General features: G+C 58.5%; 5 protein-coding genes and 1 non-coding gene across 12 annotated transcripts; 2 read left to right on the top strand and 4 right to left on the bottom strand.

Annotated features, from left to right (window-relative positions):
* Positions 1 to 69,714: 69,714 nt before the first annotated feature.
* On the top strand, positions 69,715 to 72,211 carry CCDC188 (coiled-coil domain containing 188). Of its 2 annotated transcripts, none has more exons than XM_012776531.3 (9): positions 69,715 to 70,371; positions 70,456 to 70,563; positions 70,660 to 70,764; positions 70,861 to 70,917; positions 71,007 to 71,066; positions 71,170 to 71,234; positions 71,376 to 71,433; positions 71,706 to 71,755; positions 71,835 to 72,211. In XM_012776531.3, the coding sequence occupies exons 1-9, from the start codon at positions 69,823 to 69,825 to the stop codon at positions 72,019 to 72,021; spliced, it is 1,239 nt and encodes a 412-aa protein (XP_012631985.2). In that variant the 5' UTR covers positions 69,715 to 69,822; the 3' UTR covers positions 72,022 to 72,211. The 2 variants fall into 2 exon arrangements, with proteins under 2 accessions (XP_012631985.2, XP_075852948.1); XM_075996833.1 differs by lacking the exon at positions 71,706 to 71,755 and having other exon boundaries at positions 69,717 to 69,956; positions 70,287 to 70,371.
* A 353-nt stretch (positions 72,212 to 72,564) lies between these two features.
* On the bottom strand, positions 72,565 to 87,327 carry ZDHHC8 (zDHHC palmitoyltransferase 8). 2 transcript variants are annotated; one of them, XM_012776520.2, is made up of 11 exons: positions 87,075 to 87,327; positions 80,510 to 80,631; positions 80,193 to 80,350; positions 79,938 to 80,110; positions 79,607 to 79,709; positions 79,179 to 79,270; positions 78,874 to 79,015; positions 78,563 to 78,683; positions 78,364 to 78,473; positions 76,437 to 77,437; positions 72,565 to 73,579 (listed from the first exon to the last, which is right to left on the bottom strand). In XM_012776520.2, exons 1-11 carry the CDS (start codon positions 87,176 to 87,178, stop codon positions 73,369 to 73,371), a joined length of 2,337 nt encoding a protein of 778 aa, XP_012631974.1. In that variant the 5' UTR covers positions 87,179 to 87,327; the 3' UTR covers positions 72,565 to 73,368. The 2 variants fall into 2 exon arrangements, with proteins under 2 accessions (XP_012631974.1, XP_012631975.1); XM_012776521.3 differs by lacking the exon at positions 72,565 to 73,579 and adding an exon at positions 74,562 to 75,237 and having other exon boundaries at positions 87,075 to 87,276.
* A 3,375-nt stretch (positions 87,328 to 90,702) lies between these two features.
* RANBP1 (RAN binding protein 1) lies at positions 90,703 to 97,377 on the bottom strand. 2 transcript variants are annotated; one of them, XM_012776550.2, is made up of 6 exons: positions 97,139 to 97,377; positions 95,709 to 95,845; positions 94,732 to 94,889; positions 92,384 to 92,512; positions 91,608 to 91,673; positions 90,703 to 91,088 (listed from the first exon to the last, which is right to left on the bottom strand). In XM_012776550.2, the coding sequence occupies exons 1-6, from the start codon at positions 97,151 to 97,153 to the stop codon at positions 90,988 to 90,990; spliced, it is 606 nt and encodes a 201-aa protein (XP_012632004.1). In that variant the 5' UTR covers positions 97,154 to 97,377; the 3' UTR covers positions 90,703 to 90,987. The 2 variants fall into 2 exon arrangements, with proteins under 2 accessions (XP_012632004.1, XP_012632005.1); XM_012776551.2 differs by having other exon boundaries at positions 90,703 to 91,085; positions 97,139 to 97,375.
* On the bottom strand, positions 91,442 to 91,564 carry LOC142863806 (small nucleolar RNA SNORA77). The gene has a single exon (XR_012914444.1). It is a non-coding gene; the product is annotated as a small nucleolar RNA SNORA77 (small nucleolar RNA).
* Positions 97,378 to 97,572: 195 nt separating the features above from the next.
* On the top strand, positions 97,573 to 102,367 carry TRMT2A (tRNA methyltransferase 2A). Of its 3 annotated transcripts, XM_012776544.2 has the most exons (13): positions 97,573 to 97,647; positions 97,799 to 97,888; positions 98,098 to 98,663; positions 98,880 to 98,988; positions 99,227 to 99,408; positions 99,608 to 99,722; positions 99,809 to 99,924; positions 100,001 to 100,112; positions 100,857 to 100,979; positions 101,111 to 101,186; positions 101,445 to 101,561; positions 101,672 to 101,768; positions 101,874 to 102,367. In XM_012776544.2, the coding sequence occupies exons 2-13, from the start codon at positions 97,865 to 97,867 to the stop codon at positions 102,103 to 102,105; spliced, it is 1,869 nt and encodes a 622-aa protein (XP_012631998.1). In that variant the 5' UTR covers positions 97,573 to 97,647; positions 97,799 to 97,864; the 3' UTR covers positions 102,106 to 102,367. The 3 variants fall into 3 exon arrangements, with proteins under 3 accessions (XP_012631998.1, XP_012632002.1, XP_075852947.1); XM_012776548.2 differs by lacking the exon at positions 101,445 to 101,561; XM_075996832.1 differs by lacking the exon at positions 101,445 to 101,561 and having other exon boundaries at positions 101,700 to 101,768; positions 101,874 to 102,034.
* A 608-nt stretch (positions 102,368 to 102,975) lies between these two features.
* DGCR8 (DGCR8 microprocessor complex subunit) lies at positions 102,976 to 136,650 on the bottom strand. 2 transcript variants are annotated; one of them, XM_012776543.3, is made up of 14 exons: positions 136,520 to 136,650; positions 130,950 to 131,946; positions 130,331 to 130,490; positions 127,823 to 127,965; positions 127,376 to 127,658; positions 126,091 to 126,288; positions 125,743 to 125,844; positions 124,887 to 124,985; positions 120,310 to 120,392; positions 108,291 to 108,391; positions 107,871 to 107,977; positions 107,235 to 107,362; positions 105,807 to 105,920; positions 102,976 to 104,829 (listed from the first exon to the last, which is right to left on the bottom strand). In XM_012776543.3, exons 2-14 carry the CDS (start codon positions 131,667 to 131,669, stop codon positions 104,746 to 104,748), a joined length of 2,322 nt encoding a protein of 773 aa, XP_012631997.1. In that variant the 5' UTR covers positions 131,670 to 131,946; positions 136,520 to 136,650; the 3' UTR covers positions 102,976 to 104,745. The 2 variants fall into 2 exon arrangements, with proteins under 2 accessions (XP_012631997.1, XP_075852946.1); XM_075996831.1 differs by lacking the exon at positions 136,520 to 136,650 and adding an exon at positions 132,363 to 136,211.
* Between the last annotated feature and the right edge of the window lie 598 nt (positions 136,651 to 137,248).

Raw genomic sequence — 137,248 nt, 5'->3', positions numbered from 1 at the left:
GGTTGGCCATGTCCTCGTATGGGAGCGCCTGCCCAGTTTATATGGCTACCCTGGGCTTTGCATAGTAATTGGGAAAATTATTTTTTAATCCTTAAATTAGTCCTAAAATAATAGAAGCAGCAGAATGTTCAGCAGCTGATGGTAGACTAATGTCCAATGAGACTGAGAACATGCTGGAAACAAGTTTAGAGGGAAGTAAATGTTTATTTGTTGCATGAGCTGGGGCCCAGGGACTGGCCACAGTGGCAGCAAGGTGGGGGATGCCACCTGCCTCGGTCCCCAGCCCTCGCCCCAGCTGGCAGCCTCTGTGGCATGTGGTGAGCCTTGCTAAGAAGACACTGTCCCCAGGGTGCAGACAGGGAAGCTGAAGCCCAGAGACATGAAGTGACGTGTCAGGCAGGACTGGACCTGAGGCCAGGCTCGGTCAGATACCTGCAGTGCCTGGGCCTCTCCCCTGTGCCAGTCAGCTTGGTGATGTCCCTGAGTGGGGTCACCCGCTGAGCTGTGGTGGGCACATGAGCACTGCAATTTTGTGTCTGGTCAGGCAGCCTTCGGGCCACCTCTGGCCACAGTGAGGAGCTCCGCCTTTTTTTTATTTTTTGAGACAGGGTCTCACTGTGTTGTCTGGACTAGAGTGCGGTGGCGTCAGCCTAGCTCACAGCAACCTCAAACTCCTGGGCTCAGGGGATCCTCCTGCCTCAGCCTCCCGAGTAGCTGGGACTACAGGCATGTGCCACCATGCCCGGCTAATTTTTTCTATATATTTTTAGTTGGCCAATTACTTTCTTTGTATTTTTAGTAGAGACAGTGTCTCACTCTTGCTCAGGCTGGTTTCGAACTCCTGACCTTGAGTGATCCTCCTGCCTCAGCCTCCCAGAGTGCTAGGATTACAGGCGTGAGCCATTGCACTTGGCCAAGGCCTGGCCTTTGACTCAACATCCCTCAAGAGGCTGGGCTGAGCCTGGAGTCCTGAGGGTCAGGGCAGAGCCAGTGGGCAGAGGAGCAGGCACCCATCCAGCCCTGTCTCCCCTGCACCTGCCCCCAGCTCCAGCCATAGAACTCTGGGATCCTTTTCTCAGCACCTCCACTTTGCTCCGTGCTCAGCTCTGACACCACCCTCTACTCCAGGAAGCCCTCTCGCCTCCCCCAGGCTGATCCCCACCCAGCCATGTGGTCACAGAGCAGATCCGCAGCGCTCAGATCTGCACGGCCAGGGCTTGGGAGGCTCAGAGCTGCGGCCAGGTCACTACACCTCAATAGCCCTTGGTTTCCTGCCTGATGTGAGGATCAAGTAAACCCCTACGGACGGGGTCCCTGCTTGGGCCCCCACCAGAGGGGCTCAGACAGGGCATTTCTGCCACATGGGCACCAGGCCTCCAGCCCACAACCTGTCTTCTTGGCCCAGTAGCAAGCTCGTACCTGGATCCCCAGGGGCAGCAGGCCGAGGGCTTCCCTCAAGGCCACATGCGTAGCAAGTGGTGGAACCCGGCTGAGCTGGGCTGGTGGCCTGAGCATGCTCCACTCCCATGGGACCCCAGAGCTGGCCCAGGGAGCCCTGACTCTGACACCAGCCCGTCGCTCAGCCCCACGCTCTTGAGTGTTGCACAGGCAGCATTTCCCACACTCCGGCAGCAGGTGGCACATGGGGCCGGCGGGGCCTGCTGGCCATGAGCAGGGGGGACCCACGGCCACCAGGGCGTGGGGGGGAGTGCCCAGTCCCTCAGTGATGCTGCCCCTAGGCCAGTGCCGTGGCTGGGCTGGGCAGAGGGTCCCTTGTGTTCCTACCCAGTTCACCACGCATTTATTATGCATCTGCTCTGTGCTGAGTAGAACGTATGGGCCTCCTCCCTGGCCTCACCCCTGAGGCTGCAATGTTACTCCTGGGACACCTAGGTGAGAGAGGGACCCCTCTTGGGCCTGGGCCACTGCCGGCCATGTGGATGTGGGAGGCCACGTTCATTCCATGGGCTGGCATGTGGCCTCCACACAGATGGGTGCACCAGGGAGAAGCGGCACGTTGTCCCTGCACATGGCCCAGCCTCTCCCCGTTCCCCGGACCAAGCGAGGGGCAGAGGACGACCCCTTCTGCAGATCGGCCCGGCCTACACAGAGCTTCTCCTGCCGAGGCGGCCTCCAAGGGGAGGGCCAATTAAACCCACCGTGGATCGGCCGACAGACACGGGGGAACAGGAGGCCTCTGATTTGTCTTCACAAAGGGCTGTGCAGAGATTTATGGGCAATAAAGGAACATCCATCTCAGGGTGGGCAGAGGAGCGGCGGTCGAGCCGGCGGGCGGGGGGAGCCCCCCGGATCGTGGGCATGGAAGCTGCATTAATGATGCCCGCCAAGGAGAGTCGAGGCTGTGGCTTGCAGGGCTGCTCACCCAGAAGGAGAAAAATAAATGTGAACAATTAGGAGATGATGAAGACCTTGCAGGGAAAGCACCTCGATACACATGGTGCGTGGCAGGCAAGGCCAGTCTGGGAGGGTCGGGGGCAGGCTGTGGGAGAGGGGCACGGAGACAGCCTGATGCTGCTGCACAATTATTTCTGAAAAATGGAGCAAAGAGAGAGTGGCGGCAGGCAGGGGCCTGCAACTTCCAGGCTCCAGGGGTTCTGGGAGGCAGTTGCTGCATCGGTGGGGGCAGCAGGAGGTTTAGCCTCCGAAGCCCTCCCTGAGGCCAGACCTGATCTCAAGGCCGCCGCCCTTCCTGGCGCCCAGCTGCCCACCCACCCCCTCCTCCCAGGCAGTGCTTCAGCATGTGAGCAAGGGCCCCATCCGGCCCCGTCCATCCATCCCTGTCTGTCTGTCCATGTGTCTGACCACCACTCACGGAATTCAACAAACTCTCTCCTACTCTTCTCATCAAGACCCACTCTGGCGGGGTGAGGGACCATGGCCTTCCCATCCCCGGGTCAATGTCATGCAGGACATCGCCCTCTCCTGCTCCAGCCAAGGACCCTGCCAGACCTGCAGAAGAACAAACTGGCCATGAGGCCACATCCACACCTGACATGGGCGGGGACCCCAGCCTGGGGTAGCCACGTTGTTGCCTGAGGTCCTGCCACTCCCGTGGAAGCCTGTGCCACCGATTACCTGGTTCCCTCCTGACCCTACTACCACACCTAGTCTGTCCAGGGGCCCAGGCAGGGAATTCAGGTGGTGTCAGCCCAGCCTGCATGCTGTGGTCCCTGGGCCGGGGGCAGCTGTGCCTGAGGTGGCGGCGAGATTGCCGGCCAAGCCCACTCCCCACATCTAGGTTGATCTGAGCTCCAAGGCTTTGCAGAACTTCCCAGCCTGCCAGGCTTGTCCTGTAAAATCGGGTCCCAATTAACACCACAGAGAAGCACCCAGCAGCACACTCTCGGCAGAGGACACATCTGTAGGTGGGGAGGGCGAGTGCGGGTACCACCCCCGCAGCAGCCATGGACCTCCGGAGCGCTGAGGAGCCAGTGCAGGCCCTGCCTAGAGCCTTCCTCCACCCTGAGGGATGGGTCAGCAGACCATTCACCCACTGACTCCCCGCACAACCAGCTGAGGGCACTTCCAGGCTGGCCAGAGGGACAGAGCAGCTCTGCAGGACACAGGCGGCTGGGGGCCAGCACACTTGGCCCACCTGCCTGTGAGAGGTGACCCCACCCAAGTCAGAAGGAGCACCAGCACCTCCTGCCCCCACAACCTCACCCCAGGGAGCTCCCAGCACCTGGTGACAGCAGCACCCCTGGGCCTGGAGTGGGGTCACCATGTCATCCCTACAGAGAAGGAGGGGGTGGCTAAAGAGCAGCTCACCCATATGGGCACCTCTGTACTCAGAGCTGCCTCCCACCCAGGAGGCCCCAGACAGGGCCTGGCCATGGCACTGGGTCACAGGTTCCCACATAGGGCTGGCCAGGAGGGGCTCAAGGAGACTGAGGGTGGGGATGCAGCCCACTGAGGGCCCCCCAGGGCCTGTAAGGAGCAGTGGATGCCAGGCCAGGCCCCAAGACCTGGCCCCTTATCCCCAAGACCCAGGCAGGACACTGACCCCCACCCCTCCCTAGGCCCACTCAGGCATCCCTGCAGACACCAGGTGGGCCAGCAGCCTGATCCTCTATGGCAGAGGCCTGAAGGCCAGAGCAGGTGTGATCCTCCTTGCCAAAGCCAGCCCCTGACCCGAAGGCCCCTCTGTGAAGCAAGTGCCATCTGGGATGCCCAGGGTTGAGCAATGGTTGGGTGTCCAGGAGACCCTCATAGCTGACAGCAGGTCCTCAAGGATGCCAAAGGCCTGTGGGCACAGGTGGGCATTGACCTTCAACAGCTGAAGGAAAGAAACTGCCTTTGGGGATGCGCTGGAAGCCGTCCCTAGGGGAAAAACAGCCAAGCAATAACCAAGCTCTGACCCTTGTTGCCACAGCCAAGCCATGATGCCAGTGGCCAGGGCACAGCCGGCCTGGGAAGCTGCAGGGAAGACCACATGAAGCCACCAACCAGGGCAGGTCAGTGAAGGACCCCGTCCCCTCAGTCCCCGTGCCTCATTGACATGTGCTAACACCCAGGGCTGGTGAGGAGTGAGGGCCACCCGCACAGCCTCCAGTGTCAGGCTGACATTAGCAGCCCAGCTCGGGGGCTGGCATGTCAGCTGCAGCCTTGGTGTCATTGCCACTGCTGTGGACGTTCCGGGAGGAAAGGCACAGGGTCCCACACCTAGCCTCCCCCACCCCAGAGAGTCCCACAAATGCTCTGAGACCCAGTGTGATACCTGGAGCAGATGACCTGGGACCCCAGGACCTGCAGGAGCCAGAGCAGAGCCCCCAGGGACAGCCAGCTGAGCTGAGAAGGCAGTGCCTCCTCCAGTGACCCTGGTGCAGGTCTGGGCCGCACTCTCACCCTGGGTGCACCAACAGGGGAAAGCTGGGAGGGCGGCGGGGGACCTGGGAGGGCAGCGGGCCTCAGGCCAGGAGCCCAGAACACTCACCAGGGCCCAGACGCCTACAGCCCCTCACCTTCCCTGAGATGCCCAGGAAAGCCCAGGCAGAGCTGAGCAACAGCCCTCAGGGCAGGGGCTCCCAGGACTGACAGCTAGCCTCTGGCGGCCAAGGTACTCCTCTGCTATGGGTGTCACAGCTGCACACCCTGACAGCCACTCAGTCCCTGAGGGGCTGTGGGAGGAGGGACTCTCCCCCCACCCCACCTGGCTGGGCAGGAATAGCCTGTGTGCAGAAAAAGGAATAGCCTATGTGGGGCGCTGAGGCAAGAGAGCCAAGGTCGGAGGGGTCTGCCTGCTCACCCTGAGCCTGGCCCTTTGGTGGGGATAGGGCAGGGCAGGGCCAGGATTGACCTTGGAAGCACAAGGCTGCAGGGTTCACCCCACTGGTCTCTGGGGCCCCCAGACTCCCTCCCTGGGCATGGCTGCCGCACCATCAGGGTGTCACCCCGGCTCTCAGCGGGTCTCCAAAGCTGGAGATAGAGCTCACTAACACAGGATTTGACTTGCAAACTCAGCAAGAAGCAGTGCTCACAGAGGGGTGGGGGTGGGGCTGAAATGCAGGCAGGGCAGCAGTGCAACCCGGGGGAGGGGGACATGGGGATCAGGGGACCCTGGCCCCTGCCCAGCTCAGGACTGGAGGACATGGTGCCTTGTGAGGCCGCCAGCTAGAACTTGGGGACACTGCCTCCACCTGCTAGTCCCAGAGCCTCAAGTAGACCTGTGCTGCGTGGCACCCCCACCCATCTAGGAGTGCTTGTGGGGTGGGGGATGGGTGGGGGTTTGCCTGGCCCCTCCCACACATAATCTTGCCTCCCACAAACCTCCAGCCCCAGCCAGGACCCTGCTGCAGCGGCTTGAGTGCAGGTGGCACTGCTCAGCTCCTCACCTCCCTGCGCTGCCCAGCCTCCAGCCTGCAGAGCCCACGGGCCCTGGGGGCCGGCAGGGTGACCCAGCAGGGGGCAGGGAGCTGAGCTGGGTTCTGGGATTGGACTAGGTGATCTGCAGGGAATGGTGCTGCATGGGGTGGAGATGGTGCCTTCAGGGGACTCACTCCCCCTAGGGTCTTCCATCTTCTTGCCCAGGCCAGGCCTGGGGAAGCCGGGCCCAAGGGGGCTGTTGATCCCCCAGGAAGGAGCCCAGGGAGAGCCACAAGCTCCCACAGCCCAGGACGTTCCTATCAGGCCCTGCAGTCTGCTGCCTGGAACCACCCTCAAGACCTGAACGTAGACCTAGGCTGCCAGCCCAGGCAGAGCAGCAGTGGGTAGGTCCCTCTCCCACCTCACCTCCCAGACTCAAGACTTCCATAGAGTTCTAACAACTCTGAGCTGGCAGAAGGGAGGGGTTGGGTCATCCTGGGAGAGCTACCCTGATGTGCCCCTCCAAACAGAGCTGAGCTGGAGGCTGCAAACGCTTGCCCAGCCACTTGGACTGAAAAGGAAACAGCCTGCATATGTAGGGTCTGTGGCTCAGGGGACTCCCAGCCTGGCCTAGGACATCATGTGTAGTACCCTGGCCCAAGTCCTTGCCATGTGGACAGGTACCCTGAGCTGTGGGAGCACCCTGCCCTTTCTCTCAGTGGCAGCTTGCACCCTGCCAGCCTGTGTCCCGACAGCATTACAATGTGGTCTCCACTTTGGTCCCACCTCTGTGCTGCTCCCTGAGACCCCTGGGCAGGTCCTCACCCCCGGCGGGCACCTCTGGTGGGCTCTGATGCCCCTGGCTGGCTCTGTGGGTGCATTAGGTTCTGTACCCAGATGTGCTAGCTGAGGAGTCTGGCAGGCTTGGTACCAAGTGGGCACCTGGGCAGAAAGGTGCCCTCCCCGGCCACCCAGCACCATCATCGAGGGGCTGAGCAGTCCAAGCCCTGGGGCTGGTGGTGAAGGCTGTGTGTGGCCTCCCCATGGCCGGGCCTGCCCTGCCCCCACATACCCCTCTTAATTGGGCCTTGTCCCTGGCAGAGCGCCACAGCCACCTCGTTACTGTTCTGTCGACGTTGGCACAATCTTTGCTCACTGAAGCCTGGCGGGAGTGGGGAGGCCGGGCAGTGAGCATGCGCATCCGAGGTGGGTGAGGTGTGGCCCCTGCTCAGGCCACGGCTCGATTCAGGGCCCAGAGAGCTCCCAAGAGACTACTCAGGGAGGCCTGTGCCCAGCTCAGGGCCTGTGGGCACCAGGCCAAGCCAATGTGTGCTGGTAGCATGGGGTGGGGCACCAGCGTGGCAGTGCGACTCGAGGAGACCCAGGATCCCCTGCCGTCCCTCCAGCCACACAGCCACTGTGAGAGCTGGGGAGGCTGGGGCACCCGCTGGGGCTCCAGCTCACTTTTCCCTCCCAGAGCACCTCCCCCGGCCTGCCTGACCCACAAGAATCTCAGTGTTTGTTAAGAATGTGAGTCCCCTTGAAGGGGAGGGGAGGCAAGGGCAATGTATGTAACCTTAACATTTGTACCCCCATATCATGCTGAAAAATAAAAAATAAAATAAATAAATAAAGGACCAAACAGGCTGGGTGTGATGGCTCATGCCTATAATCCCAGCACTTGGGAAAGCTGAGGTGGGAGGATCACTTGAGGCCAGGAGTTCAAGACCTGCCTGGACTCATAGTGAGACTCCATCTCAATAAATAAATAAATAGAATGTGAGTCCATGCCCGCTCTCTAGATGGTGGGTTGGCAAGTCGGGGGGCCCTGAGTCAGTGCCCTGGGTGACTCCAAGTGGACACATTTGGGACGTGGACCCAGAAATGCTGCCCCTCAAATGGAGAGGACTCAGCAAGAACAACCAGGAGCACGGCGGCGCGTTGTGATTATCACAGCTGGGAACGGCAGCAAGGCTGGGATGAGAGCACAGGGCTGCGGGCCGGCCACATGCTCAGGTGGCCCCGGGGGTCACCTCCCCATGCCAGGCTACAGCTTCTGTACCAGGGGGAACGGGGGTGGGGAACTATGAGGACAGCAGCCTGGTGAGGGCGGGGTCCTAGGGCTGAGGAGCGGTCACCACCCAGCAGCGCTGGACCCCCAGCTCCTGGGACTGGAGCTCCTATCACGGCACCAGGATTTCCCCGCGCCAGCCGCAGGAAGCAAGCTCAAGCCCACACCACCGTGTGCTGTTACCTCCAGGGCCTCCCATCATGGCTGAGCCCAAGGTGAGAAAGGCATCCTCAGGCTTGGGCAGGGTCTGCAGCCCTGATCTCTCCGTCCTGGGCACTGTCCAACCTGCCCTGGGCCCCTGCGCTCACTTTAGGGAGGGAGGGTGGCCTGGAGGGGCTGTTCCCAGAATGTTCCGGAAGCCAGAGCTCTCATAGCCCAGCCCACTCTGAGTGCTCGCATGGGCCCTTCATTGCTGCGTGGTGTGTTCACCACCCGCTTGGTATTAAAATTAGAAGCTGCTGCTAAAACTCTGGCAAATCCCAGCTCCCAAGGGCAGCCACTTCCTCGAGCTGTGGAAGGTGGCAGGAGGGGCTGGCTTGGCCTTGGGGGCATCCACACAGGGCAGAGTCAGAAGATGAGGGGGTGGGCCCCACAGCACAGGGAGGAACCAGCCAGAGACAATGGTCCTGACCCACACGCTACACCCTGCAGGTCCCAAGGGCCACAGCTAGGCTGCTCCCTCCCCAGCCTCATCACCGGATACCCTGCCAGGACTTGGCAGGTCCTGGCTGTTGGTGGGTGCTGCCATCCCATGGCCCCAAGACCCAAGAATAGGTCAGGCCAGTGCTGTGAGGTGCCTTGGTGGCTTGGGAGGGAGCTTCTGGCTTCTTGGCCAAAGTGCCACACTGGGAGCTGGACCTGGGGGTCCCCACAGTGAGCCTCTGGCAGATGTCTCTGCTCTACCCAGGTCACTGTGGCCTGGAAGTGCCCCTTAGGAAGCCTTTGTGTGATGCCCAGTCCTGGCCAGAACCATCTTGCTGTTCCTGCCTGATGGGCACTACCGAGGCCCATCCCTGCCGCAGGAGCCCTCTCCTGGCCTCGGAACCTCCCCTGGGATACTGGGCCTCTGGTTTCAGGGAGACAAGGAGCTGCCCATCTGGCCATCTGTGGCCCCACGGGGTCCCACACCAAGCAGGGGGAACCAGCATTTGGCTTTTTTTTTTTTTTTTTTTTTTTTTTGCGACAGAGTCTCACTTTGTTGCCCTGGCTAGAGTGAGTGCCGTGGCGTCAGCCTAGCTCACAGCAACCTCAAACTCCTGGGCTCAAGCGATCCTCCTGCCTCAGCGTTCCAAGTAGCTGGGACTACAGGCATGCGCCACCATGCTCGGCTAATTTTTTCTATATATGTTAGTTGGCCAATTAATGTCTTTCTATCTATAGTAGAGACGGGATCTCACTCTTGCTCAGGCTAGTTTCAAACTCCTGACCTCGAGCTATCCTCCCACCTTGGCCTCCCAGAGTGCAGCATTTGGCTTTGAACCTCGGAGTGTCCCCAGGTGGTGGGTGCCATGCCCCTGCCCTGGCCTTCAGACCTTTGCCTGTGTGTTCCTTGCCTGGGAGCCCTTGTTCTGCACCTGGAGACCAGCTCAGGGCTGCAGAGGAGCAGCAGGAGCCCCGAGTGTGCACAGCCCAGGCCTCAGAGTCCTCTGGTCCACACTGTCATTTTTAAACTCGTATTTGTTGAGCACTCACTGTATACACATCTGGTGGAGGGAGTTGCTGTTTGGCCCCCACGGTCACAGGTCTAGAGAGCTAGACCAGATTAGGGGTGTCAGGGTTCCGTCCCCCAGAGCGCCCCCCCAGGGCTTGCACTTGCTGGCTTCTCCCACCCACCTTGTGGCCCCTCTCCAGGCACACCTTCCTCCCTCCCAGCCAGCCTTCTCCACAAGCCCCCCGACCTCCCCACTGCACCCCACCTCCCATAGGTCCTCAGCCTGACCCCCTCCCATCACCAGCTCACCTCGTATCTGCCTCTTGGGGTGCAGCCCTTTCTCGCACTCTCCCAGTGGTGGGAGGGCCCAGTGACCACCCATGACAATGGCCGAGTGGACTTGGAGGTGGCCAGGAAGATCCTGGCCCATCTCCCATCCTGCCCTGGCCCTGGGATGGATGGCCCCTCCTCATCGGGACCCCAGGGCCTGCTGGGTCAGCAGAATCCATCACCCCAGGGTGACTCCCACATCCTGACTGTAAACAGCTGCTGGCTTCTTAGAGAGCAAAATAAATTGTTTTAACAGCCGAGCAGCTCTTCTTCTCTGCAGGCCGGGAGCTCGCATAGGCCTGGACCCTGCCCCAGACAGCTCAGGCCCAGGCCACCTCGGGACCCTGGGCCAGCTGCACCCCGGAGAACACAAGGCTCCTGCCCTGCAGCCCCACTTCCACCTCCATCTGCAGCCACCACCACCACTATGCTGGGGCACCCGGGGATGTTGGGGGCTGGCGGTGGCCTGAGCATGCCCAGCCGGGTGCAGCCTCAGGGACCGTGTCACAGAGCCTGGCGTCCCAGGGCTGCTGCTCATGGTGCTCCCAGAGCCCCCTGCCCAGAGCCAGGGGCTGGTGGCTGCTCTTTGGCTTTGGAGGTGAGCGAGGCCTGTCTACCAGGGACTAATTATTTCTGCAGCAGCCGCTTTGCTGGCTGGGCACCCCTGCTGCCCTCACCGTGGGCCTCACAGCGTGTTCTGAGTGTGCCTGTATCTGAGTGTGAAGCCCCTGTACATGCTTGTGCACGTGTGTGTGTCTGTACATCTGTCTGCTTGCCATGCAGTGGAATCTGCCCTCCTGGGCTTGTGCACATACCACCTTCATCTGCATGTCAGCCTCTGGTCCCTGGCTCTCCCCTCTGCCCAGTGCCCTCCCCTCCCCCACCCAGGGATCCCTCCTACTACCTCCCTCCTCCAGGTCAAACCCCACCCTACCCCGGCTCCTGCTGACTAGCATCCTCTGCCCACTACTCCAGGCCAGGCTGTCTCCTTTGTCCCGGAGCAGCCTGGGTCTGGCACACAGTGGCTGCCCACTAAATTGTCATGACCGAGTACTTTGGCCACCCCCATTTCAATCAGGGGCACTGGGGCTCAGGGCCACCTGCCGGCCCCAGGGGTCTGCCACCTGGCTCCCACCCTCAGGCTGGGTTTTCCCGGGAACCCTGAGACCCCACATGGAGGGAGGGGGCCAGGCGCCTGCAAAGGCATGTTTTCATTAGCAAGAGATGAATAATTAATGCTGAGGCCCCTTTGAAAACTGTTCTGGTTTTTATTTTAAACATTTTTTTTTCTATGTATAGAAATAGCACTTCCGTTAGGCACCAAATTTATTTTTATTTTTTTTATTTTTATTTTTTTTGAGACAGAGTCTCATTTTGTTGCCCAGGCTAGAGTGAGTGCCGTGGCATCAGCCTCGCTCACAGGAACCTCAAACTCCTGGGCTCAAGCAATCCTCCTGCCTCAGCCTCCCAAGTAGCTGGGACTACAGGCATGTGCCACCATGCCCAGCTAATTTTTTCTATATATATTAGTTGGCCAATTAATTTCTTTCTATTTTTTAGAGAGGGGGTCTTGCTCTTGTTCAGGCTAGTTTCGAACTTCTGACCTTGAGCAATCCACCTGCCTCGGCCTCCCAGAGAGCTAGGATTACAGGCGTGAGCCACCACGCCCGGCCAATTTATTTTTTAATAGACACAGCAGTTATTTATTCAATCCCTGGTGTTCCCCAGGGTGGGCTGGCGATGGGGACCTCTCAGGGCACCGCCATCGGGCTCCACCGCATACTTGCCTAGTCTCCCGCATGCACAGCAGGGCCAGAGGGCAGAGGGCAGAGCTGGGCATGGTGCACATGGCCGAGCACCCAGCCTGGGTCCTCTCAGCCTCCTCCTCACAGGCCTAGAGGGCGTGATGGTGGGTGCAGCCCCAGCAGAAGGCAGGGTGGGCCTGGCAGGGCCACTCATCCCAGAAGAGCAGGCTGGGCCAGCTGTGGGCTCCCCACCACCCACAGGCAGCCCCTCCCTCCATGGGCAGAGCCTGGGCCCTGAGCTGGGGGCCCAGATAATTCGCGGGCTCATAATTCTCTGGGCTGAGTCGGGAGCGTTGATCTCTTGGCTCTTTGAGTCCATTCACAAATCCCATTACTTAGTGCTTTCTCAGAAATTAAGTCTGAAACACCTATTTTTAAATTATAAGCCAAGGAGAGTTTGGGCAGCAGAAGAAAAACATGTTGACACTCCTCAAATGCACCCTCCCTGGGTGACTGCCACGTCCTGGAGACCCTCCAGCCCACCCACAGCCAGAGGTCAAGGGAGTGGACATCCCTTCACTGCCCAGCTGTGTCTGCTTGGCTTGGACATGATGCTAAACAAAAGAATTAGAATGTAGACATTTTTTCTTGCAAAGAGTCATCATTAATTTTTTAAAGTGTACAATATTGTCCTCAACAAAACACATGAAAAATGAGTTGTCTGTTCCTAATAAATATTTTCTAGATTAAGTATTTGTAAGGCTATCAATTATTTATCCCCATATATGGAGAATGCATAATTTGTAATAAAATGCAGAAAGGGTTTTAATTTTTCCACACAATATATGAAATTGAGTTTTTGACCAATATATGAATAAATTGACTCTAATCCCTTCCTGTCATGGTGTACAGTATTGTTTTAGGTATAAATCTCTTATTTTATAGATGTTTTCAAAAAATTAATCTACATTGTTTAAGGATCGGTGTAAATCTCCGTAATGGGGCATTCCAGCAGGTTCCCATTTATTGTCGCCTGCACATGTCCCCTCTGAATCATCAGCCACCAAGGAGAAATCATGCCAGAGCTCCATAAACACCTACAAATGTTCATAATTTACCAAATCGATGCCACGTTGGCTGCAATGAGGAGGCGTGGGGCCCACAGGTGGCCAGGAGGAACGGCGTATGGCCCTGTCCAGCAGGCTGCAGGCTCCATGCAGCAGGGGGCCCTGGGTTTGGCCGCTGACCAACAAAGGCGCATCAAGGCCCCTCCAAGGCAAGCAGGTCGTGGTCGCAGCTGAAGGAGCAGGTCCAGCCCCAATTGCACAGCCCCGAGTCTTAGGGAGGAAGGCAGCACAGGCGCACTGTGCTGAGAGATGACGGGACCCAGGAGAGCCGGCATGTGGCTGGGCCAGGGCCAAGGAGAGGATGGTAAGCAGGTAGGTGAGAGAGCCGGGCTGGGAGCCACAGTTGCTGACTCCATAAACCTCCTGAGCACAGGGCTGCCTGAATCCAAGCACTCATCCTGACCCTGTCCTAGACACTGGGGATAGGTATGTGGGGGGGAGCCCTGTCTCACATGGATGTGACATCAGGCAGTCCAGGCCTGGGTAGGCCAAGCCAGGAAGACTTCCTGGTGGAGGTGGCATAGTGTGTCATGCGGCCAGCTCATGCTATGTGATCCCGGGGAGTCTGCCCTGCTCTGGGCCTCAGTTTCTCCACCTAGACTCGAATAACCCAGGTTTGAGTCCCCATGAAGTTATGTATCACCACAGTGCCAAGCAGGCCACTCTCATCTCAGAGCCAGCTCCTCTGCAAAGTAGAACTGATGGCTCTGCAGAGGGCAGCACTATTGGGGTGGCTGAGCCCCTTCCCTCTCTCTTGGAGACAGACCCAGCCTGGGCCAATCACAGAACCTCATCCTCCTGGCAACGGTGATTGGACAGAAGGAGGGTCATGTGACCCAAGCCAGGCCCATCCAAGTGCTTCCCTGGAATTTTTCAAACCAAAGCAGGAAGTGGAACCCCTTGCCTCCTGAGGAGGGAGCTCTGGGGGTGGAAGCCTGACTACAATTTCTGTGGTCCCAAGGCCATCCTGGGCTCCCATGAGACCCCCACCCACACTGTCCTGAGACACTTCCCTGGGCTGTGGGGTATTTGCACCAGAGCCTGGGTGGTCTCAGGCCCAGCAGAGTGTGTGGTTGTGGAATTAGTGCGAATATTCTAATCACTCAGCATTACCTTGTCAAGTGATGGGTGGAAGTGATGGGTGGAAGAGAGGCAGGGCCCAGGGGCTCAACACTGGCTAAGATGTCTCCTTCAGGGTTTGCAATGTTATGAGTGGCAAATATTGCTTCACAGCAAATGCTTGATAATTGGAGAAACAGAGATTAAAGTGAGTGTTTGAAAACTGAGAAGCAAGCCCTCAGAACTAAAAGCAGGACATCCACTACCGCTGGCAGAACACAGAAAGCCAAAAATCCATGCAGCAGAAAGGCATAAAACAGGGGTGAGATAGGCCATCACCAAGAACGAGCACTGCGTGGCCACTTATGTGCAGAGTGGTCAAATCCAGAGACGTACCAGAATGGTGGTTGCCAGGGGCCCAGAAAGGAAGGGGAGTTGTTTAATGGCTACAGAGTTTCAGTCTGGGAAGATGAAAAAATTCTGGAGGTGGAAGATGCACAGCAGCATGAAGGTGCTAATGCCACTGACCTGCACACTTAAAAATGGTTGAAGTGGTAAATTTTATGTTACGGATATTTTACCACCGTTAAACAACAACACAAAAGATCATCCCCTTTCTCCTCCCCGCCACAAAAACAAACAAACAAAACTAGAAGTCTAAAGGCTATTAAATTTTTAAAAATATATCAAAGTAGGTATCTTTGATTCACCCTAGGTTTACTATGCAGGATCACCTACTGAGTGAATGTCCTGAATATACAATCTTTAACTCAATAAATGGATCATTTTAGTTAAAAGAGAAAAACTAAACAAAAGGGGAAGAAAATGAGTATAAAATGGAGAACATAAAACTGGACAACCAAAGCAAGACCGGCATCCATCGTGCTGTGATGAAAAAGTTTTAAATCACCATTCTAGAAGCGGATGCCCTGGGTCAGGTCAAAGCAATGAAATGCTGTCTGCAGCCTCAACCCCGCCAGGAGGGAGATCTAGCTAAGGCGCTGGGGAGGGCGGCGAGGACAAGCACGCACTTACATGCTGAGTGGCTTCTCCACGGCAGGGACACAGCGGCTAATGGGACACATGGGACGTTCTTGGGAGGACAGACAGGAGGCAGGAGGCAAGAGCCACAAAGGAGCCTACTGATGTCCAAGAGGTCCCTGGCAGATGGTCCCACCCAGAGGGGACAGCTCCTCGTCTCCCGGGCAATCAGCCCCCAGGCCCAGCTGAGAGCCAGGGGCTGTGACTGCAGTCTGGGCTCAGCCGTGGCAGCTGGGAACCCAAGGAGGCTGGGAGGGACAGGCTGCTTCAGCGTGGCCTGTCTGTCGGTGGCAGAAGAAGGTTACATTTTGGGGGTGCACTTTCTGGTACTTAAAAAATTTCTGGCCGGGCGCTGTGGCTCACGCCTGTAATCCTAGCTCTTGGGAGGCCGAGGCGGGTGGATTGCTCAAGGTCAGGAGTTCAAAACCAGCCTGAGCAAGAGCGAGACCCCGTCTCTACTATAAATAGAAAGAAATTAATTGGCCAACTGATATATATATAAAAAATTAGCCGGGCATAGTGGCGCATGCCTGTAGTCCCAGCTACTCTGGAGGCTGAGGCAGAAGGATCACTGCAGCCCAGGAGTTTGAGGTTGCTGTGAGCTAGGCTGACGCCACGGCACTCACTCTAGCTGGACAACAAAGCGAGACTCTGTCTCAAAAAAAAAAAAAAAAGAAAAAAAAAAATTTCTGCAAACAAAACTTATAATGGAAAGATGCAAGAACCAGAAACCATGTGCACACAGGCCAGAGGGCAGCCAGGAGGGGCCTCCCAGGCAGGCTGCTGGGCCTCAAGGACCTCAGCTGGTGATAGGTAGCAAGTGGGGCCGTGGGGTCCTCCTACGTACATGAGGCTGGGCTGTCATACCTGTTGGGTCCCCTGCCACCCTACCCCACCCCAGGCCTTCCCAGCAGGAGCAGTATTAATCATGCCGTTGATTTTCTGTATTTCTGATGCTTTGATGTCTGGGGGCCTCACCTACCCTGGAGGGGCTGCCATCTCAGGGTTGGCCAGGCCCTAGAGACAGTAAAGGACTCACCTGTGAGTGCACCTTTCAGATGAAAACCAACCATCCACAGCCCACATTCCGACCACCTGCTTTATGGGATCCTCACACCCAGAACCCTCTCCTCCTGCCCTTGCCACCCCAGGGCCGGGAACCAGACAAGTAGGGGCAGTCCCTGTGCCCCAGAGCCCACTGACATGATTCAAACTGCCTGATGCTAAACGTGCCCACTCTGCCTCCCTCAATCTCTGTTCCCTCCAGCAGAAGCCACCACGAGGGCTCCTGCCCATGATGCCCCTGCCCCCTCTGCCTCCTGACTGGCCCCGTGTGTGGTGCACCCCTGCTTCTTGGAACTGTGAGTAGCAAACTGTCTTTTCGGTGGCAGCCGGCTCCTGGTCTGCTGGCCTCACCATTCCTGAACAATAATAAAACCTCTGTTTTAAAACAGGCAGCTCCACTGACAACCTCACTCAGTGGCAGGATGACCCACCGGGTGGGGAAAGGGGCAATGAGTCCATCAGGGTGAGGCTGTCAGCCACACTCAGGGGGTAGGGGCACGGGCAGGCCACCACCTTCTGGCCCCATCCCCAGTCCCCCACCTCCCCACCAGCTCCTCCCTCACCCTTGCCTTGGCCCAGCTGCTGAGGGTCACAGGTGGCCTTCCACCTCGGGCTGGCCTCGAGGGACCATGCGGGCCACAGTGGGGCCCTGAGCCTGGGGCCGCAGTAATCACTCTGGACTAGATGGCTGGAGGGAGGGCCCAGCTGCACTGTGGGGTTCAGTGCCTCCTGCCCCATCCCTGGGCACATCTGTCAGGGGCAGGTGGCATCTCCATGGCCAAGGACGTAGGCTGGCTAAGGGGAGCGACCACTGGCTGAGCTGCACAGCCCGTCCTGGGCTCCACAGGAGGGAGAGTCTATCTCTGTGATGGTGACAGGGAGGATGGAGGCTGCTGGGTGCCGCACCTGGCTGGCGGCCCCGGACCCCAGTGGGCTGAGACCGAAGAGGAAGCTGACCATCGGGGCTGGGCTCAGGGAGAGGGTGGGGCCTGGGCCAGGGCTGGTGGCAGGGAGACATAGTATGAGTGCACGTTTGGGGTATGATCAGACAGGACAAGACAGGACAGGCCAAGGAAAAGCCAGACGGGCAGCAAGGGACAGGCTGCTGCTCCCTACCTGTGGCACCCACCCAGGCTCCAGGAACCTCCAGCGCTTGGTCTTTGGTGGTCAGTCCCCATGGGGCTGGGGGTCAGTCTCGGTGGAAGGGGCACCTGCACTAGCAGCCCCACTGTAGGGGGCAACCAGAGGGCGGGGCCTGGGCTCAGGCTGTCAAGACGGTCCTCAGGGTCCAGACTGCTCAGGCCTGGGGTCAGGGAGCAGTGTCCCAGGGCCCGTGGGGGCAACTCCTGGAGCAGCCCTGGAATCTGAGGCCCAGAGCCAACGCCAGGCTCTTGTCACCCTAGGCATGGCCAGCACGGGCACACCCACCAAAAGCCAGGCCCACCCACGGACACTGTGGCCTCAGGGCCCCTGGCCTCTGCCCCTCCTGGGCTCACGGGTCCCCAGCCAGCCCCTCATGCCATGGTGCAGCCACAACACTGGATATGACTGGGCAAGGTCCCGCAGAGACACTACTGCAGCCCAGGTAGCAGGCTTTCCACCCCACCCCAAGCCCCGCACCAGGTAGAAGACACATTTAGCACACCCAGGGTACGAGGTCGGATCGGAATCCTGACCCAGGTTCCAGATCCCATTTCCTGTGGGCTCCCTGCCCCCTTGAGAGACTCCCCCTCAGGTTCACACCACTAGGCCTGACACCCCTGGGCCCCGCTGGCCAAAGTTTCCCATTAGGCCTCCTGCCACCAGCCCGTGTGTGTGTGCATGTGAGCACATGTGCACACACGTGTGGGCATGTGTATGTACATATGTGTGTGTTCCTGCATATGTGGAGATGTCCAACCATGGTGACCACCCTGAGAATGAGCACCCAAACAGGCTCTGTCCCTGTGTCTTCTTGTTTTACATAGTTGTGTCACTTAACCTCGGGGACACATTCTGAGAAATGCACAGTCAGGTGATTTCATCATTGTGCAAGCATCACAGCACCCTTACACAAACCTGGACAGCACCGTTAGCACGCCTAGCCTGTCCGGGACAGCCCCTGCTCCCAGAATGCAGACCCGAGCAGCGGGTGCCTGTACTGGATGCTGTGAGCAATTGGAACACAATGGTACGTATTTGTAGCTAAATGTAGAAAAGGTTCAGTAAGAATATGAGATTATAACCCCATAGAACCACCATGGTACATGCAGTCACCTGTTAACCGAAACATCATTATGTGGCGTGTGACTGTGTTTGGAACATCGTGGGAGACAGCCCCCCCAAACTGGGTAGGGCACCCCTGCCCAGGCCAGGCTGCAGGAGGAAAGAGGCCAGGCAAGTGCCCCCACTGCCATCCAGCACCCCAAGTCCAAGCTGAGGCATCAGGTGTTGGCAGAGGAAGCAGCCTCTGGAGTTACGGGTTTTGTCGCTTGGGGAAGGACGTGGCCGCCTCCAGGGCCGAGAGCCTCCTATGTGTGAAGGAGGAAGGTCCCAGGACAGGGCCCTGGCCTTGGAGGACAACAGCCCTACCCACTGTGAAGCCGGGTCCCAGACCACCAGATGAGTCGTTCGCCTTCCCGGCGTGGTGGCACAGGATGGGCAGAGGTTAGAGGCCTAGAGATGATGGGAAAGCATCATCTCCTGCCCCAGATGGAGATTATGTCCCACTTAATGAGGGAAACTGAGGCATAGGGTGTTGTAGGCCTTGACTAGGGAGCCATGAGCTGCTGGCTTTGGCCTCAGAGGGGCCTGTGTGACCTGGAAGAGGAACCCCAGCTCTCAGAGCCCCTACTTGGGGCCAGAGACCGGGGGAGAATTAATGGCCCAGGGTGAGCACTTTGGAAACGCTGCTCCCCTGGCTGCGAGGTCAAGGCTGCAGGCACATTGGCCACAGGAACTCCACACGCGGGCCCACGGCTAGGTCCTGGCAGGAGCCCGGACTGGGCAGCTCAGCTCCCCTCCTGCCCCTGAGGTGACACCCCAAGACAGCCACCCGGGAGCAGTGCATCACGCTTGGCTCCGCCCCTGCCCGCCTGTGAATGAAGAGTGGGGCCCACCCATGTCGCCTGGGCCCACCACATGGCGGGACAGCTGCCAGCCCCCAGCCCTGCCAGTATCCTGCTCACGCGGCACTGAGGGGGCCTGGTGAGGCTGGGAAGGAGGGCAGGAGCCCACGCAGGAGGCTGGGGCATCGCAGACAGCAGCCACAGCATCAGAAAAGGCCTGGGGGTTACGCCCAGGGAGGAGCTGTCACCTGGGAGAAACTGAGGCAGGGAGGGTGATACGGCCTCAGGTCACCCAGCTGCTCCATGAGCGAGGGGGTACACCCAGCTCCCCAGGATCCACAGCAGTCAGTGGACTCTTGGGGGACCTTGGCCCACCGCCACCCCACTCCCCCTGCAGGCACCCCCCTTGCATGTGTGAGAGCTCACAGATTCTGCCGTGGCCATCTCCACACTCCTCTTATCCTAGAAACCAAAGACCAAGGCTGTCCTAATTCCAGGTGGTGGGATGCCTCCCTGTTAGGCCTCCAGCCATGAGCCCCGGGCCTGGTCCCTACCTGCCTCTGTTTCCCCTCTCTTCCTTGCCTGGAGCCTGTGGACACATCCAGTGACCAGCCCACAGGGCAGGGCAGAGGCAGAATCCAGCATCTGCCCAGGCTCCCAGGGGGCCAGGACCCTCTACAGGCCTTGCCCTGGCTTCCAACCCCCTTTTCCTACAGATTTCGGTGCTGGCAGCAACCAACCCTCTGGGGACTGTGGGGTGGGCAACACACCCGGCACAGTGCTGCCCTCCCAAGGTGACGAGCCCAATGGCACCTTGTTCCTTCAAGGCCCACGACACTGATGGCAGGTAAAATTGAAACTTTTTCCTGTTTCCTAAGAATTTTCTTATTTTCTTTTTAAATTTCCTTGTGTGTTATTTGAGACCTTTGGATGTCAAGATCATGGATCTGTTCTGTGCCCTGGGTAGCAAATATTTCTTCCCAAGAAAACCTTTCTAATAGTCCTCGAGGCGCAGCAACTGCCCACTGGAAGACCAGCTGTGGAGGTGACAGAGGACACCGTGCCCCCAGCCCAGGGGGTGCCGCCCAAGTCCACTGGTAACTCTTGGCAGCAGGGCAGAGTCAGGACAGTGATGATAGCAGAGCCCCGTGCCAGGCGTGGGCTATGGACAGTCACCTTGGCTGGACCTCGCAGCAGCCCTGGGACAGGCTACTGTTAGGGGGCATCTAAGGCAGGTCCACGTGGGTGGAAGGCGCAGCCTGGGACTAATTTGTGCTCAGCTTGGGCTCTGGGGCACCCAGCCCCACAGAGCACCCTGCAGGCAAAGCCCTGGCCCGGTCAGGGCCGCTCCCGGTCTCAGGGTAGGGAAGGTGCCGGCAGACCCAGACCGAGGCCCCGACTCCCCCAGGGGTTCGTGCCTGCCAGGGAGACCCTTCCTCTTGGCTCCTGCCTGCCCCAGGCTACAGCTGATTCCCAGAGTGACAGCAATTAGGGCCGTGGCTGGCAGAGCAGCCTGCACCCCCAAAGCACCTGACATGGCAGCAGCTCCCTGGGGGCCGTCACGCTCTGCCTGTGGCTCAGGCACTTGGAATCGGTTTCTTTCTGCTGTAAAAATGGAAACATCCCCTATGTGAGATACAAGCTGGCAAGGAGAATGCCGCTGTGAAATCACACCCACCCTGGAGCGGGCGGCGGCCGGGGGCCCAGGCCTGCCAGGCAAGAAAGGCTGCGTGTGCACGAGGAGCCAGGAACCTGGGGGTGCAGGGGCGAGGTGCGGACCCCCCAGCCAGACAACCCTGCTAGAACATGGGCTGGGCCCTCCCTGCCTCGGGTCCCTCTTTTCCAAAAACAGCACCAGTGTCGTCTGCATCCGGCTTCCCGCACCATCCGGAGAGGCTGGGATGCTGTTCCGGAGGCGGGCGAGTGGGCACGGTGCGGGGCTATCTAAACCGGAGAAAGCAGCTCCTCCCTGGGGCCAGCGGGGCGGGGTGGGGTCTGTGATGGGGCATGGGTGGCACAAGAGGTCCCCAAGCACACTGCACTGTCCTAAGACACCCTGGGGTGCTTCGGGACCAAACATGTGAGCCAAGTGCACATGGGACTTTGGCCGTGGGTCCCCAGACACAGGGCCAAAGCTGTGGCCCAGGGCGGGGCTCATCCTATGTGGGCACACGTCACCCCACTTTCCTGGCTGGGACCCTCCTCCTCGGCCCCCCAGCAGGCACTGCTCAGCCGCAGGCGCAGCACCTCAGGCCTAAAATCCTCACGTAGCTGTAAAGCAGCCCTGCACACGCCCACAGGCGTGAGGAACACGTGTCGCATGTGTGAAGCGCCCCCACCGGCTGCGCTGTTCTCATGTTCGGGCTTTCAAGGACGCGGCACAGAGCCCACGCGCTGTGGACGGCGGTGGACATGGACCTGCAGGAGCAGGGGCCCGGCAGCCACCTGCAGCCCTGCACTGTTGGCTCGTTCCTTGTGGGGTGCACGTTGTCACCAGGCTGAGAGGACAGCCAAGCTCATGGGCACTGGGGGATGTGCCCTGGTCCCAGGCTGGCAATGGCCACCTGCCCATCTATGCCGCATGGGAGGACTCCGTGCAGGGCCTGGGCCTCCTGGGACACCACCCCATTCGAGGAGTCGGGGGCTCCTGGCCTTCACACTGCCCCGGGCTTGGCTCGCCCTTCTGGCCCACCCTGCTATCAAGTCCACTCTTAGGGAGCCAAAGCCATCTGGGCGCAAAACCTGGTCCCCAGCACATGCACATATTTGCACACTCACACATGCGCACGCTCACATTCATTAACACATGCTGGCACAAGCACACTCACACTAACACCCATGTGCACACACTCACATGCACACTCACAACACACCTGTACACTCTTGCACACTCACTCACACACTTACCTGCGCGCTTCACACTCACAATTCACACACCCACACAAGCTTATTTTGTCTTTTGCTTTTCATGCAGGCCCTTTGCACAGACCTCTCACTGACATTCAGAGTTGGTGTCCCACCTTGGCTGCTGCCAAATACCCCTCCCACATGCCACCAGCTGCTCTGGACCCTCCCTGCTCCCCAGCAACAAAAAGCATGCCCCATCCCTGGAGAAGCCCTGGGCCATCCCGCCTCTAGGAGCAACTTCAGCAGGGCTGGTGCCGGCTGGCAGCCAGCCAGCATCTCTGCTCAGCTGCCCGCCTGCTGGGCAGCTGTGGAGACTGCGCACCGTGAGACTGGGCCCTCCCTAGGACCCCAGGAGCACACGGGTGAGCACGGGACAGGGAGGCATGTGGAGACTGTGCACCGTGAGACTGGGCCCTCCCTAGGACCCCAGGAGCACACGGGTGAGCACGGGACAGGGAGGCATGTGGAGACTGTGCACCGTGAGACTGGGCCCTCCCTAGGACCCCAGGAGGACATGGGTGAGCACGGGACAGGGAGGCATGTGGTAGTGGGAGCCAGAGCCTGGGGTCTGGCTGGGCCAGGGTCCACTATTGGTAGAGGACAGGACGTGGGCTGGAGGGGGGTCCTGGGGCAGGGCTTGGGCTAGGGATGCTGGGGGGACAGAAATAAGACAACAGGGAGAGGTGAAGTCCCCTCCCCATGTGGAGTCATCCCTGAGATTTCCAAAGGCCTGGAAAACACATGACACAGAAGCAACCTCATAGGAGAGGATTCATGGAGCCAGGTGGGTTACATCCAGACAGGTGGGGGCTGAGCAGGGCGGGGAGCAGGGAAGCCCCTCTGTGGAGCCTCCTCCTACCCCTCTGGCCCCTGGCTGGCAAGGTTGCACATCAAGGCTAATCCTTGGGGCCTGGACGCTGGGAACAAGACAGGGGCACGTCGTCAGGTGGGTCTCCCTGGGGACCACCACGGAGCGTGGGTGGGAATAGCACTAGGAGCCCTACCTAGGACAGCACTACAGACCTCGGAGGAACCAGGACAGCCAGCACCTGGCAGTCCAGGCAGGCAGCAGAGACAGCAGCACATACCACCCTGCCGGGAGGCCTGAAGAACACTAGTTAAGGGAAGGGGGCATGCCTTGTCTGCAGATCGTTCCCTGCTATAGCAACACAGGAGCTGTAGCGTGGTCCATGCCACCCTCGGGGCCTTTGCCTTCCAGCCTGCCCTGACTCTGAGGGTGATGGCAGTCGTGGGGTCCCTGGGCCCAGGCTGGCTGGCTTCTAGGAGGGTCTCCTCCTCAGCCCAGGCAGCAGAGCCCCTCCACATACCAGGCAGGACGCTGCTGGGCAGGGGTGGCAGGGGCAGGCACTCTGCTTCTCACACCCCTCCCCACCCCAGGACCAGCCTTCAAAGAAGTGGCAGCTGTATTTCCAGCTGGCACCATGGGGACAGGTGGCCCAGGAAAGGGGCATCTAGAAGAGCCACCTGCAATGCCCAGGGCCCAGCTCCTGCTTGGGCCCTAACCCCTGCCTGATCCCTGCCCCACTGGCCCTGGCCAGGCCAACAGGCTGAGCACGATCGGTGCAGAGCACTCAAGGCTTATTTACCGAGGACTTGCCGTGTTTCCTCAGTGTCAGGGCCTCCCGCCAAAGTCGCCTGTGACTTCAGGTCCTTCGGGGTGCCCTGAGCCCTGCCAGGCACAGCCCTGGCTACCCCAGCACATGGAGCCCAGTCTGAACACAGCTGTCCATGGCACCCCAGGCTGAAGCCTGGGCTCACACACAGCCCAACTTTCTAGAGGGATGATTTGGGGTCCCAGGACGGTACCTAGGACTGCCCAAGCTCACAGAGCAACAAGGGCGCAGAGCCTGCCTGGCTCCTGAGGGCTGGGGTAGGGTGGGGATGGGGCAGGCGGTGTTCAGCAGACATGGCCACCTTGGGCCCTGTAGGCCACCCTCATCACCTGGGGATCCCAGGGCCCCGACAGTAGGCCAAAGGAGCCAGGGGGACATGGCCATGATGGTGCTTTTCGGGGTGGGCACAGGTGTGCCTCACTGCAGGAGTGGAGGGAAATGAGGCTACGCAATGTGGCTCAGCAGCTGGGGTCCCCATGGGGGCACAGCAGTGCAGGGTCCAGGCCTGTCCTCACCTCCCCACTGTCAGGTGATATCAGAGCCTATCTGCCTTTGGGGAGGGGCCAGCAAGGGGGGAGTCCCTGCAGGGCTCTGAGGGTAGGAGCCACACCCAGCCAAACACCACTGACACAAGGTGGCAGTCCCTGGACGGAGGGCAGTGGCGGGGGTGCGGGCAGGTGCACCCCTACGGCTGCTTCCTGTTTTGTCAGGCCTGGAGGAGTTGGGAGCAGGGGCCGCCACGCAGTCCCGGACCACATCCATTTCATGGGGGAGGAAGGGAGTTTTACAGGTCACCGTGCAGGTGGGTGGTACACACAGGGCAGGGCTGAGTCTAAACAACCCCAGCCCCCGCTGCCTGCGCCAGCTGCAGACACCTGGAGCTCAGAGTCTGGAGCAGCCAGGGTCTGGGATCTCGAGCGTGAAGATGTGTCCCTGGCCCCATCTCAAGCACTGGCCCAGGTGAGCAGTGGACTACCTCCCCAGTGCCCTGTCCACCTGCAGCTCCTGGTGGCCCCCCAGGAATCCAGCCCTTGGATGTCCCTTGCTTTCCCAGCTCAGTACTTTCCTGCGACTAATGAAGGCCCTCCCCAGAAGGGCTGGGGACTGCCTTCCCAGGGACCACGCTGCTGACAGCTGGGAGAGCTGCCAGAGACTCCCCAGGCAGGTGGTCCAGGGGGCCCTGTCTCACCCTAGGCCAGGTCTGCAGCCCAGCTATTTAGTCTGGTCGGGAGAGGGGCCCTACTGGGCAGGTTGCCAAATGCAGGGGGAAACTGAGTCTCAGGTACACACTTGACAAATACTGTGATCCCATACTCCCCTGGTCAGATCCAGAACCTCCTAGAGGGAACCAGCCTGGGCCTCGAACCTCCGGCCATCAACGAGGTTCAATGTGCCAAGGCTTTCCTGCCAGGGACGGGTGGTGTGTGCTGGGAGTGTCCAGGGAGGGAGTTAATCTGCAGAGCCCACAAGCTGCAGGGCACTGGAGTGCTCCTCTCCCAGGCTCAACGGGTGGTCCTGGCCCCTTGGGCACACACGCCCAGGCCCCCTGGGTCGGGCTGGACCTGGGCCCTGACACTGAGACCAGGCCCAGCACCAGTCCACATGCACTTCCTGGTCCAACATCTGCTGACCCCACCAGCTCCATGGCCAGGCTGAGGCCCATCCCATCTCATGCGTCCCCATAGCTGCCCTCCAACCCCCACCATGGCCACCCCTCACCCTCACCTCTGTCCCTGTAGCCGCCCTGCCCAGGAGTTGATTGCTTGATTAAGAGCAGCATTTAAGTGCCCAGGGGACAAAAATCGATTTGCCTGGTTCCACTTAAATCCATCAGTTCCATTTCTGATGAATGTCCCAGTGCTGGAGTCACCGTGGAGCAGCAGTGCCCAACAGAGGTCGGCTGCCAGGTCAGGGGTCTGGCGGGCTGGCGCTGGCCTGAGCATTGCCCCGTCCCCTGGGGGACATCCCATCGTGGCAGGTCTGGGTGCAGAGGGCAGCCCCCAGCTCTGGCCCCTCCTGCAGGGCCCGGAGCAGCTCAGTCCAAGCTGTGAACTGCGGCATTGTCAGGCAGGGATTAACCAGGATCTGTAGCTGCCGAGCTGGGCCCTGGAGGAATGAGCCCAAGCTGGAGGATGAGTGGATCAGACTCGCAGTCAGTATTTATGGAATTGAATTGAACCCATCACTTGGGAGCCGTGTGTGTTCTGGGTCGTTTTGTAGTTTCTGCCTCTGACAGGAAACCCAGCTCAAGGACCCCTCACAGGGCACAGTCAGGGTTTGGCCCATGGAGAGGTGGTGGAGTCCTGTGTCTTCTTGAGCAAGATGGCAGGGTGTCCTGGGACCAGGAGAGCCCACCGACGCTGGCCAGGGGCAGGTTGGCTAGGGCTGCAGGCTGAGGGGTGTCTGCCCTGTCCCCAGCGACAAGAAGGCTCCACCCCGGGTTCTGGGACCTCCCTATCATGGGCTGCCAGGCCACACTGTGAGCTCAGCCGGGTGTCATCCAGGGCAGTAGGGCCCTGGAGGGCAGCAGTGATGCTAGGCCACCTTGGAGAGGTTGGGTCAAGGCAGGCCCAGCGGGATGGGGGTCCTGCCACCAGCCGGTGTTCCTGCTGAGGTGGCCTCACCCTATAGCTGCTGTGTGATGGGGAGGGCAAGGCTCGCTGGACGCCTGGCCCCAACCCCACCCTGCGCTGGCCTGGCCAGCTCCCCTACGAGACCTGAGTGGAGGAGGCTCACCTGCTGCCCGGCGCTGCCCGGCGCTGCCCACGCTAATCCCCAAACCCTAACTTGGATTAGCTGTGTTTAGAAAGTGGCAAAGCGGCTTGTATTTGAGCAAGGGCTCGGCAGGTTACACTGGGCGGGAGGGTCCCTGCATGCATGAGGGAAGAGTTGAGGAGGAAAAACTGCACTAAACTGGTGTTAATTGAAAACAAACTCAGGGGATGATCCACCACTGGGCCCTCCGCCTGCCCCTGAATCCCTCCTGGGGTGAAGGTTCCCGCTGCCACTGGAGGCAGAGAAGAGGAGAGGAGGTGCGCCAGAATGGTCCACAGAGAACAGTGTGGTGCTGACAGGCGGCTCAGGTCACCCCATGTCCTGTGACTCGGTCTCTGCACCTGTGACCTCTCTGAAGTCCAACAGGAGGAAGCTCCACGGGTGCTTTATTGTCACCCACTGGGGACCCAAGTCCTGTGGCCAGAGCCCATCCAGGGCCACAGAACATGGGCTGGGCCTGGGAGAGACATTGAGGTAGGGCTCAGTCTCAAAGCCTGGGCACCTGGTGAGTGGCCATGCAGCGTTGCTGCTCTTGGCAGCCGCTCTGGGAAGGCCGGCGGGCGCACCTCTCCCCAACCCTGCCCAGGGCACCCGCCACAACATAGCCCACCTGTGTGGCCCTCCAACCCCGGTCAGAAGGAAGGATGGTGAACTTTTATTTCATAAAAGTTCAAATAAAGAAGTCTCCCTTTGTGAAGAGCCTGGCTGGGCGGGGGGAGGGTGCGGGGGGAGGGGCGGGGGGAGGGGCAGGGGGAGGGCCCAGGTTTGTGAGCATCTCTCCCTCCCGAGGCACAAGCCGTACCTGAGGTCCCTGATGGCCCCTTCACAGATAAAGAAACTGGGCCTGGTCTTCACTAGGAGATAGAGGTGTATGCCCTGGGAGGTGTCTCACCTGTCCCCAGGGCCTGGCTCCTGGGGGGTCCACCCTGTCCCTGGTCTCCCTGTGTGGGTCGTGAGTGGGCAGTGGGCTCATGGGTGGAAATAGTGCCTGGAGGGAGGCCAGACAGATCTGGCAGGCGGGGATGCTCCTGGGAGGAGGCCAAGGCTGCCAGGAGGCTGAGGAGGCACCACAACTGGCCCCCCCACCCCCACCCCTGCTGCCCATGCTCCCCCAGGCTCAGATGGCCCATTGGGACACAGCCGGTCCACAGGGATAGGTGGGGCAGTGGACAGTGCTGGCAGGACAGGTGGGTGAGTAGGGAGTGGGGGTGGGCCAGCCCTGGGGTCCTCTGGGCTCAGCTCCTGGGGATCCCAGAAGACACGCCTGTGACCATGCCCTGAGTTGGGGTCCTCCGGCCAACCGTGGCCATCGTGGGGCTGGGGCCCCACTCTGTGAGGTCAGCCTTCTCGGCTCCTCCTCCTCCGGTCCCGGCCTGTCATCTTCTTCGGATGGAAGCCAGCAAAGCCATAAATTATTCAGCTTCTGCCTCTCAGCCTTCTCCGTTAGTACCTCATAAAGCTGAGAAGATGAATCTCCTCTCTGCTTGCTTTCGCAGTGAAGATGGGGAGTAGGGTGGGCATGGGGGCGATGACAGGCCCCGGGCCCCTGAGCCGGCACAGGGTGTCTAGGCAGCCCCTTGCTGCTCCTCTACTATTAAATCCATAAATCAGGGGCAAGGCAGCCGGTGGACCTGGACACACGAGGTTCCCGGGACAGGGAGGGTCTGCCCATGCGCCAGAATGCACGAGAGGCCACAGCGAGGACTGGACACACAGGCTGACTTCTGAGGGACTGGTCAGGTTTTGGGGGCTGCCTTTAAATCGGTGCTGGGGAGCGAGTGCCAGGCACTGCTCCAGGAGGACCATGGAGCCTGACTGCTCACGGGGGAGACGACATGCATCCTGCAGGGCCGGGGCGGCTGAGGAGTGTGCCAGGCAGGCTGGGGCAGGGGTGCCTGGGGAGGACACGCACCCTCAGCCACACCCAGGAGCAGAGTGCTCCAGGGTGACCCTGGAGCAGAGCTGGCCGCCCCTGGTAGCCCCAGCCACGCCTTTCAAGGATGGCACCATTTGCCACCAAGGCAGCTCTGGAGACTGGGCAGCTGGGGGACGGCAGGACCTGCCCGGGCCTCCCTCGCGGTGCTCACAGCCCCACAACCCAGCAAGGCGCTTGTCCCGGTGAGAACTGAGGAGTTGAACGATCTGACGTTTTAGAGGGTCCAGGAGGACCCCCACTCCAACGCCTGGCCCTGCATAACCAGGGGAGGGTCCTGCACAAATGCACCCCAACCTCAGCAGGCCTTGGGGTGTCCCCAGGCAGGAAGTGGAGTGTGGGCATGGGGTGGGGGTGGGGAGCAATGCCGCAAGGCAGCCAGACTGGGGGTTAGACCCACTCTCAGAACCCCACCCTTGAAGACCCTCTGCCCAGGCTCCCTGTACACCCATGGCAAGACAGGGGACCCCAGGCCACCTCCAGTCCCATTCCCTCACCCCCACCCCACTCCATAGGCCTCTGCAGAGCAGGGACTATGACCATGGGGACAGAGGGCTGAGGGGTCACTGAGTCCCTGCAATTAGCAGTAATGAGTTGATGGGCGCCAGGCGCTGGCCATAGGTCGAGTGCTAATTGAGACTGGTAATTAACTCGACCAGCCGGGAAGTGGTACAGCCCCTCCTCCCTCTGGCCATTAATCCTCGGCATGTGGCACCTGCCCCGCCCTGGAGCTTATGGGGTCACATCTCAGCCATAATGACACAGTTGCTGCGCAGCTGGGCCAGCACTCAGGACAGCCCCATCCCAGGCCAAGGGCCTCAGGCCTTCCCCCCAACCCCTCCAATGGAGGCCCCGCCTTGCTCACTGGCTCTTGCTTGGGCCACTCTCCTGGGGCCCTCCCAACTCGCCCACCACTATTCCTAGTGCCACATGGACCACTAGGTACCTGCTTCTGCCACAGCTTCTGGCCCCTCCACACCCAGCCAGCCCTGGATAAAAGAGACCCATCCCTTCCCTCCCTCTGGGCCTCAACCTCTGCTAATGTGGCCAGCTCTGGTATCTGAGCCAGCATCCAGCCACACGGGCTTTGTGGGACTGTGAGTCTTTGTGGGATTCTGAGTCCCCTTCTTCTCTGTGACAAGCCAAGCTTGTGTCTCCACCTGAACAAATGGCTGGGTTTGTGGCCAAGGACCATGCCCTCTTGTCCCAGCCACAAGCTAGCCTCATCTTGGGGGCTGAGGGGTCTGGTCCCCATCTGTGCCTTGCTTGGTGATGGCTCTGCAATGTCCCCAGGAATATCTGTTTCCCACCCCAGGACAGAACTCACCCCAGGGGGAGCTGTCCTCTCTTAGAGCGTCCACCTTCCCAGCTGGGGGCCAGGGCTCCGGCTCCCACTGGGCCAGGTCCCACAGCTCCCAGGCTCCCTGACCCTCGGCACCACCTCAGGCCGCTCCCACTGCCAAGGGGCAGGAAAAGGGCCCCTCCCGCATGGCAGGGCCCAGCCCCCTCACCCCACCCCAGTCCCCTCAGCCCCTGCCAAGGGTGGCCCAACAGGAAACTCCGCAGTGACCTGGGCTGCAGCAGGAGAAGAGTCACAGCTCAGGGCAAGCGGCAGCACCGTGGGCTGCCACACCCTATGTGGGAGCAGGAGGCCAGGAAGGAGGCGACCAGACCCTCATTTCAGGACGCCCCCGCCCTAGAGGGGGAGCTTGCCACGGGGTTCACTGTGCGCAAAGCATGTTCCATCAGCTGAATTCTGTCAGTCCCCAAAGACTCGATCGCCTGAGAGGGACGCCACGCCCCAGGCACTTGGGAGGCCTTAGGCAGAGAGATCCACACTGACCCCTGGAGCGGCCAGGAGCCCGCTGGGCACCACAGCACTTGGGTCAGAGCCCGGGATGAAGGGCCCCAGGAAGTCCTTAAGAGGAATCACTTCCAGAACACCCTGGGAGGGCCTCCTGTGCACCAGGCCTTGTGCTGGGCACCACACCTAGCCCCTCACTGGCCGCTCACCCCATTTTGCAGGTGAAGAAACTGGCCAGCGTCTCGCAGGAGTGGCAGAGCTGCGACCCTGTCCCTGGCCGCCGCCAACTCTGCATAGGCCATGGAGAAGCTCTCGAAGGAGACCCTGGACAAAGCCCCGTGTTCAGCATGCACAGGTGCTCCCAACTCTAAGACCAGTCCCCACCCCTCGTCCCGTGGTCGGGTGCGGGGACCACTGAGGTTCGCCTTGTGGTCCCACAAGGTTGCCTTGGGCCCAGGAGGGAGGTCGGCTATCAGCCACTCCCCTGCAACCCCCACCTCCCCTCCCGCTCCTGCCTCACTCTTGCTCTTGGGGTCCCGAACAAATGCCTGAGACAGTTCCAAAACGGGTCCCCCAGAACACTGTCCACCCACCACCACCTACCCACCCCACAGCGCCATCGTTGCATTCCCAGCTCACCTCGCCACTCTGTCCTCCAGCCCCCAGTCCCCAAGTCTGCTGTCTATGCGAGTCACTGCAGCCAGGGCTGAGTCTCAGTCCCCTGCATAGCTGCAGCCTCAAGGCTATTTGGAAGAAAGGAGGGCAGGGAGGCAGGGAGGGACCCAGGTATCCTCTTAGTCAGTGCGTGGGGCCCGCAGCCCTGGGGCGGGGGCAGGTGGTGCGGGCAGAACAGAACTCCAACCAGTTAAGGGAATAGGAAGTAAACAGAAGCAAATATTTACCAAACCCCTGGTGGGAAAGGACTTTCTAAGAATAAAGGCAACGAGAGGAGCACACTTGGACTGTGTGGAATCTAAACTCCCGGGTGGCTCCAATGAAAACACCAAGCTAAAGGACAAGCAACGAGTCAGGCAAGTTTTTTTACACTAACATGACAAAAAATGAACACCATTAACACGGCACGAGCTTATCTGAAGTGAAAACACCAAGGAGGACCTGAGCACACTGCACACGACCAGCACTGATGGCCACACCCCAGGACGTGAGACTCGAGAGCGGGGTGCCCGACAGGGGAGCCCCACTGGACACTCAGTGAACGCAGCCTCTCCCCCAGCCCGGCACATGGACGCGCCTCCTCCACAGAGGTGCGGGTCAGCAGACCAGGTGTTTTAGGGTCACAGGGCAAGGTGTGTCCTAAGTCACAAGATGTTTCACCTTTAGCTGCTTCTTGGAATCTCCACTGGTGAATGCTCCAAGAGCCAGACCTAGCTCATGGGCTCAGAGTTGGCCACAGCTTACACGTGACTGCAAGAAAGGCGGAAACAGCCACAGTATCCACTGATATTGGGGAGTGTTTAAGTTGACACTAGGAGAGTCTCGCTGTGGAATAGCACCTGAACAGACGTTTATGATGAGCTGCAACAGCGCGAGATAAACGCAGAGTGAAATACAAGACAGGCCCAGATGCTATGAACTTAGAATAAAGAATGTGTGCACAGAACAAGACTGGGAGGAAATAAGTAAACTATCAGCAGCCATGAGAGTCTCCTTTATTTAAAATAGATATATGAAGCAATAGGCATGAAAGAAGGATTCCTGAGGCATGAAGCCATGAGAACTTGTGGTGTCCTGGTCGAGCAATAATGTAAGTATCGTCTGCATGGTGATAAAAGCCACGTAGGTTTTCCCAGGCTCTGATCGTCTCTGGGACTGGAAGGACAGCCTTGCCCCTGGATGAGGGGCAAGGATGGATGGCCAAGTAGGCAGGTGGATGGAGCAAGAATGGAGTGAACAGATATACAAGTAGATGGGCAGATAGGCAGGTAGATAAATGTGTGAGTGAACAGGTGGACGGGTGGATAAGTGAGTAGGTGGATGACGGATGACGGATGAGTAGATGGGGGGATGGACAGATGGATGAGTAGAGAGATAGTTGTGTGAATGAATGGGATAGGTACGCAGATAGAGAAATGGATGGGCAGGTGGATGGATGGATGGATGGATGGATGGATGGATGGATGGATGGATGGATGGATGGGCAGGTGAATGGGTGGATGAATGGATGGATGGAAGGGCAGGTGGATGGGTGGATGGATGGATGGGCAGGTAGATGGATGGATGGATGGATGGATGGATGGGCAGGTGAATGGGTGGATGAATGGATGGATGGAGATGGATGGATGGATGGATGGACAGATGGATGGACAGATGGATGGAAGGGCAGGTGGATGGGTGGATGGAAGGAAGGATGGATGGGCAGGTGGATGGATGGATGGATGGATTGGCAGGTGAATGGGTGAATGAATGGATGGATGGAAGGGCAGGTGGATGGATAGATAGATGGGCAGGTGGATGGATGGACGGATGGGCAGGTGGATAAATGAATGGATGAGTGGATGGATAGATGGGCAGGTGGATGGGTGGAGGGATGTGGTGGGTGGACAATGAATGGGGGATGGGGGAGGGGTGAGGCCTCTAATGGATAAGTCTTAGCCACTGACTCCTCCCCTAACCTGTTCCTCTGCTCCTCACCTCTAGGAGTTCAGCTGGTCCCACCTCTTCAGGGAAGCCATAATCCCTTTGCTGCCATCTCTGGCCCAGCACCCCCTGACCAGCCCCTGGCCCAATTCCCAGGTACTGAACCTCCCCTTTGATGTCCTCTGGGCTGTCCAATATGCAGAGGGACCAGCCCCACACAGCCACCATAAATCCTGCCCCTATCCTACAGCCAATCAATCTCCAATGCGCTCCAAAGCCGCTGCATGTCTCAGCATCTGGGTCCAGCTGTGGGAGCTACAGCCGCAGCCAGCTCTGGATGCCGCTGGCTACGTATATTGAACTTGAAGCATCTGATTACATGTTTGTTCAATAGCAATAAACTCTAAAGGTTTTATGGAGTCATAAAACCACTGCCTCGGCCCTCACTTAGGTGGCATGTAATGTACACAGACCGGTTTCCCCGCTAATGGGGCAGTACATGTGATTTGGGGCTATTTTTTTTTTTTTTTTTTTTTGAGACAGAGTCTCGCTTTGTTGCCCAGGCTAGAATGAGTGCCGTGGCGTCAGCCTAGCTCACAGCAACCTCAAACTCCTGGGCTCGAGTGATCCTTCTGCCTCAGCCTCCCGTGATTTGGGGCTATTAGCTGGAAACACAACATCTGCATTTCCCTAATTCTCATAAAGTACCTCCCCTCCCACCAGAGCACACCAGACCTAGCCTTGAAGTTCTGGGAGAGGAAGAAAGGGAGGGGACTTGGGGGAGCAGGGGGCATCAGAGACAGGAAGGGCAGGGCTCAGCCCAACGCCCACCATCCCAGATGGTGGTCCCTGGAGCTCATTCCCACCCAGCACTGCCTTGGGGGGACTTGGGGCAGCTTAGGGCTCCCTATGTCCCAGTCCAGCCTTGCCCCCTGGGGAGGGCAGCTCCAGGCAGGTGGGCAGTGTGGAAGAAGGAGTTTGAATGGCAGACGGTGGACAGAGAAGGAAGGACCAGAGAGCCAGGGGAGGGCAGGGAGCTGGCATCCACATTCCCAGTCCCTCAGCAGCTCTGTCCAGCAGCACTGGCACCAGGATGTAGCCTGTTCTCCTCTTTCAGCCCTTGCCAAGCTGCTCCTCGATGGTGGGTCGGGCACGTGGATGACCTTGCCCTGATCCTTGTAACTTTTCTATCGACCCAGGTCCTCAGAAGCACATTGATTTGCCCAAATCAATATTTATTGCAGCTTCAAAGACTGGGGGTGAAGAGGGGGTGCTGTGGGCTGATGAATGGCTGCCACGCTGCCTAGCAGTCTTCGGCAGCCTGGGCACCCACCCTGCCCCCACCCAACCTGGGAGCCCCACCAGGAGGGGGTCCCCCAGGGGCAGCCACCTAGGCACAGAAGCAGCAGCAGTTGGCCAGAGGTCTCCGGCGTCTGGCCTGGGCTGTGCTCATGTCCCAGCATCCTGCTTGCTTGCTGGAGGCTGTTTGCTCACTCTGTGGAGGCTCAGGGTGGGTTATCAGGAGCCAAGACTATTAATTTTCCCAGCCGAAGCCCCTCTGTTGAGGAGTCCACTTTCTCTGAGTTTGGGAGATAAGTGGGCTGAGTGGGGGCTCTCTCCAGCAAGCCCACCCTACCGTCCACACAGGGCATCCAGGGGGCCCCATCTCAGTGCTGGCAGAGCCCCCCTTGCACTGGGCAAGGATGTGGAGCGTTCACCCCAGGGGCCTCCATGCCCCAGGGCTCAAGCAAAAGACAAGAGGAGACCTCCCACCCCCAGGCCCAGAGGAGTTGGCAGGACAGGAGGACAGGTGGCTCCAGCCATGGGGGCTGGAGGGCCAGGCAGCCAGGGCTGGACAGCACCTGAAAACTGCTTGGGAGTCTCTGCTGAGGCTGAGGACTCAGCAAGGCCAAGCACGTTCACACAGGAGAATTCTCAAGGCCAAGGACAGCAGCGCAGGAGAGACCCCTGTGGGGAGCAGCTGAAGAGGTTGCAGGTGGGCAGCAGAGCCTGAGCCTGCAGGTGCCAGGGCAGAGATGGGGCAGATAGATCCAGTCATAGAACACCCTGGGCAAGCCCAGCCCTGGGAAGGGCCTTTCACATCCACCCCTGCCCATGGCTCCCTGCTCTCCCTGCCCAGCCACGCACCCAAGATTCCACTGCCTCAAGAGCCTGCCCTGGAGAGGCCCGGCTTCCCTGGGGAGATGGCTGCAGGCCCAGCGCTGTGTGCCCTGTGCAGGCACTGTGACCTCACAGAGCCTTAGTCTCCTTATCTGCAAGATGGCCGGGGTGGGGACAGCTCTTCAGCCAGGATGAGGGCAGAGGAGGCCAGGCAGGTGGGTAGGGGCTGGGCCAGGGCAAGTATGGTTGAGGCTCCTGCCGCAAACAGAAACCCATGCAAGGCCCGGGTAGGGGTCGCGGTGGTCCTGACAGCCCAGGGTCTGGGGCGTGCAGGAAGCAGGCCATGGGAGAGGAAGCCAGGGCCTGGAAGTCTGGAGATGTCTCTGGGAGGCTTCTTGGAGGAGGAGGCCGGTCCCCTGAAGCCTCCGAGAACCACTGATTCGTCTCGGTGGGCATGGCCACTACCTTCGCTTCCCTGATGCCTGATCAATTTTAAACATGGTATGAAAGCCAGGGAGACTGGAGCCCAGCAGACCTGCCACTCTGCAATTGTGTTCAACCTCCACCGAGGCCAAGCCGACGCCCTCCCTCCTCCTCGTCCCGGGAGGGCAAGTTGCTGGCTCCACTGCCTGGGCCCTGTTGTGGGTCGCATGCCATGGCTCGTGCCCCAGGCATCTCAGCATTCCACAGTGGGTGCAGCTGCATGGAGAGGGTTCCTCCAGAAACCAGTGGATTCTGAGACCCCCTTGACAGGGGCTGGGAGCAATAGGTGCCAAGATGACTGAGAGGTGGGCCCACTCCAGGGCAAGGGGAAGGACCTGGCCACCCAAGGGGCCACCGTGGGCTGAGGGCAGGGTGATGACAGGCCTCTGGAAGGGGGAGGGAAGGGCTCGAGGCAGAGGGACCTCCCCAGGTGCCAAAAGGACATGTGCCTGCAGTGGGGGCCCACAGAGGGGCCTGGGGCATGATGGGTCTGCAATCTTGGCCCCTATCCTCAGCCTCCCAGCTGAGGGGACACCTGGCAGGTTGCTGATCAAGCGTCCAACCCAGGAACCTCCCCCAGCCAGAGTCACCATGTGGAAAACTGCCCCTTCAGACCCCATCGTGGGGTGTCTGTGTCAGGATCACCAAGGGCTCCTGCCTCTGCCTGGGAGGCCAGTCAGGCCCTGGCCAGAGCTACCCACACCCCAGGCCTGCAGACTGGAGAGAAAGAGCCTTTGTGGGGGACCCTACTGGGCCCAGGGCAGAGGGGCAGCAGCTGCCCCCATGGGAGGTGTCGCAGGGGAGGGCCTGCCAGGGGCTGAGGCCTTCTGGTGAGGAACGCCAGCCCAGGGCCCACCTCCGCTCCTCCCATCTCCCTTCCTGCCCCAACCAGCCCACAGGTCCCACTGGACCAGGAAGGCCTGGGGAAGAATCAGACTCTTGGTGCACAGTGAGAGACCTTGCCTTTCCGAGCTCTGGGCTCAGCTGCCTGGCTGGATGGGTGGATGCATGCACATCGGCCTGTGGGCTCGGCGCTGCTCCTGGCAGCCTCACAAGGACACAGGGAACCCTAGGAGGGCCACATGCCCTCGTGGGGCCAGGAGATCTTGGCATGGGTTGGGGAGGGGCACAGGCAGTGTGTGGGGGCCTCTGGGAGATGGCAGGACCCCAACCTGAGCAGGAGCACAGGGACTCCTCTGTTTGACAAACAGAGAAACCGAGGCTCAGAGAGGTTGAAACCCTTGCCTGGTGAGGGCCCAGCTCACAGGCCCTTGAGCTGGGCCAGCCAGAGCCCACCCTCCAGACACCTGCTCCAGCAGAGGTGCCAGCTCCCTGTGCAGAAGCCAAGGTGGGGCCTGGGGAGGACGGGACCTCGCCCATGCTCCCCGGCCTAGAAGCTGCGGGCAGGATGTAGGCCCGGACTCCGGCAGAAGGCAGCTGTCCCACAAGTATTGGGCATCTCCTGTGTACAGGGCCTAGCAGGCCAGAGACCGGCACATGCTGCCCACAGAGCCTGGCCAGAAGGTGCAGTCACAGAGCTGGGCATTGGAAGCTCACAGGGTGCTGGCGGGAGCCCCTCCTGCCCGGGAGCCTGAGATCCTAGGTATGAAGAGGCCAGAAGGCAGCTTGGATGGAGAAACCTATGAGGGGAAGGGCAGGGCTGCCTGGCCCTCGGGGGTCGCTCTGCCCAGAGCAGGCTGTCAGCCGCGCCCCACGGCCCTACCCAGCACCATTCACTCACTCCTGCGCACACCCTCTTCCTGGCATGGAGTGGACGCTAGTCCACTCTCTCATTCATTTGTTCCCTCCACAATTATGTGAGCTGCTGAGGCACCAAAGTCAAGGGGGACATGTCTGCACTTCATGGGCTTTGTTCACCTCCAGCCCCTCCTGCCCATAGTGGCCCTGGGCTCAGACACCACACTGTACCTCTTGAGGGTCTGTCCTCCCCCATCTTGGGCATCGATGTCTGTGTTCCCAGCAGAGCCTGGAATTAATATCTGGCATTTGGTTGTTTGGGCAGAAACGGCATCAATATTGTCTGTGGGTGTCCTGGACTCAAGGCTGACCCCCGGCACAGCCCAGGAGCTCACCTAGCAGAAGAGTGTAAAAGGCGGAGTGACCTACCCTGGGCTGCCCAGCATCCAGGCAGAGTCAGTCATGGGGGGTTCCCCTGCCTGTGGCTGCCGCCTGAGTGTCCCATTAGCACCTCGTTCTCGTGGCCTGAGAGCAGGAGCACCCCTATCCTGCAGCCCCACCTCACCCCTTGCTGGGGCAGTGGCTGCACTGTGCCCCAGGCAGGGCTGGCCAAGTGCACAGAACCAAGGTCATGCGACTAGGGAGGACACAAACAAGCGGGACCAAGCCGGACGCCCCACACTGCCTTCCCATGGGGCCTCGCACAGCCCCAGACTGGCACAGCCCTCCCCAGCCCACTGGGTGTGTGATGGGGACGTGACCAGCCCAAGGACCCCAGCCACAAGTGGTGGCCAGGCCCTGTCTCCTGACCCTGGTCCTGGCAGTGGTATTGTTCTGGTTTTCTTCATTCTTGGCTTTCATGAGCAGCCAGGAGGTCAGCATGGAGGAGGCAGCGTCAGGCACCTGAGGAGGAGGCAGGCCCAGAACTGTCAGGAAGCAGGGTGAGGCTGCAGTGGCTGACAGGCCCTGCAGACAGCCAGCAGGGCTCCCGGCTGGCCCACAGACGTGCTGCCAACTGCCCTGTGTGCTAGAGGCGTTGGCAGGAGTGGGTTTGCATGCGGTAAACAAGCTGCCAGGCTGGGGCTCCCTGTCACAGGGGTCCCCCTTGGGTCTGCCCTCCCCAGGCTGCTGGGACACGTGGAGGGGCAGTGGTGACAGCAGGCACTGTCCTGCACCCACAGTGTGCAGAGCAGGGCATGGGGTAGGGCTGAGAGTGTCAGGGCCTGTGGGGATAGCAGGGGTGCGGATGAGCAGGGAGCCCGGGGTGAAGTGTGGGCCCGGCCCTTCTCCCACCACCCCAGCAAGCCCCTTGCATCTGGCTGAGGTTCCTACCTGGACTGGGCCGTCCTGAGGTTTCAGTGAAAGTTGGAGGCACAGTGGGTGCTGCAGGCCTCAGCAGAGGACAGGGACGAGGAAGGCCGTCCTGGGGAGAGCCTGGGAGCACCTGCCTGCCTGGCACCCATCCTAAGGCTGGTGACTGGGGACAGTCAGCCCTGACCCAGATCTGTCACCTCCGACACGTCCACGGGGCCCCCTCAGGGCTTCCCAAGGCCCACCCGGCTCCTGGGAGGCATGACGGGGCCCTGCCAGCACCCAGGCTTCCTGTCAGCGCACGGGAACAGAGGAGGACCCAGGCATGACCTCCAGTCTTGCACAAGGACCCTGGATGCCCCCTGCCATCTGCCGTGAGAGCCCAGCACATCTCCTACTGCCCCACTGCTACCCAGGATGGCCACGCTACTTCCCGGGAGACGCCTGCACAAGGGCACAGCACACAGTGGGTGCTCACAGGCTGCGTGGCTCACACTCCAATACCCCTCCAGGCCCCAAGATGGGAGGGGATGTCCTAGGGTAGAGGGGCTGGGCCTCCTGGAGCTTCATGCTGTGAGATGCTGGGGCGGGGGTCCAGGGTGCCCCTGCCCCAGCGCCACGGACAGGGTGGGGGACGCGTGCCCTGTGTGCCCTGTTACGCCGCCCCTCGCTAGTCCTCATGCCAGCCAGGCGGAGCCTGGACTCGCCCCTGTGTGCCCCGCCCCGTCTCATGACCCCGGCCCCTGCCCTGGCCGCCAGCAGCAGCCCCTCCCAGGCCTCCGGCCCAGGCTCCGGAATCGCGGCTGCTTGGCAGGCAGCGCCTCCGGCCAGGTCTGGGAGTCTGACCCATCCAGCAGCAGCATTCACGACCTTCTGGAAAGGTCTCTGCCTGCCAGGGGTGGGCAGGCAGGTGGGGGCCAAGGCCCAGGCTGCGATCTGCTGCCAGGAATCGACCTCCCCCTGTCAGCAACACCTGTTTGAGCCTGGTGAGGCCTCCTCGCTGGAGTGGTTGCAAAATCCCAGGCACGGCCTGCTCGTCCAGCTCCTGGGGTTCACCATATGAAGGAGAAGCCGAATGATGGGGCCTGGGTTTCCCTGGACAAGTGTGGACACAGCGCCTGCCATGCCCTCCTCGCAGCCCGTGGGCAGGAAGCTGGAAGAGCGGCCAGTGTGTTTGTCGTGCAGGGGAAGGGGCAGGCAAGCATATCCGTCAGGCCTGAACAGGCGTGGCCCCGTGGGTGGCTGTGGCCTCACGCTCATGTCAGCAGTGGGAGTCATTCCTCTAGGTGGAGGAAAGAGGGCAGAGGGCTGGGGCTCCCAACTCTGTCACCTGCTGTCATGAGACCTGGGCAGGGCATGTGAGAGCCTGCCTCAGTTTCCCCACCTGCACAGTGGGAGGCAGCAGGCCTGCTCTGGGGCCGGGTGACATGCTGGGGCCATGAGCTTAGGGCTCCCCACTTACTCTCTTTGGCATCACCTGGGTTCTGCCAGCCCCCGCCCAGGCACTGAAGGCCCCCCCAAGGGCAGATCCTGCTCCCTGGGCAGCCCACCACCTCTCTCTCACCCCAGCTCCAAGCAAGCCAGGCCCTGCCGACAGCCCCATACCAAACCCATAGTGGAAGGGACAGCTGGGCACACTCTGGGCACAAGTGTCCTTGGCTGTAAGCTGTCCTCACTGCAGGGTGGCTAAGTCGGACTCCGGCCTGCAGCCTCCGGCATTCGGTGCCCTGAGCTGCCCATGTCTGTGTGAGGGTCTGTGACCCTCCTTCTGGGCATCTTGGTGTCCACCCCTTAGAGAGTGCCCACTCTGAACACTGCCCACTACCTCCACCTCACTCACCAGGGCCACCTGTCAGGAAAGGAGACAGGGTCACTTCTAACAAGTCCCAACACACAGGTCCCAGGTGTGAGGACCATGAGGTCAAAGGAGGGCCTGGCCCCCTGGTAACCCTGTTGACGGGACGTCCACACACCTGCTCAGGGCACGGCTGCACCAACCCTCGTGAAGGACCAGAGAGGTCGGGGCCTGCCCCACCCAGCTGTGCAGCCTCAGGCAAGACACAATGCCCTGGGCCTCATTTTACCTTCTGGGAAGAGGGATCCTTGCCATTGCTCGTGTGGGTTTCTGTGGAAGGCCCCAGCAGCTGAATCCTGGGACACAGCCACTACACCGGATGTCCCAGGACAGGAGCCCGGCTTCCCACAGGCCCTAGACTCCCCTAAACGCCCCACGCCCTGTCGCCTTCTCAGGAATCTGCGTGCTGCAAGGTTGACAGGCAAGTGAAAAGCACAACTAGTTGCAGGGTCAGGGCTGGAAGTGGCCATGAGGCCAGGGGACTCTGGGAGCCTAGGGCTGAGCAGGCTTAGCCACTGCTATGGTGGCGTCAGGGTGCCAATGCCAGCCAGGGCCACAGGACCGCAGCCAAGCAGGCCCGGCAGAGAGAGCAGGGTGGGCAGGGACACCCAGCCCAGACGAGGCTGGGTTGTCCCAGGGAGGGCCCCGCCCCTGCGTCCAGCCCATGCCAGGGCCCACACTCGCTCCATCCTGGGTCGCCCACCTGCCTCCCCATTGTTTACTGGAGGGTTTCCTTCACACAGATTTTTTGTTACTCAAGTGATTGATTATATTTTGAAAGGAAATCTTACAGCGCCACTGGAAATGGAAAACAAGCATCGCAGGTGGCAAATAGGAGGTATCTGTGCAAACAGAATGAAACAGAACATGGTGCGAAGTCCCCAGAGACACAGCTCCAGCTCTGCTTGGAGCTGCCAGGGAATAACAGCCAGGCCACTCCACGAGGACAGGACAGGCTCTCTGCCTCAAGGCCCCGCCTGCAGGGAGAGCGCCCCCTGTCCCCCACTGACGGTCAGAAAGCTCTTCCTATAATCAGTGCAGAATTTATTGGGCACCGCATGTGAGCACTGCCTAGTGGGGACATGAATGGCTGTATCTTGTCCCCAGTTCAGAAGTGGTGTCTGGGGACAGAGACTCCCACTTTCTATCGATTACCCAGGCCCATCCCCTGGCACAGGCCACTGGGCAGAGCAGGAAAAAGGCAGCCCCAGCGTTGTGGCACGAAGGCCACAGCCACTTAGCCATCCCTTAGACTCACCAACACCTGACATGCTGAAGGCACTGAGAAGTCCTGCAAGGGACATAACAACCTGTTAACCCTGAGTTAAAATTCAGCGTTTCCCTGCAAATCCTTCTCCTTGGCTAGGCTCTGGGTCTGGTGGGCCTGCGTGGAGGACAGATGGACAGGCAGCCCTCCTGGCCAGACACTCACGAATCCACAAATCCAGGTTTGCTCAAACAGAAAACATGATACCCACTCAAATGACCCCTGGCAGTTCTTCATGTTGTGTCCAGCGAAGCCAGGGGACATGCAGGACTGCCCTTGGCTCCACTGATCAGGCCAGGAGCTGTAGCGTCACCCATCCCACCACACCTGACCACCCAGCCTGAGCAGGGGAGGCAGTCCCCACCCCAGGCTCACCCCCCTGCAAACCTTATCAGTGCCCTGGCTGATGCCCCTCTATCCTGACTCTTAAGCTCAGCCATAAAAGGAAAGTGAAGATGGCCCTCTCCTGCATGTGGCAGGTGCTTAAACTTGGGAAAAGCCCTTGGACAGCATAAAGACTCTCGCCCCTCCTCAATGGGCCCCTCATCTCCTGGGCTTGGCAGGTGGTACTGAGAGACACTTCCACCCCTCGGGGTCCATGGGGAGGGCGCTGTGTGGCTGCAGCCCAGCGCTGGCATGGGGACCTCGGAAATATCTCTAAGGACTGTCACCTCCCAGTTCTGAAGACTCCAGGTGGAGGGAAGGGCAGGGCATGTTTGGGAACCTGGGCCGGTCAGAGGGCAGGTCCTAAGGTGGCCAAGAAAGTCAGGGAGCCCCGGGCCCGAGGATACTCCAGGTGAACACAGGCAGGGGAGGCCCTCAGGCTCGGGGAGAGAGGGGCCACTCTGACCACCACCCGGCCTGCCCGCCCCAGCGCACCTCCTCCCCTTTGCCATCGTCCTGTGGGGCAGCACCTAGCAGGGGCAGGCGGGCTGCCCCTCGGGTCGCTCTGTCCAGAGGGAGCAGCACGGTGCTGCTTCCCAGGTGGCCAGCTTCGTCCTCGGGCAGGTCTAGTCTGAGCTGATGCCCTGGGCGGGGCCGGGTGGTGGCAAGGACCCTGTCCCGTGCTGGAGGGTGCAGGAGCCCCTCAGCCCTGAGGTCCAGGGTAGGGGCATCCTCAGGAGGCGAGCGGTGTTGAGGGTGACCCCACACCCAGCCCTGAGCCTGAGAGACCCTGCCCAGGAATCCCTGCTAACGGGCCCAGTGCCCCTAGCCCTGCGCAGTGTGCGCACACGGGCCTTGCCGCCTGACTGGCAACGTGTCACCATCTCACGTGGCTTCAGAGGTGTTCTCAGGCCTGGGAATGCCAGGAGTTGTGTGGAGAGCTCAGGAAGCTGGCGGGCGGGTGTGGGGCCAGCTGTGTGGCCAAGGGGACTGGGGGGCTCCTGGGGGCTCCTGGTGTCTGTGGGTTTTGTGGGGGGCCGCAGGGAACTATGGGGTTCCTGGGAGCTCAAGGAGACTGTGGGTTTGTGGGGGCCCCGGGAGACCGTGCGGCTCCTGGGGGTCACAGAGAAGAGGACAGGAAGCAGACCAGCAGGGGCCTCCAGCTCAGGGCTCCTCAGATGGAAGGGGACCTCCAGCCTGCCAGGGTGGGGAGGAGCCAGGACATGCGTGTTCACGGCCACCAGACCCCAGCATCCCACAGCCCTCCACGGGGACACACACGTGTGTTTCTGGCTGCTGTTTCCCAGGGCCCTTTGCTTGGGGGCCCAGAGCCCAGCCCTCTGCACCCTGGGCCGGGCCATCAACTCACCCCTCAGATGCACTTCAACGAGGGCCCATGACCAGGGCCAGGGCACAGGTGCCCAGGATGGCCTGGCTGGTGACAGATGAGGGGCGAACCCAGCCTTCCAGCCCTGAGGCAGCCTGCTTATCTCACCAGTGGTGATTGTGCCAGCCCTGGTACAGCGAGAACTGCCTCCTTGTAACCATGGAAGGCCCCTCTGAACTTGTGCTGGGTCCCCCCCTGCCCCCTTAAGCAAGCTCATCTGTAGGCCAGGCGCTGGGGCTGTTCTCACAGGCCCACCCAGGGAGCACCCACAGCCCTGCCAATCAGGCAGGCCCAGCCCATGAGTGGACCAGGGCACGGTGCCCAGGCAGGGGCAGAACTGGTATTTGAACCCAAGGCCCGACCCCGGTGCGCCCCAGGTCTGTGAGGGTCTGACTCGAGGCAGGACACACCTCCAGCTGCCCCAGGTGGGCACAGAAGCTCCAGGTAAAGGCAGGTGGGGCTGGGCTTGCTATGGGCCCAGGGTGATGGGAGGTGGCACGCAGGCAGCAGGCTGAGCTTTGTGCCTCTGCACCAGAAACACATGGGCATTGTGGGACTTTCTTATAACAGCAAGAAGGTGTAGACAAACCAAATGTCTGAAGAAGATGGTTCCAAGAATCCTAGAGCAGGGACCGTGAGTGGCCACTGTCACCACGTTTCTGGAGAGCCTGAACCTGGCGAGACGGGGTGGGAGCAGGTCATGCTAACTGCGTGCAGCCTGGGGACAAAGGGCTGCAGGGCCTGCCCTGCAGAGACCCTGAGGAGGGGCCAGGTGGTGGGAGGCACCTTCTAGTTTCTCTTTATAGTTTTTTGATTTATTGTTCCAATTAACCATGGGAACGTGCTTCCTTTGTAATGACAAAAGCAGTAGAAAATTAAGGCTGGAGCAGGCAGGAGGGGTCCCTCACAGACCAGGCCTGGGGAGGCCTGTGCCCAGGGCCACGCAGGGCCAGCGTGGGGCACAACGGAGGGCATCACAGAGTGGCCAGACCCAAGGAACAAAGAGTGCACAGCAGTCAGATATCACTGGGCCAACCTGAGCCCCACATGCAAGGCAGATGCCCTCAGCCCCATGTGATGGATGGGTAAACTGAGGCACAGGTGGGGCCAGGGTGCACAGGAAACACTATGAGCCAGGACTGAGCCCAGGTTCTTTTGGGTGCAACGTCTCAAGAGCTGGGAATGGGCAGGTCCAGCTCTGGGGTGGACAAATGAAGCAGGGGATGGGGACAATGTCACCTAGGCTGGCGACACTGCAAGCAGTGCCCAGAGGAATGAGAGAAGAAGAAGAGAGAAAGAGATCAAGAGAGGAAGGAAGAGGAAGATGGTGGAGAGGTATGGGGCCCAGTGGAGGGGCCAGGCCTGGAGAAGGGCAGCCACTCTGTCCACCGGCCCAGCCCCCATCCCTACCAGCCCTGGGGTCCTCCCGCTCCGTGTGCCCCACCAGCCCAGCAAGTCCCATGGAGCCACAGCCCCTGCCGCAGAGTGCAAGAGCCTCAGGGCGGGGCTCCCTGCCCCCTGCCCCCTGCCGTGGCCACGCCGCCTGCTCCCGTGCATGGTGGCCAGCAACTGAGCCCGCACCTCTTTGTGGCGCACAGGCAGATGAGAAGGGATGGCAGACTGCGCGGTAATGACAAATGGATTAGGCCCGCTCCCTGTCATTACCCCAGCACCATAACGAGAGCTGTTTCAGAGCCACAGGTAAGAAGAGGGCCTCTCCCCACCCAGGGCTGAGGCCTGGGCATGGCAGCGGCCGGTGTCCGACCAGGCCAGGGGAGCAGCAGGAGGGAATCCTCCAAGGGTGGCCGGAGTAGGGCAGGAGTGGCCACGGGAGGCCACAGAGCCCTAGGCTGCAGGGGCTGGTTCTCATACAAGGGGACAAAGAGGTAGGACCAAGTGCCAAGCCAGGAGGCCTCTCCTGGTGCCCCAGACCCAGGGCCCCCATCCCAACTGGCCCCCTTCCATCAGTCAGTGTCACCAGGCGCCCACCATCCCATAGCTCCCCACCCCAGGAGGTCGCCTCCCCTCCCTCGGACCCACCTCCCAGCACGGACCCTCCCACCAGCCTCCCTTGGCTCCCCCAGGGACACCACGGCACTGTCATAGCCCAGGCGTGCCCACCTAGGGGCTTCGCCCAGGCCCAGCCAGCTGATAGCCAAGTCCACCTGCCAAGCCGCCAGACCGCCCACCACCCTCCCAGCCTGATACAGTCAGTTCTCGGGGAGTGTGGTGGCTACTGCCAGCAAGGGGTCCCCAGGGAAACCAGCCAATGCCAATAAACCCCCACAGACACCCGAGGCCCCTGGCGCACCATCACTCTTCCGCATTAACCGGCCCACCAAGGCTGCCGAGGTGGCAAGGACAGGGACCTCGTCCATCAGCCTCAGATGTGGGGCGGAGTGGGGGGCGGCCCACACTGCCCCTTCCCCACCAGGCCAGGTCGCCCAGCAAGCCCTCCTCACTCTGTGGGGCCTCCTGGCTCCTGGCCTGGCTCCGAGACTGGGGCAGCCTCCCATGTCCAGCCTCACCCAGCAGGAGAGGGGGTTGGGGCGCTGGGCAGGATCAGCTGCCCACTGGCCTGACAGAACTGGCACTGTCAGCGGCTCCCTGACCTCTAAGTGCCAGCACGGCCACCCAAGCATGGCAGGGAGAGGCCCAGCAACCCCACAGGGAGTCAGACAGCCCAGGGTGGACATGGGCAGCAGGGGCTGCTGAGGGGTCCTGGGGCTGACCCGCCAGCGCCACCCCAGAGAGAGAGCTCGCCCCTGCCACACTGGCCCCAGGCCCAGAGCTGGAGGGGGCTCCCTGCGGCCACCCCACCCTCCCCCAGGGCAGGTGTCCCTGCAGCAGCTGGGGCAGAGGTGGGGGTTGTATGGCCTTGGGCAGGTAGGCAACTGGGGGCCTCCCCTGCCCTGCCTTGCCCCCACCCGTCCCCTGCTGTGCATCTTTGAAACTACCAGGCCTTGCCCTCCTGGGACCCTGAAGGTCAAAACCACTTCAGCCCCAGGGGTTCAGCCCTGAGCCCCAGCTTGGAAGGTCAGCCGGGGACCCAGGCACCAGGGACTGCCCAGCCAGCCCTCCAAGCTGTCATCTCCCTTTAAAGAGATGAGGGTAGGGGTCAAGGGGTGCCGAGCCCATCCACGGGTAATGAGGCCGAGGTGCTCAGGTGGGAGCCCACTTGAGGGCATCAGCGCCCACCAGGCACCACTGTGTGCCTCAACGTCAATGGCGAGAAGAGAGAACTGGACTATGGTCAGAGAACAAAAATGGGTGTTTTTCATTCAGTTTGAAAATTTCAATACAAAACCCTGGAGGTTCTGCTGCTGAGCCGAAGCTGCCCGTGAGGATGCCGTGGCAGAGTGACACCCCCAGCTCCCAGAGGACGTGACCCTGAGAGAACCAGACCCAGAATAAGCGTCCAGTTTCACTCTGACTCAGGTGGAAGGAAGGGTGGGTGGGGCCCGCCATCTGCCCAGCAGTCACCTGGCCACATCAGCCCAGCCACCTCCACCTGTCTGGCTGACCTCCGACTGGCCACCCTTGGCAGAGTCCCAGGCTGGGAACACAAAGACCCAAGGATAGGCATTGGCTGTGCATGGCCTGGCGCGGGCAGATCACAGGTAGGTGCGTCCCAAGGCGTGGGCCATGCAGGGCCTCTCCAGGGCGGGGTCTCAGAGCCAGGGGTCTGGGGACAGGGCCTGGTCCATGAGGGCCATGCAGGCCTGGTGTGCCCCGGCCAGGTGGCCGGGGAGGGGGACAATGGGAAAGCGGCCTCAGCCCGCCACGGGCAGGGAGCCCCAGGCTGGCCTGGCTGGCCACCCACACAGCCAGGCTGGGGCAGGCCTGCAGCAGTGTCCCAGCCTTCCAGCTGCCCCAAGGAGGGCCCAGGCTCGGGGGCAGGGGTGGGGACAGTGTCAGGGCAGGAGGGGAGGGCGGGGCCCTGGGCTGCGGTGCAGCATCGGGGCATCTCCAACAGGCAGGCGGCAGGTCTGAGTGTGAGGCGCCCCGGCAGGGGCTGAGGTCGGGTCTGGGGGCTGCCGGGGCGGCAGGCGGTGCTGGGCAGCGAGCAGAGCCCCCACGCTCACTGGGCAGCGTCTGATCTGAGAGGCACCACACCTGACTGCAGACCACCCAGGAGGGACGTCAGGCAAGGCAAGGACACGGGTCCTGTCCACCCCACCCCTGTGAGTAGCAGCTGGCGTTAGGGAGTCAGGCCCAGGCCCTGAGAAGCGCAGGCTCCTGTGGGGGCACCAAGGGCCTTGCCCACCCACAGATGCCAACCACAGCAGGATCGAGTGGGCAGGGCTGCTCCATGACCAGGCTCCCTGCTGAGCCCCACCCTGCCTGTCCAAGCCCTCCTGAGCTGCCCCACCACCCAGCCCAATCCCCCTCACCTGTCCCCACCTGCCCCCTCACCTGCCCCTCACCTGTCCCCTCACCTGCTCCCACCTGTCACCTGCCCCTTACCTACCTCCACCTGCCCCCTCATCTACCCCCATCTGTCCCCACTTGCTCCTCATCTGCCCACCACCTCCTCCACACCTGTCCCCTGACCTGCCCCCACCTACAGCTACACTGGCACAGATCACCAGGCTTCGAGGCACCCTCTGTGGGAGACTCAGGCGCTCCCTCTGGGAGCCGAGCCTTCCCTCTCTGTGAGGTGGGTGTCAACTCCAGGAATGGGCTGCCTGAGAGGCAGGTGACCTTGACCCTTCAGCTGAGTGACTGTGGCCAGCCCTGGCCCCCAGACTCCCAGCACATGGGACAGTGGCCTTGCCCTCTTGCCGACCAGCCCACCCAGGGTCATCCTGCACACATGGGAGGCTGAGGCCCCAGCAATGGAGCCAGTGAAGCCCGAGTGCAGCCCCCAGACTCCTCTCCTGGGGTGATGCAGGGACAGGGCACACTGAGTGGGACCCCTGCCCAGCCTGCCCTGTCCTTGAAGGTAGCCCTGTGGGGACATGGCCACACACACCCGCTGACAGAACTGCCAGCCCCAGTGCTAGCCAGTTGGTGGCTGATTGATGGGTAATTGTTTTACCTCTGAACAGCCCGAGCCCCATAATTTGGAGACATAAATCCCAGCCTGTCGGGCCTGGCTGACATGGAATGACACCCAGAATTAAATGGAAGCATAACAATTAACAGCCCATAAAAGCGTTCTGAGCGGAACTGCCAGCCAGAGACCTGCGTCTCCATCTCTGAGTGGGGATCCCGGGGCTCGGCTGGGCCTGCCTCGGGGCAGCACAGGTCCAGGTCTCGGCGAGCAGGGCCCAGGCTGCCCGGCTCCTGGAAGGACAGAGCTCCTCTCTGGGCCCCAGAGGCGCCTGCCTGGGACCACTATCCACTCCCAGCTCAGGCCAGCCCTGCATGCCTCCCTCGCTGCTCTTGGGGGTGCAGGTACCATCAGGACCCTTGCCCTGGGCCACCCCGAGGTCACTCCTAAGTGTGTTCAGTCACAAGCAGGTACTTCACCCAGGGCAAGCACCAGTCCCCAGGCCCCTGGGGGAGGGGTGTGCGCACAGGGCTCCCCGGAGCCACGGCAACCCTCCCCACCCTCCCTGCTCCTGTCCCTCTTCTGCTCCTGGTGTCACTCCCAAACCAGCTCCTACCCACAGCCCCGTGTCACGGTCCACGCTGGGGGACCCACACCAAGACAGCAATGTCCCCAAATATCCTGACAGCCCACCCCTCACAGCTGAGGGCTGTCGCCCTACCCCCTCGGCAGGGCAGCGTGGGGGCCCGAGGGGTCCAATCTCATGGGGAAGAAACATGACCTCCCACCCCCAGGCCCTCTGGCCTTGGCCTCCTGCCCGCAGGGCTGCAGGACAGCCCCAGCAGTCACAGCACCCTCAGGTCTGGACAGGCGGGACAGAGGAACAGAGTCCTGCCCGGCAGCTCTGCTGGGCTGGAAAATGAGACCCCAGAGGGGAGCGGAGGCGAGTTCTGAAGTGCACGGCCCTGAGACTCAGTTGTCCTTGGCTCAACTGCTCCTCAAATGCTAGTGGGCTCAGCTTGGGGACCACAGACACACAGCAGTGACTCCCCATGGGGCCAACGGAGCCCCCCCTACCCCAGCAGCTGAGGATGAGGCTGTGAGGAAGCCCCAGGCCCAGCTCCCACCATTGGACATGATGGAGGCCACAAGGGCCACACTGGCCTGGGGACAAAGGACCCCAGATTCCTCCACGCATGTGCGACAGGCGCCTCCCGAGTCCCCTCTGCAGAGGGGCAGGTCCCACCTGCCTCTGAGACCTGGATTGGGGACAGGATGCCTGGCCACAGGTCAGGCACCAAAAACCCTTCCTGTCGCCACAGAGCCTGCTTTAGGATCAACTTGATAAAAAGCCACTTTCCTGGCACTGGGAACAGTCAAATGGCTGCCGTAACTTAATTGTCTCTGAGCTCTCTGTTTTGTAACTCGATAATTGTGATTTTGTTTTCTTATTAATGTCATTGTTTTAAACTTCCTCCGATGTTCTCTGGGTTTCCTGAGACAGAGCACAGCCGGCCTCGGGGTGCAGAGCAGACTCGGGGCCCCAAAGCCCTGCCCTGGAGCAGCACGTGGTCCCGTGGAAGGACTGGCTAGCTAAAAGGCTGCCCCCCACCCAGCACCCACCGAGGGAGCCTTAGGCAGGTGGAAGGGGCTCCACAGGTAAAGGCAGGGAGGAGGGCTGGGGGCAAGATGGACATTGCAGAGGAGGTGGACACCACAGGGTCAGTGCTGCCCATCGACAAGGGGTATGAACTTGACCTTGGATGTGTTGCAGGTGAGTTAGGGGGGCACCCAGTGGCTTTGGCAGGAGGCTGGCAGCCAAAGGGTGCTGAGGGGCCTCAGGGAGAACCTGGCACCGTCGCTCATTTCCAAGAGGCCCGGCCTGCTGCAGCAGGGATTGGGGGCTGCCTGGAGAGCCTGCACTTGGGGTGACCACATACAGCCCCCACCCCTCCAGCCCCCGCTCTGGGCCCAGCCTCTCCCCAGGCACTCAGCGGAGCCACACTCATGTAGGGAATTCGGGGCAGGTCTGGCCTGCATGCTGCGTTGAAGAAATGCAACACAATTAATTAGCCCCTAAAAAAAGCGTTTGAAGTGTTTATTGCAGGACAGCGCTCCTGGTTTTATAAGCAGACGGGGAAATAAAGTGGTGGGATGACAAGCCGGGAACAGCTGCACAGGGACCCAGAACCTAATTCATAATTCAGCAGACTAATCAGAGAACATCTTCTGCAGGCGCTGTAATGAGGGGACGTGAGGCCGCAAGTGATGAGCTGCTCCCTGCCGCGCAGGCCCTGCCGGCCGCTGCCCTGCAGGGCCAACCTGGGCCTGGCCAAGCTGCCCTGGCCCCAACCCAGGTCACAGCATGGCGACCTCCCGTCAAGCTTTCGGTGGGCATTTCCTCCGCAGCTTCATACAACTGTTGCAGTCGCACGCCCTTTTTTCAGGAGAGGAAACTGAGGCACAGGGAGGCCAAACCGAAGTGACAGACCCTGGCGGGTGCAGCGCCACCCCAAATGCTGCATCAGAGGCCCCCAGCCCTGGTGGCGACGGGAGAGACAGCTTCGCGCCTCATGCAGACGCGTGAGGACAGGAGGTCCCTCCTCCCGCACAGGACAGGGACCAAGGAGCCCCCGGCTCCCTGGCAGGTGATGGGTGGGAGGGGCAGGGCGTCGGGAGTGGAGTTTCCTGACCAGACTGTCTTGTCACGAGGGTGCGGGTGGGGGTGGGGCTGGCCTTCCCCGCTGAGTGGGGCTGGGTGGGAGTCTGGGGGTCGAGTTGCTCCCGGGGCAGCTCCTGGGCCCCAAGCGCAGAACCTGGAATAATTGAACATAAAAATTCACATGCATTTTATGAATCTTCCAGCTCCGACAGGAGCCCAGTGTGCACAGCAGTCGTGGACTATAAAATGCGCAGGATGAAATATTTGTGACAGCCGTAAAGTCCTTGTTTTCTCCTCGGCGGAGGTGGGAACAACGGGAGGCAGAGGGTGCAGCCGAGATTCCCTCACCCGCCCCGCCCGGCCCTGCCCCTCTGCCACTGGCTCTTCCGTGTTCCCCACGTGAGCCCAGCAAGACAAGGGACCCAGAGAAGACTGCAACCCACGCCTGCCCTTAGCAGACGGAGTTAATGAGAGCTTGCACCAGCCTTTTCCTTGACAATGTACAACCACAAAAACTGTTCAGGTGGCTTATGCTATAGCTGGGGAAGGCAAGGGGGCTATGGTGCCCTAAAGGGAAATTTCTGAGGCCTGTGAAGTTGGGCTTTGAAGCATAGGTAAGAGTTCAGCCATGTGAGAAGCCTCAGTCACCCTCCTCTGTGCCGCCAGCACTGGATGGGATCCAACTCAGGTTAGAAAGGGAGCCCTGAGTCAGACCCTGACCCCAGCCCACGTGGGACCCCAGGCCAGCCTGGCTGAGGTTCTTTGCACTGGCTCAGGACCCTGGGCACAAGTTTCCAGACCTTCCTTAGGCTTTGAGAGGACAGCAGTGGAATAAGGAAACCCGTGCCCAGTTACCAGCTGTTGCATAACAAAGAAGCCTTGGCTCTCTTGCACTCTGTCTATAGGTCTGCAATCCTGGGCAGGGCTCAGTGTGGCGTCCGGGGGCCAGAGAGTCCCTCTGTGGCCCTCACACACGCCTGGCCTTGGTGGGCCGGCTGCAGTGAAGAGCTCAAGGGGCCTTCCCCACGTGGTCTTCCTAGTGCTTAGACCCCATCTGTGGCAGCTCAGGGCCCAGTGCAGGAAGCGGAAGCTGCCAGGATCCGAATGCCTGGGCCTGGCATAACCCCGTGTCCACCCAGTGTTGATGGTCAGAACTGTCCCAGGCCCACCTATGTCCAGGGAGGGACTAAGATGGCGTCACAGAGGGTCAAGGAATGTGTAGCCACCTTGTGTGACCCCACTGAGCCCCTGCAAGCAAGGTCAGCACAGAGGGCTGGGCGGGCGGCGGAGCAGAGCCCGAGACCCCAGCCAGGAGCCCTTGGTGCCAGCAGCCCCTGGGAAACAGAACCAGGCCTTCCGGATCCTGCAAGGACAGGGCGTGCAGTAAGCTGGCCCCTTGGGAAGTGCAGCTGAGCTCAGGGACCCTGGCCGAGGCCCAGTTGTGGTCCGCAGTGGGGTGTGGGCCCGGCAGGCAGAGCTGGCTGGACCGGCCCCTCCATTTCCTCAGTGGACTCCCTGGACACCCTGCCCTGGCCTGCTGGAGGCCAGCCATAGCTGGGAGCCTCCTCCTGCCTGGCCAATTCCTCCTTGTCCCCACCACCAGCTCAGAGAAGGAGACCAGCTGCCCTGAGATCCCCTAGCTCGAGAATGGCAGAGTGAGGACATTCAGGGCTGTGTTTTTGACCACAGCCTGGCCTCCAGTCCCTAGAGTGTCCACACCCGCTCTCTACACCTGCTTGCCACCCTTCCCTGTCTCCACTGTCCCACAGTGAGACAGGACCCCCCAGGCTCCCTTCAGGGGCGCTCCCTTGACTTTCCCTGGGCATGGCCTCTCAGAGCCCCAGGAAGCTGGCTGGAGGGCAGGGCGGCACCTGGGGGTGACGAGGCTGCCGTGCAAGGAAGTGTCACAGGGAACAGGATGGACACAGCCTAAGAGCCGGGCAGGGTAGCTGCCCTCTGGCCTGGCCAAGCACCAGGTCTCCTGGCAGCCCTGCGGTGCCATCACCTCCAAAGAGTGGCCCAGTCTGTGGCCAAATCCGCTCTTGGGGAGATGTTCTGTGTGCACACCCCCCTCTGACCTGGCCTGTCTCTTGGGCGGCTCTGGCAGAGGCAATCTTGCTAAACAAACATGCCCGGATCTATCCTCTGTGCAAATAGCAGCAACTGCTACACCATAAACGAGGGGCTCAGGAATCGCGCGATCCACAATGAGGGTTCCAGGGCTGTGCCTTTGCAGGCAGGAACACCGAGCTGTGGGGCCACCCTGCAGGGCATGGTGGGAGCATGGGGGCCCACTGCCATCACCTAAGATACACAGCGCCTCATGGGTGCTGAGCTGGACATGGGCGTGCAGCAGGGGACCAGGCGGACGGGAGGGGGCGGGGCCCAGCAGCCCGGGAACCAGAGACCTGCACACACCCTGGTGCCGGCTCCACCCAACTGCCCACCCTGGCTCCACCTGAGTGGGCCTCCAGGCCATGGCCTCTCCTGCCTCGGGGGACACCAGTGCCCGAGGTGGGTGGGAAAGGGCCTTTCAGGGTGGTGCCCCTTGCTGCTGCTCTGTCCACTCCCCACCCACCCAGTCCTCTGGGGGACTGAACCAAGGCTTGGGGTGATGGCTGACCAGGCATGGCCCCCTTGGCCACTGGCAGAGCCCCTGTTCGAGGTTGCCCTGGACAGTGGGGCTGGCAGGGTGAGGGCCCAGCCCTGGGGAGGTGCCCTGGGAACTCCCAGGTTAGTGGGTGCAGGGTGTCATCCTGGCATCCCCAGCTGGCACCAGCCTTGCCCCCATCCTGGAACTGCGGCTCCTGAAAAACCAGGGGCCCCTCCAGAAGGGCCTCTGTGCCCACCACCCGCCGAGGGCCCTGCCCTGCCTTGCAGGCCATGGAGAGCACCCTCCAGCCCCCCGTGGAGCCCCCAAGGCAAACCCACAGGAGGACACTGAAGTTCTGGGGTGGATGGGGCATCACTTCCCTTCCTCTAATTTTTCTGCATTCTCCAATTTTTCATACACTGGAGTGAGCTTCTCACATAGTTAAAACAGAAAACAGTGGGAAGAAACCAGGCTCCCTTGGCACATGCAGGGGGGCTGCAGGCCCAGTGGCCAGGCTAGGGGTCCCCAGGGGAAGGGCCAGAGAAGGGCTGGGTGGGCTGGGCCATGTACAGGCGCCCGGCCGGGCCACATGTCCTCCGGGCTGCGTCCTGCATCCTCCCCCTCCCTGGGGGCCGTGCCAGCCTAATTTCACTGCCACTGCGACAGTTGCATTAACTTGTATCTAATGGGATGTGGGGCTATTGGACATGGAGCAATTCCAGTTTAATTAGGCATCAGGAAGCTAGGCATTAATTAAAGTAACAAAAGACTCAGCACAACGCAAGTGGGGCCCTCCGACAGGCTGTGGTCTTGGCGCTGGGTGTAGGCAGAGCACGTGCCTGGGGCACCTCGAGATGGTGTAGTCTTAGTGTCCTCATCACCATTCACCCTAGATATCCCCAAGCACGGGTGCCCTGACCTCCCTGGTCATACCAAGGCCAGGGGGGAGGGGACCAGGACTCCAGGACACCCTGGGCCCTTGTTAGAGCCAAGCCCCTGCACAGGGTGTCCCAGGAACACTGGCCAGGTCCAGAAGCCCTGGAGCCTGTGGTCAGAGCCCCTCCCCCTCCCCTTCCTCCCTGTCCCTGCCCCGGAGAAGTTGGACCCCACCCACTGCCTCCTTCCCACCCACCCCAGCCAAGAGCCGGAAGGGAGCAGCTGGGAACAATGGCCCAGGATAGAGGTCACAGGAGCCAAGACAAGGACACCAAAGCCAGGGGGGCCATAGGCAGTGGATCCAACACTGCTCCTCCCCTACCCTGCTCAGGCCCTTCCCCCACAGCTGCCCCCCTCCTTCTCCTCTCCCCTCACCCATCCTGGTGCTTCACCCCTCCAGGGTCATGGGCAAACATCACACAAGTTGTTAGTGCTTATTGCTCTTCCAGGAGACATTTTATGCAACTTTTATTTAAAGGGCAGATAAATTGAGGGCTTGTATTTATTTTTCCAAGGAAAAACAGAAAAGTAGATTATGGCCTCCGGTGAAGCCTCCCCTCCATCAACTATCTCCCCAGTCTTCCTCTGCCCTGGGCCTGCCCCGGGGCTGCAAGACCAGACCAGGCCGTGGGGTGCTCTGGCCTCAGTCCCCCATGTTCTGCCTCTGTGGATGGGTCCCGTCCTCCACCCCCGCTCGCCCGCGAAGGCTGGGCTGGGGTGTGACCCCGCTGCCTCCCACCGGGCCCTGGCGAGCCAGCCCTCAGAGCTCCCAGGCCACAGGGCTCAGGGTGCGCCATGGGCCCTTCCTTCTCGCCTGGCGAGGCTCAGCCCTGCCAGGCCAGGGTCCCCACTGCAACGTGGAGAGCACCCAGCCGCACCATGAGCCTGGGTGGTCTCCGTGGAGCACCTGCGGCTGGCCCCTCAGGCACGCCCTTGAAGGAACACTCGAGCCTCCCGAGACCAGCAGCATCTCCTCGGTTCTGTGAGGCCCTGGGGCTCAGCCAGGAGGTGACGATTCAGGGACACCCCCGGCCCAACAGACCTCCTTCTGGAAGGGTCTGGGCCGCGTGCTGAGAGAGGGCGCCGGGCTGCGAGGACCCAGCCTGCCCCGTGCTGAGGCAGAAGCTCAGTGCTTCCCCAGTGGCGTTTCCCTCAGCGGTGATCATGTCCCCATCAGTCGAGACCCGAGTCAATGGCATCTGAGTAATTGGAGATTGATTTTAGTTAAGTCTTATGACTGTGCCCGACAGAGGATCCTCTGGGCTGGCTACAGAGGTGTGGTAGGGACTGGACCCTCGTCCACTGGACTCGTGGGGACAGGGCTGCCACATGGCATCTGTGGACCCTGGCCTGGGACTCCCGCCACAGCCCCCTGAGACCAGCCACGTGCTCCACCCTGGGCCAAATCTGATGCTTTGCCCGTGGGGCAGGGACCCACAAGCAGGAGCGACAGGGGTAGGGTGGGGCAGAGGGCAGGATTCAAGGGGAAGAGCCTGGCCTGGGGGGAGGGGTGGCCCCTCACAGAGCTGGGTCCTTGCCCACCTGGCCCTGACTTCCTCAGAATCTTTTGGAACTTTGCTGCATTATTCTTGTCCATCACCTCCTGGGGTCACTTGCCCTGGACCTGCCATCCAAGCCTCCTTTTGCCCAAACCTCATCCTGGGCCTTTGCCCCACCGGGGTGTGGCCTCCATGCCCTGCCCTGACCACACCCCCATGCTCACAGCCCACCCATCACAGGACGAGGGGGACAGCCCCCAGGCCCTCGTGGGCTCTTTCCTGAGTCACTGCCCTGCCCCCCTGGTGTGGCCAGATGTAGGAGGCCCCGCATCTGCCCCTCCTCCCACCTACTTCGCAGGGTCCCCTCACTCCTGGAGACTCCAGGCCTCACTCCCACCAGTAGGAGGATACATTTAATGGCACAGAGGGGAGAAGGTCATTAGCAGGAATGCATCCTCCATGAGGAGGCCCAGCCAGGCAGATCCCTAAATCACTGGGCTCCCCCAAATCCCTGAGGACTGATGTGGGGCTAGGCCCTGGGAGGGGACTGCCAGGCTGCAGGTGGGTGGCCCCAGGAGCAGAGGGGCTCAAAGGCCCCTGTGGGTGTTGTTGCCCTGGGGATCCGCAGCTTGGCCCCAGCGTCTGGCTCAGCCCAGCGTCTGTCCCGAGGTGTGGACACCCCTCCCCGCACCGTGCCTCTGCTGCTGGCTCTGGGACAGACACGGGCACCACCCTCCCCAGCCCACAGGTCCCTTGGGGGCAGCCAAGTAGGGGTCCATGGTCAGCCCACCCCACAGCAAAGGATGGCTCTCGGCCCTGGCCTCTGCCCTCAGGGCATGCCCTGGTCCCCGAAGTTCTCTAGCCTCTCCTGAGAGGGGAGAGGCAGCCCCCAGGGGCAAGCCTGCCAGCACGAAGCCCCTCCCAGCATCTCTGCCCCGCCCTGGGGTGTCAGGCTGGGACTGTGCATCCTCACCAGAGATGAAGCAGGGAGGACAATCTCCTGAGCCGGCCCAAGCCCCACCTAGGGCCCCTTCAGAGGCTGCCTGGAGAAAACAGGACTTCCACACCCATGCCAGTGCTCGCTTCCTCCACGCCCACCCTGCAGGTGGATGACTGAGGCAGGGAGGGGTGGGCCACTCCCATTGCAGAGAAGGGACTGGGCTGCGTTTCTGTCCCTGTCCCCGCCCCTACGGTTGTGTCCCCCCAAGATCATGAGCCCCTCCCAGGTTGATGCCAGCAGTTGACTTGGGGAGGGAGGTGCAGGGGTGGGGGGCACAGGAGGCCATAGGCTTGCCACCACAGCTCCCCCCAGGGGGTCAGGGCCAGGGGCACCTGGTGCTCGCATGGGAAGGACATTTGCTGGGCACAGGAGGAGGCCAGCCCACGGGAGGAGAATTAATGAGCAATCAGGCTCAGAGGAGCCAGCAATCCGCTAAGGGGCCGGAGTCCCTGACCCTAGCCCAGGGAGCTGGGGGTGTGATGAGGGAGGGCCGCCACAGGACAGGGCAGAGGGTGGAGGTTGAGAGAGTGCCTCAGGGCCTGAGCTGGGGGACAGCAGCAGGGGCCAGCTGGGTCCAAGCACCCAGAGGCTCCAACACTGGCCTCGGGGCTTTGGGCAGCCCTGGACATCTCAAGCCTCAGTTTACCCACCCAGGTGTGACCTTGAAACAGGGGAGATGAGGGAGATGGCACTCTCCAAAGTGGGAGATAGGAAATCCAGGCAGAGATCACACCTGCCTGTCCCACAGCCCATGGCAACCGCGTTGGTGCAGAGGACAAGGAGGTCCCCAGCAGGGCCCTCTCCACAGGGCTGCCACCCTCCTCAGCCTCCACTCCCCACCTGCCTCCTTCCCTTAATCTTGTGCCCTGAAAAACGTTAAACTCTCAAAGAAGCTGCAAGAGCCGACCAAGCACCCCAGCTGCCTGCTCCTCCCCCACCCATTGTCCCTACATCTTTGTCTGGAGGGGAGAGGTAGCTGCAGACATCACTGGGAGGGAGCGGTTCTGCTGTTTCCTGGTGTCCAGACTTTGCATCTTCATACTGGGGGGCAGTGGCTGCAGCAGGGGTGCCATGTGTCCCTCCTACCATGGACTCCCAGGTCTCCCCGCTGGGAGGACACTCTCTCTATCTTTGGAATTAGTCAGGAGCTTGTGGGGGAAGCTGAGCCCGGCCACAGCCTGTCCACCTAAGCCTTTTGTCTGGTAATGTTTGTGCTGACCGTGATCCTGCCCAAAGCAGTCACCAAAATTGTAGTTAGAACAGAGCCATGGCCTCCGGAGCCCACCCACCCTGCCAGGCCCCCAGGAGTGGTCCGGGAGCCCTTCTTCCCCTGGGTCTTGGTGGGATGCAAAGTCTGAGTCTCTCATCCTTGGTGTCCCAAGGACAGCTGGTCCACTCTGGGCCTCATGGCAGGCTGTGCAGGGATGGCCCCAGCCCCAAATAGGAGACCAGGTGGCCTTGAGCTGACCTCTGGGCCAGCTGTGATGACTCAGGATGGGCCTGCCCAGAGGATGAGGCCAGGGGGCTGCATGGTGGTGTCAGCTGGGAGTTGGGCCAGGCAGGGCAGAGAACCAGGATCAGAAAAACGGGCTCATTTGAGAGGCACCATGTCCCCAGGTCTTGCCTCTACCTGTGTTCCCAGCAGAATCCAAACCACTGTCCGGGGCTGGCAGAGTCGGCAGACTTGGGGTAGAGGGTGCCAGGCCTGCTCTTCCTAGAATTGCCCTTCTCCTCCTGCAGCTGAAAGCTTCACACCAATAAACACACGAGGCTGCAAGCCTAGCGGATGAGGGCAGTGCCAGGCAACCACTCACACTTCAGTGAGCATTGGGGGTCGGAGCAGCACTCAGCCAGATCCCAGGTGTATGGTGGAGCAAGTCTGATGGTGCAGGGTTTGCCCAGGGCCCAGAGGGTCCGAAGCAATAGGAGGACCAGGGACTACCCCATGGGGGCAGAGGAGGCCCCAATACACTAGCTCTGAGATCTGAAACACTTTTCAGGAAGGACAGAAACTCCTGGGCCAGCCCACTGAGGCAATCCATGACCCCACAAGCTCTATGAGGCAGGGAGAGCTCTGGCCACCTGGGCCTGTACTAGGAAAGGTACCTTACTTTCTGAGTGTGGGGGCGGGGTCCTCACACTCCAAGTGTGACCCCCACCCTGGTACCCAGCCCCAGCAAATGAGTGGGCCCCGGGGACCCATGGCCTAGCAACAAGGTGCCCTCTCTGTGCAGGACATCGGCAACTTTGATGGCTTTTTTCATTTAATTTTCTCTTTATCACAATTACTTTGAAAACTATTAAGTGTAGTTATTAATCATTGACTAATTATTATCTGTGCTTGTATTAATTATCTGGCCATCGGGAATGTCACCAAGATTTAAGATGTTTAATTGTTAATGCTATTTCCTGGACATGAGAGAGGTGTAATACACCTCCATATACTCTCTCCCTGCCCGGGGAGGGGCGCTCAGGCCGCCCTGGTGAGGAGGGCTCCTGCCTGGCCAGGCTGCTTCCAGCACAGTGTCAGGGGCCCCAGCAGGGCTCTGGGCAGGCCTGGATGACCGAGACCTCTCTCTAGCTGTCCCCACTGGGCCAGGAGTGGGGCCCACTCCATGCCCAGCTAAGGCAGCACCCTTATCCTCACGTGGTACCCTGTCGTCTGCCCTCGTAGCCTGCTGTGCTGTGGGCCCCTATTGTGCCGCGTCAGCCCCTCTCACAGATGAGCACAGGTGGTTCTGGCCGCCTCATCCGGGTGGGCTCTGCCCAGCAGATACTCTTGGGGTGCCCTTCTGCCAAGCGCCTAGCCCCAACCCCAAGCAGCCCCCTTGGCACCTCAAGTGCTGGCTGGTGTCCGGCAGGGAGGGTGGCTGGGTATCTTCTCCAGGTGCTCCTAACTCTGCGGAGGCTGTGGAGGCTGCACTCCCGCCTGGGTGCAGGTGGTTGCAGTCAGATGAAAGGACAAGGGCATCCCAGCCCCTGCTCCTGCCCCACTGACTATATTTTCTGCCCCAAATTCATCAAGGACAAAACTCAGGTGGCTGCTGAGACAAGAGTGGGCACTGGAGAGAGTGTCCATGTACAGTGGACATTCAAGGCCCCAAGTCCTTCAAGACCTGGCCTAGCCTGCTACCTCCCTCCCCACAAGGTCCACCTCACAAACAGCCATGCCAGGCATCCCCTCAATTGCAATCAGACCTGATAGGGGGTGTGGTGATAGAGCAATTGGTGCCAAGCAATGGCATGCCTGAAATTTACTTGAGCTTGTCAACATGGTATTATGACAGTGGTAATAACTATGGTGATGATGGCCTCAGTCACACTGATGATGGTGGTGGTGGTGGTGATGGTGGTGATGATGGAGGTGATGGTGGTGATGGAGGTGGTGATGGTGATGGTGGTGATGGAGGTGATGGTGGTGATGATGGTGATGGTGTTGATGGTGGTGATGGAGGTGGTAATGGTGATGGTGGTGATGATGGTGAGGGAGGTGGTGATGGTGGTGATGATGATGGTGATAGTGGTGATGACGGTGATGTTGGTGATGGAGGTGATGGTGGTGATGAGGGTGATGAAAGTGGTGGTGGTGATGGAGTTGATGGTGGTGATGGAGGTGATGGTGATGATGATGGTGATAGTGGTGATGACGGTGATGTTGGTGATGGTGACAGTGGTGATGATGTGATGGTAGTGATGATGGTGATGGTGGTGATGGAGGTGATGGAGGTGATGGAGGTGATGGTGGTGATGGAGGTGATGGTGGTGATGGAGGTGATGGTGGTGATGGAGGTGATGGTGGTGATGGTGGTGATGGAGTTGATGGTGATGATGGTGGTGATGGTGATGGTGGTGATGATGGTGATGAAGGTGGTGATGGTGATGGTGGTGATGGAGGTGATGGTGGTGATGATGGTGATAGTGGTGATGGTAGTGATGGAGGTGATGGAGGTGGTGATGGTGATGGTGGTGATGATGGTGAGGGAGGTGGTGATGTAGGTGATGGTGATGGTGGTGATGATGGTGATAGTGGCGATGACGGTGATGTTGGTGATGGTGACGGTGGTGATGATGTGATGGTAGTGATGATGGTGATGGTGGTGATGGAGGTGATGGTGATGGAGGTGATGGTGGTGATGGAGGTGATGGTGGTGATGGAGGTGATGGTGGTGATGATGGTGATAGTGGTGATGGTGGTGATGGAGGTGATGGTAGTGATGGAGGTGATGTGGTAATGGTAATGATGGAGATCATGATGGTGGTGGTGATGGTGGGGATTTGGAGGTGGCCATGATAGTGGTTATGGAATAATGATGACAACTGATTCTGCAAGACCCAGAGAGGCTACTTCTCTGCTCCTCCAGGGCCATGTGGCCCTTCCTTACCTAGTGGGCCATCCCTGGGACCAGGGCAAGGAGAGCTTTGACCAAGCCTAATAGGGCAGTCAGTGTCCTGAGCTCACAGAGAACATTTAATCTTAGTTAAATATAAATGAGTCCAATTATTGGAAAGGGGAAAAACAGCCTAGTATTTACTGCAAGTGAATTGAAGGTAATTACTCTGGGAAAAGTCCCCTTAGGACACCAGGCTCTGACCCTCCTGTCAGGCTCACCAGCTGCAGGTGAGGCCCCTTGGAGGGGCCTGGTTGGAGGGAGCAAGATGGGATCGCCCTTCCCCCAGGCCCCAGGAAGGTACCCCCGCCCATCCCCCAGGGTAGGGGCTACAGGGTTGTGATGCTCCCTTCCCTGCCCCACCCTCAACTGTCAGCCAAGCTCTGGACCACTGGTTCCCAGATTCCTCAATGTAGTTACACCCCAGGCCCTTGCTTGTTCTGTTGCTCACCTGCTTTGCGACCTCAGGCAACCCCTGCACCTCTCTGAGCCTCTTTCCTTACCTGGGAAATGGGAGAGGACAACTGCCTCCAGTGGGGGCTGAGAAGGCTGCGCAGAAGGTGGGCTTCATCTTCCCTCCCCAGACCTTACCCAGCCTCAGGTTCTCTAGAAGGTGGTCCCTGCATCCCTTCCGGCAAGGACACAGCAAGAGCTTGCAGGAGACAGGTGCCAGGTGCTGGGCTGGACTGTGGGACAGCCATCAGGGCAGCTCGGGGTCTGGACTAGAAGGGCTTTCAAGGAAGGCACAACTAGATCTGAGGTCAACTGCCCAGTGCGGCCCAGGGCCCCAGCCCCTCTCCTGAGGCCTGCTGAGCAAGGAGCCGCAGCCAGGCCTCCTGCCCTCAGCCTGGGCCTCCTGCCCACCTGCCCGTGGTGTGGCCCATCTAGGCCTCATGCTTCCTTCTCCTTGCCTGGCCGCTGACTGGATGAAGTCACATCCCCCAGAGACAGCCCTAGGGATTAGGGGCCTGGAGGTGACCCAGCCCTGACCACCGGGCCATTCGTGCTGGGCTCTGTGCCCCACCATGGGTGATAGGTGTGGAGGAGCTGCGTTATAATTAGCGTGAACTGTGCCACCTTTGCCAGGAAGGAAAATCCCATCTTGGAAATACACATCGGATGCAAGTTCAATTTCACCCATGGGGCCATAAAACCCTTTTTCCAATCACCTGGTGCTGTTGGCTGCCGGCCCTGTTAATCCTGGAGAAGTTATTTAGAGCCAAAATAACACTCGGGGAAAATCATACCCACACCCCATGAGGAGCCCCTGCGTGTTCCTGGCCTAGCCTGGCAGGGAGGGGGCAGGGACACACCCACCCTCGGCAGGCTCAGGGCCCAGGAGTCCCATCCCACCTCCTCACCTTCTACCCCAAATCCCAGACCCTGTCCGCAGAGACCGGCCGTGCACAGGTGGGAAGACAGAGGCAGAGAGGGGGGCTCAGCCCCAGTTGCCCTGCCCACCCCCAGCAGACACTGTCCTTCTCCTGTCCCCAAACTCCCACCTGCCCCAATGCCCCTGAGACTGGTCTCCTCCCACAGCCTTTTGTGAAACATCATTTCCTTGATTGCCGAAGGTAACAACGAAAACACGTAATTGAATCTCCAAGAAATTGCCATTTTTATGACTTGTGCCAGTTCCCAAGATAAACTAACATCTCCCCTGTATGGTGAGGAATGAGAGTGTCTGCTATCATCCATGCAGAGACCTGTTAAGAAGAATGCCTTGCGCTGCCTCCTGGGAGGCTCCGGGCCTCCACCACCGCCCTGAGCGGGCAGCGCTGGTTAGAGGCGCCGTGTGGCGGGTGGGGTGGCCGGGCAGCTGGGCAGCTGGCTCCTTGGCTGGCAAGTTGGGTGATGGGGTGGATGGTTGGGCCAGGACATCTGGGCACCCACTGGGCCGTGGTAGCTTTCAGGGACTGTGCCCACAGGAAGCCAGAGGGAGGGGATGGTGGGAGCCATGCAGAGGAGGGGTGCAGAGAGGGCAGCGAGTCTGATGAGGAGACGAGGGTTTGCCCCTGCCCTACTCTGTTGACCAAAGCTGAGCTCAGGGAGCCCACCACCCGCCTGGCCGGGCTGTGCCCAGGGAGCCACGATGTGGCAAGGTCAGGCACTGAGCGGCTCTCAGGGAGGCCCTGGCCCAGGGAGGTGCCACCTGGCACAGGCCCTGGAGCAGCACTGCGGGGAAGGGGCGGCAGGGCGCCCACACCCACCTGAGCAGCTGCCAGGTGAGTTAGCTGGCAGGTTGTCTGACGGGTCTGCAGTGTAAGCTAGCCAGGGGTGGCTTTTGAGGTGGCAGTTAGCTAGCAGGAGGGTTCACGTCTCTCCCTGGCTGGCAGGAGCTCATGGGGGGGACAGAGGCTGCTATGCATGTCTGCAGCACACAGAGGCTCCTGTGGCGAGACTGTCACGTGTGAAACCACTCCACAGTCAGCCGGACTCTGTGTGCCCATGGTCACCCCACCCAGGAACGCCTGCTCAGCAGAACCCTGGTGGCACAGTGAGGGGAGCCTGTCGGGGGACAGAGGACCTGCTCCCTGGGGACGGTAGGGTGAGGCCCAAGGAGCAGACGTATAGGCAGATTCAGGGTCCAGGGCAGCAAGCTGGGGTTCCTAGAAGCCTGCGGGGCCGGCTCTGAGGGGCCCACCTTCTCCTGGGGCAGCGGGCGGCAGCGCCCCCTGGCGGAACCGGCAGAGGGGACTGCAGTGGGGCGGCCTGCAGGACCAGTCAGCTCTGGGTTCCGCCTCCCTGCTCCCCCGGGCTCCTCTCTTCCCCTCGTGAGGATCCAAGTGGGCAGTGGGGAGAAAGACCCTTCCCCAGCACTGTCCTTGCTTTGTCTGAAGCTTCAGCCTGGGTGGACCCAGCCCTGACTCCCGCCGGCCAGGTCCGCCCCACCTGCCCTAGGCACCGGGCCCCCAGAAACCTGCAGCCCTTCTGTGGGGTTGTGGCGCCATCTGGTGGTGAAACTGGGACCTGCACCCAGTTCCTGTCTGCACCTTCATGGGTGGGGGGGCACCTCAGGGATTCAGGGCGGCCTGTGGCCCCTCAGCCACACCTAGTCTCTCACTTGACCCCAGGAGCCTGTTCTTGGGGTGCATTGACAGGCCACAGAAGCTCACAGCCCAGCACTGTGCTTCCTGCTCCCACGGACAGCCTGGCACCCCACAGGAGCCGGGACAGACAAGGGGCAGGAGTCCTGGATTCCAGCCCCAGCAAGGACCTGGCAAGGTAACCCTGTCACTCACCGTCAGGCACTCCAGCCACGCTAGTGCACCGAGCACTACCGTTGGGCTGGAAGGCGCAGGTGGACACTGGGGTACAGAGCAGGTGGATGGAGCCAAGGCTGTGTGGGAGGCACCGGGGCAGGGGTCTTTGGGCCCAAGCAGGGTGGGCACATCCAAGCCCCTCACGGTGACCTTGGAGCACACGAGCCATAGCACAGCCACCTCTCCAGGCCTTAGCGCCCTCAACACCCCAGGCTGGAGGTAATTTATTGGGGCTGTGTTGTCTGTGAGAGGATTTTCCTTGACATTCTTATTATCTCTCTGATTCTTAAATAAAAATTGTGAGTAGCGGGTGTCCAGAGAGTCATCCAGGAGGGGAAACAAATGGCCTGCCACGGCCACAGCCTGGGGACAGGGCAGAGACAGGCATGCCCTCCCCTCTTGGAGCCTTGCCTCTTACGCGGGAATACCCCGGGGGACCCCATGGACCCAGCCTCCTCGCCTGTTCTCTGATGTTGCAGGGCTGCCTCCACGGGCTGGGAAGGGAGAGCAGGGGAGGCTGCCTAGCACCTGGCCACATGCGTCCACCTGCTGCCCTCTGGCCCTGGCATAGGCAGTCATGCTGCAGACCACCCTACCCCTCACATGGCCTCCAGTGGACTCAGCCTCTTGGCCGTGAGTCTAGGGGCACCTGGGTGGCCCAAGATCACCCTTGGAGCCTCACAGGGCGTGGCCAAAGACTGCCATGCACCTCATACCCAGGTGCTACAAAGGAGCTCATGGCCTGGGCCATGCCCAGGCTGCAGGAGGTCAAGGAAGCAGGCAGCACCAAGCCCAGGGCTACTCCAGGGAAGCCCGCAGGGCAAGGGACATTTCTCCAGAGTCTGCTAGGACCCCTGGCTCTCCATGGTGGCAGCACTGAGGGCTGGAGAGGGAGCAGCCCCCTGATGGCCAGCCTGGTGGGTGTGGCCCAGAAGCCCAGGTTAGGGGACAGAGACAGGAGGTCCCCCGAGGGCTATGGCTGGCCCAGTGACCCAAAGTCCCATCTGTGCAGGCCTGTTTTCAGGCTTTGAGATGAGCTGGGGCGTTGACAATCAATGCTCAGCGAGGACAGGAGAAGTGCGCCGTCGGCCCCCGCCCTTAGCCCCCAGCCTGGTGCTGGCAGGAGGGTCCCGTCTCCTTACCCCCAAGCCCTGACCCCTGGGTAGGAGGGGGAGAAGGCAGGGGCAGCCCTTCCCCACTGCTCCAGGCTCCTCAAGGCTATCTGGGCGTCATGGCAACACGGGTAAGAAGCGGCTTCCATGGCAACCAGCGTCCAGGGAGTCACAGTGCCTGGCAACGGGGCCACAGCCCCCCAGCAACACGCTCCGGCTGGCCACACTTTCTGCCCATGTGGCCGGGAGTTCCAGCTTCTGGCCAGGGCCCCGGCCTGATGCAGACTGGGCCCCTCTCTCAAGGACATCAGACTCCGCACAGACCCCAGGCCCACCCCAACCCCAGACACCCATGTGCAGGGTGCTTGGCTCCTGTTGGCCTGTCTGACCCATGAGTGGGAGACTCGCCAGGGCTGTGGACCCAGGGTACCCCCTCTCCCTCTGAGAGGCCCCCATGGGGGCCACACAGTAAGGACACCGGGAGGGGTGAGGAAGGTTTCGGGAGGGGCACTCTGAGAGACCAGTGAGCCTTCTCAAAGGGCATGGTCTGGGGAAAGATGTGGGTGCTTCGGGAGCGTGGGGTCCCCAGGCCAAGAAGGGAGGTGCCTTCTTGGGAGGTAGACGGTGGCAGGGGGACACCAGGCTATCCAGGGTGCCCCAGGCGCCACCTTGAGGCCACTCGCAGCTCACCACGTGGCCTCAGCACCCCGGTGGGGTTGAGGACACTGCCCGCTGTCCACCTGTGACCTGTTGTTGTCATTACAGGGGTCACCAGTCTCCATGAAGACCTCTCCCCACTGAGCATCCCAGGTACCTGCTGGGCACCTGGCACAGACAGCAGGATGCAGGACCCCATCCCCAGCTCTCCACCCCAGGCCACTTTGCCTCTACAGTACTCTGAGAGGCCCTCCTTAGCCACCCCGAAGTCACCCTGTGGGGCGAGTGAGCACCTCATGAGACCTGTGGCACTCCTGTGAGGAAAGAACAGGGCAGAGGCCTGGGAGGGCCCTGGGACTGCCGTCGCCCCCAGGTGGCTGAGCAGATGGCCGGCTGGGCAGCTGGGGGCTGTGCAGAGGCAGCCGGTGCAGGCCCCAGGCCCTTCCCAGCACGTTCACACCCGGCCAGAGCCTGCTGATATTGGGCCACACAGGCACCGTCCCCCTGGCCCTAGAAACACAGAGGGATGTTTTGCAGCCAGGGCCACAGTGTCCAGCTGGGCACAGCCTGAGCTGCCTCCCTCAGTGTCTCCTGCTATGTGTCCACCCCAGGTGGCATTCAGCAGGAGAGAGGCCACCTGCAGACAAGGAACCTCGAGAAACTTCAGCAGGATAGCCCAGGTGTCAGCAAGGCAAGGGTAGAATGGGACAAGCCAGAGTGGCCTACAGTGACCTACCCACTGCTCTGAGGGAGACAGCATTCTGAATAGTCAAGGCAGGACAGCAGGCATGAACGGGCACTGTCTGGCAGTGCCTCCAACATGTCCCCCACTCCAGACCTTAGAACCTCAGAGGGAGACACCTCCCTTCCAGGAGCCTACCTGCCGCCCCAGCTCTCTAGAGTTAACAGGGAGAGAAGTTGCCCGTCAGCTCTGCCTGCCTCCTCTACAAACAGAAATAGAGAAGAAAGAAAAGCCAGACGTTTGAGGACAGTGTCTACTGGGAAGTCCCAAGAGCAGACAAACCAAACAGAACCAGAAAGGGAAGAGAGAAAACACAGAAAGCAAAAGATCCTCCTCTCCCCAAACCCACGTGACCCCTAAAGCAGAACAGGATGCTCTGAAAGAAGAGCAGGAGGCGCTTGAGGAATAGCAGAGATGGCTTGGAAATTAAAGACATGATTTCGCCGGGCGCGGTGGCTCACGCCTGTCATCCTAGCACTCTGGGAGGCTGAGGCGGGCGGATTGCTCAAGGTCAGGAGTTCAAAACCAGCCTGAGTGAGACCCCATCTCTACTATTAAAAAAAAAATCAAAAGAAATTAATTGGCCAACTAATATATATAGAAAACATTAGCCGGGCATGGTGGCGCATGCCTGTAGTCCCAGCTACTTGGGAGGCTGAGGCAGCAGGATTGCTTGAGCCCAGGAGTTTGAGGTTGCTGTGAGCTAGGCTGATGCCATGGCACTCTAGCCCAGGCAACAAAGTGAGACTCTGTCTCAAAAAAAAAAAAAAAAACATGATTGCTGAAATTCAAAACAATTTAAAAAACAAAAAGCAGAGAGAGTGCATGCGTGTGATAACTCAAGGAAATAAATCTACCTACAAGTAACAAAGACAGGTAGAAAAAAGGGAAGAACTCATAAGCTCTAATAAAAAGCCCAACATCTGACTACTAGGGGTGGGGGTCCAAGATGAGCAGCATAAGAAGAAATTTTATCCAAGAAAGGAGAGCCTCAGGATGGAACACGCCCACCAAGTGCTGAGGAAACACTCTCAGTCACCATGAACTCCCAGATCGGCGGGGGCCAGAGAGGGCCCAAAAGGGTCCGGAGACAGCCCCAGCACAGCCGAGGACCACCAGGACTGCCTCACATTCCCGGGGAAAATGCCCTCGGACCTGATTCTCTCCCCAGCCCCCTGTCCAGCAGGCATGAGGTCAGTCAGATGTTTCCAGACCTGTGATTCCCAGGTGACAGTCCAAACTCAGCAGCAAAAACAACCGTGGTTTAGCCTGGGGCTCAGGGGTGTGTGTTCTGAGACTTGGCTGTCCCTGGGGCCAGCTCTCTGGGGGTCTTGCAGGGCTGCACCCCCTATCTTCAGGCAGGTGGGGAGATGGGATGGGATGACCTCGCATCTTATGGCCCAGCCCGGGCCTCCTCCTTGGAGGGTCCTCCAGAGCCTTGAGAAAGGCAGAGGCCCGAGACACAGGCGTCTTGCAAACCTCTGCCCAAGACACCTCCGTAACAGCCCATGGGCCACAGAGGCTCCAAGGCTGGCCCAGGGCCCCGGGTGCAGAGGGACTAGCCTCTAGTGAGGAAGCAGAGTCACATGCAGCGACCAAGGTAGTTGGGAGGGGCGGGGCGTTTCCACCACACCAGGGTTGAGCCAGCTTCCTGAGGGTGTGGACAGAGGACATGGTTCCGAGAACAAGGGAAAGAGCCAAGACAGAGGAGGACACAGGTGCTTGGGGCCTCGAGGGGGTGGTGGGACCCGTGGCGTGGTGGCGGGTCAGGAAGAAGGAACGAAAACCAGACATGGGACTCGAGTCTGGCCCCACCATCGAGTGCTCTGCAGTCGCCAAAAGCTCCCAAAGTGGTGAAGAGCAAGGTGGAACCTGCTGCCACCAGGAATAAGCACATGACCTTCGGCAAGGAACTAAAAGTCTTCATGCCTCGGTTTCCCCACCCACAAACAGAGGATAATAATGGCAATTCAATAAATAACTAAAAAATAATTTTAAACAAATCTCAGAGATACATTGGGTAAAAAAAATAAAAATAAAAAATAAGGCCGGGCGCTGTGGCTCACGCCTGTAATCCTAGCTCTTGGGAGGCCGAGGCGGGCGGATTGCTCAAGGTCAGGAGTTCAAAACCAGCCTGAGCAAGAGCGAGACCCCGTCTTTACTATAAATAGAAAGAAATTAATTGGCCAACTGATATATATATAAAAAAAATTAGCCGGGCATGGTGGCGCATGCCTGTAGTCCCAGCTACTCGGGAGGCTGAGGCAGAAGGATCACTCAAGCCCAGGAGATTGAGGTTGCTGTGAGCTAGGCTGACGCCACGGCACTCACTCTAGCCTGGACAACAAAGTGAGACTCTGTCTCAAAAAAAAAAAAAAAAATAAGCCAGGCTGTAGGGTGATCTCTCTTGTGTGGCGGGGCAGGGCGTACCAGGCTGCGCAGGGATGGGCAGCCCACGCCGGGAGGGGCTTGCAGACGGTGCTGGTGGCAGGGACAAGAGACGGGGCTGGGAGAGACGCTCGCCCTGGACACCACCTTTGTTCTTTGATTGTTTTTTGCACCCTGAGTGTGTGTATGCTTTACATTTTAAGAAAAAAAGCCACTGGCAGGGGGCGGGGGGGCAGAGCAGAAGGAGGTGACCAAGTAGGGTGACCTCAGGACTAGAGCTGGTGGGAGGGGCCCAGCAGCTGGCTCTGGCCACAGCCCAGCCCATTGTGACCTCCCTGACTGCACCCACCTTTGTGACGGTAGCCTGGGGCAGCCTGGGAGCCAGTGGGAGCCCAGAGTGTCCTCAGAGGGTGGCAGGTCGAGCCAGGCCAGAGCCTGGACCTGGGGTCAGGAAGGGGTCCCAGGGAGGGATGGAGGGGCCAAAAACCCTGGGCCCCTGTGGCCACTCCCACGCCCCATGTCCCACAGCCCCAGCCCCAGCCCCAGCCCCAGCCTCAAGCAGCCACGGAGGATGCCTGGACCAGTCCTACCAGGGATTTGTAAGGTGGCCCTGCCTGGTCCCCCTCACCTCTGATCACCCAGTGGAGTCCGAGAGGCCTTTCCCAGCCCTGGGGACAGGGGGTGGGGGGCCCAGGGTGGGGGGTGAGTCTCCTGGGATCTTTCTCTCCTGTGAAGAGGGAGAGATGCCACAGCAGAGAGCAAGAGACCCTACGGGGCCGAGACAAGAAGTGGGGGCAGCGCCAGGGTGGGGCTGGCCCCCACACCCAGGCCGAGAGCAGGGGGCTCCCAGGCAGGGCCCCACTCCCAGCCCAGGGCCCAGACCCTGCCCGTGCCCGCCCCTGACGCTGGGGGGTGGGGCCCCAACCTCGCCCAGGGCAGTCCCCTCCCCACTCCAGTGCCGGCCGCTGGGGTCTGCAGAACAGTCCTTTCTGCAGCTGGAGCAGGAGAACCACAGCCTGGTGAGCCGCTGCCTGGGCAGCGGGCCACGCCCTCCTCCAGGGACCGGCTGTGACAGGCATCCCCTCTCTGCCTCTCACCCCCAGAAACGGCAGAACCAGGACCTTCGGGAGCAGCTAGGGGCCCTCCTGGGGCCGGGGCAGCAGTTCCTTCCCCTGTGTCCTGAGCACTCCAGCTGCACAGTCCTGGCCTGGGTAAGTGCGGCATGGCAGGTGGGGGTCGTGGCCCTAGGACCCCAGGCAGCACACCCTCATTAGTCCATGGACACTAAACTGGGGGCTCTCCCATAGCCCCCGGAGCCAGCTGGCACCCAGCGCCTGGAGGAGCGGGCCCCTTTGCAGCTGCTGCGGCAGGAGCTATGCCAGGGGCACGAGGCCTTCCTGCAGCAGTCCCAGGTAGGCCTGGGGCAGGGGCTGTGGGGGAGGGGCCTTCCTGCAGCAGTCCCAGGTGAGCCTGGTGGAGGGGCTGGCCACCTGTTGTCCCTTCCCCAGAACGAACTGCAGCAGATCCGACTGTCCTTTGAGAGGAAGAAGATGGCCATCACTGAGGTGCCCACCTGGCTGGGGTAGGGGGGGTGCTAGGGACCCTCCTTGTGGGCGCTGCTCCGCAGGTGTGACCCGGCCTCCCCTGTCCCCAGGTGTGGGACGGCGTGGCCGAGGTGCATATGGCCCTGAACAACCAGGCCACTGGGCTCCTGGTAGGTCCCCTACAGGCAATCCCCGGGAGATGAGGGTGAGGGTGCGAGGCGGGGAGAGCAGCAGGGTCGGGCACCTGCCTTACCTACCTCCTCTGCCCCCCAGAACCTCAAGAAGGACATCCGGGGCGTGCTGGATCAGATGGAGGACATTCAGCTGGAGATTCTAGGGTGATGTGAGGGGCGCAGACGGGAAGGTGTCCTGGTCAGGATGGGCTGGACCCACCCTTGAGCCCCAGCTCTGTGGCACCAAACCAGCGGGTGGTGCCAGGCTGGGGGGCATGGCAGGGTCCTGACAGTGCGGCCCCCCAGGGAGCGGGCCCAGTGCCGCGCCCAGGCCAGGAAGGAGCAGCAGATGGCATGCATGACGGTGAGCCCCCACTCAACACTCCACCCAGCGTGGGGACGGCCCCCACGGACCCTGCTGGGGAGGGAGAGAAACAGGCTCAGGGGCAGGCCAGGCGTGGGGGAGCGGCGGTTGCAGGAAGCAGACACCAGAGCCGTCATGGCAAGTGGCTTCAGGAGCCTCTTGGGGGAGGTGGGGTGTGGTGGGGGATCCCTGCCGGTCACAGGTCCCCTGACCCAGGGGACTGGCCTCCGCTGGGCCCTCGGAGCAGGCTCTGACCAGGCCCTCCCCGACAGAAAGGGAGGCCGCAGCTGGGATGTTCCGAGGGCCTCACGGGCCAGCTCTGGTAGGTCACCGAGCGGGCAGAGCCCACCCCCGGACTGTCCCCACGGACACCCCCTGCCCCTGACCGCCGCTGCCCACAGGCTGCTGGCCCTGAGGCTGCTGCTGGGCGCCCTGCTGGCCTGCACCGCCGCCTATGTGTATGTGGTGGACCCTGCGCCCTTCGAGGGGCTGGTGCCGCCCCTGCTCAGCCGTGCTGCCGTCTGGAAGCTCCGAGCCTTGCTGGGCCCCTTCCTGCGCCTCGAGGTGGACGACTTCCTGCCCTTTTAGGCGGGAGGCCCAGTGACCCTGGCGAGGAGGAGGCCTGGTGGCCAGTGCTGCCCCGGGTACCCAGTGGCTGCGCCAGCATCAGCCTGCGGCACTGCCACGCACAGTCCCCACCAGGAGCTGCGGAGAAGGGTGGAGGCGGGGTCTGTCCTGAGGGCTGGGCCTGCGGCTGGACATAGAGTCATGACACTCACGGCCTGAGAACTTGTTTCCATGGAAACAGGGGGGCGCGGTGGGGGCTGAGTGATGCCTTCTGAGGTGGATCTGGCAGTGGGAGTCCTTCCACAGGGCGCCAAGCCCTGAGGGTATCGCAGGAGGGTCTCCACTGCACCAATGGCACAGTGGGATCCCCTGGGCCAGGCCCCCGCCAGACCTCAGAGGTCAGGTCTTCAGCCCTGAATCTGCTCAAGCCCCTCAGGGAACCTCTGTCCCCACCTGGCCACCACCCCCACCCCCTCCCATCCTCTCCCCAGCTCCTCATATAGCTCCTGCACGGCCACCACCCCCTTCACCCCATTCCCCTCCCCTCCCCGGCCCAGGCTCCTGTCAGTGCCCAAGGCTCAGGCGAGGAGACCACATTGGTAGACAGCTGTGGAGGTAAACACCAAAAATTTTATTTGGGGAAATGAATTGGGGGTGGTACCCTTTAGAACAATAGAGAATAGCTTTGTGGCTGTCTTGTCCCAAAATGGGAGAAATAGAGCCCTGCCCAGAGTGGACTCCGGGGACAGGGACCTTGTGCAGAAGGGCTGGCCAGGATACCACCCCATCCTGCCCCAGGGCATCCAGGCCAAACTGGCCTGGGGGCTGCAGGGCTGTGGACTGCGGACCCTCTGAGCTCCCAGGTGCATCATCTCTGGGTGCTGGTGGCCAGGGGGCCGTGGCATAGCTGGCTAGGGGGACTTGGCGGGCAGGCAAGGGGGTCAGTGGCTCACCAGGCTGGCGGCTGCAGGAAGTTAAGGCATCTGTTCATGTGCTGGGGACAGGGTGGGGGCAGTGCAGTGACCTGCAGGGGCAACCTGAGAACTCCCCCCAGCCCAACCCAGAGGCCTGAGCCCCCTAGGGAGGAAGTGACTTAGTCTAAAGTGCTTATTGGGCAGGGAGGCTGGGGTGGAGGTCCTGCTGGTCCCAGCAGCTCCAGGGCCGCCCTCTTGGGGTGTTGGACCCCCTGCAGCAGGTTGGGGACTTCTTGAGGTCACATGGACACAGGGTCACGGGCCCCAGCAGGCTGGGACTCAGTCAAGATGCAGCTGGTAGAGGACAGACTTCCAGGCCACACCCAGCCCCACCCCAGGGTCCGCGGCAGCCTGGCCTCCTGGGTCTGCAGCTGGGTGTCTACTTGGTGTCCTGCTAGGGGCCCGAGAGGCTGGGGAAAAGGCTGGACGCGGCCAAGTGCAGGCGGCACATGGCCCCGCGGGGGGGTGCCCCGGCAGCTGGGCTCCAGGGGGCCCGCAGTGGTGGGCGGTCCTCAGGGCGGCCAATGTGGCACAGGTGCAGCCCGGGGGGCACCCTGGGTGGGCCGCGCCGCCCCCATCCGCGGCTGCAGGTGCCGATCCGCCCCCTGCAGGCCGTGGCGACCATGAGAAAGAAGCAGAAAGGTGGAGGTCAGCCCCGGGCAGAGCTGCCTCCCTCCAGGTCCCAGAGCCCCACACACCTCCCAGCCCCTCAGCCATGAACATGTGGATTCCCAACACTCCCCAGCCAGGCCGCCGGCGTTTGGCAGACAGGAGAGAACTCCAGCAAGGGCAGCAGCCAGTGCCCTGTATGCCCATCCTATCTCCCCATGTGCTTGGGTTCCTGGGTCCCCGTGGGGCAGCGCAGCCCCGCCTTTCCCCAGAAACGCCATTATTGCTGGGAGCCCCCCGCCTGCCTCCCAGGCCTCTGACTCGCTCAGGTCAGCAGAAACGCCCAGAGGAACGTGCGGACCCCGTGCACGCCAGCCGGCCAGCCACCCCAGCCCCAGGTCTCTGCAGCAACAGCCCTGGCCTTGCCCAAGGAAAGAATCAAAATGACTGTTTTTCTTTTTTTTAATAAAATTATAGATATATAGATGTAGATATAAAAACATAAAACAGACACCACGCAAGCGGACGCTGTCGTGTGCTTACTCACAGGTCCCCGCGCCAGGGGAAGCACTGCCCTCCCCGACGTGCTCTCCACACAGCGCACGCCGCTGCCGGGCCAGGGCTGGGGGCTGGCGTGCCAGGGCAGACTCCCGGTCTGGCAGGGAGGGCCTGAGAGCTAGGGAGAGGGCTCCAGGTGTCCGCCGCCCCGTGGCAGCATCGCCCAACAGCGCCCGCTCCTGCCTGCCCTGTCGCCTCCCACAAGAGCATAAAGCAGAGGTTAAGGCCTCAGTGAAAGGGGCGGGGGCGGCTGGAGCGCTGACACGTTGGACACAGCATGGCAGCTCGGCACACAGACGTGGGGACATGAGCCCGCTGGCCGGGCAAGACAGGACACACAGAGCTGGGACCCCTGCCACAGCTGGCTGGCTGTCCGTCTGTCCACCTGTCCGTCACAACCCAGAGTAGACGAGGCTGGACTCCCTGCAGAAGCACCGGCCCTGCCAAGCTACAAGCTTCCAGTGGGTCCACAAAAGGCAACGCATTAGGAGCAGCCTGGCGGGGGACCCTCCGTCCCGGAGCCCACAGGCTGCATCAGGAGGGTGGCAGGGGCCCTGGGCACCTCTGTATGCCTCTGGGCCTCAGGGACCCATCTGTAAGGGGAATGGTGGGGCTATGGGATGCCGTGGGCCGGCCTGGCTACAACCTGGGGTCACACAGCTGACAGGGCCCCACTGCACAGACCTGCAGCCCGGCAGCCCTAGGCCCAGCTTGGGCCGGGCTCCTGCGTGCCCCAGGCGCAGACAAGTGGGTAGACAGGCAGAAGGCTTGGGACAAGCTGTGGAGGCGTGGCGCTCATTCCTGCTGATACTTCCACACCGGCCGAGGTGGCCTCCTGTCCCTGGGGCAGAGAAGTCGGTGGGGGGAGGGCTGCTGGGGGCCCTGGTCCCCGTGGCACCATGGCCGATGGGTGGTGGTCAGTCCTCACACTGAGATCTCGTACGTGGTCCCACCCACGCCGGACACCTTCTTAACCAGCGTGTGCCGGGTGGGGCTGGCGGAGGGCCCTGGGGGGCCAGAGACAGGCCCCAGCCGGGGCAGGCCGGGGGACTGCCCGTTAAGCTTACTTGGGGGGGTCTTCAGCTGAGGGTGGTCCCTGCATCAAAACAAGCACATACACGCATGCACAGAGTGAACACGGGACCACGCAGACCACAGGGGGACAGGACGGCAGAGGCAACAGGACAGAGACGGCGCAAATGTGGACTGGAGCCTTGGCTGGCCCAGCCCCATGTCTGGGCCCCAGGCAAGCCCTTCCCTCCCCTCTGAGCTCGAGTGTCTCACTTGGAGAGCGAGTGGGGGGTGCAGAGCCTGCCTGGGGAAGGGCTGAGCTGTCACAAGGCAGATAGACATGGTCAGAACTGCCACCTGCCTCTCAGTCCGTCAGTCCCCCAGCCAGCACTGGCTTGGCCACTGGACTAAGAGCCCTGGGCCTCATCACACCCTGTCCTGGTCCCTGGCTGAGGAGCCCAGCAGTGACCGTCTGGCATCCCCTCAGCTCCTGCCCGGGGAGCCCCTTACCCCGCAGCTGCTGTCACGCCTCACTGCACAGGGGCCACCCTCTGGGTCTCAGGCTCTCACCATGACAGCAGCCCCTTTGTGACCAAGTGGCCCAGGTAGGGGTCTCCCCCAGGGACCTCGATCTGCCGACAGGAAATAATGGAGCTTGTGCTGGGGCTGCAGGGCCCAGATGGGGAGATGCTTTGAAGGCCCCATGTTCTCTGTCTTGAGGCCTGAACCAGCCTGCCCTCTCTGGGCCTCAGTTTCCCCATCTGTGAGTAGGGAAGCCTCTGCCTCTAGAGCCTACGTGCCCCACTGAGGACCAGGGCGTGGCACCTGCAGCATGTTTTGCTATAAGGTGCTGTCCCCAGCCTCAGAAATGCAGAACAGCAGGCCCAGGGAGAGCCCTGGGTGGACAGGCGCAGTGGCCAGAAGGACAGAGCCATGGCCAGAGGAGGCTCAGGCTGCCATGTGGCACCAACCTCAAAGGAGGCAGCCCCGAGCATGCCCACTTGTAGTGTCTGTGCTGGCCCTGGGAGAATGACACTGGGGTCAGCACGCAAATCCTCCTGCCTTGTCACCAGAGTGTGCCCAGGGTGTCCCTGGAGCGGTGCCACCCTCACACAGGCCAGCCAGGGGCCTCACAGCAGTATGAGGCCCAGCCTCCCTGGCCTCTCCTTGGAGTCAACCACAGGCCTCTTGGATGACCCACGAAAGCCCAGCCAAAAAGGGTCCTGAAGGCAGCTCCGTGGCTGCCCTGCGCCAGGAAGCCCGCCCACACCTCCAGGCACCCACCTCTGCATGGCCAGCGAGGGCGGCGGCTCCGGGAGGTCCGTGTGGATGAAGGCGACGGCCTTGGGGCCCGAGAAGGAAGGTGAGCGGGGAGTGCCAGGCGGGGAAGGCAGACCCTGGCGCACAGGCGACCTGTGCGAGCCACTGCCAGGCCGGGTCCCCACGGCGTTGCTGTTGGCCTGGTCAGCTTGCAAGGAGGAGGAGGATGTCCGCGGCGCCCGGCTCACAGAGCTGGACAGCGAGGACAGCGATGTCTGCAGGGCGGGGTTGCGGGCGCCTCCGAAGCTGGGCCCAGCCACGAGGTCATCCCTGGAGCCGTGGTGCAGCACGGGGCCGCAGGGGCCCTCGGACAGCACGCTGGCCTGCTGCAGGCTGTAGGAGCTGGGCGCGTCGTAGACGCCCGAGTCTCCGAAGAGTGAGTCGGCCTGCGAGCGCAGCAGCCGCTCGCGCTCCTCCCTGTCCTTGCGCTCCTGTATGGACGCCATGATGGTCCTGGACAGGTTGTCGTAGCGCACGGGCGAAGGCTCCCGTGGCCGGGGGCCCAGCACGGGGCTGAAGCTGCGGGGTGGGGGCCGTGGTGGGTCACCCGCCACCGCAGGGTGCAGGTAGGGCGAGCGGTAGCCGGCCATGCCAACCGAAGGGTGGGCTGGGCAGGCGTGGCCGCCCGGCGAGCCAGGGTTGAGCAGGCTGTCGTAGGAGAGGCTGCCGTTGCGGTTGGGCAGCGCATGGGGGGTGAAGAGGCTGCGGTGGGGCGTGGGCGGCCCACCCTCGGAGCGCAGGGGCTGCAAGGCCATGTGGTCCCCGCCCCTCCGGCCTGCAGCCTTGAGGCTCAGAGAGCGCAAAGCACCCGAGAAGGCATCAGAGGCGCTGAGTGGCGGGGACGGTGGGTAGGCCGCGTGGAGGCCGCCGGGCCCGTAGTCGGGGAGGTCGAGGCTGGGTTCAGACACAAAGTCTAGGCTGTGGATGCTGTCGTCCCCCAGGGCCAGGGGGTCGGGGCCTGGGACCTGTGAGGAGAGCAGCAGTCTCAGCACTGCCAACCCACCTCCCTGCCCACAGACGCCAGAACCGTGTGCCCACGGGAGGCTGCAGTGCCAGGGACATTACCTTAGCAGCAGGAGCAACCCACATGCAAGTCAAAATGCTCCTTGTCTGGCCATGCCCACCTCCGCTGGGCCCACCTCAGAGGGGTCCAGGACAGAGTGGAGTAGCATGGCAGCCCCAGACAGAGTCTCCCAGGGGAAGGCCTAGCAGGCCTGCTGCAGTCCACACTCGGGTGGGAGGAGGGAGCCATGTGGCCACACCGAGGAAAGCACCGTGGCCCTAAGGACTGAGACTTGAGGAGCCCACACACCTGCCGGGCTCAGACCCACTGCCCACCCAGTGTCCCCAGAGGAAGGATGGGCAGGATGTGGGCCCAGAGGGGTGGGGGGGGCCCTGAGGGGCCCCAGGGTGGGGCCTGGCCACAGCCTGCCTCTCATGGTAGCCCTGAAGGAGGGATGGTGCCCTGGGAACACCCAGGGCTCTGGACCGTTCCGTAGGCCGTCCAGCACTGCTGGCCACACCACAGTGACCAGAGTCCTCACACGGCTCAAAGGATGAATGTGCTTTCTGGAGCAAATCTCAAATTCCTCTGAAGCCTTCCGTGGGCCTCAAAAGTGGCCCCGGGTAGAATTCCAGGCATCCTGCACACACTGCTCCCGGGGGCAGCCGCTCACCGGGTTAGGGCAGTGCCACCCAAGGACAGATGTTGGGACAGGCCCATCTGCGCCAGCCCCTCCCAGGACACTATATCCTGCTAGCCAGCCTCCAAGGGCCCCCTCAGTCCCCCAGGTGGGCGGGGCCTCTGTAGAGCAGGGCCTCAGAGGCAGGGGCTCTTGGGTTGGGGCCTAGATAGGGCAGGGCATCCGTGGGCGGGGCCAGGCCTCCTCACCTGCTCACTCGGCCTGCAGAAGGGCGACTTGGGCCCCGTGGAGAAGGCGGGCCGGAACTTGTACATGGCAGGCGTCGGGGGGCTGGTCCTCTTCACTGACAGGGCGCTCTCTGGGGCAGCAGACAACTGTCAGCCTAGGGCTAGATCAGGGTTAGTCCATCACCCCCAACCCCACACCCGTCTGGCTCCCCCACCTCACCAGCACTGCCCGGGCGCGGTGTCTGCAGGTCGCTGCCAAACGTGCTGGCGTCTATCTTGGGGGGCAGCGGCGGCCCCAAGTCCAGCGGCTTCTCGTCCAGCCGGTCCAAACTGCCCTTGGACTGGGAGGGGGCAAGTCAGTGGTGGGCAGGGCTTGGAGGAGGGGTGGGGGTTAACTGGGGATTCCTTCCTGCCCAGCTAAGACCTAGACCCTCCCCCAGAACCCACCCCAGGCTCCACCAGCCCATCCGCATTCCCCCTTCTGTAAGGGCCTGCCTCCCTCACCACCCTCATCCCAGCCCAGGTCCCCACCTTGCTGTGACCCAGGCCGGCCTTCAGCCCATTGTCACTGAGCTTGACCTTGAGCGGCGCAGCTCGCTCCAGGAGTTCGGGCCGGAGGAAGGGCGGCTGTAGGCTTACAGCAAGTGGCAGCCGGGGTGGCTCCACTACGTATCTGCACCAGGGCAGAAGGGTCAGTGGCCAGGCCACCTGCCTTGAACACACAAGGGCAGGGCCCACCCCACCTGGCGAGAGCCGAAATGGGCCAGGCTGAAGGACTGGGGCTGCCCACCCATCCCCAGCAGAGACCCCGGTGCCACCCTGCCCCCGGGCCTCACCGGGGCGCCAGGGGGCTGCACAGCACATGCTCCACGTTCCCACAGCAGCCTCGGGTGAAGGGGTTCACGCCCCCGCGGAACTTCCCCGTCACCTGTGGACATGGGACCCTCAGCCAGCCTGGCCACTCAGGCACCGGGGTGGGGTGTGGGGGGCGGCTGGGGCCCCTCAGAAGCTGATTCTTGTGGGAAGTGCTTGGGCAGAGCCAGCCCAGGGGTGCCCCTCACTCAGGTCATCCTGGCCTGGCCCTGAGTCACCAGTGGCTAGTGTCCACAGACAGGGAGTATGCAGGGCCAGGGCAGGTGTGGAGCCCCTCCCACCACAGCTACACAAGCCACCTCTGGTAAGGGTCTCCACAACACTGTCCCCAAGCAGCCGTGGCCCTCTCGGCCCACTGAGGGACACCCCCGTCCCCCAGCAGGGTCTGCACCTGCTCGTTGGTGGTGCGCCCGCGAGTGACCAGCACCACGTGAAAGCCCGTTAGGCCGATGACAGGAATGAAGAAGAGGCCGGCCACACACATGACAGCCATGCTAGCCTGTTAAGGCCAATGGCACAGGTGAGGACACAGGAGACCCCCTCACAGTGGCACAGGGCAGGTGCCTTGGACAAACACGTACCCTTGCCCACCTGGGGATGGTGACCCACCCGCTGTGGATCCCTGGGCAGCCGTCCAACCTCTGTGAACCTCAATTTCTCCTGTAAAATGTGTTCCCCACCCACACTGCCTTTGCGACCAGGCACACGGGGACCAAGGATACGTGATGGTCGTGTGAGCAGCGCCCAGCCCCTCTGCATGGTTCAGCACGTAGACCAGGCCAAAGGCTACGACGCCCACCATGTGTGCGCTGAGCGACAGCAGGAACAGGAAGAAGTAGCGGTAGTTGCGGCGCCCGATGCAGTTGTTGACCCAGGGGCAGTGGTGGTCAAAGTCCTGAGCAGGGGCAGCGTGTCAGGGCGTGTGGCAGGCGGGGACGTGGGGTGGGGCTGGGGGAGTGCAGGGCAGCGCTGGTCACCTCTACGCAGTTGTCACAGACGCTGCAGTGGGAACAGCGTGGCGGGCGGTAGAAGTGGCACGTGGCGCACCACTTCATGCGGACCTGGATGCCTCGCACATCCACGTTCTTGTACAGCGGGGCTCGGAAGTCGTCCTCCTTGTCCTCGTCCTCATCCGCTGCAGACCAGGGGCCAGGCAGAAGGTGACTTTCCCAATAGAAGAGCCCCTTCCCGATCTCTGCGCAGCCCACTCACTGGGAACCCCCAAGGTGCTCCCAATTAGCTGCTCACACTCTAGCAAAAGTGAGCAAATGAGTGCCCCAGCACAGGGCCCTACCTCGGGGGAAGACGCCAGGGTCCATGAAGGTGGCCATGCTGAAGTTGGCCAGGACAAAGAGGAAGATGATGCCATTGTAGACAGGAACGGCTGGGGACACAGCTCGTGTCAACCACGGGCACCTGCAGTGGGCAGCAGGGCGAGAGTGGGGTCTGGGGGTGTGGAGGGGTTCGAGAGCATGTGTGCAGGCTGGGCCCGCAGGGCCACCATCAGTGCTTGGCAGGCATGGGGAGGATGCCACGGGCCCACCGGGAGACCTCGGCCACGTCAAGCCTCTGCTCAACCATCAGAGGCCTTGCTCGTCCTGTGTGGTATGTAGACCCCCCAACGCCAGCTCTGATCCAGCACCCCCAGGGCGGCTGTCTGGAATACAACTCACCATAGAGGGAACTGAGGCGCAGAGGCCACAGGCCTGGGGTCACACCATTGAAGAGAGGTGCCCAGAGCCAGGGCACATACACCCTCCTGCCCTGGCCAACTCTCTGGGCTCCCCTGCCCCGTGGGGCACAGACTGGGGCAGGAGCATGGGATGGGAAACACGCCTGCAGTGCCTGTGTGCTGTGACAGGCAGAAGGCAGCGACCTGTTGGGTAGCTTGGGCCAGCCCAGGCCTCACTCAGACCTGTCCTCAGCCCAGCAAGGCCCCGTCACCAGGGAGATTTGGGGGTGTGAGGAGCCTCAATCCTGGGTCAGTAAATGCACAAGGGTTGTCCCTCCCCCTGGCCCCGCTCTTCCTAGAAGGGCACACCCCCGTCCTGCCAGCCCCTTCTTTTAGTGAGTTTGTCACCTTACTGCCCAGATGGCAGCACAGAATGCTCCAGGGACTGGAGACACACACGCCTCCCCTCCCCATCTCACCACTCCTCAGCACCTGGCTCCAAGGCCGCCCCCTCTCCCAGGAAGCCTTCGAGGAGTGCCCTCTGCAGTCTCTCTGTATGGGGCTCACACACTTCCCTACAAAGTGCCTTCCTCAGCCCTCACGGAGCCTGGCCAGAATCTCCCAGGAGGCCCACCAGTCCCTGGGCCACGGAGCCCACAGCAGGGCCCTGAATGCGCCCGCTCGGCTCCCAGGAAGCCCCTTGGTCCTCAAACTCCCCGTCTCTCCCTGGGGCCCCAAACCTGGCTCCTGTGGCACACACAGGTTCGCGCCCTCCTCACACCCAGGCCATCTGTGGAGCTGGGGCTGAGGGGCCACCAGCAGGGGACAGGGCCCACGCACTGCCCACCACCCAGTACACGTGGCCACACTGCGGCACCCACACCAGCCCTGGCTGGGAGCCGGCCCCGCCACCCCAGCAACCACCTCCACAGCAGCAGAACTTCGCTATTTTTAGTGGAAAGTGAGAGGCTATTTAAAGATTCCGCCTCCCACGGCAGCAACCCTCAGCGGGGCCAGGAGCTGTGTGTTACCCTGCCTCTCGTCCAGAGCCGGCCCTCAAAGGTGGACACCCCGCATGAGGACACCGGCTGGAGCCGTGTGGCTTCTTCTGCTGGGAGGGCCTTCCCCATCCTCGCCCCTCGGCCTGGCTCGAAGCCTTCCCTCCACCCTCCCAGCCCTGCCTGGCATACAGGCCGACTCGAAACGTGCGCGTGGCCTCCAAAGCCACACCATCAGCCAGGACGGTGGGCCCCTGAGTCGTGCAGCACAGCAAGGCGGGACACAGACAGGTGAGAGACGCCCGAGAGCCCAGCCCAGCCCTCCTCCTGGGGAGGGCTGTGCAAATGAAAATGCGGCTCCTTGTTTAAAAAATATTAGGAATTTCGAGACATAGATAACAGAGCACTAAAGCAAGCACAGGCTGCGTGGTGCCTGTGGAGCCTGCTCTGGGAGAGGAAGGAGCCCGGGCCAGCAAGGACAGGGCAGGCAGAGGGCGGGCACGGAGCCGCCCCACCCTGCACGGTACACATGTGCTTGGCCTGCCAGGCCCGGAGGAGGGAGGATGTCAGTCCTCCCCAGGTCACGAACGAGGAGTGAGCGCAGAGGCCTTGGGGCTGGTCTGTGTCTGCGCTGGGCTTCTGGCCTGCCCTGGCCCTGTGCAGGGGGTGGCAGGGCCTGGACCCCCATGCTGACCAGAGCTCCCCGCCCACCCAGGCAGGCTGTATTGCAGTGTCCTCCCCGAGCCTCAGTTTCCCTCCTACTAAGTGGGCTGGACAGTGGCCTGAGCGAGATGTCCCTGGGGCGCAAGGGGGCCACAGCTGCACAGCAACAGGCCCACGTCTGGAAATGTGCGCTGTGACCAGGCAGCGCTGCACTGAGGTGCTGGCGGCCCCACCTGGCGTGGGCACCACCCACCTGCATGCCTGTGACGGCCTGTGTGGGGCCTCAGCCGGTGTCAGGAGGGCCTGGGGACCTGAGCCACTGCCTGTCTCTGCTCCCCAGGCTGGACGCAGGCCCAGGGTCGGCCCTTGCCCTCTGCTCTCCACCAGGCCACAGGGACCCGAGGCCTGGAGCCCGGCTGACAGGACTGGCCCACAGGCCGGCCTGCCAGGGTCCAGGACTCAGGAAACACATGGCTCGGGGAAAGAGATGAAGAGCACACGTAGGCATGCACACAGACACACACATTAAGACGTGTGCACACATGGACACACACAAGCACACTCCGGGGCACATATGCACAAGTATATGTGTGCACATGCCCACGAGCACGTGTGCACATGAGCACACAACCTGCTCTCCTGCACAGAAGGTGCGCGCGCACACACACACACAACCACATCCACGCATAAGACACGTGTACATATAAGAACACCACCTGCACGGACATGCACACTTGTGTACATGGTGGTGCACACACATGAACACAGATGCACTTGCACATCCGTTCACTCATAGACATGCGCATGTGCACATGTGAGCACACATTCGCAGGCACACCTCTCCTCCCACTGCCCCTAGCCTTGTCCAGCCCCCTGGCTCTGGGCCTCAGGCAAGGCCACGCCCCTCTCTGGGCCCCCCTCCCCTATGGGGGGCATGTCCCCTGTGTGAGGACACATGGGGACATGAGAGGATACTCAAAGACAGGAAGGGTATGTGGAGATGCTCGAGGACACACACACTCCCATGGCAGGCCCAGCAGGCAGCAGTGCTCAGTCCACACCTGTGCCCATCCTAGGCTGGAGAGGCCCCTCTGCCCGCAGGGATGCCCCCCACTGCCACCCAGGCCGACGGCCCGACAGCGAGCACAAGGCTGCCTTGCCAGGAGGATGGGACCAACACAGTGGGCTCAGGCCCCCAGGCCGGAGTGGGGCATCTGGCTAGCCGTGCTCCTGCGAGCCCCTCCCGGCCGGCGCTGGCCTGGGGGCCCCAGCCCTCCTCCAGGGCCACAGGCTGGGACACGCACCTCCACTGTGGGCCCCACCCAGGCTGAGGCCCACAGTCCCGCCTGGCTAGCAGGCAGACGCCACCCAGGGGGGTGGCTTAGGGGCAGAATGTCCGCCACTGCTAAGTGTGGAATGGAAAATTTTAACTCAGACGTTTTCATTTAAATCAGGTTCTTCATTAGCACGTTTGTGTCTGAGGGCAGCACTCACCCACGGGGCGCTGGGACCAGCGGGTCAGAGCCATCTGCGCTGCTCCGACCAGGGGGCCCTGGCCTCATGGTACCTGCACCCACCTGTCCAATCCCTACAGATCCCTACAGACAGAGGCGGACACTGAGGCTCAGGGGCCAGGGTAACCCAGGCCACACACAGCGAGTCTCAGCAGGAAGCTCACACGGAACTTCCACCCCCAGCCGCCCCACCCTGTGAGGCCCCGGTCCATCCATCTGGGCCCACTGAGGCTGGGCTGGTCACAGGCCTGGACTGCCCGCTGTCCTGGGCTGGGCCCTATCCAAGATGCTCCAGACAGAGAGGTAAGAGAGCCCAGCCCAGCCCCAGGTGCTGGTGCTCACCAAGCAGCCCCAGTCCTCCAACATTCACAAGGGCCCTGTTATCCTGGAATGTGGCTCTGAGGTCCTGAGAGGGGAGGGGTGGGGGCCAAGGCTTGGCCTGGGGGAGGGGGGTCTTCAGACCCCCCAGCATCTGACCCAGCCTAGAGTTGTACCACAGTGTGAAGGATTTCTGGGGCCCAGGAGAACACAAACCCCACCAGTAAACCAGGGAGGCTTCTTAGAGGAGGAGGGCCTCTGAGAGCCTGCCCCGCAGCACACACTCCAGCCGCAGGGGGTCCCCACATCCAGGCACCCTTCCTTGCCCTGGCCTCTCCTGGAGAGATGTCTGAAGGTCCTGCTGCTCTCACCCTCTGGTAAGCAGACCGAGGAAGGGGGTCCGGGTTCCTTCGGCCTCCAGCCCTCGGCCCTGTGTGACAGCACTGCCCTCTGCTGCCTGGCACACAGTGACGCCCACTGAGTGCAGAGAGGGGACTCAGGGGCACTCAGTGTCTAGTAAAGTCTGAGGGACAGCCAGAGGAGATGGCAACCCCCTGTGAAGGTACCAGTGGAAAGGTGGGGAGGGCACAGGAACAGCCTGGTCCCCTTCCTGGGAACATGTCCTAGGCCACAGGGCAGAAGCGGGGGGCACTGGGTGGATAAGAGGCTCCCCAGGAAGGGGACCAGGCTGGCACAGCCAACTGACCTGCCTGAGCCCGTGCCCACCCAGGAATTGGCACAGCTGCTGTGGGCGGCATCAACAGGCCTGGGCCCTGGCAGACCCCCTTCTCAGGAACCAAGGGGTCTTGGAGGAGCCTGGCAGAGCCGTGGTACGGCAGGCCAGGGGCCAGGGAGTATGGCCTCGGCATCAGGGTCAGGGAGGCTCCTGAGCCTCAGCAGATTACCACCACACATCAGACCTGGGCGAGCAGCTCCCCTGAGCTCCCATCCTATTGCAGAGACACACGGCACGCCCAGCACGGGGCCAGCTCAGGTCCGTGTGGGCCACACGCAGGCAGGGCGAGGGCACGGCCCACGCTGCTGCCATGTTCTCGCCACACTCGAGAGCACCTGTCCCCGAACCCAGAGCCCGCACTCCGGGAACAGAGGAGGCAAGGCACTCGGCACAGGAGGGGCAGCTGAAGTGCTCAATGGGCGATGTTCGCAAGAACAGCCGTGTCAAGGACCCTCTGAAATCACATACGTGTGAACCAACAGCCACGGCTACAGCCAGGCCCAGGTGCTGTAGCAGTGACATCTGGCACAGAGAGGCGGGGAGGGGGGTGTCAGGACAGATTTCAATTTCTTTAAAATTTTTTTCTCTGCATTTCACAAGTTCTCCATAGAGATCATACATTACTTTTAAAGAAACAAGAAGGACACTGAATTGCACAGGGAAGTGAGAAACCCGCCAGGGAGGCCCCTAAGGACAAGGATGGGCTGGGCCCATCCCTCCAGAAGCCTCAGTGGGGTCTGTCCCCCTGGGCCAGGCACCCTAGGCCACCCACCACCCTCCCTCTCTCTGCCCCCTGCCAGCAGCATCTGAGTGACAAAAACATGCTGGCTCGCCCAAGCCAGAAATAAGCCCATCCACACAGGCCTTTTTTAAACGCATTCTTGGCAGCCTGCAGTGCCCACCCAGCCCCAGCCTCCAGGTAGGAGCTCTCCCGCCTCCACCGGCGCCCAAGCGGACTAGCTGTGCACATGGCAGCCAGCCTCACTCTCAGGAAGGTGAAAGGCACCAGGCAGCTCCTGCCCACCCCACTCCCACCACACACATTCAGGGGCCAGGCCACCTCTGAGCAGGTAGCCACTGCTTGGGCCACCCAGGCTATGCCGTGGCCACGGACTTATGGAAGCGGGTACGTGGTTGAAGGTCCAGAAACTGAACCCTGGAGCCCCTAACCTCTCCTTGTGTCTGAAGGAGCCCTGGGGTGACCCCAAGGCATGGAGAAAGGCAGAGATGTCATCGCGCCACTCTGGTCTGACCAAAGTCTGACACTCTGGTCTGTCTTTGGTGAGGAAGTTGAGGCCGGAAGGTCAAGTGTCTGCCGGCCTGGCTGCTCCCTCCTCCAAGGCCAGGCCTCCTCCAAGGTGGTGGCCTGGCCCCAAGGGTCCCGATGCCCGTCCCACCCAGGCCACAGAGGTGCTATGCCAACACGGGTCCCTGAGTGTAGCCTGGCCTGGGCCCTCCAGTGGCAACGACCACCAGGCCTTCCTGAGGGAGGCCAAGGGCCAGGCAGGGGTTACCAGCGGCTGTGAAGCAGTCATGTGGCAACAAGGCCAGGCCACACCTACGCAGGAACAACTTGGCTCTGGCCCGGGGCAGGCGGCCAGGAGGGCACCCAAGAGGCGCCCACGGCTGTCTGCAGAGAAGGCTGTCGGTTCTGGGCATCCCACATCCCTGCACGCGCCCATGGGGTGGGAAGGCTGCAGCCACACCCTGGGCAGCCTGGCCTACCCCCTGGCAGGCCAGTGCTCCCACCCAGGGCCTGCCTGGCATACTCTGAGGTGCCAGCTAGCTCCAGCGTCCCCACACGGGAATCACCTGTCCCTGGTCCTCCAGGACGCCCGCACGGGCTTCAGCCCCCATCCCAGGGTGGGGCTCACGTAGCCCGCAGACGGCGCCCCACCTGCCCCACCCCTGCCCCCGGCCCGACACACCGCCCGTGTCCGGACGATGCGCTGACTCACGTGAACACGAAGAACAGGGTGCTGGAGCCGACCAGCAGCGCGGCGGCCGTGGCCACCGGGATGTACTTGGCGGGTTTGAGGCGCGTCCCGGGGCTGCGGGGCATCCTGGGCGCCGCGCCGCCGCATCCCTCCCCGGGGCCGGGCGGGCGGGGCCGGCCGGGGTCGGGCCGGGGTCGGGCGGGCGGGCTGGACGCGGCGCAGGACCCGCGCGGCGGCGGCGGCGGCGGCGGCGGCGGAGGAAATCCCACCCCACGGGCGGCGGCGGCGGCGCGCTGATGTCAGCGCGCCCCTTAAGGTGGACTGGACGGGCGGGCCGCGGGCGGGCGGGGCAAGGGGCGGGGCGAGGGGCGGGGCGCGGGGCCGGGCCGACCCCTTTCTCGCGGCCCCGCCCGCCGGCCCCGGGGGGCGCGGGCTCACTCGCTCGCGTGCCCAGCTCTCCGCGGCCTCGCAGCCGCACCCCCAGGCGCGGGGGTCCCCACGGCAAAACCACACCCAGGTCCCGGCACGGGTCCCCTTCTGGGCCCATTTTCTGTCTTTTTCTAACCACGCCGGGCGCGTCCCCGGGGCAGGCTGCCGCCCGGCTCCCAGCCGCTGCTGGGCTGGGCCGACCGCCCTCCTCTGGGGCCCCTGGCATGCAGGGGGCCGAGGGACATTGCGGGCCGTCGTGGTAGTTGGTCCCTGGCTGATCCAGCCCAGCCAGCGGGCAGGGCCAGGAGGGCGGCCTGGGAGTGTGCCGGGGAGACCTGGACCCGGGCCCAGCGCTCTGCCCCTCGAGGCGGGAGCGCCCCGGGACGCGCGGCGCCTGGCGACGATAGGCCGGTGCGAGCCCACCCCCCGCAGGAAATCCCACCCGCCGGCGCCGCGCTGCTGCCGCTTAAGGTGGACCGGCAGGCGCCCCGCCCACGGCCCCCCAGGCGGAGCAGCCGGCTGCCCTCCTGAAACTCCGCAGCCTCCTCAGCCAAGGTCATTGTCCTCAGCCATCCAACACGCCCCCAGCGCCCCTGCGATGAAATTCAGACCCACTATACCCTCCCCGGTTGGAATCGGTGGGGGGCCGGCAGCACCCTCCCAGGCCCTTGCCTGGGGAGGGTGGCGGCCTGCAGGGTGGGCAGGCGGCCAGGGCAGGCTAGGGGGGTGGGTTAGAGGAAGGAACCCGGGACCGGCCCTTGATGCGGCCAGCCACCCGACAGCAGAAACAGGATGGGCTTTCTAACAAACACCCCCACTGTAACCTCTGCTCTGACGGGTGCCCCACTCCAGGAGGCCAGAGCTCCCCAGCACTAATGGGGGTTCTGAGGTCGTGGAGGGGTCTCAGGACACTGCTGGAGCAGGCACCTCCTCACCTCAGCTCTGGTGGCCTCCAGGGCTGGAACACCACACGCCAGCCAGGGCACCTACCCTTGCCTGGCCCTTGCTCTCACAGCCCAGCACGAAGACACCCCAGACCCTCAGGAGGAGCAGCCCTCCCAGCAGGTGCCCCTCTGGTGGCACACCCACTACACAGCTACGTGGAGCTGGTCAGGTCCAGGTCTGACTTCACATCTGTGCTCTGCAGCGTGCCAGGACAGTCACCCTCCTCCCTGAGCTCAGAGCGCTGGAGAAAAGTGCCACATGTGGGCAAGGCAGAAACAGGCTCATGCCTGCTTGGTGAGACCCCTTTTCCTTACAGCTTAGGCCTGGACAGAGAGGGGTCCTGGGCGGTGCAGATCCAGCTACAGAAGACAGAGAACCCACTGGGGTCCCAGCACAGGCCTCCCCAAAGCAGGGCCAGCAGCCAGGGCCAGTGCAGGCCTTACCCACCAACGTTGCTGCTCAGCCCAGGGCCCAGGAGTTCTCTCCCCAAGGACAGCTAAGATCCCAGAGAAAAGGAAAATGAAGCAGAAAGCAAGAGCCCGTACCCCCCACAGCCCAGCAGATGGGCCTGGTGTTTCTCACAGGATGCCCAACACCTGCAGGACCTTCATTCCTGCTTCCTGTTGCTTCTCCGCCAGAGGGCCCACCAGAAACCCGCTGGGCTGGGTGGCTCACAGAACGCCCCATAAGCATCCTGGTTTGGCCTACACTGCAGTCCTGTGGAGCCAGTGCTTGGACATTCTGTCCCCTTGCACATTCTGCAGCATCAACAATTCTGCAGCCACAGCAGCAATCCCAGCCTGCAATACAACCTGAGCAAAGGACAGCACTGTCCCCCTGGCCATCCCAAAGTGCCTTCCTGCTGTCGGGGGTCCCCCTTCCAGACACTTCTCCCATGCACAGATGAAATCATCCTGGAGTTTTATTGGAACCCAAAGCTGAAGACTGAAAGTTAAACATCCTTTCTATGCTGAGAGGAGTGTCTACTGTCCCAGAAAAGGGCTCCGGTTGAGGGAGACCACACCTGCGAGAGCCTGCCTTTCACACGCACCCACACACCAACCTGCACCCTCGCCAGTGTAAAGGGAGTGAGGCACCACCTGCGGCTCAGGGCTTCACAATCCCAATGCACCAGGACCTCGACAGGCACGAGCTCAGCTCCTCCTCGGGTGGAGAGAACACAACAAAGATGGCCACTGAGGAGTCTTCAGTCAGGCTTTTCAAAAACAAGAGCTGCTGCCTTTGTAATTGCTCCCCCAGAGGGACCAAGGACTGTTGTTTAAACCATACATACAAGGTCACCAGACAGGACATGGCACACAGGGTCAGAGAGAACAGGGCCCAGTCCTGGTTGGTGGGCAAGGATGAGTGGCCACGCTGTAAAGCACCCCTGGTAGGTGTTAATGGCAAACACCCATAGGGGACATGAGTCCCTCTTGCTGCCACTCCAAGGTGGCCAAGTCCTAGCTTGCCACTAGAGGGCAGGGCCCACACAGCCCTCAGAGCCTTGGTCTCCCATGGTCTCCCCAGGACTCACAGGATGCAGCAGCCGGGACCACATGCCTTAAGACCTCTCCTAAAACCTGAAAACCCTTCTCCCCTACTTAAGATGTCTGCAGACAAACTGCCACATGGCATCCTTGAAAATGTCTATCTGAAACTGTTGCAGATGTGCACAATTCCAACACTGCAGCAGTTTGGACTTCAAGTCCAGGGAGGCCAAGATCCTGGGAGTTTTCTCCAAGGAGAGTGGTAGGGTTTCTGACATTAAGGGCTGTGTGGCCGAGCCACACCTGGCACACCAGGCAGGACCTATGCTGTAAGACCAGCCTTTCCCCCCACCAGAACTCGGCCAAAGCTGGTCTTGGCAATGCCTGGAAACCTGCTCAGTTGGTTACCACCTCCCTGTGCCAAAGTGAGGTATTTTGGTGGTCGTCCTTTTTCTCCCCCAAACACACGTTCACACACCCACCCACCAGCTACCTACTCACCACGGGGCAGAGCAGAGCACACCTCAGGCCCAGCACCAGCCCCACCTAGACCCTCGGCAGCAGCGCACACTGCCAGCCCACACCAGGCTGCCTCTCCAGCACCGGCCCACAACAAGACGCACACAGCCCAGCAACACCAGAGCGAGTCTCCAGAGAACCCTGGCTGTGAACTGTGGTGCCTGCCATAGCCGCGCACACCTGGGGGCTCAGGTGAGCACCCTGGCGGCCAGTGGGAACCGCACCACCCACAGAATGGAGCCGCACACACAGTCCTGCCACCCGTCCAGGTTCCAAATGTGGTTTTTATTCACTATTTTTGATGACTATAAATAAGTGTTTCCACTATGGAAAAGAAAGTTAGCACAGTACATTTTCATGACTGGGGAATGGATTTTCTGAAGTCGTCTTCAATAGGACAAAAACTTAAAAAAAAAAACCAACCTGAATGTTGATATTCAGTTCTTTATATAAAGTCCCTTGTAAAAACAAAACAGAATAAAACCGAAAAGGAGGGGCAAAATTTTAAAAAAGAAGAAAAAAGAAAGGAAAAGGAAATAAAATAAGACAATTTATTGCTTCTCCTCAGCTTCCTCCTTGGTCTCCTCCTTCACCGAAAGAGCTTCTAGCTTTTCAGCCACATTTTCGGCATTATCGTTTTTGCCCGATCCTGCTAGAACACAAGCAAGCAAAGTAAGAAAACAGAAGGAAGGGAGCATTAGTCCACACTGCAGTCCTGCCTCGGCCCCCAGGGCCCTCAGGACTGACCCCCACCAGAGGTGTGACCAAAGGAGGCCATGTAAACACACGTCCACAAGTTGCCTAGACTTTGGGCAGGCTGCTCAGTAGTATCTGGCCACTTGCTACCACAGCCATCCCCCAACCCAAGAGGGCAGGTGACTGAAGCCTCTGAGAGAAAGAAACACAAGGACTATCTCAAAGCACCTTTAGCCTCTGGTCAGTTTAGTCAGAGCACTGTGGGCCAACCGCCTGCCCAGCTGGACCCGAGACCAGACACACTGGGCACCCTGTGTCCCCAGGCAGCTGCATCGCCCCTGACAAGTCAGGCAGCCACAGCACCCGGAATATTTCTTTGGCAGACAGAAAAAGCACCCGTCTGAAGTGCAGCCGGATGCAGAGTGAGTCTGCGAGGAAGCCCCCCACCCAGGACCCTCCCAGGCCACCACACCACCTTTCTTTTCTCTCTCTTCAATCTCTTTCCTGCATTCTTCGAACTTTGTTTTGAATTTCTGTGCATCTGTGGGAAGAAAAGAAATGACTCCCTAAGAGCTGGGAGTGGTGGAGGGGACATGCCCTGTGGACTTGAAGACCTGGGGTTCACAGAGGGCCCTGGGCTTTCAGCCGAATTGGGCAGTGACCTCTGAGTCCGTCCCAAGGCTGGGGGCTGTGCTGAGCCTTGTGTCTCCCTTCATCTGACTGTGTACAATTTAGAAAGAGCAGCCCAAAGCATGGGACCTCCTGGCCACGGGCTCCACCCCTCACTTGTGTTGGAAGGGCTGAGGAGACAACCCCACTCCCAGGACATGAGTGAGGTTCACTCAGCCCCAGACTGTCGGTTACTGGGCACTGGGCCATGACACCTACTGACTTCTCCAGGAACCACTGAAAACAACGCTGACAGTCCAGACTGCAAAGACCCCTGAGCAGGAGAGAGAGGTGGGCCTGGATGACCACACTGCCCCTGCCCTAGGTGAGCCAGAAGCCTGGCATGAGCAGCAGCCCTGGGAAGGCCCCTGGGGCTGGTCTCAGGCTCTGCGAGACCTGACAGGAACCGGAGCTTAAACAAGAAACTAAAGTGCCAGGCACAAGACAGCAGGGAAGAAACAGCCCCAGCACACTCCCCAGCTACTGTCCCTTCTCCCCAAAAAGCAACAGCATTTGTTGCACGCTGTGGGACAGGTGAACCCCAAGTCAGGTAGGTGTGTGGGGGCCTGCCCTCCTGCTCACTCTCAGCATTTAGGAAGCGGATGGCCAGCAGCTCCGGCTTGGGGCACTCGTCGGCGAAGTCAGCGTGGGTGTTCCAGACCCAGGCGCGGTCGCTGCCTGCATTGGGCTTCAGCTCCATCATCGGTGTGACTGCAGGGAGAGAGGCCCATGAGGACAGTGGGTATTGACAGCGGGGACAGCCGTCAAGGCTGGCCCACCTAGTCCTTGGCCAAAGAGCACCCTGATAACTGAGCAAAGGGACCCACTTCAGGCAATATGGGGACAGTTTGGGCCTGAGAACTTGGTCCAAAGTCCCATAGATTGGGAACAGGGCAGCCTGCTCCCCAACCATGAGGACATCTCAGCAAGGAGTTTCTGAGCCATCTTCCCAATACCATGCAGCATATAGACCCCCACTGGCGGAAAAGCAGACGGGGCAAAAAAGGGACCAGCTGCAGTCCCAGCACATCTCAGGCCCTAGGTCAGATGTCAGGGCACAATATACCAAGGGAGCCCAGACATTCCTAAGGGCCCCAACACGTGGACCTGGCTGATCTGAAGGTCAGGGGTGGCTGAGGGAAAGAAGCCAGAACATAGAGCAGTCACCTAGCAGAGCATGTGGCCAGGCAGGGCAATCACTCTTAACCTGCTACTGCCCAGAGGGATGAGACCACCAACAGGGGACACCCAGAGCCCCATGACAGATGCTTCAATGTCAGAAAAGACAGAGCCTGGAATAAACATGCCCACCCTCGATTGCTCAGGCCCCATGCAAACCTGAAGGAACGGAAGGGGAGACAGGTCCCTGGGCCAAGAGGGTACTGTATGTCTGGAGATAGCCCTACAGGTGCTGGCTAACCAGAACAAATCGTGCCCCTGGCAGGTCTCTGAGAATGTGGGGTGCGCCCATGCCCAGCCCTGGCCATCTACACGTCACCGTGTAAACTGGAAGCTCAGGATCTCCCAGGGCAGTTACCAGGCCTCTGCACGCAGTCCCCATCCACATCTACACCTCTTACACCAGGCCACCTGCCAGCCTCACCCACGCCCCACTGGTCATGCTGCTGCCACCCACCACCACCATCCCTGTCCACTGAGGGCCCTGACATGCACCAGGCACCAAGGACCGCACAGGAGGCTCTGCCCAGATGCCAGGACTGACAACTCTCACAGAAACCCAGCAACCAGCAAGGCTTGGGAGGAGCATAGGGCATCAGGGAAGACCCCACGGAAATGATTCAACCCGGACTTGAGGATGAGGCTGGGTGGGGTGGGTGCCCTGTCCCTTTCTTAGGGCCCCTGCAAAGCTGGCCATCCTTCTGCCTCACCTAAGGGCCACTCAGCTCAGGTTGCTGCTAGCAGTCACCCTGTGTGCCCAGGACTCAGGGCCCCGTCCCTAATGGACACATATTATATTCAGCAAACAGACACGACATCAGAGCTTTACCAATGGACTCCCCAGGACAAGTGTGCTTCTGAACACGCCCCACCCCCAGCAGGGGCAGCACAAGCTCAGCCTGCAGGCAGCTGGCAGCTGTATGAGTTGGGGACAACCTATTGCCACTTCTTTCTAGGCGGGGCCTCCTGTGGCCCTTCCCTGACCCCCGCACAGGGTGATTAGGGCTTATGGCCACACCTGCCCAAGGGCCTCCACTCACACCCGGTGCAGCTTCACAGGTGCCCAGGACTCAGTGGCCACCCGTCCTCCTCCCGTGTCCTCCCCAGGAGAGGTCCTAGCGGGAGTGGAACACTAAAGGTTGGGAGGCTGCCGCCCAAGCACCTTGCACACACACTTATGCACAGACACAACACACACACAGGCTCAGTCACCACAGGTACACCCAGACACCCTCTGTCACATGTAGTTACACACCATACAGAGCGAGCCCAGGCACTACACAGACACTACACGCACACGCAGACACCACAGACACACTTACAGACTCCGACACCACACACGTGCTCAGGTACCACAAACACAATCTCAGAAACCACACATATGCCCAGATGCCACACGCAACACTCTCACATACCTGCCCCCCCCCACACTCTGTCACACAGAGCCCAGGCACCTTGCACACAGGCACACTGCTGGCCCTCAATCTGTCCTGCAGCACTCACTCCATGTCCCAAGCCCTATCTGGGCTCTGTGTCACCCAGCAGGGCCTGCCTGGCTAGACTCCATACCTCCCCTATGTTTTATAAGTTTCATGCAGGCTTGTTCTTAGTTCAGAGGCACATTTGGAAAACGCACTTCTTATGTGCACTCCACGTAGGAGCATGCTCCCTGGTTCCCAGTCGGTCCTGAAAGAATATTCCTGAAGGCCCCAAGCTGACCTGATGTGAACAGAGAGCCTGAGGCCACCTACTGTAGTGGTTGGCGCAGATCTTCAGAGTCTTGTCCCTTCTCATGAGGAGGCGGATGGTCCCTTTCTCCTTGTGCTTCAGGAGCTTGACATCACCAGTGCCTCGTTCCTTCCACTCTGGAAGATCATTCTCTGACGCAAACCGGAACAGCTTTGCCCGCCTGTGAGAAAAGCCACCAAAAAGCTTAGACATGCACAGAGGGGAATGCAGGCACCAAACATTTTCGCAGAAAGAACCGTTGTCCTCGCTGCACTCAACACATGGCACAACTCTGCACTGCTGGACCCGGCGTCTCAACAAACACCCTTTCCGTTCTCAGGCTGCAAAAACATCACTCCAAAGAGCACAACAGCCCAACAAATTATGGGCCGTTTGTATTTTACAATCAAAAAACAAAAAAAAGATGTCTGTAGTCACATTTTCCCCAACAGAAACCCCTGACTTCTCTAAGCAACATGCAAATGACCCAAAGCGGGTAAAGAAGCTCCCAGGTGGGCTGGGTGTCCAACAGTCACAGTTTAGGTGCACCCCTCAGGCCTGTAGACCCACGGGGACAAACTGGAGCAGGGGGAGGCTAAGGCCTCCACAGGCCCAGCCAGACCTTCCCTCAACTTTAAGATGCCCTCTGTTCTCCCCCGGCCCCAGGGGGAGCCTGGGACTCTGCTCAACAACCAGGCTCTAAGCCAACACCCAGTCTTCCCATCCAGAAGCTGCATGTCAGGCTGGGGACCCGGACACCCAGGACCCAGCAGTGTGCTCTCTGTAGACAGAGAGGCAGTGGTGAGACACCCTTGTGTGACTGGCCAGGGGGCAACCTGGTGAAGATTTGGTGAAGGAATAGGTTGAATTTCTAAGCACCACACAATTTTAGGCCCTTTCTAACAGCTTCGGTCTGATTAAAAGTCAGGCCAAGCAAGACTTTGACACCCAAACACCATAACTTCTAAAGATACCTACTCTGGAACATCAGTCTACTTACATTTTAAAAAGCTCTTCTTCGTCTTCCTCCAAAGTTTTAATTTCTTGCTCAGGAAGAGAAACTATTGGCTCAAACTGGGGATCGTGGTTGGACTCGTCTGCATTCTCAGTGGAGGTATCATGGTCCTCGTGAGTGTCCTGTGGAGGGAGATACAAAGAGGTGAGTGACACTGCTGGCCTCCAGACCTGGCCCACAACCAGAGCCCCACCAGTGCCCGTAGTGGACATGCCAACAGTGAATGAAGAGCCTTTGAACTCTAAAGTAAGAAACTCAGCTCACAGCCTTTCACTCTAGGAAAGGTTTGCATTTGAGATCACCAGGCAAGCCTGTGGTTAGACACTAGATTTCTGCATCCCTGCCCCCATTTGCAAACATCAATCAGATTTGTGCACAGACTGACTGGGGCTCCTGAAAATTGCTGAGTGGCCTGGGAGAAACTGCCTTAGTTTCCTCATCTGTAAAATGCAGGAGATACCTGCTGTGTGAAGATCAAGGGACACAATGATGAATCTTAAGAGCGTCACCCTTAAAGGGAACAGAAACCCTTTCCATTTTCACTAGTTAGGAAATGCCTGGGCTCTACCTTACTAGAGGAAAAAATATTGCTATAGAACTACTAGTGTTTACATGGAATTCACAATTTCGTTAGCAGTTTTCTCATAGTTTGTAAAATTAAATTCATTAGTAGGTCAATCATACAAGTCAAAGTCATAAAACCCTCCGCCAATTCAGAGAATCACAGAGCACAAATAATCAAATATAGGTTCAATTCTTGCAGAACACGTGCCTCGGTGACCCAAAAGTCCCCAAGAGACCCCAAAACATAGCCACCAGAATCAAACCGGAAAAGAAAATATAAGCTGCTCTTTTCAGTTCAACAGCACTGCGGCTCTGTCGCGGCACGCACCCAGCCAGACACCGGCAGCCAACAAAGCCGCCCCCACCCTGGGTTGGCACGTCCTGGACCCGTCCCCCCCTCCCCCGCCGCCGCTGGAACGCGGTTTCTCCCACAGAGGCTGGTGGCGACTCCAGACGTCGGGATTGAATGAATGAAGTGCTGCGTGGGCGACGGAAGAGACCATCCACCGTACTACTGGGAAACCCCAAGTGGGCCGGGCCAGAGAAAACCGGCCGCCAACCTCGGTCCCCAGTGAATGGGCGGCCTTGCGCGGCTATAGCTGCTCCCTGGCCCACCCCAAGGTCACGCGGGTGCCGCAGCCCTCGGGCTCCGGACCCCCAGACACCAGGCACCACGGCCCGCAGGCCTTGAGCTCCCAGGCCCCGCGTGAGGAAGGCCCCGCAGGCGCCGAGCCCGCAGGCCGGCGGGGGTTGGCCGTGTCGGCGCGGGCCGCCCACGTGGCCGCCGATAAGCGGCCCCGGGCCCCCTGGGCCCCGTCTGCCCACCCCGTCCCCGCCGGGGCCGGCCGCACCTTGGTGGCCGCCATGGGGGCGCGGCGGCAGCGGCGGCAGCAGCTCGGCTGGCTCGGTCGTCGCTGGCTCCTCGGCCTCTCGGCGGCTACTCCTAGTTCCTTCCCTCCGCGTCTAGCGCCGGCGCCTCCTGCCCGCTCGCTCTTCCCTCCGCCCCGCGACCCGAACCCCGACCCCTGACCCCGGCGGCGGGAAACGCGCCGCGATTCAAAACCAGCGCAGCTTTATTGGCTCATGCGGCGGACACTCTCATTGTCCGGCCCGCCCCGCACTTCCCGCCAAAACGCCCGTGGCGCATGCCCGGCCCGCCCGTCAGCCAGGGAAGCGCGCTCTCCCAGCAGCTCCCGCGCGCATTTCCGTCCCCAGCCGCAGGCGCCCCAGTGCTGGCTAAAGTGGCGGGGGGGGGGGGGCGGGGGCGGAGTCGCAGCCGGTGCGTGGTGATGACGTTGCCGGAAGCCGAGACCATGGAGACGCACCACCTCGGCAACACGCGCTGGAGGACTCAAGAGCGGTGAGGCGAGTGGCTGGCGCGGGCTTCTGGTGGGCGGGCGGTACGGTCCCGTGCCGGAGATCAGGGCCTGAGGGCCAGGGGTTCGAGTCCAGCCCCCGCCGGACGACCTCTCAGTGCCTCCCCTGCTCTCTGAGCACCTCCCGTGTGACAGGCCCAGGACCAGGCGGCGACTCAGCGCTCTTGGGGCCACCAGTCCTGGCGGCGAAAGGCCCAGACGATGAGTGACAAGCTGGACAGCGAAGTAGAGTGAAGGGAGACGGCGATCTGGGATGGGGAGGGTGTGCGGCGGGACGCCCGTGAGAGAAGAAATGTGGATGCGAGACTGAGATGAGAAAGGAGGGTAGAAGGGGAAGCGGTGGGGACGGGCTAGGTGTGGGACGAGGGAGCCTGGTGGGGGGGGTCGGGCCTGGGGGTCAAGCCCTCGGCCTAGCCCTGTTTGTCCCTGTGCAGGGCCCAGAGCCCATGGAGGGCTGCAGCCAGTATAGCGGCAGTGCCCTGGGCAGCCCCGAAGCCCCGGCACCTCAAGAGGAGGAGGAGGAGCAGGGGGAGGAGGGAGCTGGCACGGCCTCAGGGTCCAGGCCTCAGCTGGGCCTCTACAGCTACATCAGAGACGACGTGTTCACCTCGGAGATCTTCAAGCTGGAGATGCAGAATGTGCCTCGCCATGCCAGCTTCAGCGACGTCCGGCGCTTCCTGGGCCGCTTTGGCCTGCAGCCCCATAAGACTAAACTCTTCGGGCAACCACCCTGCGCCTTCGTAACATTCCGCAGTGCTGCCGAGCGGGACAAGGCCCTGCGAGTGTTACATGGCACCCTCTGGAAAGGTCGCCCACTCAGCGTGCGCCTGGCCCGGCCCAAGGCCGACCCCATGGCCAAGAGGCGGAGGCTGGAGGGTGAGGGTGATCCTCCTGCCACTCGAGTGGCCGATGTGGTGACCCCTCTTTGGACAGTGCCCTACACTGAGCAGCTGGAGCGGAAGCGGCTGGAGTGTCAGCAGGTGCTGCAGAAGCTCGCCAAGTGAGTGTGGGTGCAGGGCACCCCTCTGCCCCAAGTCCTGCTCTGCCCCACGCTTGCTCAGCCTGCCCACTCCGAGCAGGATGGCCAGCATGGGGCCCAGCACTCTTTCAGGGAGCTAGCCAGTGTTCAATGGACACAGTGATGTCCCTAGGGAGTGACTGAGCATAGGTGGGGGCAGTGGGCAGAGTCCCACCATGGATCTGCCTCCTCCTGCAGGGAAATTGGGAATACCAACCGTGCCCTGCTGCCCTGGCTGCTTGCACAGAGGCACAAGCACAACAAGGCCTGCTGTCCGCTGGAGGGGGTCCAACCATCACCTCAGCAGGTCAGCCTGGGCTATGGCAGCCACCAAATTCTACCGTGCTTTTAAAACTTCCCTTGTGCTCACTCTTCCCATCAGTGTCCCTGCTTTATGTTTCATTCTGGCACTCACCACGTGGCTGTTAGTAGGCCTCTTGGTTTTGACTGCCAGCCCCCATGGGGAGTTCAGGGTTTCTCCACACACAGGTGCTGGACAGCCAGGGTGAGGTCTGGCTGTCTCTCTGCCTCCCGCCTCCCTGCAGACTGAGTATCGTAATAAGTGCGAGTTCCTGGTGGGCGTCGGGGTGGACGGGGAGGACAACACAGTCGGCTGCCGGCTCGGCAAGTACAAGGGTGGGACATGTGCGGTGGCTGCCCCCTTTGACACCGTGCACATCCCTGAAGCCACCAAGCAGGTGGTGAAGGCCTTCCAGGAGTTCATTCGGTGAGGACCTGAGGCTGGGCTCCTGGGAAGTCTTTTGCATTCTGGGAAAAGAGGGCAGGGACCCTGCCCCAAGGCTTTTGGGGTGCCCTCAATGGTGGTCAGATGGGAGAGGGTATGGCTGGAGGAGATAGCAGGGAGGCTGCTCCCCAGTCCTGGCTGGCAGATGTCAAGAACTCAAGGCCACCTGTGACTCCCACAGGTCCACTCCATACTCAGCGTATGACCCAGAGACATACACAGGCCACTGGAAGCAGTTGACTGTGCGCACCAGCCGCCGCGGCCAGGCCATGGCCATCGCCCACTTCCACCCCCAGGTCTCAGGCAGGGGCCCTGCCGGGGGGTGTCTGCCCTGGGTAGGCCTCAGCACAGTCTTACAGGGTCTTCTCACCCCTTGTTCCAGAAACTGAGCCCCAGGGAACTGGCGGAGCTGAAGGCCTCCCTAGCACAGCACTTTGTGGCAGGGCCAGGCAATGCCAGTGGGGTGACCTGCCTGTACTTCGTGGAGGAGGGACAACGGTGAGGAGCCTGGGAGGGGACAAGGTGGGTCCCCACAGGGGAGGTGACACTGAAGGTTCTGCACCTCCACCCACAGAAAGACTCCCAGCCAGGAGGGCCTGCCCCTGGAGCATGTGGCTGGGGACCGGTGCATTTATGAGGACCTGCTTGGGCTGACCTTCCGGATCTCTCCTCACGCCTTCTTCCAGGTAACCCTGAGTCCCTGGTGGGCACAAGGACACGTGGAGCAAGGCATGATGCACCATCAGGACATGATGGGGATGGTGGGTTAGGATGGTGACACACACTGGTTTTATCTGGGGAGAGCATCCAGGCAGGGGAACCCCAGGGGAAGGGCTGAGGCAGGAAAGAGGTTGTTCGTCACAGGGAGGCTGCAGAATAGTCCCCAGTGCAGGGCACACTGCACCACCAGGGGACAGTGGTGGCCTTTGGGCACACTGTTTCAGGCTCATTCCCAATACTGGGGCGGGGGGGGGGGTGTGCAGAGAGACTCTCAAGGGAGGTGTGGGGTCTGGAGCCTGTAAGGACCCTCTTTTAGACACAGGCCTGGCAGGACTTGAAGGTCCAGAGGTGGAGATGGCGGTGGTAGTTGGGTGACTCCAGGGGCCCCAGTGGGAGGCGAGGTCCCCCCTTGCTGGTGTAGGAAGGTATGGCCCATTGGGCAGCTGTGGGGGCCCTGCAAACCTGCCACTCAGGGGAGGGCTCCCTACAATTAGGGGTGGGGGCAGGAGAGTTGGCATGGATTTGGCCCTTGAAGCCAGGAGGCTGGGTGGGATCACCAGCATGGTGTGGTCAGAGGGGTGGCTTGAGGCTGGGACGGGGAAGAGGGTGGGCTGCCTGGGCCCCGAAGTTTTAACGGGGGAGCCAGGGGTCAGGCATGCTTGGGGTGCAGGAGGGGAGGCCTACATACGGGCACCATCACCACCCTCCAGGTAAACACACCTGCGGCCGAGGTGCTCTACACAGTTATCCAGGACTGGGCACAGCTGGATGGGGGCAGCACGGTGCTGGATGTGTGCTGCGGTACTGGCACCATTGGCCTGGCCCTGGCCCGGGTGAGCCCTCTTTCCACCCCATGATCCCCACCAGTCCTGTCCTGCCCCACGCCCAGCTCCTCTGTCTCCTGCCACTACCCTTCCTGAGGAGTGCTGGGCAGGTACCACTGTCTGTGGCCTTCCTGTTTCAGAAGGTGAAGAGAGTCATTGGGGTTGAGCTGTGCCCTGAGGCGGTGGAGGACGCCAGGGTGAATGCCCATGCTAATGGTGAGCACAGCAGGCAGGCCGAGGGGAACCGCCATCACCCTCCCTCCCCTGTGCCCTGCGTGCCTCCAACATGGCACCTAGAATCCACCCTGGACTTGAGGGCCACTGGGGGTGCAACAGGGCTACCTGCAGACACTCCATGCACCCAAGTCCTGAGAGCCCAGCAGGGAGGCAGGGTGAGCAGGCTCCCAAGGCCCCTCTGGCCCTGCCAGGGTAAGGTGTCCAGAGCCCACTGACAGGCTGTGGTGCCATCTCCAGAGCTGAGCAACGTTGAGTTCCACTGCGGGAGGGCTGAGGACCTGATGCCTGCCCTGGTGAGCAGACTGGCCTCCCACCAACTTGTGGCCATCTTGGACCCACCCCGTGCTGGCCTACGTGAGTGGCCTCTGCATGGGGAGGTGGCACAGGGAAGACAGGTGTCAGGGTGGCATGCTAGGCTGTGCAGTCTCGGGCCTTAGGCACCCAGCCCGTGTCTGCCTCCTCAGACTCCAAGGTGATCCTGGCCCTCCGCAGAGCTGAGAACCTCAAGCGGCTCCTCTATGTTTCCTGCAACCCTCGGGCAGCCATGGGCAACTTTGTGGAGTGAGTGTCAGGCAGGGCAGGGTGGGGAGCCAGGGCCCAGCCTCCCACTGGAGCCCCTGGCCAGCCATGGGGCTGACCTTGGCGCTTTCTCCTTCCCCACCACAGCCTCTGCAGGGCCCCGTCTAACCGTGTGAAGGGCACCCCATTCCAGCCAGTCAAGGCTGTGGCCGTGGACCTGTTCCCACAGACCCCACACTGCGAGATGCTCATCCTGTTCCAGAGGGTGGAGCACTCCAACGGCACAGGGGTCCTGGGGCCCCAAGATCCTTCAGCCCAGCCCCCACCAGGGCCCCAAGATGACACCCCACAGGACATTGGGGCCTCCCTCTCATCCTAGGCCCTGTGACCAATAGCAGCCAACTCTTCTAGACCACGGCCTGTCTGTCACAGGGACAGAAAGAAGGCCAGGGACCCCTACAGCCCTGCCCAGGTGCTCCACGATGCAGAACAGCCAGCAGCCCCGCCAAGACCAGCCTGTGGCCGTGGGCCATGGGCTCTAGGCTCTGACTAGGAAGGTGGGAGGTCTCTTGCGGCCCATTCCCCATCTCCATGTGCCTTCTGGAACAGCTGGATGGCTGGAATAAACAATGCTGAACTAAGGACGTTTCTCTGATGAGCCAGAGCTCGGGCATGAATGGGTTCCTCTCAGCCCCCCACCATGGGTGCCAAGGGGCAAGGCACCTTGGCCCTGTTTGGCCTGCCTGGACCTAGGTCCCTACTGGCACCCTTCTCACCAGACTTGGGCACAGCCAAAAATCTGTCCAGCTAGGGTGGAGGGTGGGTGGTGGAGCAGCTCTCCAACCCTTCTGCTCTGTTGCGGGAGTCAGTACAAAGAGCCTGCTTTTAACAGAATGTTGAATTTTACACTTAAACCCATGAAGAGGCAGAGATGCAGATCTCAGAAACAAACACCACCTGGGAGTGCTGGGTGGTGGGCACTGGGCAGTAAGCTGAGGCCACCTGCCTTCCCCAGCGTGGACAGCAGTTGCCACTCCTGCACCTGACCAAGGGAAGGGCCCTCAAACCCTCAGCCCAGGAGGGAGGACAGTGATCAAGGAGGGACCCAGAGCCACATTGAAGTGCTGCTCAGCCCTATAGAAGCCACTGTGTCCAGAAGGCACCCATCCCACAGAGGGTCCAGGATAGGCAGCTGAGGGCCCCTGAGCCCCTCAGCTCCTGCCCTCAGAAAAAAAACAGCAGCCACTCCTTTTGGACAGTTTGCTTTATGCGTTCAGACAATACAGGCTTGCCTTCCAGCCATGGCCCAGTGCCCAGGGGCATCCGCACAGGCTCCCCCACAGCAGGACTGCACGCAACTTGCACCCACACTTGGTGGACAGAGGGGAACACAGTGCGAGGGGACCAGTGAGCCACAGTGAGGCTCCCTGGCCTCTAGGGGGACAGGTGTGCACAAAGCTTTGGTTCACAGACGCATCTGGCTGTCTAAGGGCAACAGTTACAGTCAAAGGATTATTCACAGCTGCAGACATAAGGCAAGACAGAAGCAAGTATCTAATTATAGCAACTTGATTCAGGGGTTTCTTTTGAAAGGTCAACACAGAAGCCAACCTTGGTCACACAGGTGGTGAGGGAGGGATATGCTATGGGTGACCCACAGGCTGACATTCCATCTTCTGGACAAAAACACCATCACCACCACCCATGGGCAGCATGATGGGGCAGATGCCGCAGAATGCTGGGCTCCTGCATTGGTTGGCATGGCACAAGCACACGGCAGCCTCGAAAGGTGCTGTGGATAAGGCTCTGAGTACAACCTCATGCCCTGGGACACAACAGGAGCACAGTTCCAACTCTGCTCCATCTACAGGGGCCCATCAAGCACCGGTGCCAGGCAAGAAGCAAACTGGGTGTGGGGCCTGGCTGCATGGGGTGGCTGCCTTCAAGATCCAGGGAAGCCACTGTCACCGGGAGGCAGCAACCTGACATGCGCTTGGCCAGCTCCGTGTCGAGAGTGGACTGCACTGAAGGGCCCTTGCTTTCTGTTTAAACAAGTCCACTTGCTAAAATGCATGATTCCAAATCTACCTTCTACCCTCACTGTAAAAGTTTCTTTCCAAATGCTGAAATATCAAAAACTTTAAAAATCGATAAGTGGACAGATGGACTTGACTGTGCAAAAATCTTTGTAAAAAACCGTTGCCAGAGGCCAGCGAATGTGGGGCCTCAGTGTCCAGGGAGGCGTGACCTTAGGGCATTAAGACTTGATCGGAACAGTGGGCTGCAGCAGGCAGCGACACTGGGGGCTGCAGGACGTTGTCGTCCCTGCTGGCATCACGTCTAGGCTAGAGAGCAACCACCCTGTCAATGGTTTGCCTGCAATCTCTGAAAAGTAGTGCTGATGCTAAAAGTCTGTTATTTTAAACCAAGAAGGTCTGAAATACTCCTAACTGTTATAACTTTTTCAGAGAAAAAGGGAAAACACAGAAGGCAGGTGGGGGCGAAGTGCCACATGCACCTCTGGCCAGCTCCCCGCAGAGGCTCTGCAGGAGTCCTGGGCACAGGGGCCACCTGGCACCACAGGCCAGCCACGGCCACAGCACTCAACATCCTTTCTCAACTCATCCATCATCAGTATCATTTGCTGTCAGTGCACGTTACATACTAAAATTCATGAAAACCTTCATAAAGACAGTCTGCAGCAGGTACACACAAACACGGTCTACAGCTGTCTAGAAACTACCAGCTTCCACCCGTGAGGTACTCAGAGTTGATCCTTTAACACATCCATTAGGCCTGGGAGAGCTTCGAAGGGAGAACCATTGCCTCACGTGTGTGCTGTGTGGTCATGACTGTCCCTGTGTGCTAGAGCCCCCACCTCTGGCCCAGGCCCTCAGACACACTGGCCACAGGGGAGGAACTCAGGTTGGAGGTCTGACTCTGCGATGAGCGATGCGTGACTGGTGGTCTCCTCAGCAGTGCCGCTGGCGGCCCCCGCGCCCCGGCCTGTGCTGCCTCCTCACACATCCACAGTGCACAGGGGCTCGCCGCCAGGCTGGGCAGACGCCACAATTGACATCTTGGGCTTCTTCCGAGTCTCCTCCTGAAAGAACAACAGCTCAGGGATGCCAACGAACTGGGCTTGGCAAAGGGCTCAGGAGGGCCAGGGTGGAAGCAAGCCCTGCCAACTGGTGCTAGGAGGCTCCAGCAGCCCAGATGACACCAGTGCCTGTGATGCCAGGCTGGGAGCAGGACAGCATGGGGAGCAGACTAAGCTAGGACTGGAGAGGGCCCCCAGAATGCCATGGCAAAGCACCACATGCTGCAATTTCCCTGGTGTCAGGACGCACACCCAGAAGCAAAGAAGTCAGGTGTGGACACAGTCACAAGCCAAGTCTCTCCCTAGCCCAGCTTTTGTTTGTCCCAGGGCCCAGTCAACCCCTTTCACCAAGCCAGGGCCTGTTGCCCTCAGCCCCCATAGCCCCTCTCCTGACCAGGGATAGGCCAGGCAGTCCTGCTAGGTCCAGGTGGACAAGGCTTCCCACCTCTGCCTAGGGCAGGAGCAAGACACCTCCTGGCCTCCAGCCTGTTGAGGCAGGGCAGGGCAGCAGATGCCGAGTCCTGGGGCTTTCATGTAGGCCCAGGGAATGCCACAGCCAAGAAAGCTCCTGCCCAGGAGGGGCGTGAGTAGCCACATGGACTATGCCTGGGGACAGGATACCACTGTCAACCTGACAGTCCCCTCTTGGTGTGGGACACCCAAGGTGGCTTTAGGAAGCCTCGCTGGGATGAAGCCCTACCAGGTGAACCTGTGAGTTCCCCAGGGTACCTGGCCAGCACACTGATCCTGCCCTCAAACGCCAGTGGGATTTCAAAACCCAGAGTCAGCGTACAGAGGTCATGCCCATGACCGAACACCAGGCTGGCCTGCCAGCTCTCTACTGTAACTAAAAGTAAAGTGATTTTATAAAACTTCACACATGCTGAAGCTTAAAGAAAGCCAGCCTCATCTGGAAGAAGGGTCCTGGCGCCCCTCATCTTGGGAGAGATGTGGGAGGGCAGATGCGGGACAGCACTCACCCTCTCCTCTGCCAGCCTCTTCATCTCCTCCTGCAGCTTGCTCAGAATGTGCAGGTTGGGCTTGTTCTTCTTGGCGTACTGCTGCAGCTCGATCACACTCTTGTCCGAGGTCTCCTGGGGACACAGGGCCTCGCTCTCAGGACTGCCTGGCAGGCACAGAGCAGCCAGGAGATGTGGCCACCCACTACACACTGGCTGCCTATCCTCACCAACGCCTGGCCTGCTTTCTGGCCACACCACCCTGCTTCTACCTCCTCCTGCCTGGGCAAGACAGGGAGGCTGGGTGCTCTCTGGACCCCAGGTACCCATCAAGTAGAGAGATGAGCACACGGCCACAGCCAGCGGGGACTGCATGCTGGCCCCAGGCACTGAGCTCTCTGTGCATCCCACAGCTTACACAGCCAAAAAGCTGTCCTTGACCCCTTCCTGCCTTCAGAGGCCATCCAGGAGGGTGCCTGCTGTGCCCTGGGATGCTGGAACTGCCCTGGACTAGGCTGTGCAGGCTGGGACTCCTCGTCCTCCAGCTTTAGAGCGGTACCCCCAAAGCAAGGCTTGCTCTCGCCCTCTCAGTCTGCACCTAGGACTGTGCGCAGCAAAGGCAGAAACAAGCTTTACCTACATTTTAACTCCTTGCCCAAAAGTGTCATCCTTCACACACCTTGGTGGCCTGTGTGGCCTCACCTTGCCTTGTCATGCCCATAGCAAGGGCCTCTTCACGGTCCTAGGGAACCTGAACGTGGTGCTGCGCTCTCCCTGGCCTCTGGCTCAGCCTGAGGGCCCGTGGCACAGTCCTCAGGTCACCCATAGTAGCGCGTTCCCCTCATACCCACTGCCCCTCCACCAAGCGGGATGTAGATAACCCCGTTTCCATAAACATTGGGAAAAATGAAGAACGTGAGCACTCACCTTCCAGTGCTTCCCTCCACCCCTTGGGTGCAGGCATCAGCTTACACATCAAGACCACGGCCACAATAGAAATAAGACAGGTGGCACACACGCACTCTTCCAATAAAGGCAGACCAGGTAGAGCTGCACTGATATACTCGGTCTCCTTCAAGCCACTGGGCATCAACTAAGCCCAAGGGTGTGCCACTCAGGGAGGGCCAGGGGCCTAGCTCCTGAGCCTTCATGGCCCTCAGAGCTAAGTGCACCACCAGAGTCTCCTGCCTGGCCCTGCCTTGCACTCCAGCCACCTCACCACCAGCCACAGGGCTGGACCCAGGCAGTGCCCGATCACTCACACTGCACTGACCACTCCCAGCAGGTTCAGACAACCCCACATCCCCTGCCCACAAATTCACGGACATGCCATAGGAGAGGCAGCCACACTCTGCCACACCCTGCCCCTATGACAGCAAAGCCCCAGACACAAGCTCCACGGTGAGAGGAGAAGCAGAGGCTATCCTCGGACTCGAGGGGGCTACTTACCTGCTTGACCATCTTGCTGCTCTCGCGGCCATACATGCGCAGTAAAGACCCCCAGTTCTTGACATGTGGGTGCAGCAGCTGAAGGATTTTCTGAGAGGCTAACTGTTTTCCAACTCTCTTATTTTTACCTACAAAGAGAAAGCAAACATGGAGAGTGTTGTCACGAGCATCCTGCATTCACATAACCACCTCTCCTCAACAGGAGCTCCTACTATTCCTGGCCTCACCAACCCAACACCCTGAGGGCCAGTGGGGCACACTGTGCCACTGCACTGGGCACCCATGTCTCATGGCACCCAGCTGCCACCTTGCTATGGCCATCTGCGGCTCCAAGAGGTGAGGGCATGCACCCAAAGCCACGCAGCTAAGAAGCCTGCCTCTCTCCCCAGCCTTACACTCTAGACACAAAGCAGCAACGTCCTGCTGGCTGTTCTGGGAGGAATAACACTCCTCCTGCCATGGGGACAGGGCTGGACAGAGACAGAGGCGGCAGGAGGGCACAGGAGGAAGACGTGAGATACAAGCAGGATGGCCTCCAGCCCTGCCTTGGGCTGAATGTGTGGCAGCCAACACACAGCTAGACCAGCCCAATGCCACCACCAGGGTCCTTGGGAAGCAGTAGAGAAGGGTCCTTACACCACCCACGAACTGTGTGCTTGCCACACGCCATGACGTATTCGCTCTTCTGGTTTTTCCCAGGAACCACTTCAAACTTGATGGACGTGTCACCCATTCCATGGTTTCTTTAACAGAAAACAAAGAGCAGGCAGCATCAACTGAGGAGGAGAGAGGGCTGCTTTGGGAAAGCCCTTCAAGGCTCTCTGAAGAAAAGGCCAGGCCTCTCCCCACACTGCGTCTCAGCTGGGGAGGAGGAATCCCTGGCACACCTGACTCGACCCTACGGCTCTGACTGACAGCCTGGGCCAAAGGGATTCTGTGTACCCAAGGAAAACTGGCAATGCCTCCACCCTGGGACAAACAGCCACTGAGGATGTGGGGTGCCAGACAGGAGCTCGCCCAACCTGACCCTGCAGGGCAGGCGCCCTCCCGCCCTACCTTTTAAGGCACTCGTGGAGGATCTGATATGGAGACAACAGCCCGGCCTTGCTGGTCAGCTCATAGACCCGTGAGTCCTCGATACTGATGTGGTTAAAATACTACAACACAAAGCAGACGCCTGTGAGTCCTCACCAGGCCTACCGGCCTCTCGGAGCTGGCTTCTCTCAGAGTTGTTTCCTATGACATCCCCTAAGCATGACACCCCACAGCCCTGCAAGGGACTAACTGGGCACGGACAATGTTCTGTACCTCCCTGTCCACTGCATCACTCTGCTCCCCTAAGCACAGTGGGACGCAGTCTGGTGCCCACAGCTGGCTAGGGACACCTCTTCGGAGTCTTACTCTGATCAACAAAACACAGTTCTTCAGAAATTTAAAGACAAACCACCCTCGGAGAGAACCTTTACAGTCATAATTACAATGAGAGAGAGAAGAAAGGCTAGACACAAAAGCTGCACTTTAAAAAGGCCAAGCAAGCTCCCTGAGGGCCAGAGCCCACACAACCACACAGAGTCCCACCAAGTCGGGCTGGCAGGGCCTGGCGCGGCTGTTTCCAATGGCGTCTTCACCCCGGTTCTGCAGCAACTCACTCTGAACAGAGAGGGCAGGAAAGGGCAATACAGAAGCAAGTTAACCAGGTCACACGTGAGGAGGACAAAGGGGAAATTCTGCACAGCAAGGCTAGGGGAAGCTGGACAGGCGTGAGGTGGCCGAGGGATGTGTGAGGTGGAGCCACAAGGACAGGCCGCCCGACCTCGCCATCCCTGATGCAGTCTCTGGCCAAAGGCTGAAGCCAAGACCCCTGCTGGGTGAAAAGAAGATGCCATCCAGCCCACTCTGGAGCACAGACCACCTCCCTGGCGGAGCTACAGTGGTCAAGCACCACCAACTGGCCTTTGAACAACAGAGGTTTATTTTCTCAGTTGTGAAGGCCAGAAGCCTGGAGTCAAGGTGTCGGCATGGCTGCACTCCCTCAGAAACCTCTAGGTTGATAAAAGTAATTAGCAGGACATACACGCCCTGTAGTCCCAACCATTTGGGGTGCCGAGGTGGGAGGATCACTTAAGGCCAGGAATTCAAGACCAGCCTGGGCAACACAGCAAGACCCTGTCTCTAACAACAACAAATTAGAAGCTTCTAGGAGAGGATCCTTCCTCACCTCTCCCATCTCCTGACCACCCCAGGCAGCCCTAGCTTACAGCAGCATCCCTCTGCTCTCCACGTGGCCTGCTTGCCCTGTCTCTCCCCTTCTTCTTAGAAAGACACCAAACTACCCCACTGCATGTGATGTCGTATTAATCTAACTAACTGTATTTGCAATGACTCTTTCCAAAGGTCACATTCTAAGGTACTGGAGATTACCGCTTCAACATATCCTTTTGGGGGACACAAAGACACAAAGAACAGGGTCTGCCTGCAATCTGAGCAAGGTCTTCCCAGCTGACAAGCAAACCTTAATTAAGAGTTGGCACCACACCTGCAACAGTGGAGCCCACCACCAGAGGGGTCCACACCCCTCATGGACCTTCCCACTGGCCCTATTCTGCGGAGCTCTGCAGAGACCTGAAGCCGAGGCCAAGAGACATACTCCGGGCCTCACGTGTGGGCACGTAAGGAAGCTGGAATCGGACGATTCAAACAGCTCGCTGCAAAGGCCCCCACAGGTGCGCCACGATCTCAGCAGTGGTGCTGGCTCTGCAGATGAGGAAGAAAGTGGCTCCTGGGCCCTCCCCCTGCTTGGATGGGAGGCAGACTCACTGCCAACCACGTGGAAGGAGGACGGCACTGTCCCTGAGGACTGCCCAGGCCAGCAAGCATGGTCTGGCTCTTCTCTTCAAAGAGTTCCCCACAAGACACTTCTCTCCACACATGCCTGCATCAGTATGGGCCTATTTCCAAGGAGAGTCCCTCACAAAGACATCAGGCTCTGGATCCAACCTCAGGGAACCAACCAGACAGCCAATCAATTAGTGACGCCTGACCCTCTGACCCCCTTGGCCTGTAAGGCCCTGCTCTCTAAGCAGCGGTCAGTCCCTGGGTGGCAGGCCTGGCACTGGAGCTGAGCAGATGGCAACAACGTGCACGCTCCAGAGCTCTAGGACCCACCCTGGCACACACCTCACTGGGCAGCACGGCTCAGGACAGACACCAGTCTCTGGCAAAAACCTGGGCCAGGACGACCTGCACTGAGCTGCCACAGGCCAGTCACACAGCTGAGGGTTAACGGCAGGGACAGGTAGAGGCTCCAGCTCTGCAGATAAATGGCAGAAGTGACCTATAGACAAGTCACTGCTACTTCTGACAAACAGCACAGAAGGAACCTGAGTGATCAGTGCCCAGGAGATGTTCAAGGCCCATGAGGGAACATCAGACAACCTGACACCCATAAATTCAACAATCTGGATAAAATGGACCAATGCCTTAAAAAAATACAAATTATCTAAACAGCCTGAATAGCCATATATATATTCAAGAAATGGATTCTGTACTTAAATACTTTCCCACTAGGAAAACTCCAGGCCCAAATGTTAAGAAAGAAATTACACCAATTCTACAGACTCTTTTGAAAAACTCAAGAGAAAGGACACTCTCCAACTCATTTTATGACGCTAACAGTACCACAGTATTAACACCAGGCAAAAATAGTACAAAAAACTATACACAAAACTAAACAAAACACTACAACATCCCTCATGAATACACATGCAACACTGTATTAGCAAACTGAAACCATTAACACATAAAAAGAAATATATCCGATGCCCTCGTAAGACTTATCCCATCAACATAATTATCTACAGTAACAAATTAAAGAAGAAAATTAGATGATAAGGTCAACAGATACAGAAAAGGCATTACACAAAATCCAACACTATTTCATGGTAAAAGCACTTAACAAACCAGGAATATTGGCGACCTTTCTCTACCTCATGAGGTGCATCTACAAAAAACCTACAGCCAACATCACAGTTGATGGTGCTTCCCCTAAGGCCAGGAACAGAGCCATCTGCTCTCATCACTTCCGGTCAACAGTGCACTGGAGGTCCTAGCCAGAGAAGTCAGACAAGAACTAAAATAGAAAACATCCAGATTGGAAAGAAAGAAATCCAACCATCTTTAATCAAATCATAGTCGACATAATCCTGCACATAGAAAATCCAAAGTCTACTGAAAAACTAGAAAGAAAAAAAACTTATATGAGTTTATATAAGAAAAAAATATATATGAGTTTAGCAAAGTGACAGGGCACAAGGTCAATATACAAACAATAAATTGTATCAATGCTAGATGAACAACCAGAATTGACACTAGAGTACTACTCAATAATGCCAAACATATGAAATACCTAAGTATAAATCTAATAAAATATGTGCAGAATCTATGTGCTGAAAACTACCAACTTCTTTGATATGAGAGATATCAAAGACCTAATAAATGGAGAAATAATCTATGTTTATGATTTAGAAGACTCAATATTGTTAGGATGTCAATTCTTCCCAAACTGATCCACAGATTATTAACACAACTCCAATTAAAATGCCATTTGAATTTTTTATAGAAATCAACATACAGTTTCTAAAGTCTACATGCATATCAGCATACTTACATGAGTAAAAAAATATATATATAAAATAAAAAATAAAAAATAAAAAAAATAAAGTCTACATGCAATGGCAAAGGAGCTAGAAAAGCCAAAAAAGATTTTGAGAAAGAAAAACAAAGTCTGAAGATTCAAGTCATCAAGAAGGTGTGGCATCAGTGAAAGGACAGACAAACAGCTCAAGAGACAGAAGAGAGCCCAGAAACAGATGCACACCTCCATGGTCACCTGATTACTAAGAACAGTGCAAGGGCAATTCAAGGTAAATGCCTGCCACAGGGCCAAGCAACCCCAGCCCAGGTGCCTGAATTTGGTGACCACATAGAACTGGAAGCCTTACTACCAATCACTAAAACCCAGAAAGGTGCCAGTGTCCCCAAGTGAAACCAGAGAGGCACCCCATACACTGTGGCACAACCACACGGTGGGGGCCACTCAGTGGTGGAAATGACCCTGACATACACATGATGGGATGAATCACTCTAAGTCACAGAGGCCAGATGCAAAGGCTACTTACTGTTTGGCTCCATTCATAGGACATTCTGGAACTGGCAAAACAAAGGGGCATCCTAAGAGAACATGAGGCATAATGGAAATATTCTCTGTATCTTGACTGCTACGTTGGTTACATGACGCTATATATTTATCAAAACTCAGGCCGGGCGCGGTGGCTCACACCTGTAATCCTAGCACTCTGGGAGCCCAAGGCAGGAGAATCGCTCAAGGTCAGGAGTTCAAAACCAGCTGGAGCAAGAGCGAGACCCCGTCTCTACTAAAAATAGAAAGAAATTAATTGGCCAACTAAAAATATATAGAAAAAATTAGCTGGGCATGATGGCACATGCCTGTAGTCCCAGCTACTTGGGAGGCTGAGGCAGGAGGATTGCTTGAGCTCAAGAGTTTGAGTTTGTTGTGAGCATGGCACTCTGGCCCGGGCAACAGAGTGAGACTCTGTCTCAAAAAAACAAAAACAAACAAACAAAAAAACCTCATAGAACTGCACCAAAAAGTGAATTTAACTCTATGTAAACTAAAAAATCAATTGTAAAAACTGGAAAACACCTGGTCACTAATTTCTAAATTTGCAAATAGCCACGAACCAACCAACCAACCAACAGCTAGCTAAAAGACAACAAAATACCAAGAACAGGTCGCCACAAGTGTTGTGAAAAGGAAATGCCTTTTGTTTATTTTATTTTTTTCCCTTTTTAATCAGGCAACACACGCTTCTCGGTGAGCCTCTCCTTCCCAGCAGTGGCACAGGCACTTCTGAGGCAGGGACTGGGTAGCTACCACACCTCATAGGAGTCAGCCCGCAGAGAGCTCCCAAAGCCCCAGGGCCTCCCCAGCCTGCTCTGACATCTCAACCACCCGGTCCAAGCTGGGATGTCCCAGGGGAGACAGCCCCAGAACAGGGTGCTGGTACCTGTGCAAGATAGGCCAGCCAGCCCCCAAGACACTTCCTAGGAGCTATAATGACTGCCCCCTCTAAATGCTCCCTCCACCCCACCTGAAGGAAAAGCTACTTTCTTCCATAACATAATAAAAGTATATCTAGTCTTTGTCTCCAATTCCCAGCACAGGGCTCCTAAAACCCTGAGGATTTCCTGAGTGTCTGTGTTATTCAAAAGGACCCTTAGGCCATGCCCCAAATCCCAGCACTTTAGAAGACCAAGGTGAGAAGATCACTTGAGGCCAGCCAGGAGTCTGAGACCAACCTGGGAAACTTGGAGAGACACACCTCCCCAGCCCGTCTCTACAAAAATTTTTAATATTAGCCAGGCATGATGGTGCATCCCTGTAGTCCCAGCTACTCCAGAGACTGAGGTGGGAGGATCACTTGAGCCCAGGAGTTCAAGGCTGCAGTGAGCCTTAATTGTGCCACTGCACTCCAGCCTGGGTGACAGAGTGAGCCCCTATCTCCTTTAAAAAAAAAAAAAAAGACCCCACACCTGAGCTTGTGGGAATGAGAGGGCTCAGGGTGGGGTCTCCAGAAAGATCAAATACATGACAAAGGGTGGGAACTTTCAGGTTGTCCCCCACCTCTGGGGAGCAAAGGTGAGGCTGGAGATTGGGTATAAAATCTCTTGAAGGAGACTTGGAGAGCTTCCTGGTTGTGAAGGTACCCATGTGCTGGGACGGTGGAGCGCCCAGCTCCAGAGCACAGAGATTCCTACACTCGAGATCCTCCTAGACCTCGCCCTGTGTATCTCTTTAGCTGGCTGTTCACTTGTTTCCTTTATCACAAGCATCGTAAATAAAACACTCTCCTGAGTTAAATGAATCCTCTAGCAAATTAACCAGCCTGAAGACTACAAATCTGTAGTTGGCCAAGCAGAAGGGTGACAGGTAGCCGGGGTCCCTATTTGCAGCTAGCATCTGAAGTAGGGGCAGTTTTGTGAGACCAAGTGCTTTATCTTGTGAGAACTGACACCACTCCAAGTAACAGCGTCAGAACTGAACTGCTGGACACCCAAGTGGTGGCAGAGGATAGGAGGAGTGGTGTGGAACCCCCCACACACAAGGGAAACCTTTTAGTCTGGATTTCTGAGCCCAGCTGAAACTGTTGAGTGGAACCCTCCCCCCACACACATGTCCTTCTCCACCTGAGAAACCTCTTTTTTCTCAGGCTACATTCCAATGTAGTTTCTGGAAAGCCTCTCCACTGCCCAGAAGAAAAGCAGGGCCACGACTCAGGAAGGATGGTGGCATGAGACCTGCACAGCCCAGGTCCCGTCATGTGCGACAGGCCCTCTGACAGTCTCGATGGGCTGTGGGTGTGAGTCTGGGCAGGTAGTTCTTTCCCTCAGAAATAAAGTTGAAATGTGGCTCTTCCTGCAAAAGCTAGCACTTTGAGACCATCCAAGCCCCTGATCCGAGGGGGGGAGGGGTCTGTGATCTGTCTGTGGCCTGTTTATGACAAAGTAAGTTACATAAGGGGCTGGGAGCAGTGGCTAATGCCTATAATCCTAGCACTCTGGGAGGCCAAGGCGGGAGGATTGCTTGAGCTCAAGAGTTCAAGACTAGCCTGAGCAAAATTGAGACCCCGTTTCTACTAAAAACAAAAAAAGTAGCTAGGCGTGATGATGTGTGCCTGTAGTCCCAGCTGCTCGGGAGGCTGAGGCAGGAGGACTGCTTGAGCCCAGGAGTTTGAAGTTGCAGTGAGCTATGATGGTGTCACGGCCCTCTACCCAGGCAACAGAAGGAGACACTGTCAAAAAAGAAAAGAAAGCAAGAAAGAAAAAGAGAGAGAGAGAGAAAAAGAAAGAAAAGAAAGCATAGAAAACATCCAGAAACTTGAGAGCAACAATTTAATGCTATGGATAGTTTATTATATTTTATAATAGTAACAGCCTACAAAGATAGAAGACTTAAAAATCCATCCTGAAATACTTTTGGAACGGCAGAATGAGGACCTCCAAAATCTGCTCCTCCATAAGAGCAATAAGAACACTAAAAAACTGGTCAAAATCAACTTTTTCAAAACACTGGGAATTAAAGAAACCCTTTAAACAAGGGGTCCTCAAACTACGGCCCACGGGCCACATGCGGGTGGTTTTTGCCCATTTGTTTTTTTAATTCAAAATAAGAAATGTGCAGTGTGCATAGGAATTTGTTCATACTTTTTTAAAACTATAATCTGGCCTTCCAACAGTCTGAGGGACAGTGAACTGGCCCCCTGTTTAAAAAGTTTGAGGACCCCTGCTTTAAACTATCTGAAGAACGTTTATTCAAGAAAAACAGCTGAATTTTGGTAAGAACAAGGAGTTTTATGCCATTTTCACTTACCCTATTCCCATTCTCTCTCCCTAGCTCTATGGTAGCCACTAAACAGGCAGAAGAGGTCCCCAAGACCCCAGCCACAGAGAACTGTCACTCTGAGACTTCTCTGGCTGCCCTCTGGAAGTGCCTCATGGAAGGACTTGTCTTTATCTGACTTGACTCAAGAGTTCACTCTGTGAAAACAGCCCAGTCCTCAGGGCACGTGTCAGAAGGAATCAGTGGCAAATGGTTCACACTGCAGTAGCCTGAAGCTGTGACACCAGCTGGGCAAACAAGAAGGCTGCCAAAAACCCTGACAGAAAAAGCTGGACAATGAGATGTCCATGGAGGACTCTGAAAAGCTCCACCATATGTGTGGGGATCTAGGGATCCAATTGGCCCTGCGCCTGCGCAGCACAGACCTCAGAAGGCCCTTAACTTCCCTTCTGGTTGCCCAGGAAGCTCAGTGCAGGTGGGAAGGCAAGGCCAAGGCAGAGAGGTCCACCGCTGGAGCACCACAGGTGAGCACCAGCAAGCCCACACAGCCCTCAGGCAAAGACCAGGAGACTTACTGGTTTTGGAAATTTAAGGAAATCTCTGTCCAATAATCAGGTGACCACTTAGCTAATAGAAACTGTGACTTCAGTGGCCACTTATGACAAGACTTCACAAAATTAGTCTAGGAAAGTCACTATTACAAGCTGAACCGTGTCACTCAGAATTCATATGTTGAAGTCCTAAACCCCAGGACCTCAGAATGTGACTATATTCGTACAGGGTCTCTAAAGAAGTAATCAAGTTACAAAGGAGGTCATTTAGGGGGCCCTTACCCAGAATGACTGGCGTCCTTATGAAAAGGGGAAATTTGGAGGACAAACATGTACTGGGAGGAAGGCATGAACATGGAGACCACCAGCATCAAACCCAGGAGCAAGGCATCCTCGCACAGCCCTCAGAAGGATCCAACCCTCTTGGCACCCTGACTTTACACTTCTAGCCCCCAAAACCATGAGACAATATACTTCTGTTATTTAACAGAAGTGTCAGTTTGTGACACTTCGTTACAGCATCCCTTGAGCAACTACCACGAATAGCAAAAATAATCAACTCTGGGGTAGGTAAGGTCATCTGATTTCCAGAGCTGCCACATACTATTTTAAATTTCCCATTCTAAACAAAAAATACTATGAGACATGCAAAGAAATAGGAAAGTATACATAGCCCGCACAGGGCTGGAAAAAGCAGTTAATATGATATACACTATCTCTGAGGAGACTGGACTTGCCAAACAAAGGCATTAAATCACCTACAATGAACATGTTCAAAGAACTAAAAAAAAAGTCTACAAAATGAAAGAATAACCACATACAGAATATCAAAGAAGAAATACAAATTATGAAATGTTCACTAGAGGGGTTCACCATATTTGAGCAGGCAGAAGAAAGATCAGCAAACGTGAAGACAGAACAATTGAGATTATCCACTCTGAGGAACAGAAAGAAAAAGAATGAAGAAAATGGAGCCTCAGAGACCTGTGGGTATCACTAAGTATAACAATTGACATTAATGGGAGTCCCAGAAAGAGGAGTGAAATATTAAATAAAAGAGCAAAGAGAATATTTGAGGAAACCATGGCTGAAACTTCCCAAATTTGATGGAAAACATTAATCTATACATCTGAGAAGCTCAACAAACTACCATTAGAATAAACTTAAAGATATCCATACCTAGAGACATCTGTCAAAGACCAAAGACAAAAAAGAGAATCATTAAGGCAGCAAGAGAGGCAACGCAGTACATAAGAGCAAGCCTCAGTATGGTTAACAGACAGCTCTTCTGGAGCCCATCCTACCAAGTGAAGTATCCCAAGAATGGAAAAACAAGCACCACATGTACTCTCATCAAATTCGTATTAACTTATCAACACTTAAGTGCACATATGGACATACAGTAATAACATTCATCAGGTGTCAGGCAGATGGGAGGGGAGAAGGGATGGGTACATACACACCTAATGGGTACAGTAGGCATTGTCTGGGGGATGGACACACTTGAAGCTCTGACTGTGGGGCAAGGGGAATATACACGACCTAAATTTGGACCCCCGTAATAAGCTGAAATAAAACACAAATTAAACAAAAACAAAAACAGCCAGCTTTTCATCAGAACCCATGCAGGCTGGAAGGCAACAGGATGACATGCACCCACTGCCAAGAAAAGACCATCAACCAAGAATTCTGTGTCCAGCAAAACTATGCTTCAAAAGTGCAGGAGAAATTAAGACATTTTCAGATAAATAAAAACTCAAGAGACTTCACTGCTAGTGGGCCTGCTCTATAAGAAATACTGAAGGGCCTTCAGGCTGAAATAAAAGGACACAGTAACTCAAATCCATAAAAGATAGATCTTTGAAAAGATCAACATTGATAAAATTTGACCTAGAATAACTAAGGAAAAAAAGCAGACTTAAATGACCAAAATCAGGAATGAAAGCAGGGTCCATCACAACCTCATGGAAATAAAAAAGGATCATAAGGGAATCCTATGAACAAATATATGCTAATGAATTAGATAATGCAGATGAAATGGAAAACATTCCTAGAAAGACACAAACTTTAATACTAAAACTGGCTCAAGAAGAAATAAACTCTAAATGGACCTGTAAGAAGTAAGACTGAATTAGTAATCCAATAACTTAGGACAAAGAAAAGCTTGGGCCAAGGTTTCACTGGATGAATCCTATCAAACATTTAAAAAATTAACATCAATCCATCACAAACTATTCCACACGATAGAAAAGGAATATTTTCTTTTTCTTTTTTTTTGAGACAGAGTCTCACTCTGTTGCCCGGGCTAGAGTGCCATGGTGTCAACCTAGCTTACATCAACCTCAAACTCCTGGGCTCTAGCGATCCTCCTGCCTCAGTTTCCTGAGTAGCTGGGACTACTGGCATCCCCTACCATGCCCGGCTAATTTTTTCTATATATTTTTACTTGTCCAGTTAATTTCTTTCTATTTTTAGTAGAGAGGGGGTCTCGCTCTTGGCTCAGGTTGGTTTCGAACTCCTGATCTTGAGTGATCTGTCTGCCTTGGACTCTCAGAGAGCTAGGATTACAGGCATGAGCCACCACGCCCAGCCTGATTTTCTTAATAATAATTTGATTTTGTTTAGCTTGATTGTAAGAATACAGTATAAAATGCAAAACATACAAAGTATGTGTTAATCGACTATTTATGTTATCAGTAAGGCTTCTGGCCAACAGCAGACTATTAGTAGTTAAGATTTGGAGGAGTCGACCGGGCGTGGTAGCTCATGCCTGTAATCCTAGTGCTCTGGGAGGCTGAGGTAGGCGGATTGCTTGAGGTCAGGATTTGAAACCAGCCTAAGCAATAGCGAGACCCCGTCTCTACTATAAGTAGTAGAAAGAAATTAATTGGCCAACTAACATATATAGGAAAAATTAGCTGGGCATGGTGGCGCATGCCTGTAGTTCCAGCTACTCGGGAGGCTGAGGCAGTAGGATCGCCTGAGCCCAGGAGTATGAGGTTGCTGTGAGCTAGGCTGACGCCATGGCACTCACTCTAGCCTGGCCAACAAAGTGAGACTCTGTCTCCAAAAAAAAAAAACAGAAGATTTGGAGGAGTCATGGCCAGGCACGGTGGTGGATTACACGCCTGTAATCCTAGCACTCTGGGAGGCAGAGGCAGGTGGATTGCTCAAGGTCAGGAGTTCGAAACCAGCCTGAGCAAGAGCAAGACCCTGTCTCTACTAAAAATAGAAAGAAATTAATTGGCCAACTAATATATATAGAAAAACTTAGCCGGGCGTGTTGGTGCATGCCTGTAGTCCCAGCTACTCAGCAGGCTGAGGCAGCAGGATTGCTTGAGCCCAGGAGTTTGAGGTTGCTGTGAGCTAGGCTGACGCCATGGCAGTCAGTCTAGCCTGGGCAATAAAGCGAGACTCTGTCTCAAAACAAAAACAAAAACAAAAACAAAACCAGCCTGAGCAAGAGCGAGACCCCATCTCTACTAAAAATAGAAAGAAATTAATTGGCCAGCTAAAAATATACAGAAAAAATTAGCTGGGCATGGTGGCACTTGCCTGTAGTCCCAGCTACTCAGGAGGCTGAGGCAGGAGGATCACTTGAGCCTGGGAGTCTGAGGTTGCTGTGAGCTAGGCTAACACCACGGCACTCTGGCCTGAGCAACAGAGTGAGACTCTGACTCAAAAAAAAAAAAATATTTGGGGGAGTCAAAAGTTATATATGGATTTTCAACTACAGGGGGGGTTGGTACTTCTAATAAACCACTGCACTATTCAAGGGTAAACTGTATAAAGAACAATCTAAACCTGTGTGGCTCAAAGGCTCATTCCCACCACAGATTTACATTTACAGTGCACACTCAAGGCTGCAAAACATAAGGAACAAAAATCTCCAACAAAAAGGACATTTTTTTCCCTGCCTGCACAAAGACAAGCAAGTTTCCTCTTTTTTAAATACAAACAGAATGACCTGCAGGCTGGAGGACTAAATCCTTGGCATAGGGTGTAGAGGGCACAAGCATAGTCTGCTGGCAGTCCTGGCTCACGCTAACAGGGTGGGTGGCTGAGGTGCAGCCACAGGTCTCATGTGTAGGACCAGGACACTCACCTCAAGCTCTTCACTGTCCTTGGGCTTCTCCTCAGAGGTCTGTTTAACAAAGTCAGGGATGAGGATTTCCAGGGTGGCTCGGGCTACGGGGAAAAAAAGTCCAAGGGTGAGGCGTGGGCATAGCCTTCTTCCCAGGGCTCAGGCACACGTGCCACTCAGCTGCAGAATGAGCTGTGCACTGGCTTCCATCCCACAGTTCAGAGGGCAAGTGAGGGCCCAGGGAGTGGCAGCACTTCAAAGGCAGGGTCAGGAGAGCACAGAGTGAAAAGCTCACCCTGAGGACAGGAGAGGGGGGGGGGAAGCCCACAGGCGACATGGAGAGCATGTGCTCTCAGGGGTCCTGGAGCAGATGAGGAGGGGCTCAGATCTGCGTTCTACGGAATCCCTTGGGTGGTGTATCAGAAAATGGCTCAGTAGGCCCTGAACCGAGCAGGTGGCTGCAGGCAACCAGACCAGGCAGCAGTGGCAGGGCCTGCTATAGGCAGGGAGACACGGCCTATACAGAGGTACACTCTAGGGAGTCTGCAGGGAAGAGCACAGGGATAGCCCAGGGCTGAGAGCACAGGCACCACATAAGCAGGGCTGGGGTGCAACAGCTAGCAGGGGTCCTCAAACTTTTTAAACAGGGGGCCAGTTCACTGTCCCTCAGATCGTTGGAGAGCCACTGGAGAGTGCGGCACACATTCCACACAAGCGCACTGTGGGCCCGGGACAAGTTTGCTGCTAAGCAAGACAGGCAGCAGCAGCAAAAACATCCGGAGGGCCAGATAAATGTCCTTGGCAGGCCGCAGTTTGAGGACGCCTGAGCTAGAGGGCTGGTGGCTCAGCTCAGTCTGACCCTGCAGAGCTCTAAGTGCTGTAGGAGATCCAAGCAGAGACGTCGACAGAGGGCAGCCAGTCTGGGCAGGGGAAGTGGATCCCAGCAGGAGGGAAAGAGTGGGTGAGCTCACAGAGGGAAGCTACCCAGGGCCTGCCTCTGCATTCCTCTGCCAGACCCCACCCCACAGGTAATTGGCTCAAAACCTTGCTAACACCCAGTCTGTTGAGCTGAAAAAGTCTTTTAGGCAGAATCTAAGATAGCAGTCCTTCCTGGTGACTAGGGAGAAGTGTGCACACCCAGGACAGTGACACAGAGGGAAGGACAAGCAGTAACTACAACGCAGAAGGCTCCCAACCGTCCTCAGCGTCTGCCATTGAAAGGAAGCAACACATAGGAACATTTTGATTCCCATGAGCAAAAAACATCTGCACTGTCCCTGAGACCAAGTGTGACCAGGATATAACTGACACAGTTCCTGCTTTGAGACCTGCTCTGGGAAACACAGCAATGGTAGGAACCCCAAGAATCGACCTAAGGGTGTGACAGCCTGGGGTGTACCCAACACAACCCTGCAATGTGGCTCACACCTGAGAAGAGGCCAAATAACGCTGATGCTGGGGCAGAACGGTCTCCTGCAAAAGAATGCCCAGTTACTAGTGCCGGCTGGTACTACTGTCCACTGTTACTAGTGTTGACTGTTACTACTGCCCACTGTTACTAGTCCCCACTGTTACTATCACGTACTGTACTAGTGCCCACTATTACACACTGTACTAGTGCCCACCGTTACTACTGCCCACTGTTACTAGTCCCCACTGTTACTATCACGTACTGTACTACTGCCCACTATTACACACTGTACTAGTGCCCACCGTTACTAGTGCCAGCTGTTACTAGTACCCACTGTTACTAGTGCCCACTGTTACTATTATGACTGTACTAGTGCCCACTGTTACTACTGCCCACTGTTACTATTATGCACTGTACCAGTGCCCACCATTACTATTACGCACTGTACTAGTACCCACTGTTACTATCACGTACTGTACTACTGCCCACTGTTACTAGTGCCCACTGTTACTGTTACGCACTGTACTAGTGCCCACTGTTACTATCACGTACTGTACTAGTGCCCACTGTTACTAGTGCCCACTGTTACTGTTACACACTGTACTAGTGCCCACTGTTACCAGTGCCCACTGTTACTAATGCCCACTGTTACTATTATGCACTGTACTAGTGCCCACTGTTACTATTATGCACTGTACTAGTGCCCACTGTTACTATTATGCACTGTTACTAGTGCCCACTGTTACTATTATGCACTGTACTAGTGCCCACTGTTATTATTACACACTGTACTAGTGCCCACTGTTACTATTATGACTGTACTAGTGCCCACTGTTACTAGTGCCCACTGTTACTATTATGCACTGTACCAGTGCCCACCATTACTATTACGCATTGTACTAGTGCCCTCTGTTATTAGTGCCCACTGTTACTATTATGCACTGTACTAGTGCCCACTGTTACTATTATGAACTGTACTAGTGCCCACTGTTACTACTGCCCACTGTTATTATTATGCACTGTACTAGTGCCCACTGTTACTATTACGCACTGTACTAGTGCCCACTGTTACTATTATGCACTGTACTAGTGCCCACTGTTACTACTGCCCACTGTTATTATTATGCACTGTACTATTGCCCACTGTTACTATTACGCACTGTACTAGTGCCCACTGTACTAATGCCCACTGTTACCAGTGCCCACTGTTACTAATGCCCACTGTTACTATTACGCACCGTACTAATGCCCGCTGTTACTAGTGCCCACTGTTACTGTTATGCACTGTACTAGTGCCCACTGTTACTAGTGCCCACTGTTACTATTATGCACTGTACTAGTGCCCACTGTTACTACTGCCCACTGTTACTATTATGCACTGTTACTACTGCCCACTGTTACTATTACACACTGTACTAGTGCCCACTGTTACTATTATGCACTGTACTAGTGCCCACTGTTACTACTGCCCACTGTTACTATTATGCACTGTTACTAATGCCCACTGTTACTATTACACACTGTACTAGTGCCCACTGTTACCAGTGCCCACTGTTACTATATGCACTATACTAGTGCCCAGTTACTACTGCCCACTGTTACTATTACACACTGTACTAGTGCCCACTGTTACTATTATGCACTGTACTAGTGCCCACTGTTACTACTGCCCACTGTTACTATTATGCACTGTTACTAATGCCCACTGTTACTATTACACACTGTACTAGTGCCCACTGTTATCAGTGCCCACTGTTACTATATGCACTATACTAGTGCCCAATTACTACTGCCCACTGTTACTATTACACACTGTACTAGTGCCCACTGTTACTATTACACACTGTACTAGTGCCCACTGTTACTATTATGCACTGTTACTAGTTCCCACTGTTATTATGCACTGTACTAGTTACCACTGTTACCAGTGCCCACTGTTACTATATGCACTATACTAGTGCCCATTGTTACTAGTGCCCACTGTTACCACTGCCCACTGTTACTATTATGCACTGTACTAGTGCCCACTGTTACTATTATGCACTGTACTAGTTACCACTGTTACCAGTGCCCACTGTTACTATATGCACTATACTAGTGCCCACTGTTACTATTACGCACTGTACTAGTGCCCACTGTTACTACTGCCCATTGTTACTAGTGCCCACTGTTACCACTGCCCACTGTTACTATTACACACTGTACTAGTGCCCACTGTTACTATATGCACTATACTAGTGCCCATTGTTACTAGTGCCCACTGTTACCACTGCCCACTGTTACTATTACACACTGTACTAGTGCCCACTGTTACTATTATGCACTGTTACTAGTTCCCACTGTTACTATTATGCACTGTACTAGTTACCACTGTTACCAGTGCCCACTGTTACTATATGCACTATACTAGTGCCCATTGTTACTAGTGCTCACTGTTACCACTGCCCACTGTTACTATTACGCACTGTACTAGTGCCCACTGTTATTAGTGCCAACAAGAAAGCAAACAGGAAGGACATGGTGCAGACACAAGCTTTCAAGTAGGTATGCTATGCTATGAGCAACTGTGCTGACTCCCAAATCTGGAGTCTGAAGGACTCAGGAAAGAGTCCGCATAAATGTCAAACCACTCGAGAATGCTGACAGCACGCTGATCTGACTCTTCTCTCCTTGTGTGCTCACATTTGCCCAGTTTAAATATAAACTTTTGCTACAGTGTGCACTCAACACAACCCAGTTAGCTCTGAGCACACCCCCAAATCCGTGTGTGGCTGAGACAAGGAAGGGACATATTAGCCCAGGTATCACTCAGCAGAGAGGGGCCTTCTACTTTTAAGTCTCACATTTCACTCTATTTGAGTTTTTTCCAATGAGCATGTAATTTTAAAACTCAAAATAGATGAATATATAAATAAAATGAATGTGTCCCACCCACACCCCCACCTGCCACCACTGCTCAGCCCGGTCTACCCATGGTGGGAGAAGCAGATGCAGCAGAGGTATGCCCCTGAGACCCCCGCAGGCACATTACCAGGTGCACGTGTCCCTGAGACCCCCGCAGGCACATTACCAGGTGCACGTGTCCCTGAGACCCCCGCAGGCACATTACCAGGTGCACGTGTCCCTGAGACCCCCGCAGGCACATTACCAGGTGCACGTGTCCCTGAGACCCCCGCAGGCACATTACCAGCTTTATTCTTCGCAAGTTTTTTGCTGCTTGCAGTTCCAGATCCATAAGTCACACCATCAATGGTCACCGAGGCACCAAAAGGCTCACTTGGGTTCTCTTAAAATTAAAATTACTTGTTTTAAAACACACTTGCAAGACATTAAAAGCATGCGTGCACACACAATCTAACCACACAGACAGACAAGGATGAGTCAGGAGCTGCCCTTCAGAGACCTGGGGGCTCCTGAGACACAGGGCAGGGCCACGGGCAGTCAGCAACAGAGGGCGCAGATAAGCAATCGAGGGAAATTGGGGATGGTGGGGTGGGGAGCCGAGAGGAGGCGGGAGGCTAGGGGCAGAGCCTCCTGGTACAGGGACCAACATCTATGAAAGATGGTCATAGGACTGGCAGGGCGGGAAGCACAATATGTGGTTTGCCAAAGAAACACACCCAAATGATGAGTGACCCTCTGGGCTTTCCCTTGCAAGGGGAAGATACATTGGTCTTCACAAAGGTGTGACAAGAATGCCCATGGGAGACGCAGTGGCAGGGAAGTGCAGGCCCAAGGACCCTCCGGCCACCCAGGGGTGCCAGGAGACCAGGGAAAGTTCACAGTGACAGCTCCTCAAAAGGAGGCTCTGCGACAACACAGGGCAGCAGCCAGCGAGGCAGATGGGACAGACTGGAAAGGGAAAGCACTCCCCTCGGGCAGGGCGCAGATCCATGACAACGAAGCATGTCTGCAGCATGCTCGTCTCTGCCCTGCACGCTCCCTTCATGCCAGCAGAACAGGACTACCGGCCAGCTCCCGCCTCCCTTGACCAAGTGACGTGTGTGACTCTTTAGGACTAGAATGGAGAAGGTCAAACTTACCGCATTCAAAGAAATTATAAACAGGGCGGACCTTGAGGACTCGCTGCATGTACTCGTGCAGTATGCAGACCTCGGATTTCCCATTGGGGTTAATGACAAATTCTGTGACAAGAAAAACCATCTCAGCAACAGCCAGAAGCACTGCTGCAAGCACTCAGCGACCTGGCAGCGTCACACTACTGAATCACTAACTAGGGCTCACCACTTGGAGCATGGTAGACTCTGCATTCATGGGATAAACAAGCTTTGAATGAAATGCAATTCATAGGACATACACTCTAAACACATCAACTTAGAAATAATAGCATAACCCGTCTGTTGACGTTAAAATCTGGAAGCCTGACTCACCTTTCTTTGTGGGTGCGTCTTGCACCGATAAAGTAATGAGCTTCTGATTGGCTGGCAAGATGGGCCTCTCAGACTCGGCCTGTTTCCGCTTCATTTCTCGGTTGAACTGCCGCCGCTCAGCCCAAGTCCTGAATTTTTTCACAGTAACTTGCTCAAAGTCAAAACGCTTCTCTAGGTAGTTCCGAAATTCCTCAAGATCTGTCCAAGATTACCAGAGAACCCAATTACTAAACTTCCAATGTAGGAGTCACGTGTCTGAAACTTAGTGCAGAGGACAGCGACAGGCCACCCAGTAAACAGGCCACCTGACACCCATTCCCTTTTCCCATCCCTTCAAAGGGCACCAAAAGCAAAGAATCAGGTCCCTCACTCTGCCAGCACAGATCATTCTGGCAGGTCACTTACAGACAAATTTCTGGGATATCCTTTATTTGGAACAAAATCAAGAATATAAAAATGAAAAGAAAAAAAGGAAGCAAAAAAAAAAAAAAAAATCAGATGGCCTTCTGGACTTTCTCTCTGTATGAAAACAAATGCCAGACTACCAGCAGCAACTCAGGCTCCCATGCAATGGTGGCCCCGCACCTCTCTGACCACCGTGTTTTCTTCCTCTGGCCACTTCCACACACACATCAGCCAGCAATACACGGACAACCAGAAACCCAGAACATGGGAAGTGCTCTTTGAGAGTGACCCAACAGGTGGGCTGAAAGAGATTTGCCACCACTGAAGAGAGAGGTAAGACTCAAATGGGTAGAACTAAGCTAAAAGATATGGAAGAGAGAATGAGAAACACTGGCACACATGCAAAAGCAACAGTAGGAATTAAGAGGGAACTGTCACAGAACAGTGACAGTTTCCCAACACTGAGTACATGCATTGAAGAGGCTCACTCTGAGCTCATCAGGAAAAATAAAAATAATGCCACATGTGCAAATCCTACTGAAAAAGAAAGGCTTCCAGAAAGACCATACAAGTGACCAGAGAGCCAAAGGCCTGTGGGCAGTGCTGGCAGCCACTTCCCCAAAGCAGCCACAGCGCAGCTCTGCAGAGCCCAGGCAAGGGGCTAGGGAGCTGCACCGGGCGGGTTCTTGCAGGAGCAGGAAGACAGGCCTTCCCAGCCACACGAGAGGACAGGCACAGCACCTTCCTCAGACACACAGAGGAACTAGGGATGATGGCCTTTAGCAGGAGGAATGAGCCCCTGGGCAGGGCATGGATGCAGCTGTACTCCCACAGACAGGTCCCAGGCAGCAAGGACAGAAAGCTCCTTCAGGAAACTTACCAACTGACTCGTCTTTGCACACCTCAACTTTGGCCTTCACCTGCCCCAGGGCCCCAGGGGCTGCCTCAGCCCCTAGCGGGTCCTTCTCATCCGGTGGCCCTGAGTCAGCGCCCATGGAGTCAGGATCATCCAGGGGGAACTCCAGCTCTACGGATCGGGTCAAGGGCTTGATGGGGGACACTTCCCCACTGGGGGTGAGCTCACTGTTTTGCTCCCGCTCCTCATTGTCCTTCATTTTCTTATAATGTAGGCAAGGGATGCTACTCAGAGGAGGGTCATGCTTCTGTGGACAGAAAAGTACAACACAGATTACAAGGATGACCCCAAAAGTCTGAAAATCTGATGGCTTTCACCAGCCTCTGCTTGGCTACAGTGTAATGTGTGTAGACGTGCAAGTTTTGGTCTGAGAACTTACAAGCCTAAAGTCACGACTGATGCCTCCCCTACCCGTATGCTTCCCGTTCCCAAGAAGTATGGCCTGGACCAGGTGACCACCCGAGACTCTCTGTGTAGGTACACGGGGACTCCGGAGTTATGGAATGTCATGATCCACCCATCGGGCAGCGGTTCCGTAGGTGGGCGGCCACGACCTGCACAGAAGATGAGAACATCCCACAATCACTTTAAAAACACTTAGAACTGTTGCCACTGCACCTCCTACATGTGAAACTGCTCCATATTTGTGAACTTGTTTACCTGGGTCTTCCCAGAGAACCTAAGCTCCTGTCTACCTTGTTCACTGCCATGCCCCCAGGGCCTAGGACAGCATGTGGCACAAGGTGGTAATGAAATGTGTCAAACCAGCACATGAAAGAGCACAGAACAAGTCCTCTCCTGCCTGCCTGGCCATGACCAGGAACACTCCAGAGCTAGGTAAGCTTTGCTGATAAACTGCATGTCTGTCAGCTGCTGCTCCCAGTGACCAGGTGACAAGTCTTTATCAAAACTGAGCTACACACTCTCACCAGCATACGAAACACTACTTGGAATTAGTAAGTCTCTAAATGGGTTTTAAGACACCCTTCCCAACCCCTTCCAGGTAGTCATGAGCAAGAGGTTTAAGATTTATCATCCACTCGACACCTACCTGACAGATCTATTACTAAAAAGAGCACAAGGCAAAGATTTAACTAAAACTAAATTTCTTATAGGTATTGGGAACAAATTAAAAATTTAGAAACAAAAGAAAAAAAAAGCACGTGAAATCTAAAAAAAAAAATATGTGGAGAAAAAGGTTCCAGTGACTCTCATAAAAGGAAGTGGCACCTCACAGCCAGGACCCAGCCGCAGCTCTCACCCTGAGCCTGGCACCTACACACAGACCCATCAGGTGATGGCCCCAGGAAGGGAGTGACACAGGTCAGGGTGCATGCACACCGTGGGGTGCTCTCTCAGGAGCTCTGCCAAAATGGAGCTGCCTCACTGCAGCTCTGGGCTAAGTCAGGAGAAGTGGCAAATGGAATACAGAGCCAAGCACAAGACGGGACACGGGTCAAGCCAGGCTGCTCCTCTGTGACAGTGAGCGGACACAAAGTCAACCTAGCCACCTGAAGAGCTCACACACAGTTGTCTGTGTATGAGCACCCAGGTAGGCAGGCCAGGCCTGCTGCTGACCTGTTGGCTACACAGAATGGACAGGGGCTTCCCTGCTCGGAGTGGGCCTGCTGAAACCACAGAGGGGCAGGAGCCAGCCCTCCAGGCACTGAGGCAGACTGCCCCTGCCTCTTCCAGAAGCTGCAGCCCTGGGTTCATCTTGTCTGTCACCACCTATCCCAACAGTCCTCCTGTTCAACTGCTTGAGCTGGCCATCCTTTCAGCAGCCCAAGGACAGGGGTCTTGTGCCACCCACCCTTTGCTTTCCTCCCAGTTGCACCTTGCCACCTTCTGCACTATGGCCCTCAGCCCAGGGTCTCACCTGTGTGCTCGAGTCCCCGTGTGTCTCTTCAGACCCTCTACCAAGCCCAACACCTCCACTGGGACACTCATAGGTGCCTCCAGGCCATCAAACCCTACTCCTCCCACACCTGCACTGCATCGAAGACAGAGCCTCACAAAGTTACTCTGGGCGCCTTCCAACTGCTCTCCCCAAAATCAGTGCAAGTCTCACCACCTGTACCTCCAAAGCACTTCCACCTCTGCCCAAGGAGCTTCCCCTGCCCACCAAAAACACAAGTGCCACACTTTCAAACAAAAATCAGGTAATGCCCACCCGCTTCTGGTGGCTTCTGTGGCACTTGGCATGAAACAAAAACCTGGACCACCACCTGCTTCTGTGATACTTGGAGTAAAACAAAAACCTGGAACGTCACCTACTTCACTGAGCACACCTCTGGTCTTGGCTCCCAGCACATACCAACGAACCGTCCTTGGGGTCTGCTCCTGATCCCTGAGAGGCTCCTTCCCATTCCTCTGCACAGTCTCCCCACCCCCTGCTCTGTGCTTTCCACGGCACCTCCCAGAATCTGCACCTGGGCTGTGTCTCAGCAGGCATCCCAAACCCGGTCTGTTTTGCCCTTAGACATGACTGTCCTGTCCCGAAACACATGCCTCCACCCATCTTACTGCCTGGCACCACAGGGCTTTCAAAGCATTTTTTTTTAAGAGACAGAGTCTCGCTCTGTTGCCCAGATTAGAGTACAGTGGCACTATCATACTTCACTGTAGTCTCCAGCACCTGGGCTCAAGTGATCCTCCTGCCTCAGCCACCAGAGTAGCTAGGACTACAAGCACACACTACCATGCCTGGCTAATTTTTATTTTATGTAGAGACAGGGTCTTGCTGTATTGCCAAGGCTGGTCTCAAACTCCTGACCTCAAGCAATCCTCCTGCCTCAGCCTCCCAAAGTGCTGGGATTATAGGTGAGCCACTGTGCCCAGCCAAAGCATCTTTCCTAAGGAAGCAACTGCCCTTCTCCTGCTCTGGAAGTGCGCACTGCTTCTATGCTGCCAACTCACTTTTGAGCACTGTCTTAATCTTGGTCATCATCGGCTGCACACTCGTCTCTCCATCAGAGGGATGGTCACTGTCTCCTCCGTATTTCTCCTCTGTTCGCCTCTTTTTGGGAGCACAAAGGCCTTCTTCCAACAGAGCATCCACATCATTGTCAAAGTCATCCTGCAAAACATGCTGTTCAGACACCACAGCCCCAGAGCCTGAGCTCCTGCACGACGGGCAAGCCCAGCCGTGTACACCAGAACAGACACAGAGAGGTGCGCTCAAGGGGGCCTAGGTGTGCCCTTAGGGCGTGTGGTCATCTGAAAAACAAACGGGATGAGACCAAAAGCCGATGCCAACACACCTGGTCCAGGTGCACACACCGGCAAGGAGCACTTCTCAGCAGCACCTGCCAACTCAGGCTGGATAAAGGGTTCAAGCCCAACTCATCGGCCAAACACTTCGTTAACAAAACTTTAAAAATCCAGACTCCTTACATCTTTCTCTTCTCCACATTAACTTTATCCCACCTCATAAGGCAACTGATTTTTTAAATTTCCCTGCTCTTCAAAGATGCTGCAATTCCCAAACCCCTTTGGGATTGCTAAGAGCCCATCAAAGGAGGGGTCGCCAACATACCTCGTAGGAGAAATTCAAGGCTTCTTCGTCCACTCTGTCTCTTTGAACGATTGCTTTAGCCGTGAACCCGCCTGCTCCTTCTTCATCTAGCTCCAAATTGTCAGTAAAATCTTCTAACTCATCGAGCACTGCATACTCCACTCTCTTTTCCTGATCCAGCTCATTCTCCTCATCCTTCTTATCCGCACTCTCACCCCCTACGCCTACCCCATTACCAACACTCCCGCCAAAGGGACAAGCATGCACGTCCCCACTGACAGGGCTAAGGAGCAGACCGCATTCTGCCCGCGTGTCACGCTCCGCTCCTGTGTACAGCACCTTCCTGTCCTTACTCCTGCAGCTCTCAGTAAAGCTCACGCTAATCTTTACATCCTTAAGCAACTTAAGGTCAGGGGAGAACTTCCGGACCGCAGGTGCGTGCCGGGCGGTGCGCGGGCTGTGGCCACTATAGTTCGGGTCTATGAGGAGGCGGCCCTTAGAGAAGGATCCTTTGGAGAGAAGAGAAGCTCCGTAGAAGTTGAAGGGGTCCTCAGCAGGGGGTTCGGACTGTCCATCACCACCAGAGCCAACGTCCATTACCTCTGCACCACTGGACGTTTGCAGGGGAGGTGGTGGAGACTGCTCACGGGGCAGCGCTTGGAAGGGGCGAGCTCGGCTCTCCATCACCGCTTCTCCTGCGGGCCCACACGGGAGCAGAGAGGGGCTCTCATCTGTCTCCATATTAAAAGTGCTTAAGACTACTTTAAAAGACCAGAGTTTTACAAGCCCTCACATAAATCTACACAGCTAACATGCACAAGTCCGCCGAAACCCGGGCGCGTCCTGCCGCGCTGTGTGCTGGCGGCTTAGTCAAGCTGGCCACATTGCTCTTTTCATTAATGTAGACAGCTTTTAGAACCACTGCCTCAATTATTGGAAATCACAATGCACTCAGCTTAAGTGACTGGCGACTAAGCGAGTCTGTCTTCATGCCAGAGTGGCACCTTTCTTCTTCCACCTGAAAAGAAATTTAAAAGTATCATCACAAAATGACAGAAACCTTCCACTTCCCGGGTACCAAGTCAAAGTCAAGTGCTATTAACAGCATAGTAAAGAGCTTAAAATAATATGCCGAAGAGAACCTTTTAGACATCAGAACAAACGAGCCTTACTTTCTTATTTCAGAACCTAAATTATAATTTAAGTCCAAAGTTTAATATTTTATTAACTGTCCACTTTAATTCCTACTTCAGGAGCACAAAAATAATATAATCTTAAGGCTCAAAAAGGATAAAAAAAATTATGCTATACTGTACCACAGCACTCCCCTACCTCAGTCTACAGATAAGCAAGCACAGTGGGAGGCACCCTTTCCGGAACACACATAAGGCATGTGGCCTCCCTCAGGCCTTCAAAGCATATCAGTCCACTCACCTGCAAGGGCTGGGTCAGTCAGAGGGTGAGCGCCAGGCCCTCGGCTCAGCTCTGCGGCACTAGGGCCTCAGAGGATTGGCCAGGCGCCCTGCTACCCAGGCCCCAGGGCTCTCCTGGGCCCACAAGGTGGCACGTGGACTGGGATAGTGATGCAGCGTGCTGAGGTCACCAGAGGTGGCGGCATAGTTGTTCTGGGTAGACGAGAGGGGTGGGTGGCTGTGGGGAACGGAGCCTGCCAAGGTGTAGGGGAGAGCTACAGGAGACAACGGGAGCCAAGGCACAGAGAATCCTGGGTGTCACCTGCAGCCTGGCTCCACGACAGGGACAATAGGATCCACCAAGGGTGAAGCAACTTTGGGGTCAGAATTAGGTCTCTATTTGAGAAAAGACACTCACAGCTGTGCCAAGCAGAGGCAACAGCACCAGAGGCATGGGACAGTCTTCCACGCCAGAGGACGAAGGTGTGAAAGAGGCCCTAGTAATGGGGCTGGAGACATCAAGAACAGGGCCACAGAACTGGCACACTTGTTGACCCAATGGAGGTGGGGAGCAGAGAAAAGAGGGAACTGAGATGAGCAAGGCTCCTCCCCTGGAGGGACACACGGATTCCAGCACCTAGGCAGGAGCCTGCAGAGACTGACAGGTGCCGTGATGTGCACAGGGACGGAAGGCCAACACGCACCAACGAGGAGCAAGCTGCCAGGCCACAGGAGGATAGCTGCCTGAGGGTTAAGGATGCAACTCTAGGAAGCCTCACTACAGAGGAAGCATGACAGGTGGGATGGATGACACGAGGCAGAGAAGGCGGGGGGTGGGGGGCAGAAAACCCAGGGGCCCAGCAGGAGAAGTACATGCAGACACACATGTACATGCACATTCCCATGACGTGCACAGAAACACACCCATGCGCATGCTGTGCACACTGGTGCAGACGCACACACGCATGCCCACGCCATGTGACAGCCTGATTGGTTTTAGGGACTACTCCAAAGACTCCCAGAAGGAACAGGAGACAGTAGACATCACACATTTGAGAAGTTTGGGACAGAGTATGGTGGTTGTACTTTGAAAGGAACACAACATGAAAATCAGAGGCTGCTTTAGGTTTCATCAATATACTTCACAACTATTGGCTAACTGTCTACTCAGAGGGAGGTGCTACGTGAACAAGTGACAAGGTCCCCAGGGTCTGGGCATGTTGGCAGGGCAATGACCACTGCACTGTCACTGTATTTCTAGATTCTAAGATGTCCTAACACTTTTTAACTCAATAGGAATTTAACACAAAACCTTCCCAAAGGCATGTCCATCAGAGGTGCTCAGCATCAAGGCAATACAGCACAGAGCTGACCACTGCCTTCAGAGTGCTGCAGCCAGCAGCCAGGTGGGTGTGAGGAGCACCAAGTGGGGCGAGGCCAATCTCCTGGCAAGCAAGAGAGACCACCTCAGAGAAGGGACGCATAGGTCGGCATGCCTAGCGCTCCAGACCACGAGTAAGACCAGGACTAGGCCCTCCGACCCGACAGGCCTGCAGAGACCCTCGTAAGTCAATCCATGGTTCTGGGGCAGAAAAAGCTAACTCAAAGAAGACACGAGGAGGTGGGAGGATGGGATGAGGAACTCTGCTACCATGTTAAAAGGCTAAGAAACAGCCAGTGTGGGAGCACCAAGCAAAGGTGAAAACTGCTGCAGGGCAGCGCCTTGAAGAGGTGCAGGGCAGGGAGTCCTGGAGCCAGGGAAGGGAAGATACACTCCCTGGGAAAGCAGGAAACCTGCCCAGCTCCAAAGCTCAGCGGCTGGCAGTCCCAGGCAAGTCTCTTACTCTCCCCCTGCAAACTTTCTGCATCCACTCAACAAGGTCCGCTGATCGCCTTCCATGTGGCACACACAGCACACTAGATGCTGCAGACACAAGACAGGCGAAACCCCTGCCCTGCAGAGCTCACATTTCAGCGGGTGAGATGGACAAGTGACAACTAAGAAAAACATGAATTATGACACATGTTGAGATGTGTTCAAGCTAAAACAAAACAAGGAAAGGGCTGAGGAAGGGGGGGCAGCTTCAGAAAAGGGAGTCAGAGAAGTCCTCACAGTCAGCATCCACCTGAAGGTACAGAGTGAAACAGGTAGGTGGCAAGGCTCAGAGGAAAAGCAAAGGCCCCAGGGCAGGAGCATGGTGTGGGAGGCTAGATTGGTGTGCCCAAGCGGCCTGACAGTGGGCCAGGTCAGTGAGGGCAAGTGGGACAGGGGTAGGTAGGTGTCCCAGGCTGCTGCCAGGACTTTGGCTCTTATCTTGAGATGGGCCACATGATCCAAAGACAGCAGTGGCAGCCCACCCTCAGGAAGGCCGTCCTAAGTGCTGTAAGCATTTTACCTCACCCAGTGCTCTCACAGTACTGTGACAAAGGTTAAAGCACTTGCTCAAGGTCACAAAGCTAGAAATGGTACCACTGCCTTATCCCCAAGGCAAGCTGGAGTCTACACTGCCTCACTTTTATACCACCTTATAGTTTAAAAGAATCGCCCCATGTCCAGAAAAACTACAGGTGGGTGGATGGGGGTGGGGGTTGGGGATCAAGGGTGACAACAAAGAGAATTAGAGGCTCACTTGGTAGCTTGGACCATGACATTAAGTGGTGAGAAATGGTCTGTTGTTGGAAATAGGAGGTGAGCTGACAGGGCTTCCTGAGGGTTGTATGAAAGTATAAGAAAGAGAGGGATTGAGGGGACTTCAGAAAGGCACCAGGAGAATTCTGGCTGGTGAAGATGGAGTTTGGTTTGGATATGGCTACTTGGCATCAAAGGAACACATGGAGATGTGGAAGGGGCAGCTAGAAACAGCTGGCTGGAACTCAGAAAGGAGGCCAGGTCTGGAGATGGAGACATGGAAGATGTCAAGGAAAGGTGGCATTAAAGCCAGGAGGCTGGATGAGATCACAAAGGGAGCTATGACAAGAGAGACCAAGACTGGGCCAGTGAGAATCACATTTCCCACCCAAGGTCATGGTAAAACTATAAAACAAGCCCTGGGAGGTGCTCCGCACACAATGCCTGGCCATAAAGGGTTCAAAGGAGGTCTCTCCCAGCCTTGGGCCTCAACAGTGCTTCAGCTGATTGAACACATGCATTTGGCAAACTCTGCCTTGCCAACTGGACCACAGGCCAGCAGCAGACTTCACAGTAGGCTCCCTGGGCCCCTGGCACCAGGTAAAACCAACACTTGGACAGCAACCTTCCTTGGAGTCCACCTGCAATGCTGGCACTGAGGCATCGGCCACGATGGTCTGGCACAGTGGAGACTGCCTTTGGGTCAAGCTTCTCATGCTGCAGCCTCTAGCCCAACCTAGCAGCAGTATGACCTCATCCGTTCCTTTTGTCACCCTCCACAGGGCCTCACATCCAGTGCTCACAGCAGGCACTCAGCACCCCAGAATGGCATTCACCCCCTTTGGGGAGGGATGGCCTGCAACAGGGTTTGAGCCACTCCCACAACGGGGAGTCCAGTCTGGCTAGGAGACAGCAAGTCCTCGCCTAGGGGCTGGCCTCGAACAGCAGACAGCTCGGGCCTGTCGTGTGGTAGGTAGCAAGGGACATGCAAGCATGCAAACCCGCAAACTGAATTCCTACCGCGAGCAACCCAAGTCCATCTGACGATACTTGACAGGAAGCGCTGTCAACAGGTTGCCACCTTCCATTTATTTATGCCATGCTCATTTGTTACAATAAAACTATATCCCAAATATCTATGTGACACTCAATCCAGGAGCGTTTGGTGGAGAAAAGGACTTGGGCAACTTCTCGGGTTCCCAAACTGTTAAAGCCGGCAGGGTCCTGGGCGAGCACGGTCCCTGTCCACACCTTTCCCGCCTGAAAGCAATGCTATGGCTTCGGGCTCACCGGGCGAGAGGCCTCTGTGCCCGGGCGGACAGCGACACGCGCCGGCGACGCCTGGCCCCGGCCCCGGCCCCGGCGGAACCCCGCGCGCTCCCGCGGCCATGTTGCCTCACAAAGGCCGGATGCCGCGCGGCCTGCCCCGCCCCGCCCCGCCCCGAGCCCGGGCCGCGGCCTCGACCCGGAGGGAGGCGGGAGAGAGGTCGCGCCTCCGCGCAGGCCGCAGCCCGCCCGCCCGCGGGGCGCCCCTTGCGCCCCGCACCTACCTGCGGCGCCCGCGGCCTGCCCGAGCCGCCCGCAGCCCGACCCCGGCAGGGAAATCCTCACCGCCCGGCCGCCGCCGCCATCTGGAAAGGCCGCCCGGACTCTCCGGTCGGCGGACCCGCCTGCCGCGCCGGGCGAACGGAGGGCGGGCCTTGGCGGCGCGCGGCCAATCCAGGCGCGCGGCCGCCCCGCATTGGGGGAGCTGCCGAGCGGGCTGCGGAGCCTACCAATCGGCGGCGCGTGGCACGCGTGTCCGCGGCGCGCGGCCCAATAGCGCGGCTGCGCGGGCGGGACCAGGCGCCAGGCCGCGGTCGCGTTAACGGTCGCAGCCCGGGCGGGGCTCTCCGCGCTGAGGAACGCGGCGCGAGGGGAGCTGGGAACGGGGAGCGCAAGGGATGCCGGGAGCAGAGGATGCCGGGAGCGGCACCGCCGCGCGAGCCCACAGGATCTAGTTAGAAGCGCTGGTTCATCAAACATGACTGTGAACAAAGCACGGAGCGCGCTCAGCGGGCGCTCGCCTCTTCGCTGACGCTGCATCAGCAGTCTCGGAAAGTGGAAGTGTGAGTGGAGCGGGCACTTTCCAGTCCAAACGTGGAAGGAACGGCGGACACAGAAACTCGCCAGTAGGCAGCCGAAACCCTGGGTGCTGAAAATAGTGGCGAAATATGAGAAACGTTTTTTGTTGTGTCTTTATAGAGAGTTGCAAAGTTTCTCTCCCAAGAAACTTATTA

The sequence above is a fragment of the Microcebus murinus genome, chromosome 22 (assembly GCF_040939455.1).
Source record: "Microcebus murinus isolate Inina chromosome 22, M.murinus_Inina_mat1.0, whole genome shotgun sequence".
NCBI classification, from domain to species: domain Eukaryota; kingdom Metazoa; phylum Chordata; class Mammalia; order Primates; family Cheirogaleidae; genus Microcebus; species Microcebus murinus.
This window is presented reverse-complemented; position numbering and strand designations above follow the sequence as displayed.

Excerpts from the sequence above, each read along its gene's own strand:
- CCDC188 (XM_012776531.3), top strand. The coding sequence starts at position 69,823 with ATGGAGGGGCCAAAAACCCTGGGCCCCTGTGGCCACTCCCACGCCCCA. Across the intron at positions 70,372-70,455 it reads AGCAGGAGAACCACAGCCTG|AAACGGCAGAACCAGGACCT; the intron begins GTGAGCCGCTGC and ends TCTCACCCCCAG. Across the intron at positions 71,067-71,169 it reads ACCAGGCCACTGGGCTCCTG|AACCTCAAGAAGGACATCCG; the intron begins GTAGGTCCCCTA and ends TCTGCCCCCCAG.
- ZDHHC8 (XM_012776520.2), bottom strand. The coding sequence starts at position 87,178 with ATGCCCCGCAGCCCCGGGACGCGCCTCAAACCCGCCAAGTACATCCCG. Across the intron at positions 80,111-80,192 it reads TCTGTGACAACTGCGTAGAG|GACTTTGACCACCACTGCCC; the intron begins GTGACCAGCGCT and ends GCCCCTGCTCAG. Across the intron at positions 79,710-79,937 it reads GCTGCTCACACGACCATCAC|CATGGCTGTCATGTGTGTGG; the intron begins GTATCCTTGGTC and ends TTAACAGGCTAG.
- RANBP1 (XM_012776550.2), bottom strand. Across the intron at positions 91,674-92,383 it reads CCGCTTCCTAAATGCTGAGA|ATGCACAGAAATTCAAAACA; the intron begins GTGAGCAGGAGG and ends TTCTTCCCACAG. Across the intron at positions 91,089-91,607 it reads TGAAGAGAGAGAAAAGAAAG|CAGGATCGGGCAAAAACGAT; the intron begins GTGGTGTGGTGG and ends CTTGTGTTCTAG.
- TRMT2A (XM_012776544.2), top strand. The coding sequence starts at position 97,865 with ATGAGTGACAAGCTGGACAGCGAA. Across the intron at positions 98,664-98,879 it reads GTGCTGCAGAAGCTCGCCAA|GGAAATTGGGAATACCAACC; the intron begins GTGAGTGTGGGT and ends CTCCTCCTGCAG. Across the intron at positions 100,980-101,110 it reads TTGGCCTGGCCCTGGCCCGG|AAGGTGAAGAGAGTCATTGG; the intron begins GTGAGCCCTCTT and ends TTCCTGTTTCAG.
- DGCR8 (XM_012776543.3), bottom strand. The coding sequence starts at position 131,669 with ATGGAGACAGATGAGAGCCCCTCTCTGCTCCCGTGTGGGCCCGCAGGA. Across the intron at positions 130,491-130,949 it reads CCTTGAATTTCTCCTACGAG|GATGACTTTGACAATGATGT; the intron begins GTATGTTGGCGA and ends CATGTTTTGCAG. Across the intron at positions 125,845-126,090 it reads AGACGCACCCACAAAGAAAG|AATTTGTCATTAACCCCAAT; the intron begins GTGAGTCAGGCT and ends TTCTTGTCACAG.